The following is a 144,179-nucleotide window of genomic DNA, read 5'->3' on the forward strand; positions in this document are numbered from 1 at the left end:
CTTTACCTACCATGAGGTCTATGTACCCAATGGTAGATGGGTGGACAAACTTTTCCCAAAATATTATAAATTATATATATATTGCATGAGGACACTAAAGCAAGGTCTGCCTGTGCCTGTATGAAGGAACTGTACTCCTTTGACCCTGTAGGTGTCAACTTACTCATCAGCTGTTCCTTGAAATTCTAAGTGCGGGCCTGACCCAGTTGGGTAGGTCAAGTTATCCCATTTCCCTTTTCCTTTCTAAGTCTGGGACTTCTCAGACTGGAACATGAAGTTCAGTATTAATGTGTATGGAATGTGTGTAGTTTATCCTTTCCTTTTCAGCTGTGCCTTTGGTAAGGGTGTGTGTTATATTGAAGTGTTGTTGCTAATAATGTTGGTTTATTGCAAATCAATGCAAAGAGTTGAAACTTGAAATATATTTGAGATAATTGTTAAGTTTAAAGTCTGTGTAAGATATACTTCTTTCTGCTTTTCTATTTTCAGGAACCATTGTGACCTCTGGATGTTAAATTTAATTTGTAATTGTTATTCTAATGTTGTTCCTTGCCAGGAAGGAAGGAATTCCATCAGGGGAAGAATTTAGGGGACTGATAAATTAGTTACAGCCTGAAGCTTGGGGCTGAGCATTTGCAAGTTGATTACCTGCAGATTGGTCACTGGGGCCTGAGGGGCAAACACTTTTGAAGTTTCTCTTTGTGAGGATATGCTTGTCAACTCTTCTGTATCATCTGATCCTATTTCCCAAGAGATTGGGGTTACATTCCTACCAATAAAGGAGTCCCTATTTGTTTTAAGAACCACTGGCACCCATCAGTGATCAGTGTTGTATTCAGGTCCGGTCCCACCCTAGCCACTGGACCTAAATACGTCCCCTATGTTGCGGAAGTGGTGTGTGACATCACTTCCTCAGTGCAACCCAGCCCCCATACCCTTCACCACCTCAGCTCCGTCATCAGACTTCCTAAAGAAATCTGCAGTGGGGCTGGGGGCATTTTTTTAAAATAAATCTTATATATATAGGCACCCCAGGGCCGCCCCCAAAAAGCTGCCACCCTAGGCACAGGCCTATGGGAGCCTATATATAAATACAGCTCTGTCATCAATTTTATTGATTCCATTGTTACAGTTCAGTTTTGTAACACTTCTCCAACAGCATGTGAAGGCCCATTCCTAGAGATTAAGAGGCTTCATGGTTTTTTATGGTTTCATTGTGTAGTAGACTGAGTTTCCTGGAACAACTATACTTCCAAGCTACCTATCGCCTTACCTATATATCACTCAGAAAAAACATAACCATTATGTGCATGAGAGAGCGTTGACACATCGCCAAAATAAATCTGAGAAAAAAGAAAGAATGTTGACTTTCTAGACATTTTTGCTCAGCTCTGTCAATGAAATAAAAATAGTTTTGTGCTTATTGATATCTGAACAGGAGTAGATACGCAGGTTTTGAGGTTAAGATCAGTCCTATTATATTCACAGATAAATATAGTTTTCATATTTTCATATTAAAATTACAAAGAAAATACTTTATTAATTATTAAAAAGTGTACAGTAGTTAATATAGGAGAGCAATTTTTATTTTTATCCACGTTAAAGGGGTGGTTCACCTTTAAGGTAACTTTTAGTAAGTTATAGAATGGACATTTCTGAGCAACATTTCAATTGGTCTTCATTATTTTTTGTTTTTATAGTTTTTGAATTATGTAATTTAGGTAATTTAAACCCTACCAACCAGATCACTGCTGAAATTCCAAACTGGAGAGTTGCAGAACAAAAAGTGAAATCATTAAAACAAAACACAAGAATAAAAAATCAAAACCAATTACAAGTTGTATCAGAATGTTACTCTCCACATTATGCTAAAAGTTAACCTCTTTTATTAGACTGAAAGGTAAATCTAAGATCACTACTATTAATGTATGGGACCCTAATTGTATAGTTTGATACAGTCTAGAATCCCATAGCAATCAGATAGGCTATAGGTTACTAGACAACAGGGGAAAATCAAAATAGAAACAGGCAGGCACTCCGGATTTTTTCTCAAAACGTGGAAAAAGGCAGCCAAAAAGGAAGTTTACGTTAAAAAAGTATAAATTTTATTAGATCCATATGTAAAAACAAGAAGCCTTACGCGTTTCGTACCATCAGGTACTTAATCATAGGCTTTGAAAAATCCGGAGTGCCTGCCTGTTTCTATTTTGATTTTCCCATGATGGCTCCCTATGCTGAAAGGTCTGGGGCATGAGCACCTGGACCCACCGTCACTGTGGGTAAGGAATATTTGTACATTTAACTAAGTGTGATCATCCTCCTATTGTCCCTGGATTGCATCTATTTACTAGACAACAGGTCAGGTCAGATAGGCATAGTGTTCTAAATGCAAGGTCAGTACGGCTATATGCAATGAACCATACCTGCCTTTTAGAGCAAGGAGACCATATTCATATGTTTGCAGCACTAAACTTTCTTTAATTGTAGTTGTGTTAGCATATGATTAGCACCTACAGTTTTCACCAGAGGAAAAACATTAGTGATTTTTTTTACATTTATTTTGTATAGTCAAAATCTCACCAGAAAAGTGATATACTGTATCTTGACACCAGATGGCACTGTTCTTCTGCAAATCTGTTAAACTCACTGACATCACAGGTTTTAATGTTATGATCTCTAACTGTAGGGTTTCCATGGTGGGTTGGTGCATAAAGGTCTTTCCAAAGTCAGAGGTGTGTGAAAAGCCATTGGTCACCTTGCAATGTCCTATAATATGTCAGGATAAAATATATGCATGTGCAAGGTGTCAGAATATTGATTGTAGATTTAGAACAACCTTGCAATGTCCAAGTGAAACATAACAATTATAAATCATGTTGGATAGATCAATAAGTTGTGCCATCAACCTTGTGTGACCCACAAATCTTCCTTTATCCGCTCTAGAGATTAAATATTGCAAGCTATGAGTTGTTACCATAAGATGTAGATAGTTATCATTTCTGACACATTTCAGACACAACTGATGGCTTGAAATGCCAATTTGCTTAGATATTTGAAAGCAGCCGAGCCAAGCCTAAAGGATAACATAACATACAAATTACCTGTAATGGTACCTATTAGCCTGGCTCTGACTTCTAAAAGCTGGCAGGGTCACACTTGCTTGCCAGAGTACCAAATAGGTTTGCCACCCCAGTAAATATGTAATACCCTTAAGGTGAGCCCCTAGCCATCCCTGATCTGCTCCAATCTGTCCCAGTCTTACCTGAAGTGTCTTCGTGTCTTGTCCACATTGTTCCGTATGTGAGCAAAGTTTCAGTGTGGCTTTGGCGACCACCCTAGGCCTGGGCCTTGCCACAAATACAGGCCTGAATGCTGATCATTTACTGATAATTGTCTCTGTGTGTGTTTTAGCAGAGGCAATTCTAAGTACTGTCTATGGCAGGGTATTTTCTGGCATTTAGTAGCCGTGACAAGTAGCTGCTACTAGTAGCCCAGTGTGTTTTCACCCTAATACACATAGACTGCATTATACACAGCTCCAGCACCCCACACCAACGCTTCCAATTATTGAATTAAGTCTAGTAATACCACCAGCTATGAAACACAAATTTAAATTATAACAAAATAGGAAGCTCAGACTGGCAATCTGTGGATTCTGGCAAATGCCAGCAGGGCTGCTGTAAGATGCCTTAGACCACTGATCCCCAACCAGTGGCTCGTGAGCAACATTTTACTCACCACCCCCTTTGATGTTGCTCCCAGTGGCCTCAAAGTAGGTGCCATTTTTACATTTCTGGCTTGAAGGCCTGATTTGGAAGCCCAGAGACACAGTTTTACTTGTGTGCTCACCAACACTTTTTACACTTTTTTTCATCAGACTGTGGCTCATGAGTAAAAAAGGCTGGGGATCCATACCTTCTTAGACAGTCACCTGGCTGGTGCAGGGTAGTTTGCCTATCTGGGTACTGGAAATGCCAGGGCCTAGTCTGAAATCCCAGTCTGGACCTGCTCCGCACCCTAGAGAAACCTGTTAAACAGGTAGCCCTGGTACACCCAGATAATCAGACTTTCAAAATTACTAGTCACAGTTTGATAAAAATAAAATACATGATGTAATCATTATGCAATTAGGAGCGTTTGGAATGTTTTCTAGGGTCAGAAGTGGGGTGGTATAAATAGTATAGTAAAAAATGCCAATTGGCCAAACTGCCTGACCAAATCTACACATGTATAGCTAGTTTAAAAGAGAAGTAATGGTATTTTACTGCCAATAGATTAGCCACAATAGTGCAAGCTAAAATGCTATATTTATTCTGCAGAATGCTTTACTGTACCTGAAGTAAACAGCCCTAGAAGCTCCCTCTGTTTAAGATAGCAGCTGCCATTTTAGCTTGGTCTCCTGCTGGTAGCATAGATCACACATTCTGATGGAAGGGGGAAGCAGAAGAAGGGAGAGAGGATAGAGCTGTGCAGAGTTCAGCCCCAGGAATGAAGAAGTCAGATACCAAAGTATATGTATCCACAAAAGTAGACAAGAAATCCTTTTTCTTTTGATAGAGGACTCAGTGCAGATTTTCTGTGAGTGCTTATGGCTGTATTTTTATCAGAAAAAGCTTAGTTTTTACATTTCCTTCTCTTTTAAGGGTAGTAAAGAAGGTGAGTCTTCTATGCCTTCTGGGCCAACAACTGACCTCTCACATAAACAAGTCAGAGGCATATACAGAATAGATCTTGTCTGCACAAATTGTTCTGCAATCCTGTCCTATAACAGCCAATCTAGTTGCAGTCTCAGAAGGAATCTAAGTGCAGAACCTTCATTGAAGGGGGCCAAGCAATTTTCCAAGTGAATACAAACTCGCAGAAGACTTTCATGTAGGGGGTGATACAATTTGTCTTAGATGAAAACCTACTTTACCATGTGTATGATATACAGAACTTGTCAGGGTGGGGGACAATGGTCAGTTGCACAGATACACATACCAAGATGTTCAGTTGGGCAGGTTATATATAGGCTTAAAGTTTAATTTGATGGGCAGGTGTCTTTTTTCAACCTAACTTACCATGTAAGTTTTGCAAGGAACCGCTATACTAAAATGCAATGTTAATTCCAACAAATGGGAAAGCTATAAAGGTTCTCAATAGATTCAGACAGGGAGCAATAAAAATCTGTACAATTAAAAATTTGAATTTGTGCTATAGCTCGATTTTTTTGTGTACAAAAACACAATTTTCATTAAGCATGAAAACCATGAGAAACACTAATACAGAACCTTGCCATATAAAAGCTGTCGAAGTCCTGTTGGGCAAATTGTATCAATCTTAACTCCAATTGAGATTTTAGAGGGTTTTTTTTTTCATTTGCAAGTCGACGAAGATTCGTGTAAAAATGTAAAAACCACGAAAAATGTGGTTTTCTTTTGTTTTCATTCCACATTTTAATTCATTTATACGTTTTCAATTCAGGTCTTTTAATAAATGGCTAATCATTTGTGGTCATTCATAGTCAGTCATGGTGCCAAAGGAACAAAATGCCCTTTGCCCACATGGCTACACTCCTAAACTCTCCTGGCCACACCCAAATTATGTCAAAACTCCTCACATGACTCACTAAGCCCCACCCCTTTTACAATTTTCAACTAACTGGGGCTTCTGTTGCGGGGTGGGGCATACTGCAGTCAGGGGACTTGTGACAAATGGATCCTCCAAGATGGAAAGGTGAGATTTATGAACCCATAAACCCAAGGCAACGTTTGAACAAACACTCAGGGGTTATACCCCGCTCGCACTTTACTTGTTGTGCCGGCTGAAATAATTTCTTCTACTAGCTGTATCTGGAGGAGAAAGCAGACATTCTAACAAAAGCTACCTACTCCAATAGAGGTTTCTGCAAAGTGTTTAATATTCAATCCTATATGTCTAGAATGTTTTATAAAGCAGGGCAGACCTGATTCATTCACTGCACCATCATTAGGGATTATACAATCTTTATAGGCTATAGGATGACAGACCTAATGTATCCAAATGTAATGTGGAAATTACCCAAGGAAAAAAAAACAAAACAAACCAACTGTACCATTTCCAAACGGCTTCTGGCACTGCCACTTTATTGATACCGTGTGTAAAGAAGTTTTAAACATGAGTTTATAAGGCCCAGTAATAGAGGTAATATTAGAAAGAACATACTTCATTTGGTAATGGCAAGAATTTAAGTCATAAATTTGATTGTACAAAATTGAAGTGTATGAATCAATAAAACAAATATATACATCAATACATTTTCTGTGTCTATGTAATAGTTATTAAATAACTGTTGTGCACAGACTTAAAATCATAAGACTATCAATTTGGAAGATTCTCAGTAAAATAATTTGCATGGCAAAGTATAAATGATTGTTTTAGGTCAAGCGTAAGATTTACATACAAAAATCGGAATACTGCAACTGAAAATTCAGCTTTGTTTCCAATAACTTTCATACAACTGCTTCTGCGTGGAGCCATTTGGCAAATGCAACAATTCCAAACTTTTCTCTCTTTCTTTTCCATAGTCCAAAGGCAACAGTCAGCTCACGCCCTTATACCATCATCCCTAGAAAACGTATATACTGATGGACCATCATAAAGACTCTCCCCGTCAGTGCTCAGGTCGTCATCATCATCCTCAAGATCATTCATTCGGCTAGGAGAACTCTTACGTCTGCTATTGGAATAAGTGAAACAGACAAGATCATTGTTTAGCTTTTCTCATTTGCAGTTTTTAAACTACTGGCTCAGTTACACAATTTTTAGTGACCGGGCAAAGGAAATGAACTATCTATACTACCTCTATAACTCCCAAGTCAACCCAACTGTCAGGCCCAGATTTGTGGAAAGCCACAAAGGCCCGGGCCTAGGGCAGCATGCCGGTGCAATGGGGATCTCTCCCCCACTGCTCCATATGCGATTGTAAAGACCCGCGCATGCCGCCCGGTGGGGGTGGGGGGGACTGGGTGTGTGCACGTGCCGTTCGCGCATGCGTGCGTGGGGGAGGGCTGTGTAATGCTAGTTTACTACAGAGAAATCGCAGTTTTTGAGGGTAGAAAAATACCTCCATATAAACTGTCACTTCCATAACCACTATGGCTAATAAAGTGTAAAGCTTGTCCAGGTCTAATAGCTCATAGCAACCAGAGGTTTATTATTAAACAGCTATGGGTTACTATATCAGTAGCAAACTTTGCATCTTGTATTATATTACCCACTTTGTGGGAATCTTGTAGATACTGTATATGGCATTATGTTTTGATTATAGAGCTTTGCAAATTTATTTAACTGCAGGGTCACGGTAGACCTACAGCACATGTGTCAAACACAAGGCCCGGGGGCTGAATACAGCCCTTCTGGCTGTTTTATGTGGCCCCTGGTGACTGTGCCTGACCGTGCAGCACCAATCGCCTGACTGCACTGTGCCTGACCGTACAGTATTTTAATAAAAAATTTGGCCAGTGACATAGCCTGTGCTTTAGATTTTGGCCCTCTTATGTGATTGAGTTTGACACCCCTGACCTACAGTATTGTGTTAAAGGAGAACTAAAGCTCAACTAAAGTATCAGGGAAGAAATGCTGCACATTATGTTTTGGGCTTCTGTACCAGCCCAAGGAAACCACACCCCTTTAGCAGGGAAGACCTGCGCCAACAAGATGCCCCAGTAGCTCCCAAACTTCTTTTCTGCTGACTCACTGCACATGCTCTGTGCTGCTGTCACTTACTGAGCTTAGGGACCCACACACAATATACTGCATATACAAAATATAACAATTCAAAGCTGATTAGTAATCCATTGAGACTCTCGCTACATGGCAGCTCAAAACCCAGGGCAATTAGACTCAGAATTTAATAATCAGCCCTGTAGCATCAGCTTCTATGACATGAGAACCTCATTTTCTGCTTGATTATTTGTGTTGACCCCTAATGTTAGCATCTCAACGGCTGCTCAGAGCACACTGAGCATGCGAGTGTCCCTTCTAACAAAATCCAAAATGGCAGGATTCTGTGACAAGTTTGAAGGCATGAATCATTATTTGTTATAGCGAACTCTAAAGCTGTAGACTTGTATGTTAAGTTCAGTATATAACATTGTACCTGTATAATTGTTTTAATGGTTTAGTTCTCCTTTCATATACAGAATCTTTCATGGGTTTTAAAACATGCATGTATAGAAAAATCAATTTTCAGGCAGATTTACAACAGTGTACCAAAATATCTGAGTTGTTCATTCCAATAAGTTGTGTAGCTACAGAGTCTCTAAGAATTCTGAAAGTCTGAAAATTGCATCCAAAATGCTTCTCTGTCTGAAAGTCCTCTTCTTGAACTAGAAGCATTTCTGTATAGGTTGCAGGCCAATTCACCCTTGCACAACAAATGTATGCCTGCTGCATTACTAATACAAAAACACCAATTCCTATCAGTAATTTCACTACTTTCTCACCTAAGTTCCTTTTTAGCAGCAGTAAGTTGAGTTTGAAGTTGGTCGTTTATATCAGTTTGCTCTTCTAGATCCCTCTGCAGTTTCTTTTTAGCGCTCTCCAGTCTGTCTATTTCCTCTTCAGCTTCTTCAACTTGCCTCTTCATTGATTTCAGTCTTAAACTTAACTAAAGGTTGGAAATGGAAAACACAAGCGAGGCTTAATAGATTTAATATTCCCTCTGCAATGGATGTACTGGCGGAGATCTACTGAAATTAAATATTTTAGTCAAAAACACCAGAAAATTAAGTCTTCTAAAATTAACTGTGTACAAAAGGAATTATTGCATAGTATCAGTTTAAAGTTTTGGGCTGTTTGAGTACATAGGCTCCTACTAAATAGGACAAAAAAATATTACAGAGCAAAGTTCTAGAAGGTGATAAATATTCATCTACAATCTGTGTAAAGCAAGAACAACTAAATAATTCCTACCTGATCTTTCTGATCCGTTAGAGTAAGGTGCTCGTCATCTACTTGCATCATTAACTCCTTAACTTTCCGCTCCAGCCTGCGGTTGTTGAGCTGGAGACTTGCCCGTTCCCTAGGAGAGATGGAAAGAACATTGGTCGAATGTTAAGCAGGCAATCGAGCCAGCTCTTGTTCAGCTGTCTACTTTCGCTTCACTCAGAATGCTGATCAAATGTATAACCCTCTTTAATATTCCAGGCAATTACCATCAGAAGCACTGAACATTTGGTTGCCGTTCAGAAGAGCCAGGAAAATAAATGCACTAAATCATTTATGCCTGTTGGCGACTAATGGCTGTTCAGACATAACTATGACGAGTTTCCGTTTAAAGTGCTGAAGACTGCACTTTCATTGATACTAGTATTATAAAGCACACTGCTCTACAGTGTTTTGCATGTAGGTTTTATAAACTTTGTTCACTGAGTAAAAATGAGATGGAAACGTATAAACAACGTAATTGCAAAACAATAAATGCAACTGGCTATTAGACTATTCAGCCATGTAAGTATCTACAGCTTTCCTTAACAAGAAGGGAAGGCCTCATTTAGGTTTCAGATACATTTACTGATCAGGTTTGTTCAGAATTCCTGACTATTTTCTACTAGGTGCAACCATGACAACGTAAAATGACAATAACACTAAAGACAGTGAAGTCATTGTAGTGCTGCACTTGCTGAATACCTTCACTTTATTCTCCTTACCAACCTTACAAACACCCCTCTACACACAAACAGCAATTGAGTAAGGCTGTGAATTGCAGATATTATACACCATGGTATGAAATACTTTCTTAAAGGAGAACTAATCCCTAAAAATGAATAAGGCTAAAACTGCAATATTTTATATACTGAACTTATCGAATCTGTTCAAAAGTTCAGCATCTCTATAGTAGCAATAATCCAGGCCTTTAAAGTTGTCACAGGGAATCACCATACTGGAATCTATTAAAAATGTCTGTCACTCGCATGCACAGTGGGCTCTGAGCGGCTGTTAAGCTTAGGGGTCCTAACAAATTATCAAGCAGAAAATGAGGCTGGTCTGTCATATAAGCTGATGCTACATGGCTAATTATTAAATTCTGATGCAAATTGCATTGGTTTCTGAGCTGACATGTAATAATTATCTGTATTAACTACTAATCAGCCTTATATTGTGACATTTATATTCTATATATTCAGTTTATTGTGAGTTGGACTCTCAGTAACAGAGATATTCCCTGCTAAAGGGCTGTGCCTTCCTTGTAATATAATTCTGGGGGGCTTAACAGTGCCCAGAATATCCTTCAGTGGAGTCATGAGTATACATTTAAGGAGTCAACGGCTGCTGGAAAAACCCATGGCACATACTGCAGGACAGGCTGCTACCTGCACATCCCAGGTCTTGGCCAATTAAGCACCTTCACACCTGAAGTAGCCAATCACTGTTTATTAGTTTTAATAATGAGATTGCTGCGGAGAGAATGCTCCAAAAAACTTATACAACTAAAAGATAACTTCCTAAAACAGTGTTTATTGTGAAAGGCTAAAGGTGGCCATACATCTTATAATTACGATCTTTCCTGCGACTATTGGTCGCAAGAAAGATTGTTCCCACAGTCCACTGACGTTAAGGGCTGAATCATCAGATATGGGAGGTAGAAACAATACCTCTACCTGACAATTCAGCCCTAAACGCAGATTTTGCTTGGGTGCCTTTAACGGCACCCAGAAGCAATGAATCTACCCAGGTGCAGGCATGCGCAGTCCATATCCGGCAACAAACACGAGACAGCTATAAGATTTTTTTAAGCATATGGGTGGATTGTCAGCCTGCGCTTATCCACAGGCTGACAATAAGCCTTGTGTGACCTTGCCCTAATGCTACCTTTCTTCATTTTCCAGGCGTTCTTCCAGCTCTGCTATTCTCGTTTCCATCTGTGCGACAAGCCCTTCTTTATTTGATCTGTGTGAATTTTCAAGATGAACTATTCTGCTCTTCAGGTCTTTGTTCTAGGGGGAAAAAACAGTTGTCTACAAACAATACACAACTTAATGAATACATACTTAATGAATACATACTTAATATAAACCAGGCCAAATACTTCCCGAATTCACTGTAAATCTACACCTAAGCTGTGGTTTCTGTTTAGTAAAATGCCTCTGCGTTAAATGTAAATTCATTTAGAGGGGAATTTTACCTAATACTTCTCCTAGTGCCAGTGACTTTAGCAGGAAGAAAGTTCATTGTATCTGGACCATCTCCCATTTCTATTCAGTCTTTTTTCACTGTAGCCATGAACTGGAATAATACACAGTCCCCAAACACTGCAATTCCTGGCACATGCCATCCCCAAGCCCATTATTACCTGTCTTTCCAGTGATATTTTATCGCACTCTAGATCTTGTTTTGCTGCTCTTTCTTGAAATAGTTCACTTCTCGTTTGCTCAATCTGCCATGGAAAGCAAAAATAATGGTTAACAAGAGTAAAAATTTCTGCTTTGCAATATACCAAGATTTTGAGATTTTCTTGCTGGAATGCTAAAAGAAAAATCTGTGATTTAGTCTAATTATATGTCACTTCCCTTTGGCATTGCTGTTGCGTCATTTTGTTTGCTGAAGACAGACAGCATGAGCACATATATACAGAACATTAATAGCACACATGTTGGTCTATGATGTCACACAAGCAATATGCCTATAACACATTGTGCTGAAAGTGCTAGTAACACATTAGGGTGCCTCTGGGACCAGCTATCCATGGGAGGGCATTTGTTTCATTCAAAAGAGTTATTCTAAGCCTTTATATTTCTATAGTGCTAATTAACAGTAGTTCTTCCATTTTATGTATCTGACACACACATTATCAAGTTTGCATAAGAATATATGGAGTGGCATCTTAACCCATCATACAGCATTGACACACATAGAGCCTTTGAGGTGTAGCAGATTTTGTAGACTAATAAGCTTACACTACATGGATCAAAAAACAAATAAAAGTACAGTATTATTATGCTCTTTTAAAAATGTATAAGCAACAGTAAATGTATTCACAGGGTATAATACCACACAGAGAGTCAAAGGCATAGGCATGGTAAATACACAGGTCCTGTCTTGTAAAAGTTCTTGGTTTCTAAGAGAAGAAAAAGCAACCAGCAGGGGGCAATATCTACATCAAAATAAAGCAAACTTGTATAGAAATTAAAAAAAAAAAAAAAAATTGTAAAGAGAAAAAAAAGTCCAGAACATTAAAGATTATATCAACCCTTATTATTTAAAGTATTGCTGCAATACTAGCATTATGGATCACTGACACCTTAGCTATGTACAGCAGTATATCTGGTAATATTTATTAACATTATCTTTATAGCAGAATATAGCAAACAAACATGAGTATAAGAGTATTATATTTAAAAAAAATATTAACATTACCTATTGCATGAGTTTTGCTTTTGTATGGTAATATGTTAATGCTGAACTTGGTCTGCCCTAACTGGTATTGGGGCCTATTTCATTTCTGTCCAACCTGTGTCCCTCGGCTGCTTTGCTGCACGATAGGCACTGACATTTGCAGCTAACATTGTTGATATTTTACCTCCTAAAAAAACAGGTCCTGAGCATTCTGCATTATATAGATCCTGTAAAGCAGGGGTCTCTACCCTTTTTTTAACCACATTCAAATGTGAAAAGAGTTGGGGAGCAACACAAGCATAAAAATGTACCTGGGGGTACCAAGTAAGGGCTGTGATTTGGTAGCGCCGATGTGGACTGACAGCCTACAGAAGGCTCCGGTTTGACAGCACACCTGGTTTTTACGGAGGCCACTGGAAGCAACATGTTTCCCCCGAGCCACTGGTTTGGGACCATAACAGATACTATTAGGGTGCCCTTGTTTATCAGTTTGTCCCTTTTTATATTATTTATATTGTCACTTTTTTAATATCTATGTATTTATGCAGAGATTTGTAGGGGGAGAAATACAGCAGCACATGGGAAATGCCTCAATGAGCTGAGCAAAGCATATAATGCAAATTGAGGTTATATCAGTTTTCAAATGCAGGAGTGTAACTACAGAAGAAGCAGACCCTGCAGTGTGTGTGTGGGGGGGGGGGGTGCAGGAGTGTAAAGGGCCCAGTGAGGTCCTAATTAATAAGCAATTTCAACAGACCTTGAGAATATTTTGGGACCCTTAATTAAATTTCCTGTGAGGCATCTAATTATGCCACTGTTCAAATGTACTTGTGGAAGCAAGGGACCCTTCACCTACCACTTTCATTTACACAGAGCCCAAATTCAGCTTTGGTTATACTGGATGTGGGGCAATAAGTAAATAAAACAAACAACATGCAACTTGCCTAGGCTGAGATATTTGGGACTTAAAAAGAGCCAGCCTGATTGTGTTAGCCTGATCATATACCAATACTAATACAAAGACCCTGAAGTCAAGCCAAGTCAGACATAAGGAGAACACTAGACCTGAAAGCAGTAAGGGGCTATGTCTACACTAAAACCAAGAGGCGTAGGTAACTTTAAGACACCACTATCAAGCCTCACAAAATGTAATCATTTGGAGATATGGACTTGCCCTTTATATGGTCAGACAAGGACATCAAATAAAAGTTCCCATGCTAATTATATGGCGCTGGTCATTCAAATCATAAAATTCTTGACATTTCCTAAGAAGAGACTACTCTCATAATGCATTCAGACTCACGTATGCTTCCAGAGTCTCCTGTTGCAAAGTGGCCTCGCATTCCAGAGCAGTTAGGTCACATTCATTAGACTGGCCTGTGGGAGCTCACATGGGCTCATTTCTACTCAACAGAAACGACTGGGCTTTAATTTGCATTCTACAAAGCAGCCCTCAGGTGCAATATCTATACTTTATGCCTGTTCATTTAAGATTTTATGATAATAATGTGGGAATAAAGATCACTGCACACATCACTGCAAAATCATTAGACTTAAACAAGGGTAGTATATATGTGATTCTTTTTAAAGACTAACTGTGTAGAAATATTACAAAGCAAGCTTTGGGAACTATGCGGTCCCTCCTTCAGGCTGACATTTTACAAAATGAAGATAAAATCACTTGGTATATAAATATATACAGAAAACTATGTGTAAATTGTTGTTTATATACTGCAAAAGGAAAAAGGAGTCATAAATGTAAAACTGGTTCTACGTGTATTTTCAAAAACGTCTGTGTAGTCCTACAGATAAGAGGGGTGAAAGGTTAGTGAATCCAAGGCTCAAGTCTTTCAAGGTTTTCAAAGTGTTGTCAATTTTCATTAATTTGAATTTCCCGAGCTGCCTCTTTATTATAAAAAACGCTACAAGGCTTTTAGGCCTGAAAGTCAATGACCAGGGCCAGAGAAGTGCTTTTCATTTCTATTTTCACTTTGTTTATTAGGTAGCAGTGAAGATTTCTGCTTCTCCTCCGTTTCTGTCCTGTCTCTCCTACAGAACCCGCATGTGAGACATTTGCTGCCCAGTATCATGTAAACAACATTACGTATCTACAAATGTGTGGAAATCATGCTGTCTATTCATCTGTGCATAAAATGTAAGGGCATAACCCATGTCTGGGGTATTACAAGTTCAATTGTTCTCTAAAACATCCACAAACATCCAGCCCATAACAAAATGCAGAAATACAGTAAAGTCTTGTGTTATTGTGTGCTGTGATTAATCACACAGGACAAAATGAAATGTGAGAGGCATGGGGGAAGAAACACAGGTAGTTGAGTATGTTTGAGCTAAAATGCTCAGTTTATGTTGATATATCACTGTGTTTCACTTGCAAACCACTGTATTATTTAAACAAGTACAAGAAGAGTGGCGAGTTCATAGGGAAGTTAATTGATCCATAACACATAACACAATGCTTGCTATTTAAATAGTAGTCAGAACTAATACTTGTTGGATTTTTTAAAAAAAAGAGTTTTAGATGCTGGAGGCACCCAATATATAAATTCCTAGCCAAAAAGTGATATGTTTTTGTTTTGCCAATGGCACTCACAACAGTTTTCAGAAGGCTGTAATATAACCCTGACCACATCCCATAGCACCCACTGACTGCTTTGCAGCCCAAAACACCCAATGCACTCAGAAGCAATTATAAAAATTACAATGAGCAACTGCTCTACTGTGTGACTAACATACATACACTACTGTATTTAGGGTGAGTTTCCAACCCCAACCTATTAGCTGGTTGCCTTCATACAGAAGGATTATTTTTTGTCCAGTCAGCTGACAATATCCTGTTAAGCTACAGGGCAGGTGGGTAGACAAATATTGGAGTACCTCCTGCAATATATCTGCAATCTGGGATGTCAGCCTGTCACCTCCCTCAGTGTTAACTGCATCTCCCAGCACAGATATTGGTAGATTTCCTTAAAACATTATCTAATGCTTTTGCTTAGCATGATCCACAATAACATTAACACAGAGACAATATAGCATAATTGACAGACTGATTTTTCCATTCAGAGGTACTGACTAGGTAGGCCAGCACTCCTTCTTGGAAAAAAAGCATCCACAGATAAATAGATACACTGCTTTGGATTAAAACAAAAAATTATATAGTTTGCATTTAAAAGACAAGCTAAAATAATCCATCGCAAGAGTTCTTTTCGTAAACATGCTATTTCAATATCCCAGAATCATTCAAGCACAAGTAATTTCGTTTTATAGAAGTGCAAATGTCATTTCTGAAGAAGAGCGAGCAATGATTCCTGTACTCACGGGGGCCAGCTATTCCAAATATCGTGCAGGTTCCTCTGGCAAACAAGCTGTTTATTTTTTATTCATTATTTTCACCCACAGAGGAACAACAAATACTCCGCTTTCGGCAGAAGTTATCACAGCTGGGTTTGGTGAATACTGAAAACAAAGTATTCTCAATGAGCCATAAAAGCCCTTTGAGAACCAACATGGATTTAATAAGCCGAACTTGTGTTTGTGCTACACGCGGTATTAAAAACAGCTGGTTATCATTTTCCCGTTAATGAAACTACACAATTTCATTTCTTGTCAATTATTGATAGCAGAAAGCTTGGATCCATCGCTCCATGTCTTTTTAAACCGGTTACTGTGTTGAAAGTGTCTTACAGCTCATATAAATACTGTGTTTAGTCTCTGCTCTGATAGAGAGGGAGGGGGACACTTGCTCTAATAGGTTAGAAATTCAATTGCTTCAGACAGGCAGTGCCAAAAAAACGCAGGAAGAGTCCATTAAAAAGAACACAAACTGCAGGCACTTTACTGGCAAGTTTTTCTTTAATGGTTTCATCCACCTGGTGGCCAGAGGAACAGGTGTCGGGGAAACCTTCTGGGAACATTGGAGAGATACAGAAAAGAATAACCCAGCAAAGCCTCTGTAACTATATCCTTCCATATTTACATGGTAGCTATAGAAACAAACCTCTCTCCCACGGTTCCTCAGAAGAAATCCGCAGCCTCAAGGTTTTAGTTCAGAGGTTTTTTTCCTTACTTTGAGAAGATTACAAATGCAGTCCTTGCTTTCCTGTTAATGTGTGCCTAAAGCTTTGCCATGTGTTTCAGCATTGGCCCTCAGTAGAACCCAGGATATTATTATACCTTGCCTCCAATAACAATAACATCACACTTAAAGCAAAGTTAGAGCTAAACATACATTCCCCCCTTTTCTGAAAATCAAACAGCAATCGAGTAGATATGTAAAAATTTGTCGATTAAAGGGTAAGTTTACCTTTAAATATTCAAAAATGTGGCTAGAAATAATATTGTATATTTCAAAACTACTGGGGGTTAGCAGCATTGCTAACAGTAATGATTCATGCCTCCAGTGCTATCCACAGCAGCTCACCATCTTCTGAACTTGTAAGGTCATTTTTTGAGTGTCGGTGACACTGTAGCTGCTAATTGCCCTATGGGCTGCTCAAAGGCAAAAGCTTTTCCCATTGGGGGAAACAATACCTATTTTGGGCACACATGGCTTATTCTCTCATTATGTACAGCTCATGTGACCAAACACAGCCATCAGCATTTTCTGACCAAAATAGTATTGTTTCTCCCAGCTGGAGTATAGGGCTCTATTAGCCTGCATCTCTGGGGGAAAATAATATGCTATGATAGGTGCCCTTTAAGCAGAAACCATCAGAATACGGAGGTTACACAAGCTGATAGAGGGTTAATTATTAATCAGTTTTGATGCAAAATGCACTGGTTTTTATGATGCCATGTCACTTTGAATGTCACTTTCACTTCATTACTACTGAGGGTATCTTTACTACTAAAGGGTTGTGGTAGTCTGTCTTTTAGAAAGACAAAAACATAAAGAAGCCTATTTAAAAAGCTGGTGATGAAAAAAAAAAAGCCCCCCACATATCACCCCGTAAAATCTTATAAAGCATCCATTAAGCTATCTAGGCCAGCCCCCCCTGCCCCTTGGATGGGGTCTGCTTCCTCTGTTGCTTTAAATAATGTTGATAAAAAAAAAAAGGAAACCGCTTTTGACCAATTTCTTTATAATGATCTCAGGGATATCAAATGCACAGTGAAAAATAATGTTTGGTGTAGACCATTTACAGCCTTATAAATAAGCCCCAAAGTGTATCAAATTGTTGGTCTTTGTTTTTGCGGTTTTTGCATAAGCAGCCTTTCAATTTCGCATCTTGCCAGACTGCAACTGAAAATACTAGGTCACTAATCCCCATAACAAATACAGCACAAAACTTCAATTCTATTATTAATCTTTATTGCCTATCTTTCTGCTATTTATCTTGCTATCTGGGCCTGGTTGCTAGGTAATTAAGCCTTAGCAAACAATATCAATTCTAAACAAGCAATGTGAAAAAAGTCAAAAACTGCAGATTGTCTAAAAAATCTACTTTCTTTAGAATGCAGTCACCTAAAGGTACACTACCTCTTTTAAGGTGTACTGCACAGTGTGAATTTCATTTATGTCATGTCCTCACTAAATAAAAACAAGGAAACATTTAATAATCTAATTAATAAACTATGTAAAGGGCTTGTTTGGTTGATGCCATTACAAAAAAGAATTCAAAAGCAAATGCTTTAACCATGCATGTCTTGTTTTTAGGATTTGGTGGCCATACATGGGACGATTTTAGCTGCCGAAATTGGTCCTTTAGACCGATTCGGTAGTTTATCTGCCTGTGTATGGGCACCAACAACGGGCCTCCCTGACCGACATCTGGCCTGAAATTAGCCAGATCTCAATGGGGCAGGTTTGATTTTTTTTTGGCGGATTGGGGACCGCATTGGCTCATTGACGAGGTCCCCAAACCGACGGCCCTATGCCCGCTGTTTTAATTCGATTGTTTGGCCCTAGGGCCAAATGACCGAATTAGGCCCATAACGCCCACCCATAGGTGGTCACATTGGAAGAAGATCTGCTGGCTTGGCGACCTCACCAAGTGAGCAGATCTTACCATGTATGGCCAGCTTTGCACATCTGACTGAAACAATAGGAAAAATCTGTGTTCAGGGCAAGCCCTATTCATTGCACCCATGGTAAAAGGGAAGTATACTTTCTCTGTAACAAGAAAATAAACCTCCTGTTTGACAAGAGCTCATTCAGTTAGACTTATGTAGAAAAGGTACATAAAAACTATCTGAACTTCCACATATAAATATAAACGTATTGTTTCTAGACAAATACCTGGTTCTGCAGATTGAAATGAAAACTATGATATCTTATCTGTGTTCACAAGTTCCATTCCCCCATCTCTCCTCATGCTTACACAGTAATGCAAATCTATCCTTATCCTGGTCCATAGTGAAATGATGAATTCTGGGACCTTAGGTCCCCCATAAGGGGGTGGTGCACAGATTCTCTGAAAAGCAGAACGACTTCAAGTCCCAGAATCCTTCAATTCACGACGAAAAATGATATGGGTGGAGTTCATTACACTGTGTCTTCGCATGATGTTGGGATACTTCTCATACAGGCTTCATTGTTTTCTTTCAATTACACCTGTAAAAATGCAATGAAAATGAAAAACAAACATACATTTTTGGTACCCGCTGGGGAGGGTTGTATGTGCATACATACCTGCTCTCTGCATCTGGTTACTCTCTCTAGCAGAAGGTCTGAATTGTTCTTCTCTTCATCCAGTTCCATTTCTAGCTGCGATAACTTGTCCTAAGAGAAACAAAAACGGCTTTGTTTTCAAAACATTAGCATACTTATCCTAAGATGAATGAATGGGATCATTAGCAAAACTTTGTAGCTACTGTGATGATTGATATGCCAGGCTGTTTGGCCATTTAAGCGAGTCAATGAATACCAATTCATCACTCAGGCTTAAAAAAATCCGAATGGCACAAAAGAGGGGAACAAAGAAGATTTGACCTGCAATTATGGAACTTAAGAAAATGTACTGTGGTAAAAGACTGCTTAAACATTCTAGCAAATTCCAAGCATGTGACCATTCTCCAACATAATATATTCTATCAAATCAAATCACATTCCTCATTCTCCTAACATAAGGGTCTTGTCTATGTGTGTCAGAGCAGATTGATTGTTCTACAAACATATGTCACATACGTGGAATGTATTCTCTCACGAACGATGTACAGTTCAGCCTTTTCAAGATTACATTATCCTTTAATCACAGGAAGAAAAACAACAAAATCCCAGTGACCTGACTTTTTTTAATACTACAGTTTGCATATTCAAAAATATAAATTCCTTCTGGACTCTCCTGTCATTTAAAGCTCTCTGGCTCCCTGTAACAAACTGCATGACAGGACTGATCAACATTGCCCTATAAACACCAAAGACCATTTCCTTATGCAATTTCTATTGCTTCTCTGGAGTATATATCAATCAACATTATACATTAAACGTTAAAACAACTAAACAGGCAGGGTACTGAAGGATATGGCCCGATTACATATATGGCAAAGTTTGGAGGAAATAAGAATTCAGGCAGCAAGGGAAGGAGTCTCAGGTCCATATGGACCTCTATTTTTAACAATATACAATAACTTTTAACAAGTTTTCTGAATGAAGGATCCCAAACCTCATTTAATAGGTATGTACTAATTTATTTTCTATCAAAATGTATTTTTAAGCAAATAGTATTTTAAAATGAATGCATTGCTCAAATGTAAGTAAAGTTCTGTTACACAGAAATCCTATTTGCATGTGTAAACCAGGGCATAGCTTTTACTTAATGGTAACTAAGCTGTATGAATCCATATTGGTGGCAGAACAATCCTATTGGGTTTATTGAATGTTTCTAGGAGACAACGTATGGTGATCCAATTATAGAAAGATCCCTTATCTAGAAAACCCCAGGCCCCAAGCATTTTGGATTGTAGATTGTATAACTGTATTCTTTAACATCATCACTTGCTCATCTCTTGAGGCAATACACAAGGCAAAAGAACAAAGTACTGACTATCATGATTAGGTGTGCATAAAGATGTATAATGCTCATTGATTTTTCACCTAAAGCCATCTTTCACTCTAAGCATTAGGGCTGTGGCACACGGGGAGACTAGTCGCCCGCGACAAATCTCCCTTGTCGCGGGCGAAACACCATCCCACCAGCTAGTATGTAAATCGCTGGTGGGACGGCATACGGAAGTTTCCTCTCAAGGCGATTTACATACTCGCCAGTGGGATGGCATTTCGGGGAGATTAGTCGCGGGCGACTAGTCTCCCCGTCTGCCTCAGCCCTAACATGACTTTGGATCTTTCCCAGATATGCCCCAATTAAGGTAGGCAATATCAGATTGACCCGATTGTTTGATCAGTTTCAGAAAAGACCACAAAAACAAACTGATGCAAAACTGTTTATGAGTTTCACATGCTGCAGAATCCAAGAAACAACCTATACAATAGCCTCAAGATGGTACTACACTCCCTCCAAACTAAAACTCATTTATAAACATACTAGCAACAGATGCTGGAGGTGTGGTAGAGACAAGGGCTGTCTTTACTGTCTTACTTATTAAACCTTTTTAGGAAGATGTTAGGCAAGCAATGTATCATATAAACTATGAAACACCTGGTGATCCAGCATATGTTTTGTTATTACATATAGACAAACCACTTTCTATTTTTATATCCGATAGGGCATCATTTGTTGAATGAATATAAAATACTGATACCACAGAAATGGAAATAAACTAACCCCGACACTTCAAAATTGATATAAAAAAATGGAATACAGAAATTTGAAAACTCTCCCCCCCTCCTCACCAGAACAGTATAATACCTATAGCACAACATGGTTTCACTGGCAAACGATTTCTTAGCCGGCTGGAAGGGCACTTCCTCCTTCTCTTCATCTCCTATAGCCTACTTCTCCACACTCTTAAAATGTAACTTTAATTGAACACATGCCTATTTTATGTATATGGATATCTACATTGCTTTTTCTTTGACCTGTTATTTTACTTCCCCTTGTATCTTAAAAATGAATACAAATTTTAATAACAGTAAAACACAACAACAAAAAAAAAACCAAGCTGAAGCAGTCCTCAGCCCAACAGCATTTAGAAATCTGTCCAATCAGTATCTGACGATTTTTGGTCATATATTGGTTGGACAGGCCCATCAGCTCCATACATAGGCTAATAAGGAAGGACCAAATGGGCAGCTTTTATAGGTCTCTCTTAAAGAAAGTATTAAACGGGTTCTGTTCAGAATAAGTATATTACCTCCATTGATTTGATCTGCCTAATCCGATCGTCCTTCACATGAGTTTTAGCATCCAGTTCATACTGAAGGTCTTTAATGGTCTGCTGAAGAAGATGATTCTTAGTTAGAGCCTCATCCTGGGCTCTCTGGTGATCTTGCAAATTCTCCTCCAAATGGCGGACCTAAAATTAGAAGGAGAACAAAAAAAACAAAAAAAAAAAAGAGGCATACAAAACAATTAGAAAGGTAACAAATAGCATGGCTTCTCTTGCTGATTTATTATAAAAACACTTTGTTCAAATGCTTTAGAAAATTCACCAGCAAGCTTTCTAACATTTCTTATGATACTTAGGCATTTTTAATAAGCCTGGGAAAGTGATTTAATCTTTATAAAAGCAAAGCAAGCGGTGTATACACATAAATATCTGCAGATATGCATGCCTCTCCATTATTTAGTAACCTATGTTAAGTAACTTATATAGGGCATAGGAATGAGCTTTTGCCAATCAGTAGGCAGCTCACAGCCAGGAGAGAGAAGTCATTTTGTACATTATTTACCTCAGGAAATAAGTGAGCTTTTATTGTACTAAACATTTACCTCATCTTGCAGTTTTTTGATAGTCTGGCAAGCCCTTTCTACTTCCAGATTTTTGTCTTTTATCTGCCGCTGCATTTCAGCACTTTCCCTGCGATACTTGTCTTTATATTCATCAAACTGCTTCTGAAGTTCCACTGTGGACATCCGTGAAAACTCAACATTTTCTGAAATCTTACAAATATGGAACAGAAAAAACACAATAAGGAGATCTCATCTCATCATTGTATGTGCCTATAAGAAGTATTGTTACTTTGAATAAATACAATTTTATAACAGCTCCCAATAGATTCCCTGTGGTTATTTTCTATGTAACAAATGAGCAGTGGGCGTTTCCTAACAGCCTTACCCAGAATTATAGTAGGACGTTTATAGCCAATCCTAACTTAAACAGGGAAAAATAAAATGCAGTTCTCTGTCAGGTCTGTTTAACTGCATCCTATATGTGCTTTTTAAGATAATCTGTGTCTGAGGCTATGAGAACCGGGCAAGACTATTTCTTTCTGTGTTTCATGTACACATTTGTAGTCAAATATTGCTTCTAGCTGCCATTAAAGCTTTAGAACAAGGAACTACTTGAAGGATAATTAGCTGGGGTTTAAAATCTTCCTGCCTTCTCACTAGAGTTCCTGAGGTAAGGATAGGTGCAACATAGTCTTTCTGCTCAGTCGCACTGTTTGCTGCAGAACTAATGATTGTAAATGCACTACAGACCAAGAATGCCAATAGGCAGAAAAGGACCCAGGGGCCTTGATGTTGCATGTAAGCTTACTTATTTTGCCCTAAGTGTGGTACTAACACCTAATTTTTTGGAAAAAAGAAAAATTCTAAGGCAAACCATGTGCTGGCAATTTTTCTTCTTTTTCTTTACACAGACCCACTAGTTGCTTCTAATAGTTACAATAATAAATCTACATTCAGAGATGCTGGTTGTTACCTCCACTGGGAAATATGATTGTGCAGTAAAGCATGTAACAAAATCACTGCACACTAAACACCTTAATCTCCTTTCTATTTGAAAAGGGGAATGACAAGAATACAGATATGGCTACTCTCAGTGATGTGTGGAGCCTTTGCATCAATGCAATATTTTAAAGGCAAAGAATTTCTCTAATAATTTCACCTGATGGCAGAATGGAGAATCTGTTAATACATCTAAGTATTGCTAATGTTAAAAAAAAAATTGAGACCTGTTATTCAGAAACCCCAGGTCCCAAACATTCTGGATAAGGGGTCTTTTTGTAATTTGGATCTCCATACTTTAATGTTTGTAAGATTTTTTTCAGTAGACTAAAAAATATCCAATAAGAATATTTTGCCTCAAATAAGGATTAGTGATATGTTACTCAGGATAAATTACAAGAACATGTTACATTATAACAAAGAAAAAGGAAATCCTTATACTTAATGGTGACTAAGCTGCAAGAATCCATATTGGTCCTACTTGGTTTATTTAATATTAAAATGTGTTAAGTAGACTTTAAGAGCCATCACATTTTAACTTGATGACAGCTTGCCTGAAATTGTAAATGTATAAGAAATGTCAAGACTACCCAGGGCCGCCATCAGAAATCACGGGGCCCCTCACAACAAAATTTTCTGGGCCCCCCTCCACCCACGCCCTGCCCCACAATGGCCCCTCCCATCAGTAAAAAGGACACACAGACATTGGTAGCCAGGGCCCCCTAAAACTGTGGTAGCCCAGGGCCCCCTAAAACATTAGTAGCCAGCATCTCCCCAGCATCCTCCAGTTAACCCCCCTCCCTGATGGTGACCCTGCCTACAGTATCCTGTTCCTGAAATGAACAAGGTATCTCAGCCTGAGTATGATATTGAGAGGGTTGCCACCACATGCAAATATTATCAATACAGGAAAAAAGCTACAAGCAGAATAATAACTAGTCCTCTAGCATCAGCTTATATGACAGACCAGCCTCATTTTCTGTTTGATGATTTGTGGCCACTCCTAAGCTTAACTTCTTTACAGCTGCCCAGGGCATACTGAGCATGTGCGTGTCACTGACACGCCTAATAAAATCCAAGATGGGAAGCTCTTGTGACAACTGTACAGTCCTGGATCATTAATGTCATAGAGATGCTGAATCTTTAGGCTGGTGCAGTAAGTTCAGTATATAAAATATGGAATTTCTACCCATAGATAGTTTACTCTATATATTGGGCTCTTCACACACCTGATATAATTTTCAGCATTCTGTGGAATTATTTATTGAGCACTTTCCCATCCTATTGTATATTAAACAGCTAATGACTGAGGTTTTATGAGGTTTAGGCTAAAGTCAATTTAAATACAAAAAATGAGACAGGTTTGTTTTTTTTTTTCATTTATTTCCATTTTATTTTTTTGTTCAAATGTCAATTTCTTCTATTAGTGTAAAATCTGAAAAATACAACTTTGAAAATAATTTATGACCAACTTTTTTCTAAGGGCAAACTTCACCAGCTTTTGCATCAGTGCAGAGCTATGATATCATAGACAGCTCATGACATGTGCAAGATGGTCTGCAGGGAACCAAACAGGGGTTGTAATAAATAACATGTAGTTCTCCCATTTACAACATCATGCCTATAGATTCTTTCTCTGAATGCACACATTCAATATTTAAATTGCAGATAAAAAAAATATCATATAATAATTACTTATTTCTGGTTAGATAGACCATGTATGTAAGTGGTAGGTCATGCTCATGCCATCTGCACAGCTCCTCCAGCATCCTCCAGCTCCAGCCTTCCCACAGCGACTTCCTATAGCCCCCCCCTACCCAGCGGCTCCCCTGTGGCTTCCTCCAGCCCCCCCCCCCACCCAGCGGCTCCCCTGTGGCTTCCTCCAGCCCCCCCCCCCACCCAGCGGCTCCCCTGTGGTTTTCTCCAGCCCCCCCGGCTCCCCTGTGGCTTCCTCCAGCCCCCCCCCCCCACCGGCTCCCCTGTGGCTTCCTCCAGCCCCCCCCCCCACCCAGCGGCTCCCCTGTGGTTTTCTCCAGCCCCCCCCCCCCGGCTCCCCTGTGGCTTCCTCCAGCCCCCCCCCCCCACCCAGCGGCTCCCCTGTGGCTTTCTCCAGCCCCCCCCCCCACCCAGCGGCTCCCCTGTGGCTTTCTCCAGCCCCCCCCCCCCACCCAGCGGCTCCCTCCCGCTCTCCTCCCCAAGCGACTTCCTCCAGCGCCACCCCACCCAGCGACTCCCCTGTGGCTTCTCCCGGCTCCCCTGCGGCTTCTTCCGGCTCCCCTGATGCTTCTTCCGGCATCCTCAGCTCCCCCAGCGGCGACTTGCTCTCGCCGCGTTCTCAAGATCTGTGCCTGGCTCCCCGCTGCATCTGCTCCTTTTATATGGTTGCGCCCCGTGCGTACGGACGCACGGGGCGCAACCAATCAAATTTCCCGCTGGCCACCAATGACAGGGCCCGAAATTCTTTAAAGGGGGCCCGAGCTAAAAAAAATTGGATCACGGCCGGGCCCCCTTTTAAGCGAAGATATCCCCCGGGCCCGGCACAACAGTCCCCCCTGTGCCCCCCTGATGGCGGCCCTGAGACTACCATATGCAATGTTCCCTCCCCTCCCTTTTGCCTTCTGTATCCCTTCCCCATACCTGAAAAATTGCAAAATAAAGAATTATAAAAAAAAAAGAGCCATCACATTTTACTAAAACACATAGCTTTCACCCGGCGGCCATTTTTCCCCTGACACATCACCAGTGACATTTACATCTGCAAACAGCACATGTGCTGTAAAGTTCATGCAGTGAAGAATGCAGGCTTACATAGGCAGTTAGGGGAGGAGAAGGAATCCTAAGTGATTAAGGGGATGCTGCAGCGTTACTATTAACCTTTATACAACAGGAGTGGCAGGTATTGAAAGATTTCAGAGGCTGTTACACACTTAAATGTGTGTGTGGTGGGTTTACATGTCCAGATTATAGAAAGATCCATTCCCCAAAAAAAACCCAGGAATTCTGGATAATAGATCCTATACTTGTATATATAGATTGCATTATACTAAGAAGCAGCAAGAAGCCACTTGCATACATTTAAATAATATTCTCTTGCTGGAATTATGCAAATACCCTTTTACTTAAAATCAATTCTGCTGGATGTGAAATAATCACTGGCACACAACCCATAGTGTAATTTAAAATGACTTTCCAGAGAAGACATTATCATATTGCACCAACTAGAGGTATAAGTGCCCACACTTGCTATTCAATTATTTCAAGTCACTAATAACCTTGAATACATTTTCCTTATGCTACAAGTAGTAATGAATCCTATGATGCAAATCACTGAACAATGCACTGGGCAAACAAGAATATTTCAACATGCTGAGGTCCAACCTAATGATTAACAAACTCAGCCTTGCTCTATTTGCTGTTTGGAGGAAGGATTTTAGAAACATGTTGTGTACTTTGTTACTGCACAATAATTTGCTCAACTGCTTTATTACATGGAAGAGAGTTTTCTGCAACATTTGGCGCTGGACTGGTTAAACACAGCTTCACAAACAACAACAGACAATTAAAGCAGCATATTTACAAATAATTTGATTTGGAAACAAAGATAAAAATATATGTAAGAGCATTTTGAAGATAGAGGTTTTTTTCATGATCCATGTGCAAAATACAGGGATGTACCAAATCCACTTTTTGGGTTGATTAATCCAGTCGTCTGGACCTTTGTCACACTGACAGGATAGAGGCTGTCAGGATGAGGACCGCATCAATGTGCGATGCACTTCTCATCCCTATGGGATTTTTAAACCTGCCCGGTCAGGTCAGGTTGGCTGAGGGCCCCATACATGGCACGATAAACTGCTGTCTCAGACCAGCTTTAATTGAACCATGTATGACCTTTAGAAAATGTACTTCCACTTTTCAGTATATGATGCACCAAAAACGATCAGCAAACTTATAAGGAAAATGCTTGGAAACTGATGTACAACACAATAAGAAGTTTTGTTGAAAACTAAACAATCATAATTTGTTTTCAAAATCCAATCCAAAATCTTTCCATCCTCTAACAAAGGGAACAATATAAAAGCTAAAAGGGAAGTAAAATTAGTTCTCTAAAATTTTTCAAACTTGCCTCTTTTTGTAATTTTTCAATTGTCTTGTCCAACTGCCAACGCTCATTTTCCATTTCATTTTTCAGATTCCTTAGCTGTTCTTTCTGGTTAGCTTCTTCCTTTAATCTCTCTGTTAATTGCTGGTGCTCATGAGACACTCGGCTGAGACTTCTCTGTAATAAACAAGCGCTCAGTCAACTACAAAATCCAAATTGCCAAAACTCGTGCAACCAAAGATGCATGCCTTCCGTATTCAACATGATAAAACATTAATAAAACATTCATTTAGAAGTGAGAGTGAAATCTGTGCAGTGAGCCTTATCAGCAGCATCTGTAAAGTATCTGTGAGAATCCATAAGCCATAGATTTATCCCCTAGAATGATTTCCTATTACTGGCATGGGACCTATTATACAGAAATCAATTATCTAGAAAGCTCTGAATTGTGTGTATATGTATATTTTCTGGAATTCTTGGGACCTGGGCTTTTTCTGGTAAGGAGTTTTACAATAATTTTGATTACCATAGCTTAGACTACTAAAACACATTTAAAACATTAAACAAACCCAACATGGATTTACGTACTTTAGTTTTCATCAACCACAAAGTACTTTTTTTATTCATATTTTTATTAGCCTTTACACAATGATGCACCCCTTATCTAAAAAACATTACAGATAATAGATCCTATACCTATAAATGATTTGGTTTTGAGCAGCTTTGGGTTAGTGCACACAGTGGGGGTCATTTATAATCGCTTGGCAAATTTGCAACTGGGCAGTTACACATGGAAACCAATCAAATGATTGCTTTCGTTGTTCTACTTGTAACTGGTAAAGAACAGCTAATTACCAATTGGTTGCTATGAGTTACTGCCCAGGTGCAAATCTGGCCAGTGTTTATAAAGGAGCCCCAGTACGTTTTACACCAGTGAAACATTGAGCCACTGCCTTCTGCCCTCTGTATGTGTACAGATAGGAAGGAGATCAGCCTGCAATGCACAAAGAGCGTATTTGAGTGTAAAAATCCTTTAGCGTTTCAACATAAAAATCCACTTTGTGCGTGCCATTAAGGAAATAGCACATGGTAAGACACTGTCACCCTTGGTTAGGGAAGGGAGGCAACTGCTCGCAAATAAGCCAGATCTCCTTGAATGCTTTCCTACCAGAGGTAAAATGCTGGTAGGAAACCATATGTGTTGCTTCAGCTTTTTCGGTTTCCTTGTGAGGCAAATTAGCGTGACTTTGGGAAGCCAAAGCGACACATGATTTCCTACCACCGTTTACATTCTCGTTTGTAGGAAAGCATTCAAAGCATTAGGAGATTAATAGCTGAGGGACTTAATCTCCTTGTGTGTCATCAGCCTAATACATACTTTTCTGTACATACCACAAAGTTATCTGTTTATCTGAGTGCTGATAATTTTTTTTTTTCTTTTTAATATCAGATCCCTAAAAACTTTGTATTTGTATTATCAACTGCAGTCTATGCTTTTACCACAGCTTAATGGCTTGTGAGCTAGCCCCTACTACAATGCCAACTAATATTACGAGATCTCAGCCTGTATTCTCTATTTACATTCCTTCCCTGAATATTTACACTTGTGCATGGGTGGGAGCCACAACACTGCTTACCTGGGCACAATCCATTCTCCACATATATAATTGGAATGCTAAAATCTATTCTGGTGTAGGGACCCATAGGTTTTAGCACTCCTATGGCGTTATTCCCCTACTAGTTCTTTCTATTACTGTTACTGGGCAGATTCCCATGTGTCTAGTTTGCACTATGCATTATACCTTATTGGTTATTATGGTTGTACATGCCCCCTGCAGACTGATATAGTGTCTAGCAAGGAGGTGTGACTTGTTCTTTGGCTGCCTGTCTGCTACCTGCTAACTGCTCCATCGAGCCCAGGTGCAGAAACAGGCCCCAGTAAAGCCATACTATCCCAGAGACCACCATACCATCTGGAGAAGTTGGGGTCAGGGCCCCGTGAACTAGGTTTAAGTAAGCATAGCAGTTTTGTAATAGCACTCTCTAGGGGGCACATTTACTAACCCACAAATCCGAATTGGAAAAATTCCGATTGGAAAATGAAAATTTTGCGACTTTTTCGTACTTTTTGCGATTTTTTGACGCCTTTTCGACTTTTCATAAATTGTCGCGACTTTTTCGTTACCAATACGATTTGCGCGAAAAAACGCGGGTTTTTCGTAGCCATTACGATGCGCTCGTATCTTGTCGTGACTTTTTCATATTGAGCGCTCATAAGCGGTGGGCAAAACTTTCAGACTTAGCATGATTTTGGAAGCCTCCCATAGGACTCAATGGCACCCTGCAGCTCCAACCTGGCCCAAGAAAAGTCACCATACTGAAGCTTGAATGAATCCGAATCTTTCGTACTCGGCGCGAAGGCTACGAAAAAGTCGAGACTTTTTGCGCAAGTAGTAACGCTACGAAAAAATCGGCAGATTTTGCGCAACATTCGGAATGGCAACGAAAAAGTTGCGCCAATTTTCCGAAAAATCGCCAAATACCGATCATTACGAAAAAAACGCAATCGGACGCATTCGGCCAGTTCGTGAGTAAGTAAATGTGCCCTTAGGAGAAGTGAGATAGTTAGCATCTAGCAAGCAAGGGCAGCCTAACAGCCCCATCAAAGGAGAATTAGTGTTTTGGAAGTAACCTTCCATCCGACAATGTTGCCTCAGCAATAGGGCCACAGAGTAGAGATAGGAGACAGGTTAGAATAAACCCTGATCCCTACTCACACGGAGGACTCTCAAGCTAGGGGTTATCAACCTGAGGAACAAGGTATCTATCCAGACCTACCTCCGAAGGGGTATCAAGCTGACAGGTGCATTTACCCTGCCCAGGCTCTACCAAGAGGTGGGATAAACCGGTGTGTACCCTCCTTTGTCTTGTCCTAAAGGGATATTGTCATCTATCCTCTATATCTGCATGCATTGTGAGTATCTGATAACCCTGCTTACCATCTTTGTCTCTGACAATAAATTTGTTACTAGTTCATCAGCAAGAACCTTTCTGGCGTCCATTCTTACCAACTGCACTACACAGCCACAGTGAGTTGTAGTTCAACTACACCTTCATCTCCAGGTAGGTCTCTTCCACCTAAGAGAAGGCCCATCCTAAGAAAGAGAGACGCATGTAACACGTGCTCTCCTATCATTACTAGCCTGGGTTAACCATTTATAGCCAAAATAGTGTTACACTGGCTTGAATAAACTTTAAATCTTTTTTCGGCAAGGCCTCATGATTATGATAGTCACAACTCCGGTCTTACTAAATAAAATGAACACTGAAAAAACTACAATTATCACTATAGCCATCTAAAAAAAATACTACCAGATAACACTTTATATTCTCCAGTTTAATCCAGGAATTCGAAGTGTCAAACCTATTTAGTAAAAGATGAAAAAAATGACCACTTAAAATATATGAAGAGAGGAGATGTAGCTACTAAATATATAGAGCAAGGAGTCCACTCAGTGTACAGTGTGAGAAAAGGAAGGCAACATTCTAAATAGCTTTGCGTAAGGGTTGTGATAAGTGCCTCCCATGCCAAGTTACTCTATAACATACAAAATAAATTATGTACTTTTTAGACAATAGGAAAAAATCATGGGGGAAAAAAACACCTTAGTGTCTTCAAGTTGATTTTCGAGCTTTCTTGCAAACTGCAGAGCTTCCTTTTCTTGGTCCTTAGAATTTTCCAAGGCAATTGCCAACTGCTGCTTTTCCTTCTGTAACAATATTTGTACAATCATAATGGCCACTTACAGCTTTTACTACAAATGTTAAATATTTATTTGCAACAAAGGCAATGCCTCAATGCACACAATGTGTCAGATCCTTTTAACACCACCATTCACAAATAGTAACTGGATGTAATTACACTCAAAAAAAAAGTTTGTGAACCATTTAACACTTTAGTACCCCACCCAGCAGTGCACACTATCAGGACATTTTCTTAGCTCTTGCTGAGTGGATTGGCCCTTGCACTTTCACTGCTGTTTGATCCAAAAAAAGTTCTGTAGGGCAGCCTTCAAAATTGGGCAAAACCACATTGGTCATAGCATCCACGGTCTGCCACAACAAATCCCACTGTTGTCATGCAAATCACATTGATACAAGACATTGTAGTAGCAACACGGTATTGTGGAGGTGGCCCGTATAATAGAGCTAGTTGTTCTTACACTGTGCCACTTAAACCAAGGCTTCCTTAATATCATAAAACATCTTTATATCTGTGTAAAGCCTATGGGCTTAATGGCTTAATAAAGCACATAGGCAGAGAGCTGGGCCACTTGCTCAGTATGTGCATGTGTGTGCCATAACATAAATGTTCACAATTTGCTGCTCCCACCCAGCATAGCACTTGTGATGGGCATTATCTTGCAAAACAAAGTACAGTTTTGTCCCAACTGGAGTGCAGGCTCTATAAGACGTACCTCAGGTAATGGAAAAGTACATCCAGAACAGCCAGCTCTTTAGAAAAACATGGAACTTTGCTTGTTTTTGCATAGGCTGGAGCAAGGTAAAGAGCTCATATTGTGCTAGAACTTTGTCTGCCCATCTATAATGTTTTTGTTCAGGGACATAATTATAAAGGAAGCCAACCTTGAAATATTTGGGGCCCAGCAGGGCACCAACTGATATACATTTTCAATATATGTTTAAGAATAATGTTTTATTTAAGCCCAGGGGGCTTAAATTAAATTTGCTGTGAGGCCCAGTAACTCTTAGTTATGCTAATTTAAATACACCTTTAAACTGAACATTTTCTTACCTCAGACTTTGAAAGTTTGTCTTTAATTCTCTCATTCTCTTCATTTAAGTCTTTAATTTCCTGGCGAAGTGCAGCAATTTTGGCCTCAAGGTTCTCTATTTTACTTTTTAGCTCCTCGTTTTCTTGCAAAAGGCCTTTCACTCTGTTTTCAAAGACAGCTTTCAGTTGATTTGCCTCATCCTTCTGATTAGCTATATCACTGGAATTCTATTTGGGGAGAAAGAAATAAAGCTAAATGCTGAGAACATGATAAACAAAGTACGTGGTGTGTGCGTGTGTGTATATACATATTCTGAATAGATCATATACCTGTACTGTATAATGAAAACATATAATATGTATAATGCTGTGATCTAAAAGCTCCTAAAAGAAGCCTATTATCAATTATAATATATTGAAGTCCACTAGGAGTGTCTATACAGTTACATATTTACCTACAGGAATTTTAACATTTTCATTAAATCCCTATCTTGCCATTAATATTCTTTCTGGCAGAAGGCTTTTCCAGCTTTTATTCCTGACACTTTATTTTGTGACCAATATTTTCAACTTTGTCAAGTTCAGAGAATAACAAGGTCAATTGTGATCCCTAATCCCACTGAAAGTAGCAAAAAAAAAAAAAAAAAGTTGCTGCTTGATGGATTTGATTCAGCTGCAAGTAAATGAGTAGGTTAAGCAAACAGGGAGACAATGAAGCATGCTCCTTTAATGCTTGACCTGCTTCGAATGTGTGTAGGACGGCCATTAGACAAAGAGCAGGAAGAAGGCCAAGTCAAGGCTGTTAGGAGCTACAAGAGCAGCTTTACTGACATCTTGTTTTTCAGCATTAGTAGATAGTGTGGGAATAGCCTGAATCACAGTAAAATAATGAAGAATGGCTCCAGAAATAGCCTTCACATTAATAGCTTATGACAAACTTATAGTGGTAAAATTATTCCTAATTTAGATTCTCAATAGGCAAGCTATCATTATTTCTTGACTGCCCTAATAACATAGGTTCACCAACCCCCAAACACTAGTGTTGAGAAGAATGATGAATGCAAATAAACAGAGCAAATAACAGAACTCCCATTTGTCTGTGGAGTGATCCAAGCGCCCAAAATTCATTCCTGCGTCATGGTGTGTAAATAAGCACTGCTTAGTCTACTTTCTGCACCTGGCCCACATTATTTCCTTTGGGGCCTACATCAAACACACATATGACACTTGCTAACTTGTTTTTCCTCATTTGAAGCCAAGAGCAGCCGCCAATCTCATCTCTAAATTAATCTGAACATGAATAAAGTTCAGGAACATGAATGCACCACAACGGGACTGCAGATTTATTAGAAAACTTTACAGTGCCATAACAAAATAAAGCCTTTGTTTAATATGCACAAGTTTTCTCAAATAAAAACAATTAAAAGAGAATCTTGTAGATTGTAAGCTCTTTTGGGCAGGGCTCTCTTCACCTCTTGTATCGGTTATTGATTGCTTTATATGTTACTCTGTATGTCCAATGTATGAAACCCACTTATTGTACAGCGCTGCGGAATATGTTGGCACTGTATAAATAAATGTTAATAATACAGTAATAACTAAACCCTAAAATGAATATGGCTAGACATGCCATATTTTAGATAAGGAACCTATTAAACCAGCCTAAAGGTTCAACATCTCTATAGTATCCAGTCCCGTTAGAAGTGTCTGCGACACTAAAGTAATCTTCTGTGTTAATTACTAATCAGCCTTATATTGTGACATTTATATTCTGTATATGCAGTATATTGTAAGTCAGTCCCTAAGCTCAGTAACTGGCAACAGCACAGAGCATGTGCTGAATCAGCAAAAAAGATTATAAGGGGCTACTGGGGCATCTTGGGGGGCACAGATCTTCCCTGCTAATGGGCTTTAGTTGCCTTGGGCTGGTACAGAAGCACAACATTAAAAGCGATCTTGCCAAATTGTCCATAATAACTGCCTAACTCCCAATGGCTTTTTTATAAACACTGGGCAAATTTGCACTTCGGCAGAAACTCAAAGCAACCACTTAGTGATTAGCTTTTCTTTACCAGCTACAAGTAAAAAATGAAAGCAAATGTCTGATTGGTTGCTATGGGTAACTGTCAAGGTGCGAATTTGCGCAGTGTTTATAAGTGACCTCCATTGGATAGTGACTCTGCAAGTTTAAACTACATCATAATAATCTCTCCAAACCTTTTTGCATATTGGGCCCTCTGTGTAACACCAGTTTGACTGCTGTTTTTAGAGTTTTGATATTTGACTGTACTAATTAAATAACATGGTCTCAGGCTTTAACACTTTTTGCAGTATTCAGGCAAATCATAAGTGTTTGGCTGAACCAAATCCAAACCCTTAGGGCTGTGACAGACGGGGAGATTAGTCGCCGCACGACATATCTCCCTTGTCGTGGATGATTAATCTCCCCGAAATGCCATCCCACCGGCTAGAATGTGTATAAAACAGACCAGCAACTCCGGGATTTCTTGTGAAAAATCAAAACATATATTCAAAGTAGCATAAACAGCCTGTTTATGCTACTTTGAATATATGTTTTGATTTTTCACAAGAAATCCCTGAGTTGCTGGTCTTTTTTATACTATTGGAACCCTTTACCGAGCACCCGAGGTATGTTATGTAGCGGTGTGCCAACCTTTTGTGTATGTGTATATATATATATATATATATATATATATATATATATATATATATATATATATATTTACAGAGCTGATGGGAAGCAGGCACTCACGTCTTTTAGAAATTATAGTTGCCTGGGTGCAGTATAAAAATACAAATGTTGACAAATAGAAACAAAATACCGCACTCACAGGACTTAGAGAAAAAATAGTGGAGTTTATTGTGAAAAACTGTGTTTTTACCTGCAACTTTCTTGCTTTCAAGGTTAAAACCCCCATATGGGTGAGTGCAGAGGATCTCTTGTTGTTGTTTCTATGTATTTCGTGGTCACAACCTCATTGCACCCCCGCCTAATGGTTTAAAATTTAGTGGTTGAGCACAACTTTCCCTTTTTTTGCTATATTATATATATATATATATTATATATATATATATATATATATATATATATATATATATATATATATATATACACACACACACATATATACACACACACACATATATATACACACACACACGTGTTATATTACACACACACATATATACATTTTTAGTTATTCAGTTGAACACAGTTTGATTTGATGGACTCTGCACTGTTCTATCCCCAAAGCTTGTCTTTGAGGGAGAGGGCAGTCATTTTTCCAATGTATAATTTTAACAAATTTAACACGGCAAGGACTTATTATATAAGTAACAACAGCATTTCAGGTGATTACAAGTTAGAAGGAGTTAATATATAAATGGGAATTTACATAATTATTTTGGTGCTTTAGGAGTGTGAAGGCTGTGTAATTATTAACCAGTCATATCTGGGTGACACAGCGTAAACTCCCTAAACATTCAGTTTTGTTGATCTTATACTAGGTACAAATCCACATAGGTGCACCATATTACTGCAACAAAATTCTCTCAGATTTAGCTTTCTTTGTGCAAACTGACTAAATCTATGGCAAAAACAGATTTTCTGCAAGCACTGTCAGTGCACATATGGGGCAGGTTTGGCCCAAAATGTGCGATTTTAGGCTGAAATCTGCCTCATGTGAGCAACGACACATATACAGTCAGTGTTAACTGTACAGATGTGGATAGGAGTACACCAGTGGTTTCTCTGCCGCAGAGACAAAGCCACATGTGACATAAGGCAAAGCCGAGTAGATCATGCCACTGAGACATTATAAAGACAGATTGTCCAGACACCTACCTATCCTACATATTATTCTGAAACCAAGGGTATTGGCATATTGGTCCTCTTATCTGTAAATTTGACAACTGTGGGCAGGGAGGGTTTCATTTTTAATGATTCAGGTGGACTGGGTTTTAATAAGGGTAAAGCACAGAAGAGGGAGAATCACTGAAGAATTACAAACACTCAGTATAATGCTACATAGTATATTGAGATCAAACAGTTTCACCAAGGTTTGGATCCTCACAGAATCTTCTCTAAGGTATCCCTGGTTAGGATAAAAATGTTACACTCTCACAACAAAGCATTAAAGGAACAGTAACACCAAAAAATGAAAGAGCTTTAAAGTAATAAAAATATAATGCACAGTTGCCCTGCACTGGTAAAACTGGTGTGTTTGCTACAGTAACACTACTATAATTTATATAATAAGCTGCTGTGTAGCCATGGGGGCAGCCATTCAAGCTGAAAAAAAGGAGAAAAGGCACAGGTTACATAGCAGATAACAGATAAAACACTATTGTATTCTACAGAACTTATCTGTTATCTGCTATGTGCCTGTGCCTTTTCTCATTTGAATGGCTGCCTCCATGGCTACATAGCATCTTATTTATATAAATTATAGTAGACTTTCTGAAGTAAACACACAACTTTTACCAGTGCAGGGCAGCAGCACATTATATTTTAGTTACTTTTATACACGTTCATTTTTTGGTGTTACTGTTCCTTTAAGATTGCCAAGAGAATGAATTTCAAAGAGCATAATCACACAAAAATGCTCACCATTGCTATTACCGACATGCTTGCAGGCAGTCCAAATGCTTTTGTATGAAAGGTTATTTTTGGGGCATTCTGAGCAATAAAATGCTGCATGTGCAATTCCTATAAAGAACCTGCGCTGCATAAATATACACTTAAAACATCATAGCTCACCTTTACTGCTGCAGTCAGATTGTCTCTGATGCTTTTCAGCTCCTTATCATACTGCTCCTTGAGCTTATCAAGTTCCTGGTCATGAGTTGCTACCTCTTCCTTCAGTGCTCCTTTCAGTGCAGTAAGTTCACGCTCCCGTTTCCTTAATAAGTCTTCCTGCTCTTCTTTAGCCAACAAGACCTCTTGAAAACTTTGTTTCATTTGCATCAGCTCCTAGGATGTACATTAGAATGGAAAATATAAACAAAAGTAACACATTGCCAAGTGAGCAGATCTCCTCTCTATATGCCCACTTATGGTGGGTGATATCAGGGTTAATTCAATCATTTGGCCCTGATCGAATTACAATGATTGGCATAGGGGCCCTCAGATCCAATGGGAAAACTACCCGATCAACACCTGTCCGGCAGGGCGGGTCCCATACACGGGCAGATAAGCTGGCAAATTGGTCTAAAGGGCTCAAATCGGTAAATAATGTTTGTTGCCTGTACTTACTGAGACATTAAAATAGGTAGATCTCCGGCCAATTTAGCTGCCAAGTGTCCAGTACAGGCCCAGGTCTGATTGCTTCATAGCCATTGAAGCAAGCAAGACATTCTAATATTTGCATGATTCTGCAAAGATAGAATTTAAAATCCTCTAGACCCAATCACAAGGGATGTAATATAATAATTACGGCTGTGTCTACACAAGGAAGTGCTGACTGGAGCAGCACCCAAAAGTAGAAAAACACCACTGGCATGAACAAGCCCTATAATAATTAATGGATGATGCTGATTAGGCAGTAAGTACTATATAAAACAAGCTCTGGCGCTTACTTGAAGGCTTAAATCTTGAAAATAAATTGAAGGTGCTTTTTATGGTGATTTCCTTGCACAGATAATGACAGTGTCTCGTTAACTTATGATGAAATTTATCCCAGTGCATAAACTCATAGCAACCAATCACAAAATAGCTTTGATCATTCTACTGCACATAAAGTAACGAAAGCAAATCAGGCATGCAGCATGACTGATACACAGTGAGAACACTTATAACATATTTCTTAGTTTGTTTATATTAATAACCTCTATAAATGCTTCCCTTTCCCCATCATCAACAGAGCTCTTGGCATTATCCAATTCATCGTGCATTTCTGACAACTGTTCCTGCAGGTCTCTGATCTCCGTCTGATACTGCTCTTGTTCCATCTTCAGTTCAAACAATCTAGCAAGAACAAAATGGACAGGCATTCAAAGTAAAAATAGTAAATACTTTATTCTGTTTTACATCTACAAAAGAACAGATGGATATATAAGAACATTTCTTTAATGCTGGCTACACATGGGCAGATTTAAACTCCCAATTTGGTCCCTTTAGGTTGAGTTTCTCTGGCTATGCACCTTACTTAGAAAGGTCACCGCTAGCTCTTGGAGCTGCCCAAATGCCTCTTTAACTGTCAAGGTACTTTCCTTCCTAAAGGAAGCAAAGAAGCAAGCCACTGAGCTGCAAAATACCTGGTAACTGGGTACCACCTCTACACATTGAGCCCTGATAACAACCAAAACAATTATTTTATAGTGAGGTATATACAATACCAAAGTCCTCGGCGCTCTAGATGTGATGTAATTTCCAATCTTGTGTGAATCATATATCAAATCATGTGTGTATAACGTTTCTTTCCTGCAGCTCCGCTTTAGATCAACCCCTTTGACTGGGTCCCAAAACGAATTCAGCGATGCGTACAGCCGGAGCGCATATATAGAAAAACGAAAAATATATACAGTAGTGCAACAACGTATGTGCAGAGAAGAACCCTTATCACCAAAAAAAAATATAAAAGTAAAAAGGAAAATTAGTGCTCGTTTAATTTACACTCACACCAAAGTGCAATCTGGTAAGCAGTTAGCAGTATTGCACTTTGGTGTGAGTGTAAATTAAACGAGCACTAATTTTCCTTTTTACTTTTATATTTTTTTTTGGTGATAAGGGTTCTTCTCTGCACATACGTTGTTGCACTACTGTATATATTTTTCGTTTTTCTATATATGCGCTCCGGCTGTACGCATCGCTGAAAACAATTATTTTAAGCTACCAGGTCTTCAAAAGAAATAGTTATAAATGAAGTCTATGATGATAGGTCATTACTACAGTGATTAGTAAACCACTACAAAAGCTGGAATATAAAATGGCAATGATGCTATATATGTAGACAGAGCACATATTGTTCAGTTCCTACATTTTCCTAGATTGTTTCTTACAAAAGTACTCATTTATAACAAAGCAATGAGCAAAGTGCAGTAAAAAGGTGTTGTGTGTCATGTTTTGCCCATAATAAACCTGTGGCTTAAAGGTTTAACTATTGAATTGAATACTTAGGTACTTAGGAGGGGTTGTATATGGGTTCCCCCTCACAGCTGTTATATTCACTATATACAGGAAGTAAAAAAAAAAGTGTGCCTAAAGATTGTTTAATGAGTTCTTGCCTAAAGGAGACATATAGCATAAAGTACAACCCTCCCTAATCTTGTAGGCAATAATAAATATATGGCTCTGGTTTTACTTTGGGTTAAACATTATTATCTTTAAAAATGGCCACTTTAGTGGAGCTCTCTATACAAGCACAGTACGAGTGGGATAAGACAATCATAGCCATCCAGTCACACAAGCAAAGACAGGTTTCAGCTTCCTATCGGGTCAGCCTAGCTGCTGATTGGTTCCTATTCTACAGTGCAGTGTGCTGAGTGCCACTGGCAGCACAAACACGTAAAGGGGCAGTAGGAAGTGGAACAGATGGGTGGGACTAGTAGGGGTTGGGAGGAATTTCTCAATAAATCATCCAGAAACCCAGCATGTTCCTTCTATATTTAGGAGCAGTATAATTTACTGACAAATTATTTTTTTTAAAGGGGACATACTGTATAAAAAGTTTATTTTAAATGCAATCTCTGTTGCAATATTTTCTTTTTTTTATGTAGAAAACAGACCTCTCTTTTAAATAGCCTTTATTATTATTATTATGCATTACATAAAGTACTGCAGTGAAGTGTGGCTCTGCAGAGGCACAAAGGCTTGGATTTACTGTACATGTGTTACATTCTGCAACAACCAACAAATTTTGTCTTCGCTTGACAAACATCTCAGTTTTGATCTTATCCAAAAATCTTGTTGAAACAAAAAGTACTAGCTTTTTAACAAATTAACATTAACCTGAGGAATATTAAAAAATAAATGCATTTGACCAAAAACATACTCATCAAGATGCTTTCTTAATTCCTTTTCACTTTCACCCAATCTCTTCCGAAGAACAAGATTTTCATCCATGCTTTGCTCCAGCTGGTCATGGAAGTCTTTCATGTTTGCTTTGGTATTTGAGTCTTCTTTGTCACGTTTGTGATTCTACAGTAATCAATAGGACAGGTTCATGTGACATTCAATGAACACATTATAAAAACAACCACATAACACTGCTCTACGTTTTAAACCCCTTTAGGAAGCAACAGTAACATTAGTGCACATTGCTACCGGAGTGTCTGAAATATTGTATTTGTAAAGCTTCTGACTAGACACTTCAACTTTAACTTCACAGCAGGAAGCACCAGAAGAGCCAACAGAAAGACTCTAACATAAACAGAATAATAAATAACAATAATAATAATAATAATAATGTAAATAAAGTGGGGCAACAGCAAGATTAGCTGATCTGAAATACTGCTCCCTTATTCATACCTTAATTTCTTCATCAAGTCTTTCTTGCAAAGCAGCAACTCTCTTTTCCAGTTCTTTTTTCTGTTCCAGTAAAACTTTGATATCTGCAGATGGATCCTAGAAATGCAACAGTTGCAGTTGTTGTGATAGAAAATGGTTTTAAAATTAACAAAAATGTCAGCAAAAAGAAAAATTCTTGCAAAGAACATAATTAACATCTCTCTAGGGCAAATAAGATCATTACCTAACATTAATTAATTTTTTAGTGCCAACATATTCCACAGAGCTGTATAATAAATAGGTCTATACATTGAACATACGTAATTACATACTAAGCAACCAATACAATAGGACAATACAAGAGGGCCCTGTGCCAAAGAGCTTGCAATCTAAAAGAATATATTGCAAAATGCGTATTTGCAACTAAACATTTAAAAATAATCTTTCAAATAATTGAGAATGTAATTGACAATATTATTTGTTTAACAGGCATGTTAAACCTAGAATAGAAATGATTTAAAAGACAGAGCAGGAAGGAACTGCTGCCCTGGGTGCCACAGACAAACTAGATGAATAATCACAGACCCCAGTTAAATATGTGCACAACCTTTCAGGTACCATAGGTAAGTGGCAAGATGAAATCCATATGGTTTGTGCCCTAACAAACCCGGTGGGCCTCAGCGGCCTAGACCCGACCCCTGCTGGCGCTCTTCTGCCCGCAGGTGTCCCGCCCCTGACTGTTTCACTTATGCGCGAACAGGGGAGGACGTCGGGCAGTAGCCCCTGTCAGGGGAAGTAGCCAGCGGGGCACCTTGGGGGGTGTGGGGCAGCAGCCCCAGTGAGCCCTTCACCTACCAGTCCGACCCTGGATATGTCCCAATGAAACAGACAAGGTTTGGTGATCAAAAATGTGTTTGCTTGCAGAGTGTATTGTTGATACACAATTTTCTTAACCTTGTTTGTCTACAGGTAAAGGACCCCTTATCCAGAATGCTCGGGACCAAGGGTACTCCGGATAAGGGGTCTTTCCGTAATTTGGATCTTCATACCTTAAGTCTACTAAAAAATCAATAAAACATTAATTAAACCCAATAGGATTATTTTGCATCCAGTAAGTATTAATTATATTTTAGTTGGGATTAAATACAAAGCACTGTTTTTTTTTTTTTACAGAGAAAAGGGAAATTAATTTAAAAAATCTGAATTATTTGATTAAAATGGAGTCTATGCTTTCCGTAATTTGAAGCTTTCTGGATATCGGGTTTCCAGATAACAGATCCCTTACCTGTACTAATATGACTTAGATACTCTTATTATGTACGCAGAGGCTTTAGCTTATTTAGTTAACAAAATTTCACTGGACATGAAATTCATTAACATTAATTTCAATTTGAATCAGCAAACCTCTGGTAATGCCATCGAATTGTAAAGATCTTAGAATCTGGAAACATCTCACATTTTGACAGCTAGATACTAGCTAAAATATACTCATCTAAACCACAGCAAGCTTACTTTTTAGGTCAACTAATAAGGAATTGTTTGTGTATTGTCACCTATACAACCTGACCTATGTCCACTGTGAATGGCTTGAAGAAGTATTCTGTATGAACAAAGAGAAAAAACACTTAACCTTGGACATATTGAATATAAATTGTGAGGCAGAGATTAGGTGTCTGTAGCACACTTGACTGCATGGGCTAACCAGGGCTTCATTAATCTGCTGTAGCAAGCAGTCATGAGATTTGGATTATTACAAAAACACATGCTCCCATACTTAAAAAGTTCTTAAAACATTTTGTGTTCCACTTAAATGTAATTCCATGCTCAGTCGGTGACATTTCTGTTTCAGAGCCAGAACATTAAGCGTTTAACCTTCTACCTAGGAATGACCTTGCATAGAATTCCACAACAAGCTCTAAAGTCACCTGAATGTAAACTTACTGAACTATGAAGGAATATTAATTGGCCGGCAGAGTTTCATATTCAAAAACAACATCTAGGTACTTTATCTAAAAGTCAACATTTCTCAGATTGAGAAACACAAGGTTTTAATAGTGGGTACAGCCACTTTTTTCGGTTTCAATTTTATAGCACCACGATGGCACAGACATATACAAGTTTTGCACTATTCCAGAACACTTTATACTGCTTTGTGGCTGCAATCAAACCTTGGATAAATATGCATTTAAACAACCTGAATCCGATCCATTGCTGTCACAAATATATCTAGTAAACATATCTAGTAAAGATATGGGACCCATATCCGGAAACCCGTTATCCAGAAAGTTCCAAATTACGGGAAGGCCATGTCCCATAGACTCAGTTTTAATCAATTCACATTTTAAAAATTATTTCCTTTGGTTTTTTTTTTTTATAAGACAGTAGCTTGTACTTGACGCCAACTAAGATATAATAAATCCTTATTGGAGCCAAAACAAGCCTATTTGGTTTCATTACTGTTCAAATAATTTTTTATTAAGACTAGATGCTGAGGTGGTATTCTCAATTGTGCTGGTAGATAGATGAAATGTAGGGACTTTTGTTAATCCCTGCTTTTCGTTTGTTAAAATTTAAAAGAAGAAGAGATAACCCTTTTTTAATCCCAGTCTCAACAATTAGCACCTGGGCAACCACTTCTCACCACACTCTCACTTCCACAATCAAATATTTCCCAATTGGAAAAAATTCAATCCCTATTATAGTCTCAGTGGTTACATATAAGTGTAAGAATATATTCACAATCGTTTAACAAAGTACCCAATATAATTTTCTCGCCACAAATTCATCAATAAAAAATACTAAAAAAATTAATTAATAACGTGCCTGATGATGTATTAAATTATCAAATTCTCCAATCAATGTATTCACCTCAATAAAGTGTTATATTAATAAAGTAACCAATGCATCATTTCATTACTGAATCTATCCTTCTACAATATATTCACCTAAACTATAAAAACAATGTATTTTGCCACCTTAATTAAAAAGAGTAGATTGAGATAGGAAAAAATGTAGATTGTGGAGATAAGGGTGGGCAGTCTATAAAGATGTATATACATTATATGAGAGATGGCAAGTACACAAATACAAAAAATAGATATCCATGGTAAGTTGGCTACTTCCTTTAGATTGTTAAGTAAACCTTGTTACCAAAAATAAATATTCATATCTTCCAATTTTTTATTACTATATGAATGCATATATATATATATATATATATATATATATATATATATATATATATATATATACTGTAATATATACAGTGTGTTTTAAAAAATCATTAAAAAAATACCAAAAATAGCATTCATCGCGATATAGTGATATTTAGCAAATTAATAAGAATAAATAGCATATTTTGCAGTTGTAGGTTTTCTAAAACTATATTTGTTAAGTACAGTTATGGCACCTGTTATCTAAAATACTTTGGACCTGACCTGGAAAATGGGTCTTTCTGCAATTTGGATCACCACACCTAAAGTCTACTCAAAATAATTTAAAGATTAAGTACACTAAATTGGATTGTTACTGGATGCCTCATCTTAGCTGGTGTCAAGTACAAGCACTGGTTTGTTATTACAGAGAGAAAGCAAATAATTCTTAAAAGATTTAAATGGATTAAAATGGAGTCTATGGGAGATGGCCTTCCCATAATTTAGAGCTTTCTGGATAAAGGGTTTCCAGATAAGGTATCCCTATACCTGTATGTATTAATATTTCTATAAAATGTAACAGGAATACTGACCTGTACTGTGTTAGCAGCTCTTGATTTTAAAGTCTGGATTTTTTCAAACACCAGGTTGACCTTTCTTTTGGTTGCATCATCATTATCAGGGCTCCTAAAACACAATATCCATATTAACACATTAACAATGCACTACTAACAAAAGCAATATAACAAATTCATCCTTTACCGTCTGAATAAAATGATGCTAAATCTATATCAAGCCTTCACTGCAAAATACAAATGGAGTGACTTTATTTTCAGAGGTTTATCACTTTAAACGGTCAATAAAAAGCTCCATTTTGTGCATGGCCATATATAGTCCTTCAAACAATGTAGGCAGAGCCAAACACATCCAAGGTGAATTTTCTGTATGCTATTCAGCACAGAAGAAATACACTTTTCCCCAGGCAGTTTCTAGAGTAAGCACAGAAAACTTATTCACACTTAAATGATAGTTTACTTTGCCTTTCTGTGCTCACTAAAACCGGTCCTTAAAATTCTGCAATCATGCAGCCATAGATGCCAAAATACATCTTGTGCTTAAGATTAAAAGCAATAATGGGCAACATTTTTCATGAAAATTCACAACAGATAAAATGATATATAAAAATCTCTTCAACTTTAAAGTGTTACTAGCTTTTAATATACTATGGAAAAAAATGTATATATATGTATATATATACATATATCTCAAAATATGTTATCAAATATCAAATATGTTAGTTTATATTATATATGGCCATTTGTCAAAGAGTCAGCAAAAAAACACGCACAAAGTGCTACAACAAATGCACATAGGGCTTTTAGATAATAATACAAGCATTTGTATAATTATGTATAATACTGATGCTGATGATAGAATGCAGTTATCACAATAGTTTCATATACTGACCCTTCTTTTAGATAGTTAAATAGTATTTGTTTTGCAGTTTCCTCATTTGTTTGTAGTGCAACTTGTTGTTGTCCCTTCAAAAGGTCAGGCGTCGCCTGAAAACAGGAAAATGTTTTCATTAAAGAAACGGAAATCCAAAACAGGAATTCTGCAAATGTTTACAAACACTTTACATAGTTACATAGGGTTGAAAAAAGACCATTGTCCATCAAGTTCAACCCATCCGAGTAAACCCAGCACACAACCTATACTAACCAATCTATACACTCACATAGATAAACTATATATACAACCAGTAATACTAACTGTAGATATTAGTATCACAATAGCCTTGGATATTCTGCTTGTTCAAAAACTCATCCAGGCCCCTCTTAAAGGCATTAACAGAGTCTGCCATTACCACATCACTAGGAAGGGCATTCCACAGCCTCACTGCCCTCACCGTGAAAAACCACCTACGCTGCTTCAAATGGAAGCTCCGTTCCTCTAATCTATAGGGGTGACCTCTGGTGCGCTGATTGTTTTTATGGGAAAAAAGAACATCCCCCAACTGCCTATAATCCCCTCTAATGTACTTGTACAGAGTAATCATGTCCCCTCGCAAGCGCCTCTTTTCCAGAGAAAACAACCCCAACCTCGACAGTCTAACCTCATAGCTTAAATCTTCCATCCCCTTAACCAGTTTAGTTGCACGTCTCTGCACTCTCTCCAGCTCATTAATATCCTTCTTAAGGACTGGAGCCCAAAACTGCACTGCATACTCAAGGTGAGGCCTTACCAGGGACCTATAAAGAGGCAAAAATATGTTCTCATCCCTTGAGTCAATGCCCTTTTTTATACAAGACAGCACTTTATTTGCTGTAGTAGCCACAGAATGACACTGCCTGGAATTAGACAACTTGTGATCTACAAAAACCCCTAGATCCTTCTCCATTAAGGATGCCCCCAACACACTACCATTCAGTAGATAGTTCGCGTTTATATTATTCCTACCAAAGTGCATAACTTTGCACTTGTCAACATTGAACCTCATTTTCCAGTTTGCTGCCCAGTTTTCCAATTTTGTCAAATCGCTCTGCAAAGCAGCAGCATCCTGCATGGAACTTATAGTTTTGCACAATTTAGTGTCATCAGCAAAAATAGAAACAGTACTGTCTATGCCCTCCTCCAGGTCATCAATAAACAAGTTAAAAAGCAAAGGACCAAAGACTGACCCCTGCGGTACTCCACTAACCACACTGGCCCAATTAGAAAATGTTCCATTTACCACCACTCTTTGTACTCTATCCTTCAGCCAGTTCTCTATCCAATTACAAATATTATGTTCTAGGCCAATATTCCTCAATTTGATCATTAACCTTCTGTGAGGTACTGTATCAAACGCTTTAGCAAAATCTAAGTAGATGACATCAACTGCCATTCCAGCATCAAGGTTCCTGCTCACCTCCTCATAAAAGGCGACTAAATTAGTCTGGCAAGATCTGTTACGCATAAAACCATGCTGGCACAAACTAATAGTATTGTGAACTGCAATGTATTCAACTATCCTATCCCTTATTACCCCTTCCAGAAGCTTTCCTACAACTGATGTCAGACTAACAGGCCTATAGTTTTCAGGCTGAGAACGAGATCCATTTTAAATAATGGCACCACATTAGCAATTCGCCAGTCTCTCGGCACCATGCCAAACCTCAACGAATCCTGAAAAATTATGTGAAGAGGCTTGGCAATCACAGCGCTCAGCTCATTTAATACCCTGGGATGAATCCCATCCGGTCCTGGACCTTTGTTTACCTTTACATGTTCAAGTCTCTTTTGAATTTCCTCCTGAGTGACCCACGCGTCAGTAGCTAAATTACTAGAACTGGGTATATTAAAAGGGAAGCCTTCATTAGGTGGCTCCTCAGATGTATAGACAGATGAAAAATAAGAGTTCAAAATTTCTGCTTTTTCCCCGTTCTCATCAACCAACGTACCCCCCCGTGATAATAAAGTTCCCACCCCTTCTTGCTTCATTTTTTTACTATTCACATAATTAAAAAATAATTTGGGATTCTTTTTACTCCTAGCTGCAATATCCCTTTCCATCTCTATTTTAGCTTGCCTGATAGCTTTTTTGCATGCTTTATTTGCTTCCTTGTACCTGATGAAAGTTTCTGCTGTCCCAGCTAACTTGAATGCTTTAAAAGCACGTTTTTTATTACCAACCTCGACCCTAACCTTTTTATTCAGCCATAAAAGGTTTTGCTTTGCGATGCCTCTCCTTGCTTACAAGGGGAATATACTGTTGTGTATACCTGCAAAGCAATGTTTTAAAGATGTTCCAGTTTCCTTCTGTGTCTAACCCCATGAAAAGCCTTTCCCAGTTGACACATTGCAGAGATGCCCTTATACTGGCAAAGTCTGCACGTCTAAAATTGAGCGTTTTAGTTACTCCCTTATAGAGCTGTCTCTGTAGCATTATCTCAAAGGAGACCATGTTGTGATCACTTTGTGATTATTTAAGGAGTAAAGAACATTATAATTATTTTAAAATAAGAAGCAGTATTCTCAAAATTAACTATGGTGGTTAACAGGGCTGTGGAGTCGGTAGATAAATTCTCCGACTCCGACTCCTCTGTTTTTAATATGCTAATGTATTTTATACATTCACTGAAGGAAAGGAAGGAGACATACATGTCATTTAACCACAGAACTACTGGCTCTGCATTGGGCTTTATTCTTATAGCAGATAATTAATTATGACTGTTTGTGAATTGGGACATTTAAACTTGCTTTATTTATTTTTTTTATTCCCATTTAAATTTAGTAGGAGTCAGTGTCGGTTCATTTTTTGCCGACTCCAGGTACCCAAAATTGCCTCCGACTCGGATTCCTCGATTCCGACTCCACAGCCCTGGTGGCCAAACAGCCTTCCTCAACCAAAGCTACTTTCTGTGCATTTTATTGGATAACAATCTGTAAGATGCTGGTACTGTCCTAAAGAGTGTCCTAAGTCAAAATTGCTGTAGTATACTGAATTACCTTTGGAGGCCATGTCTTGAGAATACCCCCTGCCCCTTGTTTGGCCTTTCCTTTTTTTCATCTTCCATCTTGATCATACAAGTTAACATTTCCAATCCCACCTGCTGGCATCAGTGTCTACCAAATGCAGCACAATTTTTTAAAGAGTATCAAGGGGTAATCAGCGTTCCTATACAGAAAGATCCTGTTCTTTTTTTGTAGAATACAGAAATAAGTCTTTTTAACTATTCTTGATTATTTCATTATTTCCACATAATCTGGAAAATATACCATGCCCAGTAAAGCAATTTTAAAGGGGACATACTATGGAAATAAGAATATGCCAGTGCATACTCCTCTAAATATAGAAGGAATGTGCTGAGAAAAGTTGTGTTCCGGACTGATTTATTGACAATTTGGCTTAATCCATATTAGTCCCGCCCATATGTTTCACTTCCTGCTAGCTCGTTTCCCAGGCAATGCAGAGGAGCCAATGGCACTTAGCAGTGTAGGATAGGAACCAGTCAGCAACTTGGTGGACCTAATATGGAACTGGAGCCTGTCTTTTCTTGTGTACAGTGGCTTGCTAAAGTATTCGGCCCCCTTGAACTTTTCCACATTTTGTCACATTACAGCCACAAACATGAATCAATTTTATTGGAATTCCACGTGAAAGAACAATACAAAGTGGTGTACACGTGAGAAGTGGAACGAAAATCATACACGATTCCAAACATTTTTTACAAATAAATAACTGCAAAGTGGGATGTGCGTAATTATTCAGCCCCCTGAGTCAATACTTTGTAGAACCACCTTTTGCTGCAATTACAGCTGCCAGTCTTTTAGGGTATGTCTCTACCAGCTTTGCACATCTAGAGACTGAAATCCTTGCCCATTCTTCTTTGCAAAACAGCTCCAGCTCAGTCAGATTAGATGGACAGCGTTTGTGACCAGCAGTTTTCAGATCTTGCCACAGATTCTCGATTGGATTTAGATCTGGACTTTGACTGGGCCATTCTAACACATGGATATGTTTTGTTTTAAACCATTCCATTGTTGCCCTGGCTTTATGTTTAGGGTCGTTGTCCTGCTGGAAGGTGAACCTCCGCCACAGTCTCAAGTCTTTTGCAGACTCCAAGAGGTTTTCTTTCAAGATTGCCCTGTATTTGGCTCCATCCATCTTCCCATCAACTCTGACCAGCTTCCCTGTCCCTGCTGAAGAGAAGCACCCCCAGAGCATGATGCTGCCACCACCATATTTGACAGTGGGGATGGTGTGTTCAGAGTGATGTGCAGTGTTAGTTTTCCGCCACACATAGCATTTTGCATTTTGGCCAAAAAGTTCCATTTTGGTCTCATCTGACCAGAGCACCTTCTTCCACATGTTTGCTGTGTCCCCCACATGGCTTGTGGCAAACTGCAAACGGGACTTCTTATGGTTTTCTGTTAACAATGGCTTTCTTCTTACCACTCTTCCATAAAGGCCAACTTTGTGCAGTGCACGACAAATAGTTGTTCTATGGACAGATTCCCCCACCTGAGCTGTAGATCTCTGCAGCTCGTCCAGAGTCACCATGGGCCTCTTGCCTGCATTTCTGATCAGCGCTCTCCTTGTTCGGCCTGTGAGTTTAGGTGGACAGCCTTGTCTTGGTATGTTTACAGTTGTGCCATACTCCTTCCATTTCTGAATGATCGCTTGAACAGTCCTCCGTGGGATGTTCAAGGCTTTGGAAATCTTTTTGTAGCCTAAGCCTGCTTTAAATTTCTCAATAACTTTATCCCTGACCTGTCTGGTGTGTTCTTTGGACTTCATGGTGTTGTTGCTCCCAATATTCTCTTAAACAACCTCTGAGGCCGTCACAGAGCAGCTGTATTTGTACTGACATTAGATTACACACAGGTGCACTCTATTTAGTCATTAGCACTCATCAGGCAATGTCTATGGGCAACTGACTGCAATCAGACCAAAGGGGGCTGAATAATTACGCACATCCCACTTTGCAGTTATTTATTTGTAAAAAATGTTTGGAATCATGTATGATTTTCGTTCCACTTCTCACGTGTACACCACTTTGTATTGGTGTTTCACGTGGAATTCCAATAAAATTGGTTCATGTTTGTGGCTGTAATGTGACAAAATAAGGAAAAGTTCAAGGGGGCCGAATACTTTTGCAAGCCACTGTATATGAAGGGCTGTGATCTACTATCCTCCTCCTACTGTGCACTCACAGAAACGCTGCATTGAGTTCTCTGTCAAAAGATTTGTTGTGTCCGTTTTCCTGTGCCAGAGACATGCAGCACTCTCCTCTCTCCTGCTCCACTCAAGAATGCTAAGAACTCACTCTTAGGAATGTGGATCTGAGCCAATCAGCAGGAAGCTTCCTCATAGTCTTACAAACTGAGCATGTACATCAGTCTGGTTCTCAGTGCAGGAGTGAGGCATTAATGGAACTTTATTTACACAGCTCAGCGTTTTTTCTTCCTGTTTGGCTTCTGATCATCTGAACAGGTGAAATACTGGGAAACTTAAGGGCACTTTTGAGAGAACTGAAGGTATGCCTGCAGCTTGAGATTAACTCTTTATTAGCCTTTCCTTCTCCTTTAAGTATGTTTTTTCAATACCAGTAGTTAAAAAGAGAGTCTATTCTGTAAAGTCACTCCCAGACAAAAAAAAAAATGGCCAGCCAATTACTTAATTCAGGTGAAATGTATCAGGACATTGTGCAAAGTTGAAAATGCACAGCCCACCAATCAGTGGAATGTTGAAATTCACACGTGGCCACACATGATACAATGTGGATATCAGAGTGATACAATGGTATATCATTACCCCATGCGTTGATAAAAAGACATCTACCATAGCAAAATGGTTTCCCTCTTTGGCAATGCAGGCTAATAGAGCCCACACTCAGGTTAAGGGAAACAATACTATTTTGTCTAGCCCCTGATCTCATCTGCCACTAAACTCCCCATCCACAGATCCTGTATGGATTCCATAGTTCTGCATATTTTTGTGTCATTGGTATACACATTATTGCTTTTACTGACTTACTCAAAGTGATTAATGAACAGGCTAAATAAAAGTGGAGCCAATACAGAGACTTTTACCTCACAACCTTACACTAGGGTGGCCAGAAGTCCTCCTTTAGGAAGGACAGTCCTGCTTTTCCATACACTGTCCTCTATCCCTCAAGCAGGATGGTAATTTGTCCTTTTTGGGGCTTGTCTATATAAGGAATTATATTATACCTTACTTATACTAAAAGAGTGGGAACTGAAGGCCACAATTCACCCAAGTATATTGTTTTACATAATTTTACTCGTTATAAAAACATGTTTGATTTAGGTTAAATGTTCAGCCTTATGACTTAGTAGTTTGTGTATATTGGTTATTATAATATATTCAATTAAAAATGTATATTCCAAAGTAGTATGAAAGCACCAGCATAGCAACAGTTGGTGCAGGTAGCACTTTAACCTGTAGACAAGTTAGGATTTGTGTTATCACCAATATGTACAAAGTTTTTATTACAGCTTATTTTCTATATATTTTTTTTAATGTCAAAAGGCAAGCATTACAAATATGTTGTGTCATTTTTCTCTATCTGAAAGGCAACATAGTTAATCCTCACCCCACCCAAATGACTATCATTTCAGTTCTCACACATACAAGGGTGGAGGACAGACCAACCCACTTACCAGTACTTCCTGAAAGACAGAAAGCATTTCTGTGCTACTCCACCCCTCCAGCCAACTCTGTCAGTGCTAGATAGGATTGTGTTGGGGGTTAATGAATCAGTTACATTTAGTTCACTGTTTGCATTATGGGGGAGGAAAAAAAGACATCACAGAAAGAATGGTTCTATTCCTGTTGGAAAACTTAAAGGTTCCAAAACAGAACAACAGAGGTAATTCCCAGACTTTGTCTGATAGACTTCCAAATCTCCAAAACCCGGGTTTCTGTTTTAGATATTCTAGTAAATTTACACAGCTGTCATATTGGCAGTGCTATGACAAATGAAATGCCTGCATTTTCTTATATGAATAATTTGTGCCAGTTTCTAAATTTGCATCTGGTTAGCAAAGGCATGAGGAAGGAACAACATGTAACACATTTCTAACCAGTACCAGGTTCTAATGTCTCTGCAACATACTATTAGCTTTAAAAGCATGCTTAGAAATAATCCAGAGTTTGTGCCAAGCATTTTTTTTTTTTTTTTAACTGCAGCTGCTTGGTTGATGCATTTATCTGTATATATCTGCCTTCAAAGAGAATATTTATTACATCTCAGACTTTCTACCCCCATTCACACCAGCTTTCTGGGTCCAAGTGCAAACCCACTTCATACGACCACCTGTTTGCGCTGATCAGCAGAAATTGTACACAGGTATATATAATTTGCAGCTAATGTGTGACCATAATGTGTGACCATATACTTAAAGACCCACTCATTATATAAATGTTTTATCTATAAAGCAAATACCAATCCAATGACTTAGCCAATAGGTCATCCAGTGACTCCATGAAAGATCAAAAGGAGATCACTGGCCAAGCAGATTCCTGTTTTGACTAATCAGATGTTTTTGTTTTTTTTGTTTTTTAAAAATTCAATCCAAGCAAAGGCCACGATGATTAAAACTGTCCCATGTGTTTATTATGTGTCTACTATATATAAAACTATATGCAAGGTGAGCTCATATTATTCAACCTATCTTTCCATACCTATAATGGTGCATATGACAACACCCATTAAAAATGAACAACATGAGCTCTTAGCTAAGCCACAGGAACAAATTATTTACTGTAAGGGCAGTAACATTAATGAATTCCCTGCCAAATGAGTCGGTAATGAGTGATTCACTGGTTGTATTTAATAATGAGGGTGTCACTCCTGCAATAAAGACATTTATTATAATTTTAAAAAAATCATTAATGACTGATCCATGGACTTATGTAATTTTCTCCTTTGTGATGTGCCTAACTAGGTGTATGACCTGTTACACTGTCCCATTTACGAATACAGGTACTAAATTACAGTTATCTATAGCATTGCATGCAATTAAATGTCTGCTTTTATAATATAACCTGTAATAAACGGAGCAAAACAAACTGCCATTTGGGTTCCCTATAGGAGCTGCAAATTAGTCTAACATTGTTTACTTTTAAACAGGATTTTGCTGTCACAGGTTTACAGAGCAAATACATCTAGTCTTCCAAAATATTTTGTATAATAAAAACACCAACTTCAGCAACTGTCAAATACCCAAATACACATTATTTCCTATAGTTATTTGTAAATGTATTTGCATTTAAAAGTATTTGTGTATCCCTTTCTGTTCTCTGTGCTTACTCCTGGTTTTAAAACAATGTAAAGTTGCATAGAATTACATTGTGTGTTGATGATAGAAAAGGTTTTTTTTTTTGGAGTTTTTTGGGTTTTTTTTAATCGATTTAGCCTTACTGTTTAACTCATAAAATCTAGAAAACTACAAATAAAAATTAAGACAAAGCAGACTTTTCCTACAGCTACTTTTTCAACATTAGGACTATAACTAACTGCAAAGCTGCGAGAAAAAAAAAAGATGGCACTACACACACTAGTGAAAGATAAGGGTCTCAAAGACCATGAGAATTTGTTATGTATGTATGTATGTATGTATGTATATATATATATATATATATATATATATATATATATATATATATATATATATAGATATTACACGAGAAAGGAGACTGCCGGCACTCACGAAACAACACACTTTGGTTGCCTGGGTGCAGTGTTCGATCAGCATGTACAGAAGAAATCCAGAAGCCGCACTCACAGGTCTTAAGTTGAAAAACGAAATCTTTATTGCCAGGAGAGTGAACTAACGTTTCGGCTGTTACACCAGCCTTTGTCAAAGTTAAAACTACCAGAACAAACAGCCATAAATAGAGTGAGTGGCGGGAAATTGAACAAGACGTGAAAAAAACCCCGTGTGTGACGTGTGCATTATTCGGGACGTGTGCCTTGACGTGACCAACCCACAACAAAAACACAAATCTTTAATGTTTAAAGATTATGTGTTTTTGTTGTGGGTTGGTCACGTCAAGGCACACGTCCGAATAATGCACACGTCACACACGGGGTTTTTTTCACGTCTTGTTCAATTTCCCGCCATTCACTGTATTTATGGCTGTTTGTACTGGTAGTTTTAACTTTGACAAAGGCTGGTGTAACAGCCGAAACGTTAGTTCACTCTCCTGGCAATAAAGATTTCTTTTTTCAACTTAAGACCTGTGAGTGCGGCTTCTGGATTTCTTCTATATATATATTACATATATACACACACACACATACATATTTGGGGGTTTTTTTTTTTTTTCCTTCAAATTATGTGCAGGCTATAACTATCATGTTTTGAGTTACCCGTAATCAGTAGTTTCACAAAGGATCTTTGTAAAAGCAGTAGGAAAGGGAGAGTGACCCAAAAATTTCCATTTTACTAAAATGTAATTTTGTCTGAGGGACAATAACTGTTATAATTTGTTTAAAACTAAGAAAAAACTGACATTGTTACTTCTGCATCTCAAGTCTTTTATATTTACAGTTTTAAAAGAAAAAACTTGCCACTGATTTAATTTTTATGACCTATACAGACAATGAAGCAGAACTTAATTATGCACAAAGAAATTCTTGTCTTAATGGCTAAAAGCCCAATAGTATTCAGATAAAGAGAAAGCAGTAAGCTGATTAATGAGACTGACAAGGCCTTTATTAAAATGATTGGGGTCACAGCAGCTATTCTGGGTGTCTGCACTAGGCGAGTTTATGAAGGTTCATTGTGATGAAAAGAAATGTGTTGCTCTCTGCAAAGTGGCCAAGTTTTAGCTGCTGAAACAAACCATCTTTGTTACTTTAAGTAAAAAAAACACAAAAGGACATCCATCAAAACACCAAGCTATAAACAAAATGCATATAAAGTTTGTCAATTTGCACAATTTTTTTTTCAAGGTCGGGGGCTACTGATCTGCTACAGCACTTTACCTTTGGAAAAAATATTGTATCCCAGTTAAAAGTCCTATTACAGTATTGTCACTTTTTCATCAGGATGTTGATAGTTGTCATTTAATAATTGCAATTGGAAAAAGAAACTATTAAACAGGATCGGACTGGGCCGCCGGGAAAAATCCCGGTGGGCCCCAGCGGCCCAGTCCGACCTTTGCCGGCGCTCCCCCTACTGACTGTTCCTCCCCGACGCGTTCAATTTATATGTGCTCGGGGAGGACGTCAGGCGGGGGCCCTGCGGGGGGTTAGGGGGCCCCGCCGGGGCACCTGCAGGGCCCCTGGGGCGGGAGCCCCGGTGGGCCCTGCACCCCCCAGTCCGACCCTGCTATTAAATGTAAAATATTGCAAATCAATATTTATTTATTTATTGCATTGGTTAGTTTTAAAGCGTTTTATTGCTTTATAGCTTTCTCACCACCAGAGCATGCATACATTTATCTCTTTTTCCAAGACTCCAGTGATGAGCTTATTAAGAAATGTTAAGAAATGTTATACATGATCACATTTCGGTAGGACAGTTTGACCATTTTTCAACATCCTATCTGCCTGAGTATGCATGCCGGATCACGGTGGCATATCCAATTGAAGATTTTTTTTAATTCTATTACATGTATACTGCAGTTGGCCAGTCCAGCCTGAAAAGGTCATCTGCCAATGCAAACTTTAGGGGAATAGAGATGTCTGAGCATGAGTCATGGCACAGCATCTACTTGTATTGTAGGCCAAACTGAATAATATATGGTGTTGGTTTCACTCTGAGCTAAAAATTATAATTAATTTCAATAATGGCACCTTTATTAAATCTCCCTATAGATCTGCTATGGTCCCTGTCTGTATTCGAAATAACGGGTCGGTGTCCTTATGGTCCTTGTCGAAAAAAACAGCCATGCAGTCCCACAAGCAAAGATAGGCTTCAGTTCCCTATTCGGTCTAGCTAGCTGCCAATTGGTTCCTGTTCTACAGTGCAGTGTGCTCCTGTCCCCCTTGCATAGCCTGGGAAAGGGGGCAGCATTAAAGGGACAGTAACATCAAAAAATGAAAGTGTATAAAAGTAATTACTATATAATGTAATGCTGCCCTGTACTGGTACAACTGGTGTGTTTTCCTTAGAAAGACTACTATAGTTTATATAAATAAAGCTTCTGTGTAGCCATGGGGGCAGCCATTTACAGGAGAAAAGGCACAGGCACATAGCAGATAACAGATAAAACCCCAATATATTCTACAAAGCTTATCTGTTATCTGCTATGTGCCTGTGCCTTTTCTCCTTTTTCCCAACTTCAATGGCTGCCCCCATGTTGACATAGCAGCTCATTTATATAAACTATAGTAGCGTTTCTGTTGCAAACTTACCAGTTTTACTAGCACAGGGCAATTATACATTACATTTTAATTACTGTAAAACACTTTCATTTTTTTGTGTTACTGTTCCTTTAAGTGGAACACATGGGTAGGAGTAGTAGGTTCAATAAATCAGCCTGAAAAACATCCCTGCTATATTTTAATACACTGCAACCTTGGTTTTTTTTTGTGTTTTACACAATATGTCCCCTTTAAAAGTAACATTGAACAACTATTAAGCAAGCAATCTGTCATAAACTATGGGTTGCAATCAGCAGTGTCCCACCGAAGACTTTATTTTTCAGCCTACCTTCCCATGCACAAGACACTGCCAGAATGGCCAGAGTTCCTCCTTTTCTTGGGTTATAGAGACTCAAACATTGGTTTGTGCATTGTATATACATAAGCACTATTTACCTAGATAACACAGTGTTCTGTTGTGGGTTGTTTAAGGGCTCTGGCACACGGGGAGATTAGTCACCCGTGATAAATCTCCCTGTTCGCGACTAATCTCCCCAAAATGCTATCCCACCGGTAAAAATGTAAATCATCGGTGGGATTGGCATACGCGGCAGCACAATCTCAGTGAAATCACGGAAGTTGCCTTGAGAGGAACTCATTTAATAACAAGTGTTTGGATAACACCATCACAGAGCAGCACTAGGCTATCAATATATCTTAACAAGCGCTTTCTCTGTGTCTTTTTTTTTTTTTTTTTTTTTTAAATAGATATATTTAAGAAGTATATATATTTTATATAATGTGTTACATTTATAAGTTTCTTATTTCCAATTGTACATCTTTAAAATAAAGTGTGATATTTTATTGCAAAAACCTATTTTTCTGTGTTGAGACAACATAAGGAAATAATAATCATGTAATTGCAGTACACTTTGCACTTACCTGAGCAACTTGAGATGAGCCCTGCATCGTAGCTGCAGCTCTCCTTATCCCCTCCCGTGGTGGGCTAGAAATGCAGTCCTTTAACTGTAGAGTCGATTTAATCATTTTTACATCATCATACTTTTTACCTCTGCTTGGCAAAGTGGATGAAAGGTAGGATATGCTGTCTGGTTCATCTGCATTAGTGTTTTTTTCCTTCTGATTCTGCAAGGATCCATAAACTTTGCTCTGGGCATTATCAAGCAGAGAGGGCTGAGAAACAAGGCTCCCTGTTGTGTTCTGTCTCTTAAAGGACATTTTGTAGTACTGAGTGAGTGATTTTTGCGGGCAGATTTTGGAGGGTTTCAGTAAATGTTCATTTGACTTTCCCAAACTTTTACTGAACTCATTTAAATATTCTGAATTACTTTGAAGGCCAAATGGAAATGCACTGTCAACACTTCTTGCCCTTTTGCGGTCTTCTGGATGAATTCTGTTTCGTTTGGCAGACCTACCTCTCCTCTGCATGGAAATATTCCTATCAAACTTTTCAATCAACTCATCTACTCCCAAAATACAGTCAGTGTCAATGTCACGACCTGTTCCTGGTACGAAAGGAATATACCTTCTGTTTTCATGACGGTTCACATTATCTGCATACAAAGCATCTTCTTGTTCATCGAGCAAAAATTTCTGAAAAGACTGAGAAGTTGCAGTTGAGGATCCAGATGATCTACGTGAGCGCGATCCTTCAACTGCACCTGCAGAATCCTGTCTCCTAAACTGAAGAACATCTGGCCTTGATTTTTTGGCCTCCACATAAGCAGTTGAGTGTTTACTAGACAGTGAACCGTTACTTGATGAGAAAGACTCTGAGGTAGAAGTATCACCTGGGCTGCTTAAAATGCTTTTGTTATCCACTGATATTTTGCTTTGGATGTCTTGCTTAGTTGTTTGATTAAGTGATGCTTCCTTGTCTTCGTATTTTGGTGTATCCACATATTTGATACTCGAATATGTAGCTGAAATCCCCTTATTACAGGAACCAGAAAGTTTATGATTTTTCTTTGGTTCCTCTACAGCAGGTATTTTGCATTGATTATTGGGCAAATTGTCTTCATTTCGTCTGTGTTCATCTGGATCATATGGTTTTAAAAGTTCTGGATGCTTCTGGAAATTTAGCAAGTTTGATTGTTTTACAGTTCTACCTTTGAATCCATTTCCAGAATTTATATACTGTGTTTTATTTGTATTGCGAACAGATGCTTCAAATGGATTTTCAGGAAATGAGTTTTCACTGGATATAACTGCAGGCCTTTTTAAGGACTGGGAACAACGGTCTGATGAGTAGTCATTTTCTGACAAATGTCCTTCTTTATTATTTAAAACAATGTAGGGGTGACCATCTATTCCCTGGACCCTAATACTTACACCATAAGTGCCTTCTTTAATATTGTGTGAATTTCTAAGCTTTTGAGGCCGTTCATCACTTCTTTGGTGGAGAACACCACAGTCCTGTTGAATATATCTTAAACCATCAAAGCGTGAATCCATTTTATCGATTACGTGTCAGCTGAAAAACAGAGGAGGACATTATTACAAATTTTCCTATGCAATGAACTGTGTTGTCAAGAGGGCAATCTCTTAAACAGGATCACTGAAGGGGTGATCAGAGGAAAATAAATTGTATAAGGGTGACTGTATTTAGGCAGCTAGGCTTGCTGCCCTTAAATCAAATGTAGCACTTTGAAAAACAAAAAATGGCATCACCAGGATACTGGGTCATGGGCTTGGCACTGCAAATATAATGAAACTGGGTTGAATTTATGTAACTATTAAAGGAGAAAGAAAGGTAAAAACTAAGTAAGATTTATCAGAAAGGTCTATGTAAATACAGCCATAAGCACTCACAGAAACCCTGCACTGAATTCTCTGAAAAAAAGATTAGTTGTGTCTGTAATTCCTGTGCCATAGACACGCAGCTTTCTGTTCTCTGCTCTTTCCTGCTCCCCTCTCCCTCAAGAATGCTAAGAACTCACTTCCTCCCTTAGGGCTCTGGCACACGGGGAGATAAGTCGCCCGCGACAAATCTCCTGTGTCTCGGGCGACTAATCCCTCCGAAATGCCGTCCCACCGGCGAAAATGTAAATCACCGGTGGGATGGCATACGCGGCGGCGCGATTTCACTCAAATCGCGCCACCGCGTATGCCATCCCACCGGCGATTTACATTTTCGCCGGTGGGATTAGTCGCCCGTGAACATGGAGTTTTGTTGCGGGCGACTAATCTCCCCGTGTGCCAGAGCCCTTAGGAATGTGGATCTGAGCCAATCAGCAGGAAGCTGACTCATAGTCTTACTAACTGAGCATGTTCAGTTTGGTCTGGGTGTCTGTGCAGGAGTGAGGCATTATGGAAACTTTCTTTACACAGCTCAGCATTTTTTCTTTCTGTTTGGCTTCAGATCTTCTGAACAGGTGAAATATGGGGAGACTTAAGGGCACTTTTGAGACAACTGAAAGTATGCCTGCAGCTTGAGATGAACTTTTTACTAGCCTTTCCTTCTCCTTTAAAAGCAAAAGGCAAAAGTTGTGCTCACCACTAAACCATAAGGAGAGGGTGCAATGAGGGTATGACCACAAAATTCAGAAACAAAGACGAGAGCCTCTGCACTCATGCATTATTGAAATATTAAGAACATTAAGACAATGGGTTAAAATACTAAAGATGATGTCGGACGGACAATAACTATTAAGTGTGTAATGAGATTAATTATAGCACCTGTTCTGAGGCTTCTAGTGGGTGCATATGTATCTCTGGTGGTATAATAAATACTACACATGCTGAATATTTTTGTATATTATACAAACACTAAAGGTACACATTCATTAAAGTACGACAGGTCTGATTACTAAAAATTCAAATTTTTTCTAAAGTTTAGAACTTTTGCGTATTTTCTACAATATTTTTGTTAATTTGCAAAACTTTTTTGTACTTTGCAATAATATGTGCAACAAATTTGTATTTGTCGCAACGAATACAAAAGTTTCATAATTCATTCAAGCTCTGGTATCGTGACTTTCCTTTGGCCAGGTTGGAGCTGCAGAGTCCAGTAAAAACTGGTGGTGAAAATTTTGCCATTGAGCATTGAGTGCCACTGAGTCCTGTGGGAGGCTTCCAAAAACATGCACTGAAGGTTCAAAGTCAAAGTTTTTTGCATTGTTTGGATACGAAAATTTCATAACTTTCGGATCGTAACACAATATCTTCGTATCGTAATGTTCGTAACATATCTGCACATCAGAAATTATCGTTAACTAATACAAATTTTCGCAAATCATACTTTCAAACAATCTAAATTCGTACATTGATAAATGAGCCCCTGAGTGTGCCTGTTTTTAGCTTTTGCAATATATATTTATATATATATAATTTTTTTTACTTTTTTTTTTTATATAACCTGGCTGGCCTGCAGACCCAGATGGGCGCCAATGGAATTAGTTGGAATGCTGGCTGTGAGTTATGTTTGAAGCAAATGCCACTAACAATATTCCAAACTTTAGTGGAAAGCCTTTGCAGCAGAGTATGTTATAGCAGCAAAGCAAGGACATTAAGATCTACTTTACATGGTTAAAAGTCTGCATGACAAGATAAAAAGAAATTGGAGGAATTCTGGGTAAGAGCATGACAAAATATGTATGATGTAGCCATAAATGGCTATGGCTAGGTTCTAGTTGAAAAGGAAGTGAAGAAGAGCTGTGAATCTATCATCAGCCAGAATAGATCAACTACAGTGCAAACTGCCAGAAGAGAAGTTTGCTGAACTACCACAGTGCAAACTGCCAGAAGAGAAGTTTGCTGAACTTTTGCGCCCTTAGGCAAAGCATTTAATGCCTATGCGGCACAGGCCCCTAACGAAGAAAATATACAGGGTAGGGTGTCATGGTTGAATAACTCCATGTAAAGCACTACATACAAGCAATATTTCTATTTAACAAAAGAAACAAAGTCAAACACAAACCTTACAGGCACTAAGGATGAAAAAACAGAAACAAATCAAGTTTATGAATCTTGCTCAATAAGACATGCTGTACATATTTGAAAGAAGAGATAGTGGATTTTACAGGAGGAGAGCAGATTGGGCAGTAGAGTGGCTCTGTCACAAGTAGCTAGCTCCTGTTAAATCAGGTCAATGCTGACTATATGTGGACCAGCAATTTCCTTAGCTACAAGAAAATAATGCTCTGGAACTCTGCAGTGTATCTAAACAGATGCATGTGGTAATTCCTCCCCATCTGGCACTCCCAGGGGAACATAGGGCATTTAGAGAGAATTTTATGTGGCACTCGTACTTGAAGTCATCTTGCCCAAGCCTACAAAATTGCAACATATCAATATGTAACATCTCTTTACCACATTCACTCGCTTAGTAATAGGCTTAGAATATTAACCAGGTGTTTTGTGAACTATAAAAAGAATAGCCACAAAATGCAGTTTGCACTTGATTACCTGTCAATGAAAAGAGATGTAATCATAACCATTTTATAAGCCAGTTGATATCTAGCTTCATATTTTGGTTGTCTTGTAGTTATGTCTTTTCACAAAAGTATATTTTAGACTGCTGTTAAATAACCTTGGGCTTATCTTTTCCTGGTGCCATAAAATCACAAATTGTTAGAACAACATTAAACCCTCAAATATGTACACAAAACATCTTAGCTTGTAATTCCAGTTTCTAATGTAGTTTTATGACTTTACTGACCACTAAAAAACATAATTCTAGAAATACAAACACCACAATGTGATATTCGTATTCAGATGTACAGTTGAGTCTTCATAAATTTCTTCAGGAAATTTACTTTTTAAAGGAAAACTATACCCTCAAACAATTAGGTCTATATAAAAATGTATAGCATAAAACAACTCATTTGTAAAGCCATGCTTCATCTAAATGAACCATTTTCATAAAAATATACTATAGTCGTATATGCTATAGGGCTATCCTAAATAGAAAATTGTCATTTTAAGTACTAAGGGCCGCCTCCTGGAATCATTCAATTCACAGTGCACACAAACAAACCAAGGGCACACATACATGTTAGGTCAATGGACAAAGTTCTGTCTTTTACTCTCACACATCTTCCTGTTACAGTTAGAGCTGCATTATTTCTGGTCATGTGATCTCTGAGGGAGCACACAGCCCATCACTAAATGGTGGCTCAAGGTAACAGATGTAAAAGGCAATATTTACTGATATATATTACAGTTTTGTAAGTTTCTTTAATAGGCCACTAAGGAAAGGCAAAAATCACTGGGGGGTGCCTAGTGACCTTTATCGCTTACCTTTTACCCCAGGCTGGTGCTCCTGTAGAAAACCGCACCAGTCTGGGGTAGCTGCGAGTAAGTGTTCCCTCTTCCTTAAATCTTATGTCTTACAAATCCTGGGGCCGGCACATGAATAGAAGAGTGAAAAATCTGGCTTTTTTGTTAAAGCTTGCCTTTTCACACTACTGCGCATGTGCAACCGGCGCAAAGACAGAAGAAGGAAGAGGAGGCACTCACAGGGGTAAAAAAAAAAAGTGATTAAATTCACTGGGGCTATATTTATTCCCCTAATGCTATATTTATTCTACAGAAAACTTTATCATAGCAGAATAAGAGCCCTAGAAGCTTTCTCTTATTTCAGCTGCCATTTCAGCTTGGTGTTCATAGCTTCCTGTTTGCAGTCCAGCAGTTATAGCTCAGATCACACATTCCTAAAGGTGGGGGGAGTGAGTTTTATGAATTCTTATGGGAGGGGGGAGCAGGAAAGGGGAGAGAGGAGAGCTGCACAGACCCTGGAATGAAGGATTTTTCTGAGATAGGAAGTCATATACCCTAACATGTTTACAAAAAAGGAGACAAGAAACCCTGTGTTTCTTTTGATAAAGGAAAGTGCAGCTTTACTGCTTATGGCTGTATTTACTTAGACCTTTCTGATACAGCTTACTTAGTTTTTACCTTTCCTTCTCCTTTAATATGATATAAACTGTTGGTTAAGTATTCATAGTATTCATTCTGTTAAAACATTAATTCAAGGACAGGCTTGGCACAGAGGTATGCATGAGGAAATTAATACAGTGTTCATCTACAGGACAAAACATACCTCATCTCCATGCCAAAAAGAAAAAAAACCTGGCACTACTCTACTACAATACATACACACATCTTTAGAGAACAGGAGTTTCTGCCTTTTTTGTTTTCATGAAAGTTAATCACATTCTTTAAAAAGTGTCCTAGGATGGCCATTTAGAAAATTATATTGAGAGGATCAAAAAATAAAAAAGACTACATCTGTAGCTCAACAAATGTGGCTTAAACAGAAGAGTAGGTAGCGTATCCTGGCTCCCAGTAAGAAATATAAAATTTGGACTAAAACACATTTCTAAACACTGTTAACACACCTTTAAAAATACATTTTAACTATTTAGTCTGTGTATATATATATATATATATATATATATATATATATATATATATATATATATATATATATATATATATATATTGCTTTCTGTAAACCTGCTATATATATATTATATATATACCTGGTTTTTTCCCTGAGGAAGAGCACAGTTAGTGCTCGAAACGTTGGATCTCTTTGCTTAAATAAACTTACTATATTTTTGCCAAGTCCTGGTGAGTGCAGCTCTTTTTTCTTGCTTTATATTTTTTAGCCAGCACCCTGGGCATTTGAATTTCAATAGGGTGTGCTCCGTTTGTTCTTGCTATATATATATATATATATATATATATATATATATATATATATATATATATATATATATATATATATATATATATATATATATAGTATGTCTGTTTATAGTTTGTTGACAGTTTTTGCTGACACTTGCAGGGGGACAACACAAGGTTACATAAAATACATGATGTTTACCACCAGTGTACAATTTAGCTTCCATCCAGCCTGCCTCTGGTTGGCAGAAAGCCAGCAGGTTCAAAGGGATTTCAACATTTGCCTGGGGTATGCACACAAGAAAAAATCATATCAGGGTTGAAACAGGTTATTACTGTTGAAATGAACAATAGAGTTAGTTGGTTATGAAAATGAACAAAAGGTTTTGATGTTTAACCAAAGTTCTGATTCAGACTTCTTTTGAAGTACACACAAACAAAGCTAGAGGATGGTTGGATGTGGCTGGAACTGCGCTCAAGCAGCAAAGAACTTCCCCCAAGGATTTCCCATCAATTTCTGGCCAAATGTTATCGCTTTTTATTTTAGTAAATTGTATTCACTCTGCTGAGTCCATATATAAAACCATGGATGACTGGGTTTGGAGGCAATACCCACTCACAAGTAACACATTTGTAAAATATTTTGAAAAATCCTCCAAGGAAAGAATGGCTTGGAGATGTGGCCTGGTATCTAGGTCATGAGGACAAAGAAACCAATAACATGAGGAAGCAGACATAAGAAATCCTGACAATCCCTTTTTATACACCAAGACTAGCCTACACAGAGAGGCAGAACATAAAACTGTGCGGCTAATTTATCATTGGTTGGAACATTTCACCAAGTAGTAAAAACTGCTGCCGCTTAGTAAGATTTTTCCATTACTTTTGTACTGGAAAGACTTGCTCAAAAATTTTCAGTATTCAGCATTTAATATGATTATCTTTTATTTATATAGTAATAACACATTCAGCAGCAATCTATTGATATTTTACATCATTCCCTGTTTTGCTTAGCTTCTCTGAACGTTTAGCTGACTCCTAGTGCAATAACAGTTTGATCTATGCCTCACCTTACAAAGCTTTTTCTATGTTATGCACCTCAATTGATTAGTTATCAGCAAAGTAGCACAGGGACATGTGACCAGTATTAAAGCGGAAAGTGTCATCCATATGCTACAAGGAGCTAAGGTCTTTCAACAGTGATACAACAAATTTCTAATCTGACCAAATAACCCATTAAATCCACATGAATTATGGGTCATAAGCACTTAAATTACATTCTTGCTGCATAATTGCAGTCTACAGCATGCATCTAAATTAACGGCTAATTATTGTATACTGACTTCAGGTTTTAGATGCATTTAGAGTCCATGCATGCATAAATTATTTGTAAAAGGTGAACCCAGCTAAAGGAATAATCTGGCTATTTTATTATATGCTGGTCCTATATTTTTACTTTTATGAGGTTGAACCCTAAGACTACAGCCACCAGTTTCTACCCTGCATTTTTCCAAGCGACGTAGCTGAGTTAACCACTGCGCATCATTAAATAAAAAATGCAGGTTTACCTCTTGCTGCTTCAGATCCTTACCTGTACAAATCATTGAGTGAATAAATTAATCAAACTGGCAAAAATGAATACCCATCCCCATACAAACAAATAATGAACTCCGTGTACTGCTAGTGACCTAAACCTTGCATAACTGAATCAATCTACCAGCTGTTCCCATTTGTGCAAGCATATAAGGATGCTCCTCGGTATTTATCAGATCAGCCTAATCTGTAAGCAACAGTGCATAACCTTATCAATACATACTTTACGTGGAACAATATTGAGTAGACACACGGTGTATACTTCACTCTAAGTACCTTTGGATTACAATAATAATTCTTCTGCACCTCCTTGTGTCACACAAAAACTGGCCTAACCTCTCTTTTAGCTTAAAAGTTAAATATTTGGCATTACTTGACTTCTTACTAATCAAGAATCTAGAACAGCAGAATAGTTTTCTTGTGAGAATTTATGCAATATTGCTTGAGGACAAAGGACACACATACCAAAACAAGACTTGCAATATAAGGAGGTGAAAAGATAATGTAATGATATTCTAAGTATGTACCTTAATTCTCATATTCTTAAGCTTATGCTTAATATTTATTAAAAAAAAAAAAAAAAAGTAGAAGGTATTATGAGAAAGTCCTCCTTCAACATTGTGACTAGTCTGACTTTTTAGTTACTCATTGGAAAATATCTATATTCCCTGTACCTATATTGCCCTGTAGTCTCTACCTTTCTCTGTCAAATCAGATACCAAGCAATGCCATTCAGGAACTAAATGTAACCAAATGTTCCACATGGAGAAAGATACTCATGAGGTACAAAAATGTTTTGTTTTTTTTTGTTTTTTTAAATCTCATCAGCACTATATATATATACTACACATAAGTCAATGAGCCAGCAGCATAGAGTTTTGTACAGCACATATTCAGACCAGGCAATCAGCTTCTCAGAGAGAAACCTATTGCAAAAACCCTGTAGGAAGAGCTTTGCAGAATGGTTGGAACTTGAATCCCATTTTCATAAGTTAATGTGCTTCCATCTTCTGCTCTACCCTTTGTATTGTTTGCATGTGTCAGAAAAGTAATATTTTATTAGTTTTCTTACATAAAGTATATAGGGTAAATGCAAATTATATTCACTATTAGCAGGGGACAAAACTATTGGGAATAAGTGCTTTTATTTTTAGAACAGAATAGTTGTTCTATTCCACAAGGCAAACAATCCTGAGTACAAATGGTACTGATGACTTAATTTCCTTTAAAATGAAGTTACAGCTGGTTGTCTTAATTACAGTATGTACATCATTGCTTTCAAAGTTGGATTGTTACCCTGTTCCTTTGTTTTAACCTTAGGAAAATGTGTACTTATAGTTACTTGTCTTTTATCTTTAAGAAGCTATACAGTCTCTTAAAGAGACTGTAATTCTCCTGCATCTGATTTTTCCCATATCTGTTCAATCTCATGTTACCTCTAACAGCAGTGCTGTGCTTCCCACACTGAACAATTGTCCTAAATGTGTTATGTCTCTGAATACAATGGCTGGTTTGTAGCCAGCCACCTGATGCATCAGATCCATGAGGAAAGGATTAACAACGTAGTATTGCACTATAGTTTCTTGTTACACTATAATGTAGAGGAAATGGTCCAATCCAGAAACATAACCCTTGCTTCTCCAGATGTTATGCAACTTCCAGTTCTGTAAATAAATCATTAAAGGGGTTCTGTCATGATTTTTACAGTTTACTTTTTATATCTAAATTACATAGCAAATAATTCACTCTACCATTTAAAATTTTATTCTTGAACCAACAACTGTATTTTTCTGTAATACTGGTGTGTAGGCAGCCATCTCAGTACATTGTGCCTGAGTCTGAGCTTTCAGGAAGAGCCAGCACTACACATTAGAACTGCTTTTAGGTAACCTATTGTTTCCCCTAATCCCAAGTAACTGGAGTCCAAGCCAGACTTGGATTTCTTACTACTGAGTGCTATTCTGGTATCTACTGGGAGCTGCTATCTTGCTCCCTTTCATTTGTTCTGCTGATCGGCTATTGGGGGGGAAAGGGAGGAGGGTGATATCACTCAAACTTGCAGCTCAGCAGTAAGGGCAGTGACACACGGGGAGATTAGTCGTGTCACGACAAATCTCCGTTGTCGTCGTCAGCCGCTGGCGGTTTACATTCTAACCAGTGGGATGATATTGCGGGGAGATTAGTCGCCCGCAAAAAAAAGCAAACTTCGTTTTGCCAACCCTCTGGGACCAGGTTACCAACTATCAAAACTGTTATCATTTGATACATTAGTTCAGTGATCCCCAACCAGTGGCTCATGAGCAACATGTTGCTCCCCAACCCCTTGGATGTTGCTCTCAGTGCCCCCAAACCAGGTAGTTATTTATGAATTTTATGAAGTTTTGGTAGAATAAAAACAAGATTTACTACCAAATAAAGCCCCCTGTAAGCTGATAGGGTGCATAGAGGCTGCCTAATAGCCAATCTTAGCCCTTATTTGGCACCTCCATGAACTTTTATGATGCTTGTGTTACTCTTCAAGTCTTTTTACTTTTGACTGTGGCTCATGAGTAAGAAAGGTTGGGCATCACTGCATTAGTTGATACATTGCTCAGCTTCAGCCCCTACTAAGCCTTTACTAACATCTGTTACAGAACAACTGCTGACACACTAGTTGCTGGGGTTTATCTGATGCTGCAGAGAACTTTATCAACTAAGGGCAAAGACACACAGAGTAGCAGCTACTTGTCACAGCTACTAAATGCCAGAAAATACCCTGCCATAGAGAAGACTGAGAACTGGTTCTGCCAAAACACATGTAGAAACAATTTTCAGTAAATGACAAGCATTGTCTATTTCTGTAGCTGTGATAAGTAGCTGTTACTAATAGCTCAGTGTGTCTTTACCCTAAGGGCAGTGGTACACGGTCAGGGCCGGGACTAGGGGTAGGCAGAAGATGTCTAGGGCACAAGAGTGAGGGGGCGCCAGGCAGGTATCTCTGTTGCCAACCCCTAGACAGGGATTTCTTACCCCCACTGCCGATTACCTGACACTTCCCCCTCTGCATAGTGAAGTAAAAATAAATTTGCAGAAAAAAATGGTGTAAAAAAGCGGTGTAAAATACATGGAGAAGTTTGCCATCCAAATGCCAAATTTCCAAAGTACCAGCAGAAGAAAAACACATAAAAAAAATTACACAGATTTTACACAGCGAGGCCTTGCAATGTGTGGTGAATTATGCCGCAGTTGTTTTTTTTTTACACAGCATAATAAATATGCCCCTTAGTATATTGTAGAGAGTGATATTCTGAAAATTTGCAATTGGTCTTAATTTTTTATTGCGGTTTTTGAATTATTTAGCTTTTTGTTCAGCAGCTCTCCAGTTTGGAATTTCATTTAGTTGCTAGGGTTCAATTTAACCTAGCAACCAGGCAGTGGTTTGAAAGAGGCAGGAATATGAATACAGGAGGGCCTAAATAGAAAGATAAGTAAAAAACAAAAAAGAAACCATGACAATAAAATTGTAGCCTAACATAGCAATAGTTTTTTGGCTGTTGGGGTCAGTGACCCACATTTCAAAGCTGAAGAGAGTCAGAAGGCAGCAAATAGTCCAAAAACTATAAAAAATATAGTATATAACAATACTAGATAATGAAGGTGAACCACCGCTTTAAAATGGCCCATATCACTACATAATTAAAAATATATATATTTTCAACAGTGTAACAAATGTTAACAAAACATTTTCCCAATTAGTAGAGAAAGTAAACATTAAAGCCACAAGCCACAAAGTGCTGTAATAAATCATAGTTGAGGTAGGACAAATGCAAACACACAAACCACTTTATGAACAATATCAATAGCAGCATAAGGTGAAATAACCAGGTTCAATTAGCCTGTCTTGCTTTTCACCACAAACTGTCCTAAATAGAGATCTTTGGTTGTTGCAAACTGATCATTCTAGAAGTTTTGGGAGAATTTTCTCTCCTTTTGATAAGTATGAGTGATGGTGGTGTTATTGCAAGAAGACGGAACAACAAAAATAATGCAATAATTTCTCACTGAAACCTGACCAATGGCAAGGGTTCCACAGCCAGGTGACAGGGAGTGACAGGAAGGCTAAAATCCCTTGAATTGCTCAGTGGAAGCTCAAAACATGCACATTAGGGTTAAATAGTGACTAAATACATGAACCATATCAGGTCATTATTGGTCTATGCATACAAAAGGATAAAAATGGATGGTGGAAGCAAAGTTGTTGGATTATAAAGCACACATGACAAACGTAACTATAAATCGGTAAGCATTGCCAGTCCATGATGCCGAAGGAAGGTCTTACCAGAAAAGTTTTAACCAATTGGCCTTATGATCAGATAAGCCTTATGTTTAGATTAGCCATCATTCAAGGGTTATAAACCAGCAGTCAAGTCAGCAACCAGCAGTTGTGTTGCACATGCAAAAGAAGCCATGACTGCTTGTTTGCATGTTATCTGGTATGGTTATGATACATTCATCCATGAAAAAAGTAAACAGCAAAAAAAAAAAAATAAAAAAAAATGAGAGGGATTAATTGCAGTCCATGCTGAAACATATCCAGATAAGACTGGAATGTTCAATTAGTATATGACCATTCAAGTACGCCAGTCAGTGTTCAAGTTTCATATAAATAATGGCAGCATTATGCCATGGCTTTTGCAGTGAGAAGAGTACCCACTTATTAGAAACTTTATAAATACAAATATATATATATATATATATATATATATATATATATATATATATATATATATATATATATATATACACATACTATAAGCACATGATACAGTACACTGTACCAATGTATTTTTCTTAAAGGATATACCACATTTAGACACACTGATAGTCAACTATGTAATGATAGAGTCTCTACAAATTGCACTATCGTGTATTTTTTTATTTTTCATAAAGAGGGCAATAAAAGATCATCAGACCTACCAAGAAGCACACAGCAAATAACTTCCTGTTTCTGATTCTCATTGCTTGGTAAAATTGTTCTGCTCGCCAAAAAATGAATCCCTTCAATGCAAATGATATTAATTGCTTCCATGCAAAATGGCATCTGCCAGTAGAAAGCAGAAGTGGAATCTCAGCTGATATGAATGCAACTTACCCTAAGCCAGAAGCTTTGTCCTGTATGTGCAACATTTACTTTTAGTGTCAGTACCTGATTTCTTTATAGGAACATTAAGTCAGTCACCATGAGGTAAGCCTTTTTCACATACTGTGGATGATATTTCTATAGCAGCACAGAGAAGATATAATGTCCAACAGAAAGGCACACCTTTTCATTCCACTTGGTACCAGTCAGAGATTTAAAAGTTTTATACAACTTTCCTCTCTTCAGGAACCAACTGATAGCAAAGAAGTGTAAATGGGAGTAGTCATAGTGTACTCAAAGTTCAGGAATTCAAAGAATGTTATAGGGAAAACCCACACCAAAACAAAATCACTACTGACTAAAGATGTCAGTATTTAATCAAGCAGATATAAAGCAGCCTGTTCAGTTTCAGTGCATGAAACCCAACATGTATCAAAGGCAAAGAGAGCCCCTGTTCAACTTTCTCTTTTGTTAAATGAGTAATACCAGCTACTAGCACAATTGTGCACAAGTTCCTTAACTGTTTATATTTAACCACAACCTACTTCCATAGTATTTCTTTTATATCTTAAGAAAGGCATAGATCAAATTTCAACTTCAACCCATTACTCCTATAGAAATATAGATTGCTTTATTTGTTCTCTTAAGTAGCACAAATAGTACCAATTCCGTTATCTGTCCCGGCCAAGCAGGGCAAACACTGCAAAACCCCCAAAGTTAATGATACATATAACCTCTATTAAACTTTAGCACATAACACAGGAAAGTTGTGAAAACAGTAATATTACTATATACAACATTAATAAACCAATGCTCTTTAGGGTGTGCAAATAGAAGTGATCACCAGAGCTGCATAGCAGCTATATATAAAGTGGAAAAAGTGTGTGTATAGTAAGGCATGATCATATCAGCAAATCAAACTATTTAAGCTCTAGCATCCATCTGCAGTGGAACTGCAACTGTCTAATTAACTGGCAGCTTTGGGTTGTAACTCAATAACAATTTGAGAGCTGTGCAAGCTGAATTATATACAGTGGAGCTTCACATTGTGTGATTTGCCCACAGCCCATTACTAAAAGGGGCATAAGCATTAGAAATTCTATTCACTTAAGTACGCCGATTATTATTCTTTAATTATATAGCACTGGCATTGCCAGCAGTATTTTACAGATATTATACATCTATTTCTGCCCTCACAAACATGTGGTGTGTGCTGTGTAATAGGTTGTGTGTACAAACACTGAGAATTGCGTCCAAACAATAGCCAATTCTTTGACAGAATTATGGTTCATTCTGTTGGTTAACTCCATATACTCCATATATACTGAAAGACACAGGTTTCACCTATGGCTGTGCTAAGTATAATGTCTGGAAGCAGCAAAGGGGGGTACATCATAATTTATTTATATAGCAACACATCTTTTTACATTAATTTATAACAAACAGGGATCTTTTAATAATTTAACAAACAAGGGTTACATGATAATAGCTCATAATATGGTTACACAACAGTTTACATAATAGCTCACAATAGCTTTCAATCTATGGGGACAACAACTGTTACTTCTGTACAGGGCCCCTATGTAAAAGTGTGTTCTGATTGGCAGCCCTGTAAATACAAAAGTGATGGCCAGTCTGCAGCCTTCTAAGTGTCACTCAACTACAATTCCTATTACCCCCACCTCCAATAGGTGGGATTCTGGGAGATGCTGTAATATGCCCATTTCTTGTATTAGGCTAGAGGAAGAACCAAGAGGTAAGAAATTTCTGTTATGTGCAATAAAACATTAAACATTTGTTAATCAGCTTCCCAAATCCCATAGAGCTCCTTCCACTTCTACCAACAAACACCAGACTGCGTGCTCTGTATGGCAGAAAATATTCACACCTAAAATATTCCATGTACACACCTTGGAGACAAAAATGGGCCCTATATACAACAAATACTCAATTAATTTGAGGAAAGTGGTACACAAACCATAACAATGTTGCCTGGAGAACTACAGAATACATGGTTTTACTGCCAAAGGGGGTACATTCCCCACACAATTCAGTTTAGTGTACATGCATTTCACTGGTCTCTAGCAAACACTCTTAATTACCCCTTAACACCAAGGGTTTGTTAGCATGCAACATATAACTTAGTGACACAAAAAGCCTGTTTCCAGGGGTTGACATGTAGCCTGTGCAACTCCCCAGGGGCCCTCTTTCACTCTGACATTTTGTCTTTTTAATAAACAAAAAATACTGCCAAGCCTTGATTTCCTGCCTGCACATGGTAGCTTTAGGATATAGGTCAATGACCAGGGGACCCTTGGACTATTTCTGCACAAGGCCCCCCCCCCCCCTATGCATACTCCTCTGCTGCCTGTTTCTGTACTTAACCCAGGTCATAACAAGAACATCACCTGTCAGAAACGTACAAAAGGAACAAAGCCTCTCTCACATACATTGTTTATATTATGAATATTTTTATCTCCTGCCTCACAATGTAATTGCAGGGGTGGAAACATAGGACTTAATCACTGAGCACAGATTGCCATGTGTTTCCTCCCTGGTAAAAGGAATAGGAAATGTTTGAGGTGCTGTGTTCAAACAATAAATTGCAGAACAGGATGACACAGTAAAATGAATAAATAATTTATTACAAATAATATATTGGCCTTCTAAAGCCATTATATACAGAGGCTCAGGTCTGTTCATCCACATGTGGATTGAGAAAAGGATTCTGATAAAAAAAAAAAAATGACAAAATCTAATAAAGGTCAGGTTAACTTTAAGCCTCAGCTTTAGGATGTTCTAAACGTTGTGTGTAGCAGTTGCTGGTTTCGAGGCAGAGTAAAGCAAGGCCATGCGCACAGGGGACTGATACTGATCTCACCAAGCCAATACACAGCACAGGGGCCAAAATGGAACCAAGGTCATTTCTGACTTTCAAACCAGCCGCCTGCTTGCCTCACATATAGTGTGCTGTGTTTAAGGGGGGACTTTAAATATTTTAAGTACTCAGGACTGGCTTTATTAAAGTGTATCAGAAAGGTCATTGACCCAAGGAACACCTTAGTGTAATAGTAATATAAAGGGAATATTAGAAGATTTAACAGATATCTGATATTTTCATTACATACCACAAATCCAGCTTACTATTTGACTACAACTCCCCACATCCCAAAGGCTGGGGATCCTAGAAGCTGTACTTCAACTTCAGGTCCTGCTGGTTGGACAACCCTGATTGATGTGAATACCCCACCCCTCTGTACAGCACTGCCACAGGCCCCCCTTCTTCTAATTCCTCAACTAATCCTGCTATGGTTTCATTACTTTAAAATCTTTACTTAACTGTAGAACTTATTTTTAACTGTCAAAGTTTCTGAGGAACCCTTGCCTTTCCAGCTACTACAAAACTACAACTCCCAGCATGCCACTGCTAGCGCAGGATTTGGAAGTTGTAGTTCATCAATCACTGCAAGTCTGCAAGATCCTTTTCTTTATAGGTTAAAAAGTTAAGCAAATGTTATCAGATAAAAAAGGAGCAAAGTAAGTTCTGAAAAGAACAGCCGTCCTTCGTCAACCCCAGGGGCAGGCTAAAGTGTAAGGATTTCAATGGAGTGCCCATCATGATGTTACACTAAGCGCAACAGCCCAAGCCACAGAGGGCTTAGTAAAGCAGGTTCCTCCCAGAGGCTGCCTGTGGCACAGCATGGCTAGTGGGATCCTCACCAAACAGCTATTGGCAGACATGAGAGCACAGGCAGGTGCTTTTGGAAGCAGAAGTACAAAGGAGCGCCCCATGCCTTACCTTTTGCAGAATGTCCCCTCAGCCATATGAGGCAATTAACATCTTCTCCCAAACACTGCTTAGCTTCCCTGCCTTCCCTTCCCTGCCTTCCCTCCCCTGCAGAGGTACCCGCCCCTTTCCTGCTTTTGTTCATTGGAATCTCAAATCCGGACTGGTTTTTTTTTACTGCCATCTACTGTTCCGTGTGAATAGCCGGACTCAAATGAGCAGCTCCATGGGTTGTGGGGGAAGGGGTGCTAATTAGTGGCAGCAGGGAAGAATTTAGCGCTGGCCTCTGCTCTCTTTCTAGGCTTGCCCAAATGTCTCTCATGCACTTTTACCACACGCATACGGTGCAGATGTATTCCTGAGGTGGGGCCAGTCTCACTCGTAAAGAATATTGTTGTAAAGTAATATTGTGCTGCTCACAGAAAGGGAAGTACAAGGCAAATACTGATAAGAGACGCTGCAAAATGTGGGTCAGTGAAATTCTGCCATAAACAGAAATCACGCATCGTCATGCGTAAAAATGTTAAATATGAGGAAAAAGAATAAGCTTTGTGTTCTGTGTGCCTGTAGTGTTCTCCTTGCTTTTAAACCAGGCACATTATATCCAACCAAGTGGATGATGATTATTATTTAGGCGTTGTCTAGGTATGTGTTCAATATGCAGCTCCAATTTTGCTTCCTTTAGATTCTTCTATTTTTTTACTGATTTAGATAGCACAATTGCTCTCTGCCCTAACAGTATTGCCCAGTAGCACCCCAGTTGCATATAAAATTTAATGCAAATGGTCATTCTGCAAATTTTGTGTGATGGTGAGTTATGAAATTCAGTTTCTGGATATATATTTTGGTAACTAAGCAGGCCTGAGGTATCTGCAAGCATGAAGTTGAAGCAAAGCCTATTCCTTCTACACTTACAGAAATGGCAGAAAACATAAAGTTCATACACTAGGTTAGGAAGACAATTATATGAAGGGGACCAGCATCAAACTGGGAAAACCTGATACTGTTTTTAATGGTGGCTATGCATGTTAAGATGTGCTGGTTTGGCGAGGTCGCAAAGGGAGTGGATCCTCTCCCGATATCGGGGAAATTTGATTGTTTGCCCTAGTGCCATGGGAGCAAGTACAGCAACAATGGGTATAGGGGCCGAGGACCATAACAAGCTGATGTGGTCTCCGATCTGATGGGAAAATCAAACCTGCCCAAACAACATCAGCTCCCGAATCAGTCAAAAGGTGGCCATACACGTACCAATTACAATAAGATTACAATGTTGGTTCCCTCCATTGACGTTCAGGGCTTATTATTATAACCATTTATTTATAAAGCGCCAACATATTCCGCAGCGCTCTACAATAAGTGGGTTTCATACATTGGACATACAGAGTAACATATAAAGCAATCAATAACCGATACAAGAGGTGAAGAGAGCCTTGCCCAAAAGAGCTTACTATCTACAAGGAGTAAGGGTTGAGACACAAGGTGTGGGAATGGGCATGACCAGAGTTGTGAGAGGTGCGGCACAGGGTATTGCTTTTAGCAGCACACTGAGGTTATGTTAACTAGATTAGGGTAAGCTTCTCTAAATCAATGCATTTTTAGACTCTAAGGCCCTTGCAAAGTCTTGGATGCGAGTGTGTGAGGAGGGAATGAGAGAGGAGTTGAGGAGCAGGTCAGTAGAGGAGCGTAACAAGCGGGTTGGATGGTACCTAGAGATGAGTTCAGAGATGTAGGGTGGGGCAGAGTTATGAACTGCTTTGAATGTGAGAGTCATTAGTTTGAATTTTATCCTGGATGGTAGGGAAAGCCAGTGCAGAGATTGGCAGAGCGGCATGGCAGAGGAGGAGCGGTTGGAGAGGTGTATGAGCCTGGCAGCAGTATTCATTATGGACTGGAGTGGGGACAGTCTTTGGAGGGGAAGACCAATTAAAGGGGAGTTACAGTAGTCCAGGCGAGATATTATAAGAGAGTGAATAAGAATTTTGGCAGCATCTTGGGTTATAAATGATCGTATTTTGGAAATATTTCTTAGGTGAAAGTGACATGAGTTGATAAGTAACTGGATATGAAGAGTGAGTGAAGGCCTGGGAAGATGGGGTGATGGTAGAATTGTTAACTGTTATAGATACTTCGGGAACAATGTGGGCGTTGGTGGGGGAAAGAGAACCAATTCAGTCTTAGAGAGGTTTAATTTAAGGTAACGTTTGGACATCCAAGTGGAGATAGCGGACAGGCAGGAAGAGACATGAGTTAGAAGCTCTGGGTTGAGATTAGGAGAGGAAAGAGTATCATCAGCATAAAGGTGGTACTGAAAGCCAAAATAATTAATTAATTTGCCGAGTGAGGAGGTATAGAGAGAAAATAGTAAGGGGCCCAGGACAGAGCCTTGAGGAACCCCGACAGAAAGAGGCAAGGGAGAAGACGATTCACCATTGTAAGAGACACTGAAGGATTCATCAGATATGGAGGTAGAAACAATAGGGACTCTACTTCCACCTGACAATTCAGCCCTACGCAGATTTTGCTTGGGCTCCTTCAATGGCGCCTGATCAAAATCTTTTGTCCTGCCCAATAAATGAGAGGACCAATATCCAAAGCTTTTGCAATATCGGTTGTCTCGCCGATCCACCATACATGCACTGCGTATTGTACGAAATAAGGTTTCATATGATAATATTAGTGCGTGTAAAGGATTCGAATCAGCAGATGAAATCTGTCTGCGTATGGCCATGTATGGTCACAACAAGAAAGAAGGTTGAGGCTATGGGACTTGTGCTGTGCTGGGGACCCCACAGTAAATCCTCTGGTACTCTAAAAGTCCAGTCTGACCCATAACTAAACCCTAAAAATGAATATGGCTAGAAATGCCATATTTTATATTATAAACTGACTGCACGGGCTTAAAGTTTCAGCATCTCTATAGTAGCAATGATATGTTGTTGTTGTCACAGGAGCTCCCCATCTTGGATTCTGTCATGCCCCCACCCCCCACCCCCGGGACAGTGCACATGCTTAATGTGGTCCGAGCAGCTGTTGAGAAGCTGAGCTTAGGGGTTTGTTGCAAATTATCAAGCAGAAAATAAGGGTGTCATATAAGCTGATGCTACAGGGCTGATTTTTTAATTTTGATGCAAATGCCCTGTGAATCTGAATGAATTACTAATCAGCTTTTTACTGTTACATTTATATTCTATTTATGCAGAATATTTCTGCATAAGCTCAGTAACTGACAGCAGCATTGAGCATGTGTAGGGAAGCAGCAGAAAAGAAGATGAGGAGCTTCCCTGCTAAAGGGTTGTGGTCACCTTTGGCTGGTACAGAAACCCAAAACATAATGTACAACATTTCTGCCCAACTTCCTTAGTTAGGCTTTAGTTCTCCTTCTTAATTATTCCCTCATGGCTTCCAGACTAGCCACTTTCATTTATTTCTTGGCTTGTTCTAAGTGGCCCTGCAGCCCAGGAGAAAGTGGAAAAAAATTCCCCTAACATTAAGATATGTATAACATATAAATGTTTTTTTTTCTTTTAAAGGCATCCAGCAGTGTTCCAGTGTAGAAGAGCTGTAAGTAGTCCTTTGCCTATTATATGTGTTTAGCCTTTCTATAGCACTAGATACTTTTTATTGAAATGCTTGTTCATGAAACACTTGCTAATTTGCATTTCAACAAAATAAACACAACTGATTATTGCAGTATTAGTCAATAGGCATTTGTGTCATTTCCCTCACAAGGATCTGATGAATAATCTCAATAAATTGTAATTGCTACTTCTGCTTTTCACCTTTTTAATCATTTTGTTTTTGTTTACATTGGTACTAAATAGACACACCCTAATTATTTCTAAATAGAGATATTACAAAAGAATAATACAGGTATAAGGACTGAACAGACTAGACATGGTATGCATCAAATATACACTATCGTACTATCTGTGCGCAAGTTATGGCTAGAATTATCAGAGTGGGGGTGGCATCACTATTAGTGGCAGTGCATGACGTTATTAGCAGCGTTAATATATGATTCTCTTGGTGTAAATTTGTTATGGCTATTAATGCAACCCACTATGGGAACTGTGGAATTACTGCCATATTCCAGGTGACAGTAATAAACCTCCTTAATGATTGCAAAGTTGTGCTCATAAAGATGCCATCCCTAAAAGGCATTTGCACCCAAAGGTGCTTCTTGCACTTTCGCATAGTTTCAGTGAATTCCAGTGTCCTTGCCCAGTCTGCTCTGAATCATGCACAAGTGCACTCACTGATGCTAGAGAAACCTAAAATTACCACAGACCTGGACATCAATTGCTGCAACAGAGTTGTACCAAGCGAATTGTAGGTTCACATGAATGCAACTGTAGTGGATGCAGCTTGCTATGTGCCTACAATGATGCTGGAATTCTAGAAAAATATGCTGAATTTGTTTTTTTTTGGGGGGGGGGGAGGAGACATGGCAATTTATACCTGAAAACTGCATGTTGCTCACTTTATCTGCTATATCTCTCAGTTCTGTGATATAATAAGGTATCATGATGAATCCTCTAATCTTTCCAGACCAGCAGAACTTAACCCATACTTTATAATTAAAGTTATGGATGTCTTCTAACATTGTTGTTTGGCACATTTTACATTGCTTCCATAAGACAATCATTATAATAAGAATGATAATTATAACAAGAAGCAGGATATATACTGGAAAAAGTTTAGTCTTTATATACATATGACAAAAGTTTGGATTACTAGGAGGCACTTGAAGTAAAAAAAAAAGAAACCCACTGGGGCAGGGATTTATGTAAATGATGTGTAATCTACTACAGAATATGTTGGCACTTTATTAATAGTGATGGGCAAAATAATTCGGCAGACATGGATTCGAGGCGAATTGCCTTTTTTGTGAAATGGGTGATAAAAAAAAAATAGTTTTTTTTATGCTCGCCATTTTTGCCATTTTGCAAATTTTTCGCCATTTCGCAAAACTTTTTAAAGAGAAACAGGACAGATTCGCTCATCACTATTTATTAATAAAGGAGGATAACAAAAATAATAATTCAACAATGTTCTGTTCCCAAAATTCTTGGTTGTCGTCTTTTCCCTGTTTGGCTGCAGGTGATCACAAAAGTGTTTGCCCATGCCGATACTATGCATTGTTTCTGTCAGAAGCACTAAATAACAAATGCTATTATAGCACTTAATTTATACTGCATTAACAATTTATGTAGCATCTTAAAGATACTGTTCATCATATCCATCAGTCCTTTTCACGAGTACATTAGGGATTTTGTAAAACTGTATTAAGCTCATCACAAATCTCTCCTCAGAGATGAGCATAGATGATCCCAGCCCATATAACAGAGGAATGACACACTTCAGAGCAGAATACATGCTCTGCGTGGAAAAACTTTAGATCAGTGGTGAAAAAATCCAGATAAGTAGAAATTAAATTCGGCAGTCGAATGCAACAATTATATTGCATGTATCACTTTAATCTACAGCCAATTAATTGCATGGATTTAAGAACTTAAAATGGAGACCCATTGGTTCTAGGAAACAAACAGATAGTTCCCTGGTCAGAACTGAACCCAGGACCTTGGCACTGCAAGGCAATGGTTTTGATTTCCTTCACTGTCAGCTTGCGGTGTGGGTTTGCTGTCAGGTGGTAATCTTCAGCGGCAGGGGGCAGTTAAAAGCTGGCAGAGAAGGGGATAGAGCAGCAGCCAGGGTGGTGGCCCATTAACTCTTCCAGTAGGCCCCAGGTATCCCAGCTGGCATTGATATTACATATGTGAATAATTTGCCGCCTCTCCTGCACGTAAACTCCAGCCTGACACCCCCGGGCAGGCCAGTGGCGTCACAGGGTGATGATGCTGCTATTGGCCAATTCCCATTCTTGGAGAATCCTGCCTGACAGCTCAACCAAAAACCAGGCTGTCACATCAAAACTGAATAGGTGGCAACCCTATCCTCGACTCAACGTTTATTTCCAGCTGCACCCAACATTTCATGCTGTGAGTCACTGACAGGTATCCCCTGCCCTAAATGGTTGATTCTAGCATAAGTTAGCATTTTACAATGCACTACAACAGCATGGTTCAGATGCTAGCAGAAGAAAAAAATGTTACATTGAGGAAGCACAATATTAATACATTTATATCTCAAAATTATGAAAAAATATTTGTATCTGTGAAAATAGCTTTTAAACTTCCATTACAGTTTGGGTGCATGATTATATCATTGATGGTTCACTTTTAACATTAGTAATGCTGGCTGAAATAGGCTAAAGGCAGTTCTTGCACCAGACATGAAAAGGCTGAAAAATGTGGTGGGTGGTGTGAGCCCTGTTTAGGAGAACATTAATATTAAGTATTCTTCTCAGCACTTCCTTACTCTGCAATACCCAATGTTTTTGGCTTGACTTTGCAGCCAATTCTTTAATAATACACAGAAAAGCACAGAAGTATGGCTTCAAATTTAGGGGAATGGACTAAGCTGTGAGGAGTTCATCTATTATCTGCTGTGTAACCTGTGCCTTATTTCCTGTTTCAGCTTTGAATGGCTGCCCCCGTGGCTACACAACAGCTTGTTTATATTCACTATAGTAAAGTTTCTAAAGCAAAGGCACCAGTTGTACAACTGAAGGGCAACATCACATTATATTTAAAATACTTTAAAACGCTTTCATTTTTTGATTACTGTTTCTTTAAGACTTTGGGGATTATATATATATATACCCAGAGATTTCATTTTTATCGCTGCTGTGTTCTATTGATCCCTATTACAAATATCCATGCAGCATTTAATGGCCAGAAGCCCAACAATGAACTGCATCATAGATCAGCAATTAATCAGATTAAATATATATATGAACATTCTGTACTTGCCCTAAATGGGTAAAGAGTTTATTAAAGTAAAACAAGACAGGTTTTCCCAGCTTTCATATTATTCTGAACTCTTTTCAGCTGATCTATTATAGATTTTAAAAATGACTTTATGGTAGGTTTTAACAAAATTCAGTTTTTTCAGCAGGCTTCTGAAATAATCTATGCACAGAAAAGTATGGCTTTCTTTGGCGATGGTCCTTTGAGAAGTAACACTTTTAGGCAAACACACAGCCAAGGGGGCATATTTATTAAAGTGTGAAAATCAAGTGAGTTCTATTTTGACCTTTTCATAAATAAATTCTAAACAATAAATGCTATACAAGTAAAATATAGCTTCTGTTGTTCTGTAATATAATGTCATTAACCAAAAGGGAATTCACTGAGCAGTTGTTAATTTGATATTATGCGCTATCACCACCTAGTGGGTATTTCAAAAACAGCTTTTTATGTCCCGTTGGAGCCTGTTAATAATTATTGAGCCATTTAATTCACTTTTCTCTGCTCTTACACTAAAAAAACATTATAATGCTTGAATGCTTGCAAAAAATTCTGGCATTTAAAAATGTAGAAATTCGCTAGGAGTGGGAGATGGGGGGAACTCTCCCCTTCCTAACATTCTGGAGAAGGTTGGTGGATGGAGCTCTTCCTCTCATTAAATTAACTTATGAAATGAGGGGGACATACAATAAGTTTGACAAGATCTGAGGAGGCTCGTGCAACCAGGACCCCCTGAATACATAACCTATCCCTTTAGAGCTGGTGTGACCTGCTTGATATAACTAAACACAGTCACCTACATGGCTACAATTGTAATGCCTAGCAATAGTATCCTCCTTCCTGTATAAACGTGTTCTTGACTTGTAGAAATTCGGTTACATTTCCTTCCATAAATACTTACCCCATCTCTATTTTCCACATTTTATTGTGTTTCAAGCTAGAATTAAAATGAATTTAAGAAGAACAAACCCTAAAAGTGAATATGACTATATCTCTATAGTAACAATGATCCAGGTATTTAAAGTTGTCACAGGATCTATCTTGGATTTTGTTAGGAGTGTCGGTGACTCCCACATGCTCAGTGTGCTCTGGATGGCTGTTGAGAAGCTAAGTTTAGGGGTCATAGCAAATTATCAAGCAGAAAAATAAGTTTGCTTCTAACATAAACTGATGCCACAGGACTGATTATTAAATTCTGATGCTAATTGCACTGGTTTCAGAGCTGCCATGTAAATTATCTGAATTATTTACCATAGCTCCCATCTGTCCCGATTTTTGCGGAACAGTCCCTCTTTTGACAGCTCAGCCCGCAGTCCCAGATTCTTACTGAAAAGTCCCTCATTTCTCTTTGATCTCCTGCACTAAAGCTAAAAAAGATACAAATTTAATTAAAAAGTAGCTTTTGGCAGAGAGACCAGAAAGTTAAACAAGCTTCACCTGCATTTAGATACAAATGTTTCTCAGACTTAATTAAAAAAGTGGGCTTTTGGCAGAAAGCCCAGAAAGTTAACAAGCCACACCTAAGATACAATTGTAACTAATAAGCTAAAGAGGTCTCTTGGGTGAACTGGGACTTTCAGCTTAAAGGGCAATTACAGCTTTTTAACAAAACATAAAACAAGACCCCAAAACCCCCAGAAATGTGGTCAAACTTTAAATAACCTGCCAAAAATGGGAGTGGGATTTAGGGGGCGTGGTCGCAAAAATGGTCGTGGGCAAAAATTTTGCCCTGAATTTTCTGAATCTCAAATATTTCATTAAGGAATTAGGTGAATCCAGAACCCTAATTTGCATATTTTTAGCTGTAATAGAACCACATATACAGTGTATGGAAAAAGAATAACAATTTTGTCCTGATTTTAAGCGTTCAGGTTACATTTGGCCAGGCACTTTGATTTGGTTTAAACAGAATCCTAATAGAAAAGGTTTTGCTTTCTAAACTGAATCCGGGATTTGGCGCATCCCTAGTTATCAAGTTTAGCCTGTACCTTAGTTTTTAAATAATACGACAGATACTCAGTTGAGTTGAGATCCTTTGAAATTTGCTTCCTCTACATGTCTGCAGGGATCTTCCAAGCACCTCTGTGCTGTGCTGTGCAGTGCTGACACTAGAGGGCAGAAAGGTGCTTCCTTGGGGTATCCCAACTATGAGAACATTGCAAGCAGAGTATCAAAGATTCTGGATTTTTAGATGCCATAGAGCAAGGATCCCCAACCTTTCTTACTTGTGAGCCATAGTCAAATATAAAAAGACTTGGGGAGCAACACAAGCACCATAAAAGTTCATGGAGGTGCCAAATAAGGGCTGTGATTGGCTATTAGGGGCCTCTATGCACCCTATCAGCTTACAGGGGCTTTATTTGGTAGGAAATCTTGTTTTTATTCAACCAAAACTTACCACCAAGTCAGGAATTCAAAAATAACTCCCGGGTTTGGGGGCACTGAGAGCAACATCCAAGGGGTTGGTGAGCAACATGCTGCTCACGAGCCCCTGGTTGGGGATCACTGCCATAGAGCATCAGTAAAGAGCCAAAATGACATTACTGCATGACTACCATTGTTGTAAATTGTAGGAAAAAACAGTGATGGCCCAATATTTACAGTTAATTGCAAATACAAATTAAGGAAATAATTAGAGGCCAGATGTGATGGGATAGTCTGTTCTACAATAGGAAGCGAGGGAAAAAGTGCATAGAAACATGCATGACCAAAGTGTAGTTTTAAGCAGACAGTATGATATTAATCTTGAATGACATAAACATGTCTTTGAATCAAGCTGTTATGGTGATAAATGTGATGGGGCAATATTCTGAACTCCATATTACTTAGACTTATTTTATATCAAAGAAAATCAGTAAGATATCCTTTACTTATAGAAAAAAATAATGTACCTTGTTGTCCACATTACTAGAAACCTGTACAGTAATACAGATTACAATATTCAGCCAAAAACAAAATAAAGGAGAAAACATAAACTTGGGAGAAACTACCTTTATCAGTTGGAGGCAGGGTTAAACAGGATCTGTCACCCCCACATGAAATGCTGCATAATAAAAATCCTTTGCAAATCCAACATGCAACCTGAAAACATTCCTAACTGTTAGAAAGGTATTTAGAAAAGTTGAGTTGTCAATGAGGCCCCGCCTGTATACATCAGAACTTAATAAATAGCATTGTCCACAAAATGCAGCCTGTATGCTTGCTGTGATTGTGAATTCCAAAACTGAAGAAAATAAAATTTAAAGGGATTCTGTTGTGATTTTTATGGTGTACTTTTTATTTCTAAATTACACTGTTTACATAGTATATAATTCACACTATCATTTAAAATGTTATTCTTGAACCAACAAATGTATTTTTTCTTTAGTTGTAATATTGATATGTAGGCAGGCCCGGATTTGTGGCGAGGCCATAAAGGCCCGGGCCTAGGGTGGCACAAACTTAGGGGCGGCATGCTGCCACAGTGCATTATTAACATTTTGCTCCCATACAGAGCAATGGGGACCTCTCCCCAATGCTCCGTAGGGGACCTTTACTGTTCTCGCATGCGCGCTTGGCGCGGCAGGGGGGGTGTCATTGGTTTGCGCATGTGCGGGGGGCTGTGTGTAGGCGCTATCTCAGTGCATTGTGCTCTGAGCTTTCAGGTAACCTATTGTTTCTTCTACTTCCATGTAACTGGAGGAGCCCCAAGCTGGCCTTGGATTTCTTACTATTGAGTGCTACTCTGATATCTACTGGGAGCTGCTATCTTGCTACCTTCCCATTGTTCTGCTGATCGGCTACTGGGGGGGGGGGAAGGGAGGGGGGAGTTTATCAGAGCACAAGTCACATGGCTTTGGCACCCTGGGAAATGAAGAATATGGCTAGCCCCATTTGAAATTTTAAAAGTAAATATTAAAAAATCCGTGTTTTTGAAAAATGGTTTTAAATGTAGGATTCTGCTGGCGAAGCTCTATTACGCAAAAAAACCCCCACATCCTATCCTTTCGAATGGGGCTGTACTAACACAAGCACATGTAAGTGTCAGGAAGGAATTTTTTCCCCTCTGAGGCAAATTAGAGAGGCTTCAGATGGGGTTTTTTGCCTTCCTCTGGATCAACTTGTAGTTAGGCAGGTTAGGTATAGGCATTATGGTTGAACTTGATGGACGTATGTCTTTTTTCAACCCAACTTACTATGTTACTATGTTACTATGTTACTAAGTGCCGAACAGAGGTGGAGCACAGCACAGATTTACAAATAAGATATGATATGATGTTATTTTAGTGGAATTGTTTCTCTGAGTGTAGACAGCTAAAGGCAGGATTCAGTTACACAAAAACTGTTAGCTCAAACAAGGGATTGAATCCATATTGGGTGTGTAAAGAGAATTTCTTTGTCATCCCCTTTTCTGGATTTTTATTTAATCTATTAAATGTACCATTACCTCTAATCACAAAATTAAAGCCATCGCAAACTTGCTTCCTCTACACATCTGCTGATTTCAGTTCCATTCACATCTGTGCTGCATAGTGCTGACACTAGAGGGCAGAATGATGCTTACTTAGGGTATCCCAAGGATGAGAACGTTGCAAGCAGTGCATTCAAACTTCCTCTGGCTTTCTAAATGTCATAATATCTATAACAAAGGGTGTTAGCACAGAGCCAAAATGAAATTACTGCATGACTAACACCATTTTTTAAATTGTAAAATAATTGTGAAATAAAAGACAGCGATGGCGAAATATGTACAGTTAAATACAATCATGGCAAATAATTAGAGGCCAGATGAGCTGGGAAAGTCTGTACTACAACAGAAAAAAAATCTAAAACAGAGGATTTAACTTAGTTTTCAGGAGTTTGCTGAGAGAGGTGATGCTATTTTATCTGGCATTGCAGGAGCAAACAAAATAACTACCTTGCACTTATGTGCCAAGTATGGTTCACAAATGTATTCATACCAATTTAATACCACTCCATCCTGCACAATACAGCCAACCTGAAAAATATGGTATGGTGTTTGATTGCCTATAGACAATCTGATTTTGGACAAGGGTAGCATACCTCCCAACTGTTCCGATTTTCGCAGGATAGTCCTGATTTTAACAGCTCAACCCGCAGTCCAGGTTTCTTTTTAAAAAGTCCCTAATTTCCCTTTGATCTCTTGCACTGAACACCAAAAGAAAATACAACGTATCTCAAACTTAATTAAATAAGTAGGCTTTTGGAAGAGAGCCCAGAATACTCAAAACATCTGCACTTAGATACAATTGTAACTAATAAGATTACAATTGGGAACTGAGGGAACTAGGGGGAACTGAGACTTGTAGCTTAAAGGGCAATTTCACCTTTATTAGCAAAACTGTAAAAACACATAAAACAAGACCCCAAAACCCACAGAAATTTGTTGAAACTTTATATAGCCTGCTAAATTTTCTAAAACGGGTGTGGTATTTAGGGGTGTGGTCACACAGTGGGTGTGGCCAAAGAATTCACTGTGCTGTGTGCACCATTTCCTTTTGTCCCTCTTTACATTTTTCAAATTTTGGGAGGTATGGGTCTGGGTTCCCAAGGTCAAAATACCAACCTTGCAATCTTTGTTATTTTTCCCCTGCATTAATAACACTGTCAGCAGATATAATAGTTGCTGGACAGGACAGTAATATTTTAGAAAATATAAATAGGAGGCATATTTGCTACAACAAGTTTGTAGTTGCCCGGGTAGTATATAAGTATTTTGACTCATAATATTTATAGAATGATTCTATTCTCTGTCAGCCTAGATCAGTGCTGTCCAACTTCTGTTGTACCGAGGGCCGGAATTTTTCCGACCTACGTGGTGGAGGGCCGATAATGGAAGCCAGTTTTGACCACTCCCCTTTTTGAAACCGCACCCACTTGAAACCACACCCATGTTATCACATGACCATACCCATATTAATGGTTGTAGTACAGCAAAAACCTTCCATACTCTGCCTGCCCTACCCTGCCTGTGTGCCATACTCTGCCTGCCCTACCCTGCCTTTGTGTGTGCCATACTCTACCTTCCCTACCCTGCCTGTGTGTGCCATACTCTGCCTGCCCTACCCTGCCTGCGTGCCATACTTTCACTGTGTGTGCCATTCTTGGCTGGTTTGTGCCATACTTGGCCTGTGTGTGCCATACTCTGCCTGCCCTACCCTGCCTGTGTGTGCCATACTCTGCCTTCCCTACCCTGCCTGCGTGTGCCATACTTTCACTGTGTGTGCCATTCTTGGCTGGTTTGTGCCAAACTTGGCCTGTGTGTGCCATACTCTGCTTGCCCTACTCTGCCTGTGTGTGCCATACTCTGCCTTCCCTACCCTGTCTGTGTGTGCCATACTTTCACTGTGTGTGCCATTCTTGGCTGGTTTGTGCCAAACTTGGCCTGTGTGTACCATACTCTGCCTTCCCTACCCTGCCTGTGTGTGCCATACTCTGCTTGCCCTATGCTGCCTGTGTGTATGGCACACACAGGCAGCCTACAGTGACACAATGCTGGCACTGCTCCTACAGTCTGCACAATAACTATATATTAAAAAACTTTTTAATTGCAGTACCACCTCAGTATATGTTCTTTTTGTAGTGTGCAGGGATTATTTGTGGGTTTCTACTGCTCCTGAGGTGTGAACAGGGGAACAATGGGGGTGATTACAGCCTGAGGTGTGAACACTGCAGGGGGTGAACAATGCAGAGATTAAAAGGTGTGAACAGTACAGGGAATTACATATTTAAACAATACAGGGGGATTACAGCCTGAATCTGAGATGAGAACCATGCAGGGGGCCAGTTAATCACAGTACTGATACCATTTAAAGCTTTCACAAGAGTAAGCCATCAAAGCAGCCAGACAGGTGGGGGGCCACACAGAGGGGGGTCGCGGGCCGCCAGTTGGACAGCACTGGCCTAGATCATTTTGCCCTGGCAATGAGGGGCTAACCAGAGGCACGGATTTGTAACAGAGCTAGGAAACACCTGTCTCTTTTCAAGATACAACTTCCAACACTTATGCATTTTTTTTACAAAGTTTAACAAATGAGATGCTTGTAAAAGTGGATTATCAACACAAATGTCCACACTAGCTTCTAGCCCCTAGATCCTTTTGAATAGCTTTGTACAGGTGACAAAATGTAAAATAGATCATTTACTCAATCAAGTGATCAATAAGGTGTTAGTAAAATGAATACAGCACCCAATTACCCTAGTAACCCCCATTCAGGATTCTGGAAATGCACAGAATTAAATAAGCTGGAACCTAACATGCTGGTTTTAACACCCTTACAGCACATGATTTCAGATCAGATATATACCCTACAAAAAACGTTAAGTTTAAAATGAAGTTATATAATGAAGTATTTGTGTCTAATGAAGCAGATTCAAATAAGCATATTGAGAAATATCATTAAAACAAAGTGATATAGTGTGATTAATTTTTGTGAGCCTGAAATATATCATATGGGCCACACTAGTACTTAGAGTTACTTGCAAATAAAACCTTTTTACTTTTATAGATTCTTTAATTCTCTAGGTACAGTCTGGTGTGTTACAAGTAAGAATGCACACAATCCAGGATTCGGCCATATTCTGCCTTTTTCTGCAGGATTTGGATTCAGCCAAATTCACATGCCTGACAAAATCAAATCCGAATTCTTAAAATCACATGACTTTTTGCCACATAAACATATAAGTTTAATGTGGAGTTTTATTTTTTGTGCGCAATTCCCTTTATCCCCTCCGTGGCCTAATTTGCAGATTAGGATTCAGTTATTCAGCTGTATCTTTCACAAAGGATTCAGGATTCGTCCGGATCCTAAAATAGTGGATTTGGTGCATCCCTATTAACAAGAGTGGTGTACCAGCAGTCTAAATTGTTTGCATTGACTGTCAGCCTCCCACATAAACACCTACAATCAAGAGCACCTATTCTCAATCATATATCACTACTCCTTCTACTGCACAGTGATTTTATAAAATGCCTCGCTGCTTAGCAAGGGAAATATACATGAAAGTGTCACGTTGATTTTAGTACAGTAGTAATAATAGTAAATGCACTTCATAGGCACTTGTTACATATTTCTATCGGCACTCACTGCATGCATAATGCCCGTGGGAATGTCTGCAGACAAACACTATTTGTGACAACCGATTCAAGGCTCATTACTTTCCTTCCAGTTCCAATATGTAGCTGTCAGCATGTTTAAAGTATCTATATCAGTCTTACATTCTGTTTAAAAAGAGATTCTGCCACTCTGAAAGCATAAACATTTCTGCTGATCAATGATTATTTCCTTAGATAGAATTCTATATAACAGTGTTAGCATGTTATAATGACTCACACATTTATAACCAACAACACGGGGATTCATATATTACAGAAACATTATACTGACCAAGTATGGATTCTGTAACTAATAAAACTGTCTTTTTGTATTGCTCCATAGAGCAAGAGTATTACCATATGTAATGGATGCATAGATGCAAAATCTATCATGTAGTAAATGCATGGAAGCTTTCTGGGGTAAGAAGATTTTGACACAGGGGCATTCTTTCATTGCAGATTATTTTATTCTACCTTTCCAGAACAGCAGCTGGACGCCTATGCCTTCCTGCACTACCTGGGCCCCTTTTTCTCTAGAGTAGCCAGTACGTAACTCTAGCACCTGTTATTTATCAGTCCAGCTAGGCTTTCCTTATCTATTGAATTTCATATCTGCAATAACCCACGGCATTATGCTTTCCATGCACCTCTGTATTTCATAGTGCATTTTATTAACTATACCTGTTTCTGGTAATCAAAATTAACAGGAAAGAGGCCATATGATATAGCTGTTAGAGCAATGTTTGATGGAATAGCTAAGATCTTATTCATTGTAGTTTCTTTAAAAAAAAAATACCAGATTTACTTTGCATTTTCTTGTATTCCATAGAGATTGTAAATATTACTGAATTTTCCTCATGATAATCCACACACAAGTGTTTTTGACATTAGTTCTGTTTAACTGGCTCTCCGCGTGCCTGCATTTGCAATTACACTGTTTTATGAGGCACACAATAGATCATGTGATATTTAAGAGTCAAGGGCTCTTCTCTATAAAGAATAAAATGCCAGGTTTGTAAGGTATTTAAAATATACGACCGGTATAAACAATGCAGGCATAAACTTTTTGGATTATAAGAAAAACACTGCAGTACTATAACCAAGAAGAGAATTAAGAAGTTCAGGGAATGGGGATTTTGTAATCATAATGGTGACAATAATGGTTTCTTAATTCTTCATAAATAAATGCTTGTTTCTTTTTATTTCACAGCACCACATGGAAATATTTTTTTTGCTGTAGCAAAAACAATTTTATGATTTCATTATACATTTAGTTAGGCAATGGATCTGTATACACAAGAGCCATGAAAATGGATATGGAAAATGTAAATTATATACATATAAATGGAGCTAAGTGATATCATCAGTTATAATCAGGCCTTAGTGATGTAATTTCCTTTACATCATACACTTAGGGGCACATTTACTAACCCACGAACGGGCCGAATGTGTCCGATTGCGTTTTTTTCGTAATGATCGGTAATTTTGCGATTTTTTTCGGCGTCTTTACGATTTTTGCGTAAAAACGCGAGTTTTTCGGCGTCTTTACGATTTTTGCGTAATAACGCGAGTTTTTCGGCGTCTTTACGATTTTTGCGTAAAAATGCGAGTTTTTCGTAGCCATTACGAAAGTTACGCAAAGTCGCGATTTTTTCGTAGCGTTAACACTTGCGCGCAAAGTCGCGCCTTTTTCGTAGCGTTAAAACTTAAAAGGCGCGACGTTTCGCGCAAGTTTTAACGCTACGAAAAAATCGCGACTTTGCGCAACTTTCGTAATGGCTACGAAAAACTCGCGTTATTACGCAAAAATCGTAAAGACGCCGAAAAACTCGCGTTTTTACGCAAAAATCTTAAAGACGCCGAAAAAATCGCAAAAAATACGAAAAAGTCGCAAAATGTTCGTTTCCAATCGGAATTTTTCCAATTCGGATTCGAAATCGTGTCTTAGTAAATCAGCCCCTAAAACTTTTGTATTTGAATAAATAAAGTAGGAATGCACCTAGTCCACTATTTTGGGGTTCAGGCCAACACTGAATCCTTTGTGAAATATTTGGCTATTTGTATATGTAAATTAGGCTTAAAGAGCAAGGCTTAACGAGAACTGTGCATTCGGGTTTGGTGAAAACTTTTTAACTTCCATGTTTATGTGACAAAAAGTCACACGATTTTAATGATTCAGTTAGGCCAGAGGCATGGATTTAGCTGAATCCCAATTCTGCTGAAAAAGGCCCAATATTGGCCAAATCCCGAGCTGAATCTTGGATTCGCTGCATCCCTATAATAAAGTTCCCCCTGTTAAAAAATATTAAGATTTTAGAAGTCACCTCAGAGTCCCATGACCATAAAGAAGGACTCATAGCCTTTGGCTCATATGTTACAAAATTGGTTTCTTTATTCACTATATTATTACAAGTTATTCTGCCCTGGCTGCTTTATTTATCTGTCCAATTTTACTTATAAAACAAGGATGTTTCAGGTTGCATTCATATAAAAATATAAAAAATTTTAAAGGGTTCACAAACTTTCAAGCACAACTGTATATGATATATTACACATAAATACAATGGAACTTGGATTTTTGTTATCAAATACAATATAAACAAGAGGAAAATAACATATTGTAAATTGTCTCTAAACATATTTTTAACATCATTATGAAATAAGAACAGCCTCCACAGCTAGAAGAAAATGCTTCCTTATTAGTTTTGGCCATGTAAGCGACACAGTGATTTTCTCCCATTGAGAGATCTACAGTTGCAGTGATGAGGCTGGAAATTGCAATTGAATGCTGCCATTTTGCATCAGACTGACATGTTCACATTTTGTGATTCGTGACTGTACAGTAATTTCAATCAATAACAAATATATCTTCCCTTAATGGTTTTTAGAAGACTTTTCTGCAAACCATCTCTCTGGAGGTTCTATAATATGTGTAGACTCTTCATTAACTCCAGCATGCTAGGCAGCAAGACAAAGTACAAAAAAAGATGACAGTTACAGGGTTCTTAAAAGCACTTTTTTCATTCCGTTTTCCGCATGAAAGGGCTAAAGAACCTACCAATTACTGCATTCCTGCAAGCTCCGTTTATGAATAAACAGATAGCCACTTAATTTATATATATGAGCCTGATGCAGTTGTGTCTGTGTGTGTGTGTCATGTGCAGCTTTTCAGTGAATGCTTTGGAATACATTTAACTCTCCAGCGTTAATTGTCATTTAACACATGATCAAATGCTTTCTTAAGTGATATTTAGAAGATGTATGCTAATATTGTAGGCAAAAATATTTGTTTTTAAAAAAAGATGAAAGACAGTATAGCAGCATAGGCAGTACTATTGTGGTTATTTTTCAAAATGTATTTATTTAGAGCAGATTGGGTGACATGCTTCAGAATAAACTAAACACTATGGGGCCGATTCACTAATGTACGAATACAAATCACGAAATCCGATCATTTCTGATGATCGAAAATGTCATTCTTTTCATTTTAATACGAAAATTTTGTACGTACAATCCGAAAGTTCTGAAATTTTCATATTGAAACTATCATTTACGTATGATGAAATTTTCATGTCCCATCGATCGTAGCTCTGCAGCTCTAACCTTGCCAAAAGAAAGTCACAATATTGAAGCTTTATTGGATTCCGAAATTTTTGCACTCATTGTGACAAATATGATTTTTTCACACAAATTGTCGTGCAAATTGTCGCAAAGTACGAAAAAGTTGCAGAAAATACGCACAGTTCTAAAAGTTAGAAAAAATACAAATTTTTTCTATTGGTAACCAATCGTATATTGATAAATGGGCCCCTATATGTACTGTTTTCTTATTCATGAATGGTGTCTAAAATGTCACTGGTGGCTACATTAGAACTTCAAATCTTTGTTCAGAAGAGTTATGATGACTACTGTCTTTTGTAAATGTTGCTGGAATTTTGGTTTATCTGAAACAGAAAAATATGCCATCCAAGTCTTTTTCCCAACTATGACCTTTTACTGCCTGCTGCCCTAGATTCTATAGTGCTTGTCATTCAGTTACAATTAATATTAGGAACTGTACATAGAATGCTCAGTATGCATGAATTCTAGCACTCAAAATCCATTTGCTTTCCACTGTTAGTGCCGTACAGATTCTATGGAAAGCAGAGTTCCAGAATCCATTACTTCACAGTGGAACAGTCTAAGGAAGGGGTTGCATTACATTGCTGGCCTTGGGAGAGAATTGTTCCCTAGAAGCAAAGATAAGGTGGTCATACACATTGCGATAAAAGCTGCACTTTTTCTACATAACCTCAGCTGAATGAAAAAAAGGGTTATATTTTCCCCTTAATTATAATAATAACAACCCCTATATGTAATAAAAAAACACTAAGATTGCCCAAGAGCAGTAACCCATAGCAACTTATAACAAATCAGAATATTAAATTAGAAGATACAGGTAAAATTAGTGCAGTATTTATCATCCGGCAATTGTGGCATTTGTCCTGTCTGTAGTGGGCAGGGCAGCTAAGACATAGATACCCATGGAGTTAACAAGGATGCATTTATACTATGAAGTTAGTAAATGGATGTTGTATGCATTAAGCATAGCAGCTTCTTACAATGCTCAGAATGGGTAAAGAACTAGTTTCTTTCAGCATTTACACATTTACATTCTGTTTGGATAGCAGACCATGGCATTTTTGGAGACATGTTTCATATTATGAAAGACTAACTGTCTGCCTTGTTGGAGTTTCAGTGTTGTACCTGAAACTCTCTCTCTCTCTCTCTCTCTCTCTCTCTCTCTCTCTCTCTCTCTCTCTCTCTCTCTCTCTATATATATATATATAGGCTATCACAGATGATAAAGGTGGTTTTCAAACTTTCTGAGCTCAACCCTCCCATCATGGTTCAGTATTTGTCACCAATCTATAGTTGCAGGGATATTCAATACATTAAATAATCTCTTGCACTATATCACACCATAACAAATCAGAATATTAAATTAGAAGATTTCCCACACTAATGTAGGGATCCATAAGGTTAAGCTCCCTATGGCTTTATCCCCTACCTCTTCACACCTTTATTGTTATTGGATAAAGCCCTTGTACTCAGGTTACAGTTTAAAACACTATCCCTTATAGGTTTAGTCAGGTTGTACATGCCCCCTGCAGACTGCTATAGTGTCTAGCAGGAGGTTGTGGCTTCCTCTTTTGGCTGCAGGCTGCTTTCCAAGCAGAGCTCCATTTGAGCCTGGGAGCAGACCTTAGGCCCCAGAAGCCATTTTGCCCCAAAGTGAAGTCGGGGACAGGGCCCCGTGAATGAGGACAAGTAAGCACAGCAAGGTTTGTAATAGTAGTCAGCGCCTAGCAAGAAAGGGCAGCCTAATAGCCCCATCAAAGGAGTGGTTAGATCCAGGAGTATTTCTCCTCTCCGGCAATGTTGCCTCAGTGCAGGGCCACGGAGTAGAGATAGTGACAGGCCAGAATAAACCCTGATCCCTACTCACCCGGAGGACTCATATACTAGAGGTTATCAACCTGGAGGAGTAGATATCTACCTAGACTACCTCCAAAGGGGTATTGGCTGAAAGGTGTATTTCCCTGCCCAGACTCTACCAAGAGGTGGGATAAACCAGTGTACACCCTCTCTTCTGCATCAGTGTGCACTTTATTTACCATCTGTACCTGCTTGTGTGTTTGAGTATATCAATACCCTGTTTACCATCATTGTCTTTGACAATAAAAGTGTTCATAGTTCACCATAAGAACTTTTCTGGCGTCCATTCTTACCAATTGCACTACACAGCTACTGTGAGTTGTAGTTCAACTGCACCCTCATATCCGGTCAGGTCTCTGCCACCTAAAGCAAAGGCCCATCCTAAGAAAGAGAGTCGCATGTAACACATGCTCTCCATATACTACTAGCCTGGATTAACCATTTCCTAGCCAAAATAGTGTTACACTAACTAACTTTTATGCTCTCTTTTCCCAATTCCTTAGTTTATAGTGTATATTTGTACAAAACTCTCTGCAGGTGTTCCTGGTAACATATTTTTATTTACTAAACTAAGATATGTTGCCTGTGGCTTCCAAATGGTTGACATTATCTGGATTGGTACCACAGTACAACAGTACCCCCATTTTCTAAGCATACAAAAATAGAAGTGGGCGATGGTTATGTACTCCAGGACATTTCTAATTCTATCCATTCACAAGGTAAAATTTCTCATCTTTATCAGCATAATTATTCCCATTTCCCACAGATTTGATTTTGTGCAAATTAACCAAGTTATCTGACTGCTGCAAGCAATTTGCCTATTTTTAAGTATGCAGAATTGTCATTTTTAATTCTTTACACAATTTAAGACTTGGCACAACCCTATTAATGTTACAGTAGTGGAAAACCACATTTTTTTTCATTCTCTGTGGGCAAATACGTTGGCTAATGTTATGGTACAGACAGCTTTCAGTCATTTTGGGCCAAAAACTTTCTGCACATGACAATGGTGTCAAGTGGATCCTATTGAGGTCAATAGGAAATGTCAGGCATGGTTTAATGTTTTTACCTACCAACTGAAACACCAGAGAAGAAACCCCTCCAGTGCGCCATTATCCTAATTGGACTGTTTAAACCCACAGCTTGTAATGTGACTATATGTGATTTGTACAGGAAAGTTACAGTTAATGCCACAAATTAATGCCATTAATTGATGTATCTATTCTTAAGGAGTTATAAAATGGGATATTTTTGAACAGCTAATTTCCTGTGTGACGTATATTTTTTTAAAACTATGTAACAGCATGCCACTGTGAGACAATGTAGTCTTCATACTCACTAAAGGTCCCCATACACTATACGGGTGGGCGATATCGGGTAGGAAGTTGCTTTAAAAAAAATAATCCGATCGTTTGGCCCTGAGGCCAAACGATCGGATTACATTTGCGGCCATGGGCAGTCGGTTCGGGGACCGCATCAACGAGCCGATGCGGTCCCCGATCCGACCAGATTTTCTAACCTGGCCGATCGATATCTGGCCAATTTCAGGCCAGATATCGGTCGGCCAGGCCGCTCGTTTCTGCCCATACACGGGCCGATTAGCTACCGAATCGGCAGCTTCTATCGGCCCGTGTATGGGGGCCTTAAGTCTACTGACAGAAACCTTTTATCCACTGCCTTTTATCTGTGTGGTTTTTGTGTTGTGCTTTCTTACTGTAGTTGACCTTCCTCCATATGTTTTATTAATTGAAATCATTACCATGTGATAAGCTGTAGTTCAAAAAATCACACAGTCTGTGTGCTTAGCAAGAGTCTCAACATTTGACTGCAGTATTACCTTTCTCCCAGTTACTGCCTGCTGCACATCTCCCATAAGCTTGGACTGTAAAAGACCATTTGGACCTTTATTGTTGGTTTAAAAAAATAAACATGATTGCTAGAGGAACAGACTGCCAAGCTAGAAAAAAGATTCCAGAGAATCTGCTTCCATCAGCAACAAGAACACTTATGTCTCAGCACAGAATGAAAGGCTAAATGAAGGGATTAGAAAAACGTACTTGAAAGCACTCAGATGGATTCAATTCAACAAAATTATGTGGACTATGTCAAAGCTTCATGTCATTGTCTACATCACAATTACTTTGTTCAGCATTCAAGAAACTTCCTATTATGTGTTCCGTTTGAGAGTCATTCTTGTCTATTTAAGTTCTTTTTTCGGTTTACAATTTATCTGCTCAGATCAAAGTCAACAGGAATCTACGGATCTCATCACATTTAAACAAGAAAACTTTTGTATGTGAAAGTCTTGAAAACAGAAGTTGGACAGTATGATTGTGTCTGAAAAAATCTTTATTGGCCCAAAAAATCCAAGCTCGGACTGACTTCAAAGCAATAAATTATCAATGAAATGCATTTAATTTCTGGCATTATAGAATGAAAGATGTTATTCCATATTGGCTTCTTTGCCTTTTTGTGAAATATGTTAATAATAATTGTGTTTTTACTAGACTTATGTTGCATTCAACCCTGAACTCATTGTTAGCATCCAAAGCAATTAGATAGGCAGCCATGCGTCAATGGAAAGAACGGTTTTTGATCCATACTGGTGAAAGATTACAAAAGGGCTATTTAGGCTTGTTTCATTACTCAAATCCAAGTGCTTTGTTTGATATTTATATTGAATCCAAATGCCTTTAGCTTTCTTTTTCTTTTTTTCTGCCATTGTATGTTTGTATAAAGCGTTTCAGTAAATATATAAAAATAGATTTTATTGCATGGGATATTTAAAACAGAAATCTATATATATATTTTTGAATTATTTATGCTTGGATCCCAGGGATAAGCTTTAATACATGCCAGGCTACAAGGGTGAGTTCAATCTTAGCACCTAGCACATTTGGAACTAGGGGGCCAATCTACAGACGTTACCAATCAGTAAAACATTACCATCAGGTTAGGCTTTAACAAGTTATTTTTCATGCTGGAGCACTGCTGCTACACTGTACATTAATAACTTTTAGGGGATCAAATAAGGTACAAAAACAGATTTTTTGCCTTGTTTTTTATGATACTTATGTTGATTTTTTTGATCTTCTTCAAAAAATCAAAAACTAAAAGTTTACCACATAAACTGGGCAAGCTTTTTTTTTTTTTTAAGAAAAAATAAGAAAACAAACTTATCAAAAAAACCTACATTTGTTTATCTAGTTATGAGTGTTTACATTAGTCAAAAATTAGCATTTATACAAACAAATGTATTTGACTACTCATGCCAACTATGTGCACAGGCACCAATTGCCCATTCTCCCTTAAAGAGATTCTTTTGTGATTTTTATGTTGCACTTTTTATTTCTAAATTATACTATTTACATAGCAAATAATTCATCTACCTTTTAAAATTTAAGGGGCTGATTTACTAAGACACGATTTCGAATCCGAATTGGAAAAATTCCGATTGGAAACGAACATTTTCCGACTTTTTCGTATTTTTTGCGATTTTTTCGTAAAAACGCGAGTTTTTCGGCGTCTTTACGATTTTTGCGTAAAAACGCGAGTTTTTCGTAGCCATTACGAAAGTTGCGCAAAGTCGCGATTTTTTCGTAGCGTTAACACTTGCGCGCAAAGTCGTGCCTTTTTCGTAGCGTTAAAACTTAGAAGGCGCGACGTTTCGCGCAAGTTTTACCGCTACGAAAAAATCACGACTTTGCGCAACTTTCGTAATGGCTACGAAAAACTCGCGTTTTTACGCAAAAATCGTACAGACGCCGAAAAACTCGCGTTTTTACGCAAAAATCGTAAAGACGCCGAAAAAATCGCAAAATTACCGATCATTACGAAAAAAACGCAATCGGACGCATTCGGCCCGTTCGTGGGTTAGTAAATGTGCCCCTTAGTCTTAAACTAACAAATCTATTTTTTTTAGTTGTAATATTGGTATGTAGGCAGCCATGTCAGTGCATTGTGCCTGAGTCTGAGATTTCAGAAGGAGCCAGCGCTACACATTAGAACTGCTTTCAGGTAACCTATTGTTTCTCCTACTCCCATGTAACTGAAGGAGTCCCAAATCGGACTTGGATTTCTTTCTATTGAGTGCTATTCTGATATCTACTGGGACCTGCTATCTTGCTCCCTTCCCATTGTTCTGCTGATCAGCTGCTGGGGGGGAGAAGGGAGGGGGTGGGTGGGGTTGCATTACATTGTGTGTCTAAGTTATGTTTGGAAATTACTCCTGTTAATAGTATTCTCCTACATAAGCCCAACTAAATGAGCTCATGTCAGAAAGGGGTATAGTTTACCTTTAAAGTGTTTTCTACAACTCAAGAAGGTGACTATTCTGGCTTGTGAATACATAGTCCACAAACAAGAATTTCATAGCTGTACATCCCTAATTACTAAAGTTCCAGTCTCCATTTGTAGCCCCTTGAAGCTTATGTTTGCTAATGTTTTCTCTGCCACAATTGTTAATTTTCTCTTACAGTGCAGTTTCATAAAAATATAAATTTTTATTTTACATATTTAATGGTATTTATCCGCAGTGGCTACTAAATTATTTGTCATCCCAAAGTCATAAAAATGGTGGCCAATGAGAGCAATACATGGACAAAGGAGGTAAAAGGGAAATTGCATTACAAGAGATGCATGCCTAGGGTGCAACTATGGGGGGGAGCTGGGCATGTACCTCTTCTGCCTGCCTTCCTCTAATGTTAGTCTATCTGCAAGTCACACACACCCTTGGGGGTCCCTGAGTCCATCTGGGTGGATGGAGGGATTTTGGGGTGGGGGCTTGCTGTAGGGGTGCCAGCAACCTTAGATCCAGCACTGGTATATAAACAGCATATTTCTAATGGGGGAGTAAATACATTTCTCCCATGGGAAGCATAGCAGGTTTCCAAATAACAGATCCCATGGTGGGTATGTTTGTGCATGCTTCTAAATGTATTTGTGCAAGTAAGTTAATATAAGGAGATTTGAAACCCTGTTAGAAACTTTATAGATGTTGTGTTCATCCTGTTGTCTCAGCTCACACACCAGCTGCTCATTTTACCATTTACAGAAAGGAAAGAAATATCCTTAAGTCTTTTAGTTCATTATAAAAGCAATTTGCAAAAGGGTTTCTGTTGTAAAAGCATTCTATTGTATGTCCTGTAATATATGAACAGCCCCCTGCCTGGTCACTCAGCAGCAGTAATCAGTTGGGAGAGCAGAAATAGCAAGCAGTCTGCTGTGGAACACTGTCAGAATATGATGCAGAACAGGATTAAAGAGATATTTATAACACATAATCCTGACATAAATAAAAGGCTAATCATTCACATGCAAAACACACACATTTACAACTATGCTACTCCACTACAAAAGATTTTCAAGTGGAAACATGGAGACCAAGTACCAATAGATTCATTTCTGCAATTCCTAATGCAAATCAGAAAATAGGAATTGTAGGACTATTTGACTATTTCTAGATATATGCTAATTTCCAATACAGATATATATATATATATATAGATATATATATAGGCTGTCTATATACAAGTCAGTGGACAACAAAATCGATTCTAATAACTGTTACTGTTTCCACTGTGCAGTGGGTTGTTAGGGCTAATTTACTAACACAGATGCCGAATGGCAGTGTAACACTGGCAACCAATCATCAATTCTGAAAAAAAGCACTATAATGCTATTGCGCCATCAACTAAGAAAAGGATGCCTGGTACAGGTGTGCTGAATGCCCATTCATAAAGCTGAGATACAAAAAAATTGTGCATCTGGACACTTAAATATACCAAGAGCTTTAAATATTGTTTCTCAAAGCAGCCAGTTAGCTAGACATTGTTTCTTGCTCTAAATGAGAAATCTGTTTGAAGCAATTTAAAATAATAATTATTACTGTAACGTGGGCCAAAAAGTTCACCCAGTACAAAAGCCTAGCACAACCAATCAGCTTTTACTTTTGGTTGATCTGGTGCAGTTATCATTTTCAGAGCAAACAGCAAATAAGTTGTCAGGGATTATAGAGCCGGGGTGAATGTTGCCTATTTTACTTAATTAAAATATACGTTATGGCTCTTACACATGAACGTTTGACTGTGTGCCTATTTAAAGGCATATTGAATGCAAAACAATCCTATTGGGTTTATTTAATGTTAAATTATTTTTATCAGAAAAAGTACAGTATTTCAAATTATGGAAACATCCCTTATTTGTAAAACTCCAGGTCCCAAAAATTCTGGATAACAGTTCCATACCTGTATATCATCATGTCTAGAAAAGTAATTTTGCTTACTTTGGCTTTTTTCATAATCACAACAGGATTTTAAGTGTAAGGATGCTTGTAAATAATTATAATTTAAAGGAACAGTAACACCAAAAAAATGAAAGTGTTTTAAAGTAATTGAAATATAATGTACTGTGGCCCTGCACTGGTAAAACTGGGGTGTTTGCTTCAGGAACACTACTATAGTTTATATAAATAAGCTGCTGTGTAGCCATGGGGGCAGCCATTCAAGCTGGAAAAAGGAGAAAAGGCACACGTTTCATAGCAGATAACAGATAAGACACCATTGTATTCTACAGGGTTTACCTGTTAGCTGCTATATAACCTGTGCCTTTTCTTCTTTTGAATGGCTGCCCTCATGGCTACACACCAGGGTTTATATAAATTCTAGTAATGTTTCTGAAGCAAACACACAACTTTTACCAGTGCAGGGCAGCAGTACATTATAGTTTAATTTCTTTGAAATATATACATTTTTTTGTGTTCCTTTAAGATGTTTTGAGGAGAATATGGAAGAAGACAAAACACAATTTTTAAAGCTTAAAAAGAAGTGGTAATTGTCCATTCAAAAAAAAAAAATTGTAATTTTTTAGGAATGTACAAAATGTATGTGACAGTTTATCGTAACATGATGAAAGAAAGATCATATAACCAAGAACATAGATCAGCAGAAGCATATGCAGAAATTATTATAACAAAAGATCACCTCTGCAATGTGTATATTGGGTTGTTAACAAAAAACATGAAATTAAAAAGATAAAAATCAGATGTAACCATTGAGTGCCCATTTTCTTAGCCTAATGATTTCATTTATTGAATATTTTTTGTGTTAGAAGCAAGCAAATAATGCTGATTTGTGCCCAAACCTAAGTACTTAAAGCTGGATCTTTCCCTCTTGCACCCAGTGCAGCTTGCTGTGGCATGACAGGGTTAAATATGATCCTGTGCATTTCCTTAGCAAGCATGGAAATTAATCTGTAGCCATGTGATCTGTGGGAATTATAGGTGCTAAATCCATACACATCTTGCTGTGTGATGTTATTTCCTCACACACCAAGCTTCTGGCACATTTTCCTTTCACACCTTTTCTATTAAACTAGGGATTATATATAGTTCTAACAGATAAGCATTTGAAAAGGCGAACAATGGCACAGAGCAATCATTCCCTGACAATCTGTTTGCATATGAAAAGTGGGGGGATATTGTGTGATATTAGGACATTGGGTGACTGCAGGGGAAGGGAAACATGGTCTTTAGCTAGTATTTTATTCATCAGTATTTATTTTACCCTTTCAATAATTGAGGATTCTAGCAGCTAGGAAAAGAGAGGTTGCAAAAAGGAGAATCAGACTGTTTACCCTGTACCTATAAGAATAGTCCTGCAGCAGATTATTATCTCAAAAATCAGTTATTTTTTGGGTAGGGATTGTGGCTGCAGGTATGGGTACGGGTCAAAGGGTCTAAGGATCATAGGTCAGATCTCAAAGTAGCCTTCTTCAGCTCACAGGGCACATTCCCTACGCTCAAATAATGTCACTTTGGGTCTACCATTTTGAATTGTTTAAAAAAATAAATAAATCTTTATTGATAGAGTTTTCAACACTTGGGAGTAGAGAAAGAAGAATGGGGGGGGGGGAGGCAAAACACTTAATACATAAAGAATGTTCAAGAGAGGACTATATGGTTTCAACTTTCTATGCCCAGTGAATTACCAAGTATTGTAGCTCAAGAGATTATCTTGTGAAATGTGAGATATTAACAGGGTTTCTTTCTTTTCAATCATGATATTGTGAGTGAGGGTGTAGTAAACAGACAGTTTAGCATTAGGTTTGGGGTTAAGATTTGTTCCATTTAAGGAAGTCTATCAATGGTGCCATTATATTTGATATACATGTTTCTCAAAGTCTATATCCAGCTAGAGCAAGTTTTAGTAAGTTCCAAGAGATTTTTGAAAACTTTTTCTGAATCTGTTGTGAGGATAAGGGTTGGTGTTTTGACATGTTGTATTAGTGATATTACTTTTGTTGTATTGTCCTTGACTTCTTCTTTGGGTAAAAGCCACATTGCTCTGGATGACACTCAGACACGGTTAGAATTAATGGCATACTATCTCTACAAATTACAATCCGCAAAGGCACCAGACAAGTGTGCCCCCTGTCTCCCATTTTATGCAATATGATTATAGAAACCCTTCTGAACACCATCAGATCAAACCATAACATTAATGGATTAATATTTGGAAAAACAGAACGAAAAACTCCAGCCTTTGCTGATAAACTCCTACTATTCATCACACTGCAAATAGTGTCACTACCCAAGTTAATGGAAACTTTTATCACCTTTGCCACCCTACCATCTTGAATTTATGGTGGCCAGTGGGTTTGAGTCCAGCAACAGTAACAGAATTTGTTTTGATGCTGGACTCTGTGTGTGTGTGTGTGTGCGCATGCATGCACAGAGGAAGCAATGATTGGGGTGATGTAGTTTATGATTGGGTCAGGTAGTAAGTTTGTAGTAAGCAGATAAAAATATGGGTCCAAATGCTGGTCATCAGGGGTTTTGGTGCATGTGTACCAGATGAGACTTGCACAGGTCCCATACTACACAGTGGAAAGGTTAGTGTGTTTGGGGTTCACTATGCCCTTTAATGCTGGGAACTACTATATTTTTTAATGCCGAGTCGAGTTTCCATTTGCTGATAGCAGTTACTGTGCTCTTTTAATACTGAAAGTCATTTTGCCTTTAAAGGAGAAGGAAAGGCTAGTAAAGAGTTAATCTTAAGCTGCAGGCAAACCTTTAGTTCTTTCAATAGTGCCCTTAAGTCTCCCCATATTTCACCTGTTCAGAAGATCTGAAGCCAAACAGGCAGAAAAAATGCTGAGCTGTGTAAAGAAATGCCTTACTCCTGCACAGACATGCAGACCAAACTGAACATGCTCAGTTAGTAAGACTATGAGTCAGCTTCCTGCTGATTGGCTCAGATCCACATTCCTAAGAGGGGGGAGTGAGTTCTTAGCATTCTTGAGGGAGGGGGGAGCAGGAGAGAGCAGAGAACAGAAAGCTGCGTGTCTGTGGCACAGGAATTACAGACACAACTAATCTTTTTTCAGAGAAGTCAGTGCAGCATTTCTGTGAGTGCTTATGGCTGTATTTACATAGACCTTTCTGATAAAGCTTACTTAGTTTTTACCTTTCTTTCTCCTTTAAAGCTGGGGGCCATTGCAGCTTTCAAAGGTGAGAGTCAGTGCGCAATTTAAATGTGAGTTTTCCTCCGGAGTTTTATGCTGTCACTGGGCCTATTTATTTTGGTCACTGTATAATTTATGTGGTCACTGTGTCTTATAATGCTTGGGGAACACTGTGCAATGTAATGCAGTGGTGGGCATTACCATACAATTCTGTGAGTCTAATGTACTATCTAATGTTAGGAATTGTATCTGTAATTTAATTTTGGGAGTCTCTGTGATGGCCAAGTGGAGCAAAGTAGTTGAGTTGGTGTGGAGGGGATCACCCATACGCCTGGCACTAGGAATGTGGGTAGAAATGCCCATGTGTAAGAGCCTTTAGAGCATCCCAGAGAATATTGTCTGATATTACAATAAATGTCTCCTTTTTCTATTTTCAAATGTTCTCAGAGTTGTCCAGTGTAGTTTTGAGACCTTTTGACTGTCAGGGAAAAGCCATGAAAATCAACTCTTCTTAGTCAATATTTACTACCAAATAAAGCCTCCTGTAAGCTGATAGTGTGCATAGAGGCTGCCTAATAGCCAATCTTAGCCCTTATTTGGCACCTCCATGAACTTTTATGATGCTTGTGTTGCTCTCCAAGTCTTTCTACATTTGCTTGTAGCTCATGAGTAAGAAAGTTTGGGGACCCCTGCCTAAGAGTACTAGAACTTTTGATTCCTGACATTTCTCCTCTCCCATGTGCCCTGATACAGGGAAATATGCCAGTTAATACAGTAATATACAGTACATGTACATTGTTTACTGATGTGCTCCATCAGTATGTCACACATATAAATATGTCTTTTTATTGTGCCTCAACTCCTATTCCATTATACAGTAAATCCCTACCAAGATGCTCAGGAAGCAGCTTACCAGCTGCACATTTATACATAACAGTGCTACTACCTACTGTATGAGCTTTTGTCTCACTACCCTGAAGATAAGACACATCATATATTGCAGATGCCTGGCACCTTTACTATTTTCAGAGCAGATTTGCCATCCTGTACTATAATTAAAAAGTTAGAAGTAGGAAAATGTTGTCACAAGCAAAGATATGACCCTCAGCCTCATTAGAAACTATGAAAATCATACTTCTCAGTCCTCTGGCTTCTAGCACCCACTGACAGTTTTCAGCTGCTGTTTGCTCTTGCAAGCAGGGCCCTTAGATCCTATTTGATCAGTGTAACCCTTTTCTGTTGCAATGTAGGACCCCTGTGTGTTATAATAATGTAAAGAACTGCATAATTTGCTGATGTTATGTAAATAAATTATTCTGATCTGTGTAGGGATTTGTGGGTTAATAGTGATGAGGTCAGGATGTTTTGCTATTATTAATATAATTAACAGAGAGTAAGAATTACTATGTAAAATCAAGCTGGCCCCAGGGACAAAGGTGCAGGATGAAGTGTAGGAAACTATTGGTAGATGTTACTTCTATTTTGGGTGAGAAAATTGCACTGTTCTTCTATATTGCTTCATAGGCCTACCCGTTCACTCTGCAAAAGTACAGGCAAGTGCAAGCCTGAGCATTTACTGATTGTCCAGTCAGTACACATACCACATTAGGTTTCCCTGTTTGGCTACAGTGGTTGCCCTAAAAAATCATTCATTTGTATGATAGTATTAAAGATCTGTGTGTGTGTGGCCAGCATAATAGCAAATCATGATTATTATACCATGGACCTTTCCTGCCTACTCAAGGCTTTCTTTGAGGATGGTGACACAGAGCATATGGTTTTCTACTTTTTCTATAAATGTTGAGGATTTCAGTTGTATGGAAGGCATCCTGATCACAGTTCGGCTAATAAAAACCCCTTTGGAAATGAGCTGGTTAAATCTTTATTCAGGGCACATTGGAATCACCTGTGAGAAAACAGCTGCAAATTGTGTTAGGAGCTTGTGTGCCCTTCTTCCTCTGCTTCATCTCACTCAGGGATGATGCCAGCCAGTCAGCAACACCAAGTAGGTGCAGTGTAAGATATAGAGGTATGTTGGAAACCCCTTTATTTATTGTCCCTGGTACTGGATTACACTGTGTGTTGCCATTATTCTGCCCAAGAAATCACAGATCTGTAAGCAACTACATGTTGTATGCATAGGCCACTTGTCTATGCAGCAAGACTCAAGCAGAAGATTTATTTTTTTGTCTGTGTCTAATTTAAATCCCTAATTCCATTTCCCAGTAGAAAAGAAACCACAAAGAAGTTGTTGTTGGTCGGAATATGTGTATAATTAGGGCAGATTGCAAAACAACAGCTTCATTATTTCACATAATGGAACAAATTAACTATTGGAAAGTGAAAAAGCAGAAGACAAGTGCTGGTGTAGTAGTATAGGTTCCCAAATTGTGGGAGGAAAATGTATTGGAAGTGAGCTCGGGGACTGCCCATTTTGCTGATGTTTGGAGATAAATGCATACTTGCCACTTTACAATTGTAATAATGTGACTGGTGTAATACCTTAATTTTTCTGTAACTTTGCTTTGTGTTGGGGAATGTGACCAAATGTTGATCCCAAAAAAATATCTGAAAAACCATAGCTTTAGAGTGCAGTACTGGGAGCAAATGGTTACAGCTACGTGCAGCCAGATGTCATTCCCGTATTTGCACTTAACTTACTGGCGTTGAATTTAAAATGTTGTTGACATAATTTTATTCACACTGACCAAATCGCACCAATGTAACTTTGGAAACTATGACGAGGAGAGTATTTTACTGAAGCAGGAAAATCGTGCATCCTTGCTTACAATCCCCTTCCAAATATGAAATACAGCATAATCAGATATTGTTACTGTATTTTGAAAAGTAAACCAATATATAACCATTTTTAACAATGTACGGCCAATAAGGAACTCTGGTTTGCATTTTTTTCCAGTATACAATAAACTAGTTCAATTAAAGGCAAATATATCTTTAGTATGGACAGTAACAGGGATTACTTGCTAATAGGCAACTGGCAATTATGTGCTTGTCCTGCCTCTACAGAGTTATCCCTACTCAGCATTGTTTTTAGTATTACTAACTTTCCAGTTTTGCTAAAATATTGTTCATGACAACTATTGTAGGTTGCTGCATTGGTTTCCCTTAAATTATTTTGCCTTGGGGCACTATGGTAGAACTACAACTCCCTTTAACCAATGTCCAAAAATGTTATATATTTTCACTGTCTCTAGTAAGGGAGCTGTTTCTTAACCTTTGGTCCCTGGATATTGCTGTACTACAAGTTATGCTGGAAGATTTATAATGTCTGGGGACCTGAAGTTAAACGGTGAATATTTGTGGGGGGGGGGGGACATAACAGCATAAAGTTTTTTGCTACAAGTCTAGAAACCAAGCACTAAGAAAGTGCTACCTCATGATTGGTTTCTAGAATTAGAACACTTGCTGTACCTGTAATTATACTCTACAGGGTGTCAGTAAACCAAGTTCTAGTCCAGCAACATTTAAAGGAACATAGTTCGCCAATCACAGGTTTATAGACATACTATCATCTGATGTTGTATAGATATGTACATGTCAAATAGAAGTCCATCCCAAAATTTATTGTTATAATTATTAATAATAATACTAATATGATATCATTTAGGTGGTTATAAGGGCTGCCTCTTATTTTACTGGATGTTTGACTATACCATTTTATTATGTGTTGTTAAAGTTAGTAACAGAATATTCTGTTGCTGCTGGTTTGTCTTATCTTCTGAAATCTATCAGATCCTCTTGCTTAAACACACTTCAACTTCTTACACAGACCATATTAACCTTCTATTTTTACTTGACATTCCATTGCTGTTCATGGAGTGTGAGCTGCATATGGAAAGCCAATTAAGATTTCTCATCAGGCCTCTGATTTCCTTGTGTGTTTTGTCAGAACAACTGTTCTGATCTGACTGCATGCACAGGCGGATGGCAATCGCAACCACTCAAGTAAATTAAAAAAAAAAAAAAAGACTGCACGCATTTTAAAATTATGTTAACAGCAGTCTTTGGAGCCCACAGTTAGACAGCGGGTAGAAAAATGACCTTTGAGGGCTACATGCATTCTTACTTGCAGGTGCCTGGCTATTTCTGAAATGGTTGGTAAATAAAATATCTATTTTCTATTATTATTTTAATACAATTTATAGGTGCTTTTTTATTATAAATATTTTTTTATAAAATAACCCATACTACAAAGATATCAGTTATAGATTTGCATTCTTTAGAACTACCCCTGTCCCAATATCCTTGAAAAATGACCAGGCCTGCACTGGGATTCAAAATAGGCCCTGGCATTTCAAGTACAGACAGGCCCAAACAGTTCCCCCAGCATCCCAATAGATAGAGACTGTCTAAGGCATCTTACATCAGCCCCTTTGGCATTTGCCAAAATCCTCAGATTGCCAGCCTGGGCCTAAAAATGACATTGCTGCAAAAGGCTGCATATAACAATTAAATACACCACACACTATTGTAGGGGCCCATAGGGTTAAATTCCTCCTGGGAACTCTCCTACTAGTCTAATTTTCCCTGTATTTGCTAAGTCCTGGTACCTATAACCAACATACCTGGGAAGGATAGTAATGGCACAGGAATGTAATGACCATTTCCCCTTCATGTTTAATATAGTAGATGCCGGCACATGGCTCTTCCTCTTTGGCCTTACCTGCTGAACATGGTGGATGCTACTGGGGAGCCTGGAGCACAAGGCCCCAGTAAAGAAGAGTGCCCTAAATGAACAATCCCTTTAGAGTAAGTTGGAGAACAGGGACCATGTAATTAGATTTTAAGAGATATAGTGAATTTAATAGTGCCCTCTAGAAATGTAAGATAGGCAGGCCAGCAAGAAAAGCGCTACAACATAGAATTGATAGATTGGAGGTAGCTCAGATCTCCCTGGAGATACTGCTTGTTACTGAAGTTTGTCTCCATGGTCCTGTCAGTATTTTTTGCTCTGTGAATGATTATCATTGCAACTTATATTCCTTCATGTAAAGAAATGGTTAATAACCTCTGGCATCCATCTTCCTTAATGTTTGCACCAAGAGAGGTATAGTTAAACAAAATATCTCCCTTCTTCTTCAACACACCTAAGCAAAAGATGCGTAAGATTTTATGTGTAACAGTTTGGCACTCACGGGAAGGCAGGCCAAGAAGTATGTCAGGGCCGCCATTTTGGAATAGAAGTAAGCGTGGACCAGTGATTTTTCTGCAAATCGTTTCAAGTTTACTGACTGAAAGTGCCCAGAGGTACATCTGGACAGGCACATTTTGAGAAAAGTCTGTGGAAAATGTGGGGTCACCAGGGTTCTTCATGACTTTGCTGCTAAATGCCCCCAGTGCTATTGGGGTTGGCCCCTTTCACAACCAGAGACTAAACTGAGGTTTGCTTAGGGCAATGGCCCATGGGAAGATTAGTCACCCATGGTTAATCTTGGCTACTGCAGGCAACTAATACCTTCCCACCGGCAATAAAGTAAATTGGCAGTGGAAAAGCATTTCAGGGAGATTAGTCGCCTACAGTAGCTGATTTTTTTCCTGCAACCTAGATTGCCCCTATTGGCCCATGGCAGTTATGAATGTTTCCGCATTTTAATACAGTAACCTCATGGGAGCTCTTGGCTCTTTCTCTTTGGCTGCCACCTGCTAAACAGGGTGAATGCTGCTGGGGAGCCTGGGACAACAATACCCCAGGAAAGAAGAATCTAAATAGGAATGATTCCTTTAGTGAAGCTGGAGTACAGAGAGCCAAGCTGATGTGTGCTGCTTCCTTAGTAGCTCAAACACTGCTTTGGGCCAAAATGGCTACACTATACTTTTCCCTCCTTACTAAATTAGAAGCAAAACCTTGAAGCAGATATTTCCAAGAATATCTCAACTAACTTATACGTGTATACGCTCACCCCAAAATAGCAAAATTCTACTTAAACCCAGGTGCTATTCAAGCCAGTGTTGCAAAAAAATCCAAATAAGGATGCACACTGAAAATGTTCTCATAATAAAAAAGGGAACTTTTATTAGACATCATTAAAAAGAAAACATTGAAATGTATGCCTGTTTTAAATGATGTCTAATAAAAGTTACGTTTTTATTATGAGAGAATCCTCTGTGTGCATCCGTATTTGGATTTTTTAAAATGCATATATATAATATAACGTCTTAAAAGGAGAAAAATGCAAGAATGTGTAGGTTTTTTGGTGCTACGCTTTGTTTAGAGGTGAAAATGAACATGGAAACATACAGGTATACAAAGTAGTGAAACATTAATTTGGCTCTCTTATACATTTTCCCTGTTCTTTGTCATTTAGGTGTAAACAAACAGCCGGACATCTCAAATTATATGAGCTTAATAATGTAAATTGTTTAAGAAGAGGGATAGAGTTAAGTGATCGTGTTACTGTTTCTCAAGGCTGCAAGACGTTTGCCCTCCAATGGACGGAGATCTTCCTCCTTAAACTATTATTATTATTTAGAAGTCAGCTCATCTGTAGCCCCATGGATTTCTCAGAGAAGCAAGGAACACTATATAGATGTTCTAGCTCAGTAAAAATAGCTGCTCAGTGATACAGTTATGGGTTATTGGAATGGAAATGTGAAAACTGGAGAGCTTTTGTTTTGCTAAAAGAACTGTCATGCTTTGCAGCTTTGGTGGTTTATTATAGCAAACACTTTTACCACACACTTTTGTCTGACCCTTGCTGTTACACCTCTGACAGACATGGAGTTGGCCTGTGTTCACATGGAGCAAATTGTTGCAGCAAAAAACACAAAAGCAGGAAAGATTCTAGCTACTGAGCTGCAAGGAGGGTCTTACCACCCCTCACCCTTCTACGCTTACCTTTCCTGTGCCAGAGGGGGGACTTGTTGCTAGTGCACAGAGCACCATTGCGCTCTCTGCCACATTTCCACAGCTTTTTGCCACCTCTGGTAACTTGGGGGGTCACTGCCACCTCTTTGCAGAAGTGCCCCTCACAAAAGTATGCGTTTTTGTACTTAAATTCTGTACCTGTCAGTGCAGTAATAGCAAGCAGCAGAAGCAGATCCCCTTTTTTCCACCATCGTTTCTACACAGGCAGAGAATCAGCCTGGTGTGCCATTGACCTAAATGGATACTGTTATCTGAAAAAATAATAGTTCTAAAAATCTATAGTTGCTTTTTTGTGCATATGGTAATTTATTTCATTATACCACATACTAGTCACAGGATGGCCAAAATAGCATTGTTTGGTTTGTTACAAGTATAAGAAGTGTTGGTAAACCACACAAGCATTAAAAATCCCTTGAGGATGCAAAATAAGGGCTGTGATTGGCTATTTGGTAGCCCCATGTGGACTAGCCTGCAGGAGGCTCTGCTTGGAGAAAAACTGTCTCTGTGCTTCCAAAACTTGTCTCTATGCCAGAAATGTAAAAATGGGCACCTACTTTGAGATCAGTGGGAGCAAAAACAAAAGCGGTTGTGAGCAACATATTGCACATGCACCATGGTTGGGGATCACTGCCTTTACGAATGCCTTTGTGGCTTCTCTCACGTCTGTATCAGGCCAACACACTTGGGCTTATTTGCTAAAACTCTGCAAATGTGCCCTGGTGCACTAACCCATAGTAACCAAATGTTTGCTTTAATTGCTCTTCCTGCAGCCTTGATTGGCTGCTCTAGGGTACTGCCCAGGTCCAAACAAGTCCCAGTGAGGTCATCAGCAGAGCAAATTTTAAGTATGAACATACAAACGGTAAACCAGACTCAGGATTGTCTGCTGAACTGCCTCCCAGTCTTGCTTTCCATTTAATAGAATAACCTATAAGCTAAAGCTTACCCACTGGTTCTTAAAGTACAAATCATTTTTAAAGGAAAACTGATTTCTGTCTCCTTCCTAGGATTCCTTCTCCTGTATCATAAACATAGCACAAAGCTTAATGCAGAGGCCTAAACACAGAGTAAGCAGGTGATGTGACTGGAAGGGGGGGGGGGGGTACAATAAGATAAGGTGGTCCAGGGGGGCACTGACTGATACATATAGTTACATAGTTAAGTTGGGTTGAAAAAAATACAAAAGTCCATCAATTTAAACCCATACAAATGAACCCCAGTCCACACATAGGCACACACTCTTACTAACCTATCTATATACTCAGATATATAACTGTATACCTGTACTAACTAACTGTAGATCTTAGGATCACAACTGCTAATCGGCTTCAATATATATTTATGAAAAAATACCTTATTCCCTAGGTTTAGGTGGCCCTAAAATTACTTTGTAGTATAAGTATAACTTCTAGATATACTATAGTCTTGATCATGTAGTGGCTCTTTAAAGGCCTGTAAACTATAATAACCCCCTGAAGCATTTAACCTGTTTCATGGAAATCTTAACACGAGAGCAATGACTTGAATTGCATCAGATAATATTAGTTGAGCATCTGCGTAATGAATGGCTGACGTGCCCCGCAAATATAAATGGTAAAATATTATTTTACTTTGCTGTTGAAATGACGTAAGGAAAAAAGAAATGTTTACTTTTAACTGTGACAGCTAAAAAAACCATACATGAATGCTTTCAAGAGAAAAAGAATATTTTTTTTTCCTTTAACACACAAAATAATCCCAAACACTGTCCCTCACGATGATGTAGGAAGTGTTAAATTTTCCATTCCCCTTCTAGATTTTCTCTGTCAATTTAATGCTAAAGGGGGTTAACAGAAAAAAAGGTTTGTGTACCCAGAATGTTACTCTGATTACACCAGTTGCTCCAAAAATAAACATAAAAAGAAATGAGAGAATACAGGAAAACCAAAAGAATGTGAAGGCCACCCTGACGCGCACTTTGCTCAGGAACGCCTGCATAAACACATCGGGCTCTTGCTCAAATCGCCCATTTCAGCTTGGTGGTCCTCCTCTTAATTAAAACAAGTGAGGCCAGCGAAGCAGCTGCAAATAAATATTTCAGCGGAAAGATTCATTGGAAGATGGATGAAGTTAAAGAAAAATCAGACAAATGAAAAATCCCATTTTTATAATAAGAAACAGTATCCCATAATTCAATAGTCATGAAATTGGGGGGGGGGAGGAAGAGAACAACATTATTCATGCAAATATAGAAAATATTAAACTAATTATTGTTCTTTAGAAAAACTAAACTGGCTCCTTATGTAGCCCGTGTCCTCTGAGGACAGGCCTGGCGAAGGTAACATGGGAACAGAGAATATGCAATGTGATGACAGTGCTGTCCAGTAGCTTTGTGTGCATCAATGATGAATTAGGTTGTGCATAATGGGAAGTTTTTGTTGGTTTGTGTTAAAGCCATGCTTTCAAGTGTCGCCTGTGATGATTTATATGTGCATACCTCCAAATTATCAACATTTAGACAGAGTAGTCCCTATGTGCTGGCCTGGCATGGGTGGGGCATACTAGAAAGTAGGCTAGGAGAGTTATAGATTGAAGGAGTGACCCAAAGTTGAAACCAGAAGTGCTGAATTGAATGCTTTTATTTTAATGCTATTATTTTGCTTTTTAATTCATTATATCAGCTGAGCCCTATAAAGGTGGGCACCACAAGTTCAGTGCACCCATTCTCAGAGTGCTTGTGTTGCTTTGCTCATGAGCTACTGCTTCTTTCCTAACTGTCTTGATAAAAAAGCATCAGTAAGGAGGCACATAGTACAGGTATGGAATTCATGCAAAATCCGTTATCTGGAAACCCATTATCCAGAAAGTTCTAAATTACGGAAAGGCCATCAAATTTTAAAGCAATATTTCCTTTTTCTCTGTAATAATAAAACAGTACCATGTTCCAAGTACCAGTCCCAACTAAGATAATGAGTCCTTATTGGAGGCAAAACTATGCAAATGACGGAAAAGATCCCTTATTAGGAAAGCCCCAGGTACCAAGCATTCTAGATAACAGGTCTCAATCTGTACAGTATTTACTGTGGGGAATATCAAGTTCAGTTTAACTGTTGCTTTACAATTTTTTTCGCTGTTGAATTTATGTAAGAATCAAATAGGCCATAATGGTAGGGGAATAGTTTGACAGATACTGTATGTTTATACAATGCTTTAGAGACACATGCAAAGCACATGCTCTATATATACCATTTTTACAAAGGAAATGTGTATTTAACATATTTATTATGTTCATCACATAGGACCCCCCACAAGAAAAATCTTTGGTGGTGTGGCCTTGCATGCCCAGAACAACTCCCTGCTCCCCCTCCGCACCACTTGCAACAAAAAACAGCAGGTGGCAAGTTGGAATTTGGAAGTGGGATGGAGATCTACCACTACCTCTGGTTATAAAGGTGCACAAAGACTAAATATAAAGTACTATAAGTGCCCAAGGCAATACTACTTGGCTCAGGGCCTCCTTAGTGTGTCCCTCCAGCCCATCATTCACTTGCTTACTTACTAGCTCGCTTCCTCATTCGCCTTTCCACCCCCTCCGCTGTCAATTACTACCTCTTTAACCTGTGCAGGTTGATTGGTCAAACAAAAGCTTTTCAAAATTGCACCCTAGGCACGTACATCTGATGCCAACCCCTAGTTCTAGCCCTGCCCTGCACCCTTACCATGTACCTGAATATCGCAATGACTACATTCTAATCAGCACTGCCAGTTTTATGTGCATTTTAACAGTTTTTTGTTATACACATTAACTTACTCTTATGAATACTCATTAACCACCATAAAAAGGTTTTAGCTTTATTTTTTTTTAATCTTGTTTTTATTAAAAAAAAAAATGTTCACATTACATATGAACATACAGATATAAGTATGTAAGAGCATGAAAGGGAGAATAATGGTGATTATGTTATAAAATACTCTATACATGATCTAAATTTGTAATAGCAAGAAACACAGTGATTATAATAATAAGAGTAATGATAATAGTAAACTTACTTCCGTTCATGGTTATCAGTCCTGGGGTTATGGTTTCATGACCTGCACAAAGCCAATTGTATAATAGTGCACTGTTAGCTCTCTATTTTAATGTATTATGGTACAGGGATGGGATGCCTTATCTGGAAACCCGTTATCCAGAAAGTTCTGAATTACGGCAAGGCCATCTCCCATAGACTTTGTTATAAGCAAATAATTCTAATTTTTAAAAATTATTTCCTCTGTAATAATATGGGCTCTGGCACACGGTGAGATTAGAACATGTAAGTCGCCGGCAGGATGGCAGACGCGGCGGGGCGATTTCAGGAAATCGCCAAAACAGACTCGCGAGTCTTTTTCGGCGATTTGCGTGAAATCGCGCCGCCGCATCTGCCATCCCGCCGGTGACTTACATGTTCGCCGGTGGGATGGTAGGGGTAGGCAACTCAGGGAGATTAGTCGCCCGCGAACAGGGAGTTTTGCCGCGGGCGGCTAATCTCCCCGTGTGCCAGAGCCCTTAAACAGTACCTTGTACTTGATCCCAACTAAGATATCATTAATCCTTATTGGAGGCAAAACAATCCTATTGGGTTTGTTTAATATTTAAATGATCCCTTTTCCAGAGAACCCCAGGTCCCGAGCATTCTGGATAACAGGTCTCATACCTATACTTCCTGAAAAAGCACCTACCAACAGATGTTGTAAAGAATAAGGATTTGTGGTTAAGAGCCCAAAATTGGGATTCAGGAATTTTAAATTGCCAGGTTTGGATCAGGAATTTTTTTTTTTTCAGAAAAGACCCGCTGACCACTCTTGGTATTTTCTGGTTCATCTTGAGAGGGTTAAGAAAAGGCAACACCTGATAAGTTTATTTTATTTAACACACTATTTAGCTAAGTTAGGGATGTGGTGGTTATTCTTTGTTTTTGTTTGATTTAAATAGTGTGAAAATATTCAGTCACAGTTGTGCAGAATCCAACCTCTCTCACTTTCCATATAGTGTAGGACTTCTTCCTAATACTGCTGGAAGATTATAAGCTTGTAAAACCATCTGTCTCGGGTGTATTCTATGTAATAATGTCTTTATAAATCATCTGTGTTTCATTAGACAATATGGTACTAAAACACACTCCATTATACACATATACCCTGCAAAAAAGATGAACAAAATAGTGCTGCCCAGTCATTTATCTGGTCCTGGGAGGACATATATATCATTATGTAGCTGATCAATGAGACATCATTTCACTGTTTCTACTGTTAAGAATTGTAATGTAAAGTCACTCTCCATTTTGATATTTTAACCCACTATATAAATCATTAATATATTTTACCCCACGCTATAATGTATTCTGTATTATGCCACAAGTGGAGCATGTAGTTGGTCTATGTGAAATCTATGTGAGCTGGTGATGCTGCAAAGGCTTCAGTCACTGGAGATACAGCTTTCTTATCCCCTGGGCCCCTGGGCTTGTACCTCTGCTGCCTCTGACCCAGTACTGCGTAATCCAGTGCTTCACTAAAACCTTTAGGATAGTTAGGTTGGAATACAAAGATCCAAACATTTCTCTTTAAAGGATACATGAATTTCCAACTATATTTAACATTGGATTTCTTGCTGCCTCCAGACTATGAAAGTTTAATCAGTTGGGCTGCATGAATGACACTGTAACAATAGTACTATAAATGTGTCACACTTTTTTTCAGTTTAGGAATATCCGTTAAGGTAGCCATACACGGGCCGATTGTAGCTGCCGATATCGGTCCACTCCCCCCCTTTGGACCCCCACTGCATGCCCAATCCCCTCCCCCAAGCCCACGTATCCTTTTGACTTATCTTTGATGTATCAGAGGAGAGAGATCAGACAGCGGGGAGCGCCACGGGGATCAGGTCTAGGACAGTGTTTTCTCTGTAATAATAAAACAATACCTCATACTTGATCCCAATGATTAATCTTTATTTAAGGCAAAACAATCCCATTGGGTTTAATTATTGTTTAAATGATTTTGAAGCAGACTTAAGGCCCCCATACATGGGCCGACTATAGCTGCCGATATCGGTCCCTTGGACCGATTCGGCAGCTAATCGGCCCGTGTATGGGCAGAACAGAGCAGCCTGGCCGACCGATATCTGGCCTGATATTGGGCAGATCTCGATCGGCCAGGTTAGAAAATCCAGTCAGATCGGGGACCGCATCGGTTCGTTGATGTGGTCCCCGAACCGACTGCCCCATAACCTTAAATGTAATCTGATTGTTTGGCCCCAGGGCCAAACGATCGGATTATTTTTTTTTTAAGTCCCTTGCTACCCGATATCGCCCACCCGTAGGTGGGGATATCGGGTGAAGATCCGCTCGCTTGGCGACATCGCCAAGCCTTTAGGTTATGGAGATGCAAATTACAGGAAGACCCCTTATCTGAAAAACCCAGTTCTCAAGCATTCTGGATAACAGGTCCCATACCTGTACTAGTCATGCTATATATGTTGGTAGCTGTAGCTGCGGCTATCAGCATGTGGGAAAATGAGCTGACCTTTTAGGGCTCTGGCACACGGGGAGATTAGTCGCCCGCGACAAAACTCCCTGTTCGCGGGCGACTAATCTCCCCGAGTTGCCTTCCCCTGCCATCCCACCAACGACAATGTAAGCCGCCGGTGGGATGGCACACGCGGCGGCACGATTTCGGGAAATCGCTGAAAAATACTTGCGAGGCTTTTTCGGCGACTTGCGCGAAATCGCGCCGCCGCGTGTGCCATCCCACCGGTGACTTACATTGTCGCCGGTGGGATGGCAGGGGAAGGCAACTCGGGGAGATTAGTCACCCGCGAACAGGGAGTTTTGTCGCGGGCGAGTAATCTCCCCGTGTGCCAGAGCCCTTAAGCAGAGGATTGTAGAGTAAGTCAATAGTGTAATTAGCTGCCATTTACACACGCGCACACAAACGAGACAAGTGTACATACACATTTACACACAAACAGTTGCACATGTAGAGGCTAGTTATGGCTAGTTATGGCTGGTTATGGCACGTGCAGTTTCTGACAATACCTCTTGCAGTCTGAGAAATAACTCTGCATTGTTGGTTTAAAAAAACCTGGATGAATTATGTGCAAAATTTGCCCTTCCTTTATAATTATGCTTTGTGTACTTACTTATGTAAGTGTATGTAGAAATGATAAAATCTCAAACCTTGAAAACATAACCTTCTGTCTATATAATGTATAGAAAAAAATGTAATATGTATCGTTACTGGGATTCGGTAATATTTGAAAATGATGCCAGATGCTCATTAACTACTGTTATCCTAAAATCAGGAAATGCTTCTCCTTTTTTAATGCTCTTATTGCTGTAAATGAGATTATTGTTAAAACCTTGGAAACAAAATCCAAAACACCCAAATACATTAAACATTTAACTCCTTTGCTACTGAAATAACAATGAGTTAATCCAAAGGCACCAATTCTTCCCCCTACATTCATTATTTATGTGCATAAAGCAAATTAGAATCTGTATCTTTCCAAATAAGCGCTGAATTCCTGGTAACGGGAACCCTCCTCCTACATCTAATCTTATCTGCTCAGCTGGCAGCACTGGTTATACCAGAATATAACTTAGTAATAGGGGTTAGCTTTGGCACAATGTTACCCACTACCAGGGTCAGTCCAGCCTGCCAGTGTGCCAGAGAATCCTTCAGCGGGCACCAGACTGGAAAAATTCTCATTAGCCATTTCTTATTTCCTGTAACCTCTACCTGGTATTGGTGGCGGTAGCTCCATGGTCACCCTGCGTCATTAGGCACCTTTGCGCACAATTGATCAGAACTTGACAGGCACAAATAGAGGCAAGTGCGAGGGACATGTCTAGAAGCAAGTCCCTTTAATGAATGGTGTCAACATGCCCAGCAGTTACATTCATAAATGAGCCCTTCGCCGCTTTGTGCGCTTTCCCACCTCTCTTAAACTGATATTTAAATTGTGCCTGGATATTGGGATATCTATACTTATCATGGAGTTGCATGCAAGGTGTGAAACCTAGGATTTGTCAGTATTTCCCTGGCCTAGTGAATAATAGAAAAACGTTAAACAAACACACTCAGCCTAATGGTGCTTCCACTTGTGTATATTTTTGGTTTTGGCAAGACTCTGCCATTAGGTAGAATGCCATCTATTTTTGTGGCCATTTTGTTGTTCAAGGATATCCTGACCCTTTGGAAGCCTGACAGTGTATTGTGACTGCGACTGCCTTTTCGGAGCAGGAAGTCAATATGTTCTGGGATGAATAATCACCGCCATTAATAACAGTCCGAGGAAATGGGGATTAAGGAAATGAAATCATTGCCATAGGAAACTCACATTAGAAGGTTAACTACAAAGCTCGGCTACAGGAAAAAAATATGTCAGCGGCCAAGAGGAACGCAGGTGTAGCATTGCTGTGCCTCCATACAGGCTCCTCTAAGCGCGCCTAACATAGGGGCCATAGCAACGCTCCTCTGTACAAAGTGGGTGCTGCCTGAGAGCAGTGAGATGATTATATTCCCATTGAGATCCAGGGCAGCTTTTGTAAGAATGCAGTGTAACCCTTTACCTGCCAAACTAAAAATCTGTATCACTTAATAGTTTCAAATAATGGGGATTTCTCTGTTTTTTTTCACCATGTGACTGCCACTATGTAAATGGCTTTGCTTTCCCATAAAACAATTAAAAAGCAAGCAACAAAGACTCTACAGTGCCTGGCGGAGCCCCCCCCCCGCATTGCTCCTTGGGTACATGCCTTTTCTGCTTACCCCTAGTTCCAGCTGGAAGGGCTTTCCAAAAGCAGGGATTTCCAAAAACAGAGAGGAGCTGAAGAGAAGTATTGCCGTTAATACCATGTTGAGGTTTAGAGCAGAAAAAGAGCAGAAGGTCAGAAGCAGAGCATTGAGAACACAAAGGATCATTTTGGAAAGTTGAGCTGCTGTGTATGACAGAGCTGGGCTGTTAAATGAACATGGGGGCAGCCATTCCAGCTGAAACAGAGCTAAATGGCACAGCTTACATAGCAGATAACAAATAAGATGTATAGAATTCCATAGTATTCTACAGAGTTTATCCGTTATCTGCTCTGTAACCTGTGCCTTTTCTCCTTTGAATGGCTGCCCCCCTGGCTGCACAGCAGTTTATTTATATAAACTATAGTAGTGTTTCTGAAGCAAACACACCAGTTTTACCAGTGCAGGGCCACAGTACATTATATTTGAATTACTTTTTTGGTGCTACCGTTCCTTTAGGGTCTTGAATGTTAAGGTCTCAGTTAAATGTAAGAGGAAATTCATGAATGAATTCTCATATGGGTACAGCAGATATGGAATCAGTCTAATGGCTGTTTGGATATCAAAGAAATTACTACTGGGATCTACAATGGAAATGAGTTCTGAAACACCAGACCCATATCTATTACAAGGGACTGCTGCCAAAATGTAAAAAAAGAATCCTGTCCATAATAATTTATTTTCTCCCATAACAGAATTTCCAGGCCCGGCTCATTTAGGCACAAAGGGGGAAGCAACATGATTTCCCTCCGCATATAAGTGAGCCAGGCCTGGAAATTCACTGGTTTAAATCTAAGTCCTGTGGATGCCATGGACATGAATTTTTGTTGTATCAATATCCCTTTAATAGAATTACACATGCTGTGTTTCACTGTGGGTATTGTTACAGAAAACGCAGAAGGAGGATATTTTGTGGTACAATTGTTCTGTTGCTAATTTAACTTTGCTAAATAGGGCCATTTATCCACTCGTAGGTCCCCCTCTGCTTCAGCTGCGCTTGTTCATCTGGGAACCATCCATGTTGCAGCTATTTTACTTAATGAGCCTGTCTGGAATAGATTATTATGAGGGCCGTATAGATGTTTCCTGATTGCTGCATTAGCGCTTAATGATGAGCACATGATGTCACACACGTCAGCGTCACAACAAGGTAGTGTTATTGTATTACTGAGCGGCTCCCAGTTTCCTACATCTTTGTTTCGGTAACTATTCTATGGGCAAAACATACACTCTTTTATTTATTGTCCTGAGAATATAATACTGGTATGGGACCTGTGGTTTTCTGCATAACTTGTCTGCTAAAAATTATTTAAACATTAAATAAACCGGGGTTGTTTTGCCACCAATATGGATTTATGCAGCTTAGTACAAGCTACTCAGTTTGAAAATGTTGAATTATTTTATTAACATGGTCTATGGGTGACGGCCTTCTGGATACAGGATGCTATACCTGTATAAAGGTAGCCTTACTGACATTGAGGGCCCACTCACAACAATTAGGTGGAATACAAGAGAGGGTGAATGAACTTACCCTGGGCTGTGCCCACTGGGAGGTGCTCTGGTAGCCAGTCTGACCCTGCAAGTAATGCCCATGTACAAAGAACTTGCTTTAATATGAATGGGGCAGCCATATTGCCTACTTACACAATTATTCCTAATTGGCATTAACAACCTAATTAGCAACCTAATTCCAACCTCAACATCTTTCAGTCATTCAGTTGCAAAACTTATAACATGATTAGCAAGCAGTATGGGAGATCCCACTCATCACACAACAGGTTCTTTGAATTTAAAGGAACAGTAACACTAAAAAATGAAAGAGCTTTAAATTAATAAAAATATAATGCACTGTTGCCCTGCACTGGTAAAACTGGTGTGTTTGCTACAGTAACACTACTATAATTTATATAATAAGTTGCTGTGTAGCCACGGGAGCAGCCATTCAAGCTGGAAAAAAGGAGAAAAGGCACAGGTTACATAGCAGATAACAGATAAGTTCTGTAGAATACAATAGTGTTTTATCTGTTATCTGCTATGTGCCTGTGCCTTTTCTCCTTTGAATGGCTGCCCCCATGGCTACACAGCAGCTTATTTATATAAATTATAGTAGACTTTCTGAAGTAAACACACAACTTTTACCAGTGCAGGGCAGCAGCACTTTATATTTTAGTTACTTTTATACACTTTCATTTTTTGGTGTTACTGTTCCTTTAAGTATGGCCGCAGAGAGTCAACCAGTGGAACTGACCAGCCCTAAAATAAGTTTATTTGCTAAATAATAGCCAATGTGCATGAAGTGAACCACACCAAGTGCTGCTATGAAGTCAGATGGTCAATAAAAATCACCTCTGAATATATATAACAGTGAATCTCAGCAAAAAAAAATAAGCAGGGCTTGGAGGAATCAATGCTGATGTGACCGCTCTTAGCAGATAAGAATTAGTCAATTTTTCTAGGAAACCTTTATCATTAGCCGGGATTATCAAATACATTTAGAATCAGACAGTCTAGACAGGTTCCTGAAGATACAAAAGAGGATATGCTGAAGGTAAGACTATTAGCAGAAAGTGACGGGACCTTCATGGAGTTCATCCTACGGATCCAGCTCTAAAGCATCGACGTAACACTTTGTAAGCAGAAGGGGGGAAATACAGGGAAAGCTTTAGCCCAGGAAAGGAAGGGCCACTTCCAACTAATTGCAAGGATATCACTATTTAGTGAGACTGGAATAGAAGATATTATCATCAAAAACTATTTTCTGATTAGCCAGGGATATGCCCAGCAATTTTTAGCACCGCACAGCAGAGGACTGGCCATTAGCAGACAAGGCAGAGGGATTCATGTCTATTATAAGACTAATATAACAGAGCAGGACTAAAGCCTGAGTAGGGGGTGTGATTTAAGAGATATAAAAGAATGTAACAGAGAACTATTTGACTGAAGGCAAAGTTACTCTCTAGTTTGTCTTTTGTAACCAGGGAACCGTTATCTAACCTACTATTGGTACATTTCCTTCAACCAGCTCTTCAAGTGTTCTGCTGCCATTGCTGGTGGAAAGGGAGGACTATGACAGAACTCTGATAGGCATCAAGAGCAAGGGATTGTGTGTTACTTGTGGATTGTGTATTTCTACAGAATGTTACTCTGATCCATGGAAGGTGAATCAGGTGTATGTAGGTGGGTTGCTGCTCACTTTACACCCACAAATTATTATTAAAGTTATATGTCCAATCTATTAACTAAAGAAAAAACCATCATCCTCACATATGATGCGTTTTTAATGTACCCCAGAAGCACACCATTAAGAGAGGGTATCCATTCAGCTAATGCTGCCCATTCATGGCCGATAAGAGCTGCAGACTTGCTGACCTTCCTTTAAGTTTCTATATGGGTTTTTCATGTCTCCGCTTGTGATGTTTAGTGCTGCCTAAGCAGCCACACTGTCCTCCTAATAGATTGACCACAAGTTTCCAAGTACCATAGTTTAGTTTATTCTATTGCTCTATAACCCCATTAATAGAGGCAAGAGGAGGCATGGCATGACCTCCAGAGCACTCCTGGCCCAACATGATGTAGGGTGGAGCCAACTGTACATTGCTCATAATTGTTTATATTTCTAGTATTTGAATGCCTGTTTCCTGCCTCCTATACTCATTCCATTATAATTTTCCAACCTGTGCTTTTAACCCTTTAAATTTCTGTTGGCTTGGCAGCTCCGCCACTGCACATTGCCTAGCAACTCTTTTTCTACCCCATTCATCTGAATTCAAAAAGTGTATGTCGATGGCATTTTTGTTGGCAGTTAAGGGGTTAACGTCCCTTTGATGGATACTCTTTCCTATCCTTTTATTTTTTTAAATCCTGTGGAAACCACCTTTTCCTATTATTCTCACCAATTGGATTTGGCTTCAATCTCTATCAGCAGTTTCTTTGGAACAGAGAAAATGTTTGTATATAGCCAACATGTATGGCTTGTTCCTACTGCAAATGCTTGTGATCTGAATCAACTGGTCCAACGAATTTATTCTTTATAAAAGAAAAATAAAGTTGTCTACAATTCCCTTTAATAAGAGATGATACATCTGTATTTCAAAGGGGGTGGCCAGGCCCATGCCAGAGTTGCTCCTATGCAATTACATGATAGCGATGGCCATCAAAATGAATTGTGTTGGAATTTCCGGTTATTTTGGAAGATAATATATACATATACATGTATCAGCAGTTTCCTTGGAGACTCGAGGAACCTAAGCAGTGGGGACAAATTAAATAAGACAAAAGGGCATTTTCAAAAACCACTTTCTCAGACCCCCCATCCCTTCCAAAAAAAACCAGCAGCCGCCAATATTTTAAACTACTAAATACTTAATCATTTGGCTTAGCCTGGCTGGGTAGTCACTTCTATCGATAGTTTTCAAACGGACTCCTTTAATATTCTCTTCACTTGTAAGTCCCATTACTAGTCAATAGGCATGTATATAATTAACCCATATTGGCCCACATTGCTGCATTATATCGATAAACATATATCATCAGATTAGAGTGTGCATATAAAAAAAACAAAAAAAGCAATGTCCCTTTGATTGTAATTAACAGACAATAATCTGTATCCCCTGAGACAACAAGGAAACAGATTTCCTGCTCAGACTTCTCATATTAAAATATCCAGTAACCTGCATTTCAAGTTTCAATATTTACATTTACAGTTGTGTATGTGTATTTTTCCCTATTACAATACATTTTGCAATAAAGAAATCCGTTATTTAGCAGATATATTTAGCATATTTACCATGTCTCCTAAATGTAAGAGTCATTGGTTATCATATTGAATGAGATGCAAACAATGGTTTTCTCTGCCTGTGCCTGTTTGTAATTGACCACAAAACTGGGATGAATGCCCTGTTAGCCATGGCGGTACATTTGTTGGAAGCAAGGCATCCGTATCATTGGTTTTTAAAATCCTTGTCAATAAATATATATTTATGCAGCTTATCCCTGTTGAGTGCATACCCAGCAACTGGTAGGGGTTATCCTCATAATGTGCAAGGGATATCATTTTTTACATTGGAGCATTTTTATTTACTGTCCAACTGGAGGGCTGCAGCCTAGATGGGGCCCTTCAAGAGATTATTGTATTGCCCCCAGATGTCTAAAGAACGTCACTACCTCTTTAGATGACATTATCATTATATTATCATCTGGATACTAAACATGTAGTATAGTGAATAAAGGGACAGTATACACAGAAAAACACCTTTGCTAAAAATGAACAGTAAATAGGACATTTTTTTTTAAATGCCCATCTTTCTATAATTTAAATTAAGACTATATTTTATGTCATTATAAAGCTTTAATTTGTATATTAGGCTATTTTCACTGAATGTAACCCCCCCCTTGCTTTATAAACAGGGCAATTGGTTCAGATCTCCCCTAGCTACCTGTGAAAAACAAACCCCTCCCTTCTCTGCAGCCTTTGAGCAACTCATTATCAGGGGCATATGAGTGGACTAATAATTAGTTTTTTGGCTTCATTTTCTTGTTTAGTGTCAAAAATAACAGAAAGCACAGATATTTCTTAATTAAAACAAACAGGCAGAGATTATGTTAAGCACAAGCCCTATTAATTGAGTTTATGTTGAATAGGGGTGGCCCTAATCAATCTACTGCCTGTGTTGGAACCCTAGCCAGTGAGAACCTGTCTCTCTGGCCCATGATTTTCTAATAATGGACTCTCTTACCTTTTCTATCAATAGACAGAACAATACAGTGTGTATCTATACAGACATGTAATAGAACAAAAGAAGGAAACAAAAACCCACAAATGACAAAGCAAACACACAATCATTTTCCTGGATTGGAAAACATGGAGAATAAATACACGGTTCTACTGTATTTAAAAAAGGATGGCACATTTATTGCTACATAAATGTTATATACATATTGTGTTTCTGTTACATCGACAGAAATGTTTGAACTTCTCGCTGCTGGTTGAAGAGAGTTATCAACAATACGTTGAATTTGACACAGGGTACAAATCTGCAAGAGACCAACAATGGAAACTGGAGAACAAGATGATAAAGCAATTCATCTTGGACAATTAGCTCTTACAATACTCCATAGGTACTACACGGTATGCTAGGACCCTACTATGTTCTTAAAATGCTATTGTAAATTTCTGATATTAATGAACAGGTTATGGTAAATAACCCTACATTTTTACTACCTAATATAGTAAAATAAAGTAAGAAACTTTTTACTGAAAACTTTTTCGATTTCAAAAATCTAGAAAGAGTAATATTTAGAATCCAAGAAATTTTCTTACAAGATTATTGTATAAAAGACTAACTACAGTGAAAAATAAGCCAAATGTTTTTTTCTTTCTATTTCATGAAGAAAAGCTTTTGGGCATACTGCAATGTCTAATATAGCAACAAGAAAAATAGAAACAAACAAAGGGGTAAAGGAAGGACAAGAAGAGACAAGCATAAAGAAAAAAGGGGCAGGCAGTGGCAAGTGATCAATCACATCATATGCAACAACGTTTGTTTAGTTGATAAATACTTGAATAAAGAACAAGGCCACAGATATAGTCCCATGATAATTGATATTTATAAGCAACTGGAATTATCCGCTAACCTCATAGTTATCTGAGGGATCAGCAACAATATGATTTTAGGATCCCAAAACTATAGATTGTTTTTGTTCTCTTTAGAGTTTTATATCCTAATTTTGGTAGAATTTTGTTCAGACCATAAGGAACTAGTCCTTCCCTTCTATGCTCATAGTAGTGGAAGACGGCTTACAAGGAAATTCAGAGGGGTTTGTATAGACTGGAAACATCCGAGTACGGCTCGAGGGTTACTGGATTGCAAGGGGCGCTTATGTGAATCCTACAATGATCTGCCATTCCAAATGATAGATAAGGAGCACTGACCGTTGCTCTCATTTCATTCAGACATTTCATCTCAATCCTACACTTTGTTCTAACGTTACCTGCTATGGTAAATAGTCCCAGTCTTTACCGCCTGCAGAATCTCCTTTTGTGCTTACTTACAGCCAACGCCTTATGTTCTCTATATGTAGCAGGTACTGCATAGAAACATTGCCCCAGGTAGCCTTACTATGAAGCCTATGTTCTTCCCTTCATAGCAGTAAAGCAATGTCTACTTTAGGAAAGGGGAGAAAAGAATATACCCCTCATGTGATGACACTAGGTCACAGTATTGCTCCAGTCCTTTCTATAACTGCTTATTACTTAAAAGCATGGAGCTCAGCGTGGAAGGTTAGCTATGACCATAACTGTTCAGATTACCAGAGACCAAAAATAACATTAAAAACAACAACATAAACTATACCAAAGTAATATTTTCCAGTAGCTGGAAAACACTATTCATATGGCAAAAGTAATGGAAAGGATAGAAAAAGACCATTCCCTTCCACTGTTAAGACACTAATAGGTTTGCTGGGAATGCTAAGGGACAAAGGTTGCCACTGCTTTATTCTCTGTATATGAACAGTTATACAAATGCTGGCATCAACTGAAATCTTCTCCACTTTCAGCCCAACTTTTCCCTTTTATATGTAGACCTTTTATAACAGTTCCATAATAAATAAAATTTGTAGATACAATGCATTTGTCAATTTTGTTTAGGCACAAGGCAGCTCCCACGGGGCGTGGAGAGACACTGACAGTCTGATTGTGCAGAAACGACACGCGGTGGTGACAGGTATGATATGCTCAAACTATTTCATGGGCTGAAATTATATCACCCTTGGCAGATTTCAGCTTCTGATAAGAAGTGTTTTGCTTCAGTCTATAGATTGCATTTTGGATGTTTTGCTTCAAGTTCGTTTGATTTTGCCTTCTTCATTCTCTTGTGATCCTGTCAGATTTGTGTCGTCAGTATCTTATGTTGTCTGTGTCCTTGTGATGAAAGGTCACCTTCTATATATCCTATCAATAGTGCGGGAGACCTGAAAAGCAGAGCAGGCAGGACGGTTAGTGCATTGCTAACTAAGGAGGTGCTATCACATCTAGCCAATGGCATAGGAATACTGTTTGCATTTTCATTTGGGTCAAACACAACTTTGTATTTGCCCCTCGGCATCTGAAAAAGGCTTAGATGTGATTTTTACAGGGGAAATACTTGTTCTAAATGGCCATGGAAATACATTTGGATTAGATTATCTACTACTGATGTGCTTAGGTAGCATACCAGCAATTGGGTGCTTAGGAATACCATACCAGCAAGGCAGGAAACCCAACCTGATCTAGTGCACTACACGTTTATTTAATGCAGATAAGGCAGAATAAATCTTTTTAATATAGAGCATAGTTGAATGCTGCCACGTACCTGACTGATGTTTACATATGACCCATAGGGTTGGTAGTATCAGTAAGCCCAGGATGCGCTCCTGGATGTGTGTTTGGTGGCTCTGCCGATACGGCAGAAACTTTTTCTTCTTCCCTTCTTTTAAGGCAGGCTGCTTTGGGGTTAAGGTTCCTCTCTGCAGAATAAATAAACAATAATATAAAACATATTTTAAAACAATATATATATATTTTTTATTATTAATTAAAGTAAAGCAGTGATCTGATCTTGTAATCAGGCTTCCTGTATGGGATGTTCTATTTAATGTTGTAACAACAACTGATAGCTGGAATAATACAGAGATATTTTTGTTGTTTTTCCAACTACAAAGTATTGCTTGCAAGCAAAAAACAGCTTGAAATATTGTGTTAAGTAGTTCTGGAAACATCAGTTGTGCCTTTCTTGCTATATGGCAGGGATTTTAAATACACACCCAGGATCAAAGCAAGATCAAACAGCCTTTATCTGAATGGCTCAAACATTTGCTTGACTGCTGCCTGGAATGGCTATGACTGGCTTCATTATCAGAGATAAGGAGGTCAAATTTAAGGTATTTGACCAGTTGGCCTTTGACATGGTTATGTTCTGCACTTTTCCACTGGAGGTTGAACTCAGTACTTAAAAGATTGCCATACATGTGCTGATAAAATTGTAAAGCTACAGTGCCCCATCTGCCACCATGTCATGTACCCTCGTACAATACCTATTTGTTTGGCCTCAGAGATATTTAGCCTGATACTGTGCCTGATTGGCCTGGGCATGGCTGCCTCTAGAATACTTTTAGGGCTCTGGCACACGGGGAGATTAGTCGCCCGTGGCAAAACTCCCTGTTCGCGGGCGACTAATCTCCCCGAGTTGCCTACCCCTGCCATCCCACCGGCGAACATGTAAGTCGCCGGCGGGATGGCAGACGCGGCGATTTCAGGAAATCGCCAAAAAAGACTTGCGAGTCTTTTTCGGTGATTTGCGCGAAATCACGCCGCCGCCGCCAGAGCCCTAAATAGGAAAAAAACTTATGTTGTATTATTGCAGCTCCACTGACCTCTGACTTGTTGTTCTAGATTAAGGATAACTGCTACCGCCTGATGAAGAATTAGCAGTTTTGTCTGTGGTTTCTCGCTCTTCAGGTGAAGCTGACACATGCGCCCAAGTTCTTTAAATGCTTCATTGATGTCTCTAACACGCAGGCGTTCCCTTGCGTTGTTTGCCATTCTCCTCTCCTTTTCCCTCTCCAGTTTCTGTTCTGGATTTAAATCTTCGTCTTCATTGATGCTGCTAAACACGGGAAGCAATTATACGCAGTTATTTCATTTATTCTCATCGTGCAGTCAAAACTATGGAACATGTTGCTTGCTGAGAGACAATCTAACATGCACAAAGATCTGACTCCCCCCCCATTTAATATACTTGATGAATTACTGGTCACTAAGAATGAGTCAATGGGGACTGCAACCAATCAAGCATGTGTGGGCTATTCTCAGAAGCAGATTCATGAGAGGCATTCAAAGGAAATAGGAAATTATTTCTTTGTGCCATTCAGCTAAGTATGTAATTACAATAAAAATATAAGTTCACAGGTGCAAATGGTGAGAGAAGAGAAGGCCAGTTTGAATTTTTAATTCCATTTACAATGTAATCATTATATTTCCTTCTTGTTAGTTTCCCTAAAAAAGCCTACAGGGCACCCCAGAAACTTGCAGCAGCTTTCCTCTTCATAACCTATACTCGCCTATAGCTGTGTGCGAGTCCTTGTGGCCATGTGTGCATTCCCCACTACTCTGTTCATAGAAGAGTACATTATGCCCAGATTAGAACTGCACAATATTTCATGTGTAGCTCTATGGTAGCCAGTATGAATCTTGCACATAAATTTTGCTCTAAAATATTCTTATGGATGCAGTTGGGCTGCTCTATGAAAATGATGTGGCCCACTTCACCAACTTCTGCATTGTATATCTGGTTTGTGGTCACAAAGGGTTAAACATTTAAGGCCCTTATACTACGAAATTCCTGAAAATATAAACACCATAACAAAACAAACAACCTTGTTCTCCCTCTGGAAGATTTGAAATCTTTCTGAGAAGATTCATCATCTGATTTCATATCATCGGAAGAGACTCCATCGTGTATATTCTCATCCTTTTCTTTATGCTCAGTCTTGATTTCCGCCAGGTTGGATATCACTGACTGAGCAGTCAATACCCCAGATAACGCTGTTTATAAACACAAAGTGTATACAGGTTCATAAGAAGTAAACTTAAAGGCATACACTCATCATGCAGTTATCCTGCTTTATAGTTAGTTGCTGCACTCAGGGAAACCCAGACTAAGGGTAAGGCCCCACGGGGTAGATTGCCAGCCAGTGGATAAGCACAATCCATCTCATTGGACCTTGCCCTACAGTAGAGTTGGAAGTCACATTCTATGTATGATACAGTACAACTAACTGCTGCACCCCATTAAAGGAAAATTACACCCCCAAACAATGTAGGTCAGAATAAAAATACATATACTCATAGGTAAAACCCTGCTTCATCTAAATAAACCATTTTCATATAAATATACTTTTTTAGTAGTATGTGCCATTGGGTGCAAACATGTATCAGATACTGGCACAAAATTCACATGTTTCTATACCAAAATCTGTTGTGTGTGTGTCTGCCCCCAGGCCAATGCAGTGCCTGTGACTGCAGACACAGGAGCCAGTGGATTGGCTGGTTCTCGACCTGTGTTGATCAGGTTGAGAATCAGCCCCGTGTGGCAGTAGCCTTAAGGCTGAAATTCATAATTAAACACAGCCATTCTTTCTTACTGTAAAAACTCAATGACGTGAAGGAAATATAGTCTTAATGTCCTACACGGTGGGTTGCCCTCTGAGATTTTTTTGCCCTCTCTAACGCATGGCTGACTCTTGTGCAACTGCATGAGTCACTTTGTGAACCTGACTGTAGCTGTCAGGCAGAATAAGCAGAATCATCACACTTCCAATGACATTACCTCTGTAATTTTCTTGGGGTTTATGGGTAATTTCTGGGTTTGATGCAGAAACTGTGCTTGACAGAACTGAATGTTCACTGGATATGCTTACAGATTCTTCTCTGTGATTTGCAACCTGCTGAAAGAAAAGAAACAATTATTATAAGGAGACCAAGGAAATACATAGTATAAACATTTAGGCTGGTAGCACACTTTTCAGTAAGCACCTTTAAATAAGTACTGATGATCTGACAGCGCCAGTACATGGGCTTTCCAGTCCAAAAATGCTCAGGCTGAAGAGCAATAGTGTTGGGGTAATGATTTTGTTGGGTGTCTCCCATTTAAGTCAGTAAAGGCGGCACAAGCTGTTTTCAGGATGAAGAGCACACCATGTACCATACACATGCCATAGATGGTATATTGTAAATTACAAAAATGTCAGGTTAGCAATGGCAACAGCCATCCTTATTTTAAAGGGCAACTAAAGTTGTAAGTAGATTTTGCCTTTATTTGCTCTAATTACACTGTAACATTGCTGCACATATGAAACCTGTATGCAACATCAACCCATATTTACAAAGTGCCAACAATTTCTATAGGTGTGTCCAATCAAAACAAGCCTTTCTTACGGTTCCCCCTCTGCCCTTTACCATAGTCATGTGTAGATAAAGAATAGGCTGCACCCAGTGAGTATCCAGTGATTTAGGAAAGAGCAAGGACTTGGCTGTAAGAAGGCAGGGGGGTCACATTACACTAAACACAAGGTAAGTACTTGTAGATAACAGATTTCTCACAGTGCTTTTATACAAATCAACACTTTATAAAATGCTTGGAAGTAGGCATGTGCATTTATTGGCCTTATCTATGGCTTCAATGCAAGCAAAAGTAATCAATGACAATTTACAAGTGAAATGAACAGATTTACAAATAAGAAGGCATGATATGTACAGAACTATACAGCTGTTCTTTTCAGCACTGAGAGCATTTGTTAGCATTCCTATCTTCCTAATGAATGGCTTATTTCAATTTGTTCTTGATTAAGTACATCACAAAATCAACATGTATTCATATTTCCATGGCAAATATATTTTGTGCTCCTGCCGCCATTTAATGATGATTCAGAAACCACATTATTTGGCTGAATAGGCAAAAAGACTACACTGGCATCTAGCCATAAAGTGTAGATAAAGAAGTGGATTATTTAACCTGTTATGTTCCTTTTAACAGCCAGAACTGACAAATGACAGTTATAAGGGGGAGGGAATGGTGAACTACTTGCTGAAACTTCTAGTTCCATTCAATCTAAACACTGTTCATAGGACTGTCAATTAACAATGTATCACATGGTAATCTTGGCGTACCAGGGTAATTTAGTGTCAACGAGGGAGTTATTTATTAAAACAGAGAAAATCTGTGCTGCATTTGAAGAATAGTGTCTATACAGTAGAAGAGGAGAGGCATAGTAGTGCTAGTTGGTACACCAAAAAACGCCAAAACACATCAACAGCCCTGTAGTATCTTGCATAATGTTGGCCGGAGCAAGAAGGGCCTACTGCGCCAATCATGGTAGCAACAATTTGCTACTTTAGCATGTTCATTCTACAAGGCCTACTCTCTATGTGTTATTTTTCGTAAACAAGGCACAAATAATTGTAAAATAGTCACTTATAATGTACTGTAAGATTTATCTGTAATGCCAAAGCTGTTATTTGTACCCCATAGTAAAAGTTGTTTCCTTGTTATCTCCAGAAGGGAGTACCATTTTTGTTTTTGCTAACATGGTTACATAGCAGTCCCACACTTTGCTGCTCATATATGCTGATCAGTCAATGCACCCACTTTCCAACTGGCTCTGTCCAGGTATTTGTAATGTTTCTGTTACTGCCAAGGTGCTGGAATGGGTTAGGTTTGCATACTTGATTTATTTCCTTTGTGTTGTAGAGTTCTGTGGTTCTCTGGAATATGCTTTTCAGTAGAATGCTGAAATCTCCCCTTACAGTTATTAGAGCACGGCTAAGCATGGAGACCAGCTGTAACCTCTTCCCATTGCTCTCTATGGGGAAACCCTTGGCTTAAGGGTCACAGAAGCGACAAACTTGTAACAAAAGAAACCATAAAATTCTTCAGCTGCTTGGGGGTCTCCCAGCTTAATAGTCATTATTTTTCAGGAAGCAGTGACAGGACCTTGAAAAAGTTAAAAAATTAGGTGAACACATGATGTATAATCCTCTTAACGTCTATTTCCTGGACTTCATAATTCACTAGGGCAACGTGGGCTACAAGCATTGCTCTAGGTGTTGTAGGTATCCCCAGTTAGGAGCTATTTGGATTCAGATACTGTGGCACACAGTGCCTGTGACTCTGCATGATGGCAGCAATAAGAGCGCTCGGCTTTTGGCAGCACTGACAGATATCATGGGGGGAAGCATGTTTCCAGACTAGCGACACTGACTACTTTGGCCATAGAGGGCTTTAAGGAAGTTTCATATTGTGCTGAAACCTGCAGGAAACTCTTCATCAGGCCAAGCCTAAGATGTTCCGCGCATCACAATATGTACCATGCAAATTAAGTTTACCCTGTTGCAGGTTTCCTAAACATTCTTGGAATCATTCCAGAGAAAAAAAAAGTCACTTTTGCAGGGATGGCCTAATTGCCTTTGAATGCCTTAGGATTAAATTTACTGGGCAGCTTGTAAAAGAACACTGAAGTGTTCCATACTCAAGGGGTTAAAGTCATTAAGATGGCAATGTCCACACACAACAGGTGTACAAACAGTCTTTTGTCTGTGCAGTGTGACCTCCCCGGCACAGTCACACAGGCTGGGGACCCATTAGCATACAGCTGACTGTCTGCCGCACAGGCACCACTTGTCTACATTTCAGTGATTAGGGAAGCCTCACTCCCCAATAAAACCCCACTAACAAATGGCACAGTGCTGCCCTTTGAACTGCAATAGACACTGCCTTCATTTACCCCACGAGCCAACCAGCATCTGTTTCCATTCAATGAACCTAAGGGAACAAACTCTCTGTATTGTGTGTGAATGTGCCTAATTAGCTGCTTCACACAGGGTAGGGCACAATTAATACAAGTGTTGATTTTAAGGATTTAATTGTAGTAATCTGAGTAAAATTAATACTGCAGAATAAATCATTTGTAGCACATTCCCTAGAGTAATAATGCATTCACTAGCGTGCAAGCAAGCTTTCTTACAATGTTAATAATGTTCATGTGTCTCTCAGTCTCACAACTGCAAACACAGGGGCTCATTAGGTATGGTAGCAAAAGCATTTCTCATAGTATTTGGCTTAAATGTCTAGGTAGTTTATGCTATGAAAAATGAGATTATACTGTTTTGTTTAAAGGGGAGGACACTTTTTTAGTAGCTTTTTGCACATTATAGTCCTTAATATATTGATAATACATAAGTACAGAGGATCTCGTCTTTGACTAAAAGGGTCCTGTTATTGTGCTAAAAAGAATCCAGCAAAACACATGCTGAAAAACATGCTGAGAGTCCAATACGGCAGGAGCAGGGCTGTAGCTAAGGGCATACATTAGTGGGCTATGTGGTCTAACACCCCAATTCCAGGAGAAATCAGTAATAGGAAATGCCCAACCGCCAAACAGAAGGAACGTGTTGCTTGCTACCTGCCCCAGATCTGCAGGTTTATATGCCAAGGTGCAAGTTACATGGTTGAGGTGCAGATTCTCTGGGCAATAATCATTACTCATTTGCATTTGAGCAAATGGTAGCAACCTAAATGTCCTTAGTGATACAGCCGTAACAGTATAGCTGATTTTTTAAGATTATGTATAATAAAGTGATAGCACATTAGCCCCAGTTGTACAATGGTTCCAGACTGTGTATAGAGCAAGATGCCCTTAGCATGAACTTGGAAGGTGGCAATGAGCCAGCAGTGAAGGAGGGCGATACATGAACATGAGCCGGTGAGAGGGCCAAATATTTATGGAGCGTTAGGTCCTGGATATACTGAACCCGCCTCATTCAGTGGGTCATTGCTATCCTTTTACTACAGGAACTGTGAACTACAAATTGTGCAACAATAAGTATACACTGGGCATAAGCATATTTATGGCACTAACAGCTCTAATAGAAAGACATTCAGAATAATGTAATAAATCTTAAGTTGCCCGCATCTACTAACCCATAGTAACCAATCACGTTTTCAAACGGTTGACCAGTAAATGCTACCTGCTGATAATGTTGCACCATGCGCCAATATCTGTTGGGTGATACTGAGTCTCTCACAAAATTTATAATCTATTGCCTATTAAATGCACTGATATAATTATTGAATGCCAATATTTTAAAAGGGAAAGAAGCATTTTTATGTATGTTTTCAATAAAAGCCAAGGTAAGTATAAATAGTTTAACATGTTCATTACTTAGCAGTTAGGAGTACAGTGAAGATTTAGTTGCATTCCCTCACTGTATATCTGCTTTACACTGATAACATCAACAGTATCATTTATGCTCAATAACCTGCAATGTATTTGGCATGCCCTGGTGCAACCGAACAAAGTGGTCACACTGGATTTAGATCTGCTTGTGTGTGTGTGGCCATCTCTAGATTCTGGCACTCAAACAGCTTAAAAACAGGATTTTAAACAATGCTCTAAGGAAGAAACAGAATATAAAGAAGGAAGTTTCTTGTTTGGGTCTGGAAATGTCCTGACTTTAAAAGCAAACAAAACATTAAGCAGACCGCAGTATATTCAGTCCCTACAAGTCACGTCAAAAAATGTCTGTTATGAAATAAAGAGTCAGTGAGTCATTTCCTACTTTCTCTGCCAAAATTAGATCTGAGTTCCTTATCTCTTCTAGACTAACAGAAACAATAAAGGAAAAAAAAGATGACATCTGTACTTTACTTAGGCTGATGTCACACCAGGCGTAGGGCTGATTTTTTCGGCAAGCGGATAAACGCTTGCCGAAAATTCAGCCCTACGCCTGCTACTTGTGCCTGCACCCGAATGAATGAGATACGCTCGGGTGCAGGCACATGTAGCCGATATACGCATGAAAACGCGAGACTTTGCATTCTCTCGCGTTTTCGTGCGTATATCGGCTACATGTGCCTGCACCCGAGCGTATCCCATTTATTCGGGTGCAGGCACAAGTAGCAGGCGTAGGCTGAATTTTCAGCAAGCGTTTTTCCGCTTGCCGAAAAAATCTGCCCTACGCCTGGTGTGGCATCAGCCTTAAACAGCACTTAGCCTCTTACGTACTATACAAGTACCGAACAAGAAAAGAACTTATTTAAAAGGTAAGTTTTATATATTCAAATTAAATTTGGCATGTTTAAGAAAATCAACGGAACACCTTGTGGTCATAAAATAGCAATTAAATTTGAACAGTCACCTGCAAGTTAGAAAACAAAAGCAAAAGATCTGATTGGTTGCTATGGGCAATATCACCAGGGATGTTTCTCTCCAATGTTAATAAATACACCTCATAACGTGCAAATTTGCAGTGAAGAAAGATTTTGTCCACATATCATACTTTGTTTTTGATATAAAGGAAGGGGGTGGGGTCAGATTTTGTCATAGCTGCTGGATTTCTAACAACTGGGCAAATCCTTTGGCTTTTTAACATATCTCTAGTTTTTCATTCTGACATTTAGGGCTCTGGCACATGGGGAGATTAGTCGCCCGCGGCAAAACTCCCTGTTCGCGGGCGACTAATCTCCCCGAGTTGCCATCCCCTGCCCCGCCGCGTCTGCCATCCCACCGGCGACTTACATTGTCGCCGATGGGATGGCAGGGGATGGCAACTCGGGGAGATTAGTCGCCCGCGAACAGGGAGTTTTGCCGCGGGCGACTAATCTCCCCGTGTGCCAGAGCCCTTAAACATGTAGATGATACTTGTCACAGTTCCTTATCAGTTGGTGGTGTAAATATCAGACTACAAGATGAATCAGATGGGGCCTGAGCTGAATTTTAAACTAAAACCACTAAAGTGAGCCGATTATGTTATTCTAAAAATAAAAGATTTAGATTTCTCCTGGCAAGGGGGCAGAAATATCAGCATTTTAATTGTTGTGGCCATGTCAGGGAAAATCACAGCAATTAAAATGCCCAAGATCCACTTACTATGCAGTGGAATGGGAAATGTGCTAACTATGCAGGTATCCAATGAGGAGGAGGCGGAAGTGCGTATTCCCTGGCGCTACATGCTTGGCAGCACTAGTGGCTCACAGACTGCGTGTTCCCAATTCAAATGAAAGGGATGCAGCTGTCTGCGCAAGAAATGGTGTTGCATCACACTAAAAAAAAGTAATCTTTAGGTGTCAATCCCCTTTAATTCACAGAGAAAGCAGAAAAGTACTTGCAGTTTATATTTTTAAAGCATCTTTCCATGAAAATTGTCCGCCTTCTTCTAAAAGGTTCCCATGCCTTGCATAAATATGGAATACATTATTCTGCACTGCTTTGGGATTAATCTTAAAATTGTTTCCTTTCCAGTGTTACTTCCACTACAGCTGCGCTCACACTCTATTCATTTTTTTGAGGGAGGAAAGAGAGTGCTGGGGGGAGTTAAAATTTAGGGCCTGCTCAAAGTAACATTCACATTCAGGCTGCATTCTGCCAGCATCTGCTATTGAAGTCTAGTTCCAATTTAAAAATAAACAGCTTTTCCAGACCAGAACGCTTGAAATTCAGTCCCTCTTGACTGCTTTTCCTATTCAATCTCTCTGCACAGTATTTCAAGGAGAAAAAATGTTCTGCCAATTATGACACATCTGGAAAGAATGCATGTATAAGCTAAAATATACTCTGTCAAAAGTCTCCGCTTTCAGCACATGGCACGGCAGAATTGTATGGGCCACTGTCAAGGTCAAAGAGCGCAGGGTCTTCAGAATGAACTTTCTACCGATATTAAAATGTTGCACTTGAAATGGAAAATTAGCAGCAGGTATCCTCCCCTAATGCTAATTGGCTTTTACAAAATTACCAGAAGCTCATAATTAAATATGTTTTATATTAAGCTGTGGCAGTGTTAAAGGTTAAACTGTATCGATGTGCTATACAATAGATGCTAAATTGTAAAATTCCTCTTGACCTACCATTGAAGTCTGTCGGCTGTTTGCTACCAGGCCAGCTGTTCCATAGTTGGAGGTCAAACTTGCAATGGGTCCATTATGTGCAGCACCCAATAAACTGTGTATATCAGCAGCCATGCTAGTTGAGGGTCCAACTGCATGATTCCTTAGTACATGAATTGCATCATCAAGTCGATCCAAACGATCTTCCATTCGGGATTGCTATGAATAAAATTCAGCAAAGGTTAATTCTCCTGCTAACGGCATACACTATATGTATGTACACTATATGAAGTCTATGGAGTCTTGCAGCACCAGGGAACTCAGGGGTGTCCAAAACAGAAAATATGTTCAGAAACGTCAAACAATGTAGGATTTGCTTAATGTAAAACAACATTGTACTGCATTTCCAATGCAGAAGTAGAAAAGCTGGAGAAATAAATAATTGCGTGTAAACTATGCTAGCTGGCTTAAAACATTTACAAAAAAAACCTTCCTGCACTGTGGTAAAATCTGGGCACTTTTTCCTCTTTAAAATTTCACTGCATTTAACAGGTGCTAATAAAACACACAATTACTCTGGCTTTAACATATTCTAATAAGTTTCATATGCTACTTTTCTGCAACCAGATATTTCCATGCAGTTTAAGAAATTAAGCCAGCTGGGGAACCAGGTGAACAACACACTTAATATATTTTCCACCCACTGGCAATAAATTGAAATAAATATGGTCTGGCTTAGAGTGATATTAAAGATTGCCTTGTGCAAAGCATATTAGAGAATGGACTTCTGAATAAATTGCCCATAAAATTCTGCACAACTAAGGCCAACTAAATATTCCTTTCTTCCTTTTTTTTCCAGAAATCTACTAATTTATTTTAAACATAAAACATGGACCAAGGATTTCAAATTGTGGAAAACAAAGCTCCAAAGAGGAGGGAGCGAGTAAAATGAACACACAGACAAATGGCATGGTCTAGAGAGAAAAACTACTACCTCACAGACATCCTTTAAGAAGGACATAGCATCCTGCAAATGCTCGTGAAGTTGCTGCTCAACCCGATTTTTCTGGCAAAGTCAAGATAGAACAAGAAGCAAAGCAAAGGTTACGATTAATTAAAGAGGAGGTGAGGAAACAACTGACGTGTTTGTCAGGATGAAATGTTAGTCACGTTAAAGCAGGGGAATTTGATTGAAGAGAGAGAGAGGCAAGGTGCTAAAGATCTGAGATTTTCAAAATAAAAATTGTGCTTTTTTATCACAGCGGTAATGTTGAGTTAGGAGAAAACCACTGTTTCATTCCAATTTCTGAAGCTGTATTCTTAAATGCTACATGTTCCGCTACACAACAAAATTACTAAAAAGCCCTTTTGGGTGGTGTGAATGGGATATATATATTGTATTGTGATGGTCTAAACTAATTTACAAGCAAATATTTAAACAGTCGGTGAATGCCAAGGCATAAAATCCTAAATTCCAAAGACTGTGTGTTAGAGACAGCCCTATACATAATATACGCAACAGTGCTTTATAGAAAGCAAATTGCACTTTAGAAGACAGATAATGCTGCATATGAATGAATGTTGTATCTGTGTGCATTATACTAAAATGCAGCTAACACTGGAGATAAAGACAGTAGGCTATGTGCGCACCCTCTATAGATTTACTGGAGAGAATCTCTCCTCGGGGAAAAATATAAAGTGTATTAAAATAAAGGATGTACCAAAAGGCAAGCAGCAAGGGACAAGTGTATTATTAATATCTAATATATATATATATACATACACAGAAGCTCATAATATAAAGTATGATGTCTGTGTACTCCATAATCTGAATCCTCCAGAAAAGATTCTTATAAAAACCAAACTGGATCCAAAGCCCAATTGCATATTTTATTTTGAGAGAGAAAAGCATCATCTGTGAACAAAACACGGTCATGTCCAGTTGCCCAAAGCTGTAAAGACGCATGATCTAAGGTTTCAGCTTTGGTTCAACTGAACACTTATTGGGTAAAACAAGGCCTAGGTGGAGAAGTTTTGCCATTGAGAAGATGTTTTATCCTCTATGGCAATATCATGATGGGCTTCTTCATTTTACAAACCCCATTTCATACTGCTTACTTAGAATGTGCATAACAGAATAAAATTTATTAGAGAAATTGTTAATGAATAGTCAGTGGGTTCACAAAACTATAATATATTTGTAGAGCCAAACAAGATTCCCAGGCAGCATTTAAACACTGACTCATATATAAAATACAAGAAACAATATTACAGAAACTCAGTTCATCTGTACTGGCATACTCATCATAGCCACTTGTTCATTGAAGACCCTAAGCATGTGAACTGAAGTTATTGAATTTAATCAAATTTAAAACCTTAAACCAGTGATTTAAGTTTACCTTCATTTTGTGGAAAATTATTGGTCTCCCATGAAAATAATCTACTAGCAGCTGCCTCAGAGGCTTGTCATCCATGGAACAGATGGCGACAGACACACCCTATATGTTTCATATTGTTCTGTGAAACCATACCATTTGCTTGTAAAGAATGTGTTTGTAACATCATATGGCTCAGTTCTTCAATGAACAGACAGCTATGAAAAATGCAAGAACTTTGAGAGCTTTGTTTGTGCATGCAAATTATTTCATTTCACTTACTAAAGAGTGAAGGGAATTTTCATAACTTGGTGATGAAGGTGTCTGCCCTCCGGGTCTAGACCACTGGTTGGCACCTGAGGGGGGAGGAAAACAAATCAAAATACAGATATTATTACGCATGTACAGAAATAAGTGTTCATAAACAATGACTACGACTATTTAAAAAAACAAAAAAAAACAAAGATAATATAAAAGTGTGTGTGTTTTGAAATACATGGTGTACTAAAACATCTAGGGTTTACATTTTTTTTTTTTACAGTGTTTTTATAAATTCAGCATGCTAATGTCACATGATGTGCAGCCTCAGCTGAAAATGAGGAGAAGGCACTAGAAACCAGCGCTCTCCTCCGCTCAACTGCATCTCTGCACTAAGCACAGCAACAGTCTCTGTGCAGCGGATATCACTGCAAAAACACTTTTTAAAAAAAGTCACAGCGACCAATTGCCCCACGTGACTTTGCCCTAAGCTATTAAAATGTATGGTTTTAAGGCAAGTACACAAAGGAAAATAATGTCTAGTAAACACTCACTAAAATTTGTGCTTTGGAGCAACCGAGCTACAGTTCAGATCTAAATGCTCATGGGAAACAGGATAAAACAGAATCATTGAGCTCCTGTATTTAGGTACCCTCAAACCAAAGGTTCAGATATAGTAATAACTGTACAAGGAAGTAAGTTCTATATCAACATGAAATCATTGAGAAATTATAGGAGAGAAACATACCAGCTATGTATACCTAATATTTGCAACAACACCAAGTTTAGTAACAGACTGTTCTCTCCTGTCAGTTCATGAAGAGACATAAATGATTTATCTGTACAGTACCCACTTTCAGCAGATAAATGCAGCAAACCACATTAAAAATTATAGATATACTACTGAAACCAGAAAAGCATATCAAAGAAAAAGCCATGGGTAAGTTTAAGCTCTACTGTGTCTGGGTAAGAAGGAAATGTTTATTACCAAGTCTTTGTTGAGTAATCCACATATGAATAATAAATGTAGGGTATGACTATAGCAACCCAACAAAAAGATAAATTCAGTGATCTCTTTAAGCTTCACCTAATGATACCGTATCCAATTTCAAATAAGTGTTAGAGGTTTTAGTAATTTGTTTAACACTTCCATTTAAATCTTAACAGATAAATATTTATGATGTACCTCTGGCTACCTTTTAGTGAGTATTTTCACATTCACAAGAAATAGAATATATTATTTTTGGCTGTGCTTGTAGATTTAGAAGCTTGGGGATAAAATTGGCATCTCGATTTAAAGTTTTAGTTGTTGCTTATTGTGCAAAAAAAAAATCTGCAAAAGTCCCAATTAACATTATAAAATGGACCTTTCAGAGTGAAAAAACAAAAAAAACATTACTTGGCTAGAACTGAAAAACAACACAACAACTGCTTACCAAGTAATGAGTGAAATGTTATAGAAGCAAAGGTCTGGCCTGTCAGGTGACTGACTGAATATGGTTCTCATTGCAGCAACCATATAAAGTGATGCTTGAATGTTTATAAGAGCAGAACACCTCTCAGCCCCCGTCTCACAGCTGCGCTATATAAGCCACATCACAGCAGAAATAGTAGTTTATGGTTCATAAAGCATCTGTGTGCCAGCTTCACCTGCAAGCGGCTTACACCTTTCTTAGGAAATGCTATCATTTGCGTTACAAGGTCCATTTGTGGACAGGTATCATATGAGATTTTAGAACACTGCCTGACCCAAACTGCTGGGGCTTGTATATATGGCTGTACTCAGCTACTTTGTTTTACTCCTCCAAACAGTGTGTGTGTATGGAGCTTAACACAAAGGAAAATCATTGTTTTGGGCAGAATGAAACCTAAATTCAAAAACGTCATCAGCCAGAAGAGTAGCCAAAACATAGACAAGGAACAGTATTTTAGGATATTTAACCAGCTAAATAGAAAAGATAAAGTAAAGTTGCCCATGACTGTAAGAGTATTTAAACAACAGGTCCATGTGCAAGTTATCTGCTTCTGGAACACAAGACTATGCGTCAAGCACATCCTTGAACAGTCAGTAAAAATATGCTTATATATGGTATCATTCCCTTATATGAAAAAAACACTGTGCTAGCTCACAGACTGGATCGCTTAAGGGTAAAAAGTGACAGATTCTTTGAAATATAAATATCTTTATAAAATCATGTTTATAGGAGGATACGGAATGAAAGCTCCCATACATGTTTAATAAACCTGCAGTGTAAACTAATGTATAGCCATCTCTCCTTCCTGCACATTTACAGAAACAAAGTAAAATGAAACCCCACCTCTAAAATAGGTCACTCCATGTTTTTATATTATCCTGTTGATCCCCCTCCAAAAAAAAAAAGTTATGAATGGATCGTTTCTAGTTGTGTCTGAGTGGAGCAGCTGTACAGACTTTACTAGACAGCTGAGGCGGGAGCGCTTGAGTTGCCAGATACCCACAGTTCATTATTCATTTGCTAGATAACCATCACAGCTACATTGTGCTATTGTGCCTCCTGTAATTAATAATAATTACACGTGGAAAAAATTGTACAAATACAGTTCTTGTAACTACGTTAAGTGAAACAAAAAAGAAAGAAGGAAATGCTAGCTTATAAATTATTAGGATTTTTAAAGCTCATCAGACTTTTTCCAGTAGCCAAGAAATACTAATTTCAACCCCTCGAATCTCATGACATTCCATAAAAACGTTTCAAAATGTAGGAAATATATTTTTAGACAAAGTTTGTATATGAAATGTAATGTTACCTGGAAGGGGAGAAGGTGAGCCGCCAGGAGTTGAGGGATTTGATGGAAAGCTGCTGCTGGTATGATCAGGAGAATAAATCTA

The 144,179-nt window shown here is 38.7% G+C and overlaps 2 protein-coding genes across 13 annotated transcripts in view; both read right to left on the minus strand.

Annotated features, from left to right (window-relative positions):
* Positions 1 to 6,070: 6,070 nt before the first annotated feature.
* cgnl1 (cingulin-like 1) lies at positions 6,071 to 74,865 on the minus strand. 3 transcript variants are annotated; one of them, XM_018092419.2, is made up of 19 exons: positions 74,670 to 74,865; positions 57,448 to 58,999; positions 45,149 to 45,243; positions 44,275 to 44,368; positions 40,551 to 40,646; positions 40,075 to 40,220; positions 37,910 to 38,048; positions 36,843 to 37,055; positions 32,084 to 32,290; positions 30,933 to 31,037; positions 27,292 to 27,444; positions 22,206 to 22,376; positions 21,628 to 21,789; positions 19,007 to 19,096; positions 11,315 to 11,398; positions 10,834 to 10,958; positions 8,935 to 9,043; positions 8,466 to 8,629; positions 6,071 to 6,694 (listed from the first exon to the last, which is right to left on the minus strand). In XM_018092419.2, exons 2-19 carry the CDS (start codon positions 58,978 to 58,980, stop codon positions 6,565 to 6,567), a joined length of 3,816 nt encoding a protein of 1,271 aa, XP_017947908.2. In that variant the 5' UTR covers positions 58,981 to 58,999; positions 74,670 to 74,865; the 3' UTR covers positions 6,071 to 6,564. The 3 variants fall into 3 exon arrangements, with proteins under 3 accessions (XP_017947908.2, XP_017947906.2, XP_017947907.2); XM_018092417.2 differs by having other exon boundaries at positions 6,071 to 6,697; positions 74,670 to 74,863; XM_018092418.2 differs by lacking the exon at positions 74,670 to 74,865 and adding an exon at positions 74,591 to 74,614 and having other exon boundaries at positions 6,071 to 6,697.
* A 51,285-nt stretch (positions 74,866 to 126,150) lies between these two features.
* tcf12 (transcription factor 12 (HTF4, helix-loop-helix transcription factors 4)) overlaps positions 126,151 to 144,179 on the minus strand; it is a 145,798-nt gene continuing 127,769 nt past the window's right edge. For 3 of the 10 annotated variants that reach the window (XM_004912704.4, XM_012959616.3, XM_012959619.3), the window contains 9 exons: positions 144,098 to 144,176; positions 141,335 to 141,408; positions 139,672 to 139,743; positions 138,699 to 138,896; positions 131,628 to 131,742; positions 130,675 to 130,843; positions 129,673 to 129,905; positions 128,613 to 128,766; positions 126,151 to 128,232 (listed from right to left, as the gene is read on the minus strand). In XM_004912704.4, the coding sequence (XP_004912761.1) occupies positions 128,624 to 128,766; positions 129,673 to 129,905; positions 130,675 to 130,843; positions 131,628 to 131,742; positions 138,699 to 138,896; positions 139,672 to 139,743; positions 141,335 to 141,408; positions 144,098 to 144,176 (1,083 nt within the window). In that variant the 3' untranslated portion in view covers positions 126,151 to 128,232; positions 128,613 to 128,623. Of the gene's footprint in view, positions 128,233 to 128,612; positions 128,767 to 129,672; positions 129,906 to 130,674; positions 130,844 to 131,627; positions 131,746 to 138,698; positions 138,897 to 139,671; positions 139,744 to 141,334; positions 141,409 to 144,097; positions 144,177 to 144,179 lie in introns of all 10 variants that reach the window. The other 7 variants (XM_004912703.4, XM_004912705.4, XM_012959615.3 and 4 more) reach the window with 3 other exon arrangements.

The sequence above is a fragment of the Xenopus tropicalis genome, chromosome 3 (assembly GCF_000004195.4).
Source record: "Xenopus tropicalis strain Nigerian chromosome 3, UCB_Xtro_10.0, whole genome shotgun sequence".
NCBI classification, from domain to species: Eukaryota; Metazoa; Chordata; class Amphibia; order Anura; family Pipidae; genus Xenopus; species Xenopus tropicalis.

Bases quoted from the DNA above. Each gene is read 5' to 3' on its own strand.
- cgnl1 (XM_018092417.2), bottom strand. From the start codon at position 58,980: ATGGATTCACGCTTTGATGGTTTAAGATATATTCAACAGGACTGTGGT. The intron at 40,221-40,550 runs GTATGAATAAGG...TGATTACTGTAG, and splicing joins GACTTGATGAAGAAATTAAG to AATCACAAACGTGACAAAGA. The intron at 32,291-36,842 runs GTGAGCTATGAT...CTCCCCAAATAG, and splicing joins ATCTGACTGCAGCAGTAAAG to AATTCCAGTGATATAGCTAA.